Raw genomic sequence first — 136,507 nt, forward strand, 5'->3', positions numbered from 1 at the left:
CTCCTTTGCTGTCCCTTGGTTATCTCATATTGGTATAGTATCTCACTTTGTTATCTGATATATTGAATTTATTTGTATTTGGATATTTGAAATTTGATAGGGAAGGGGGGAAAACCAAGACGGGTGGGGGGTGTAGGGGGGAGGGAAACGGGTACCAAGACATGTGAAAGGGTATCAATGTATGTGAATTAATGCACCTTCTATCTGGCAAATATCATGTAACCCTTTTACTAATTACAATAAAAAAATAAAGCAAAAAAAAGAAGAAAAAAAAAGAAAATGGGGCTAAGAATAGTACCTACTTTAGAGAACTACTGTGGGGTTAGCTAAAATAATGTACAAAGACACTTACCATGGAGGACATCACTTTGAAAGGTCTCTGTAACAAATATTTATCCAATACCAGTACTGACTATAGGGAATCTGTTTATAATCCATCAAGATAAATGACCTTTATTTCTGTGTCCTGAAATACCTCATTTTCTGGGTTCCTAAATTATTATTTGTTTGCCAGTCCTGTGGCTTGAACTCAGGGCCTGGGCACTGTCCTTGAGCTCCTTTTGCTCAAGGCTAGTGCTCCTACCACTTGAGCCATATCACCACTTCTGGCTCTTTTTGTTGATGTTGTACTAAGGAATGGAACCTGGGGCTTCACACACATTGGCAAGCACTCAATCAAAAAGACACATCACTAGTCCTTCCTCCTTTTTTCTACTATATTATCCCTTTATGTAATTCCAGAGTTCTGTTTTTTTAAATTTTATTTTATTGTTGGGGTGATGTACAGAGGGGTTACAGTTTAGAGTTCTACTTGGAATTGTAGTTGTTATGCTTCTTTCTCATTCTGAAAAAAACATTTTTCTTATTGGTGTTTTTCTTCTAATGGAATTGACCATGTACATAGTAAAGAAACAGTATTTCCCCAAGAGATTGTAGAGGTTATTTATTTATTTATTTATTTATTGTGTGAGCTGGTATTGCTCCTGGAACTCAGGGCATAGGTACTGTCCCTGAGCTATTTTTCTCAAGATTAGTGCTTAACCACATGAGCTACAGATCCTCTTATGGCTTTTTGGTCATTAATTGGAGTCTCATAGATTTCCCTATTTTTACAAGTCTCAGTGGCTAGGATTATAGGTGTGAGCCACTAGTGCCAAGGCTTGACCGTATGTTAAAATAAGGAGACATTGAAGAGATAAAGCTTTTAAAATATCACGCTAATGTATTTTATCAGAACATATTTGCAGTAGTATTTATTTCTAACTTGCTGTGTGTATTTGCTGTGTTTTCTCTAGGAAAGAATGCCCAGTTCCCAGAAGAATAGCTGTGATTGGCTCAAACAGTTTCATTAGAATATACAAATGTTTTGTAAGTGAGGGAGGGAGTAGCAAATACTGTTGTTGAAGTATAAATGCCCCCTGGAAGCTGTGCAATTGCAAAACGGCATTGGGCAGGGTGGGGGAGAAGGGCAGGAACTATAGCTGTGTCAGATGCAAATAGGTGATGGCAAGGTTACTTGTGGAGCAGATGGTCATGTGTGAGGTTTTGAGTTCCAACAGCCTGTGAGATCAGGGATCCGGAAAAAAAGTAGAGGGCTGGAAAAGGAAGCTTAGGCTTGAAGGAAAGGGAGAATAACTCAAACAGGAAAATGAATAAGACCAGAGAGGATACAGAAAACAGGCAGGGCTACAGACATGAAGTCAGAGAAATTCCAGATGGTTTAGTCCAGGAGACAGGACATTCTCTGAAAGGACTTGGTGAAGCTCTAAATCTAGGCGGAGAAGATAGATAATGGGAAAGAACCTAGCTCCTCCAGGGATCCAAAGAGCATGCAGAGGCATGCTACAGCAGGTCTCCTCCTTTTATCTCTGTCCCAATATATTTCAAAAGATAAAACTTTAACTTGAAGCCAGATAGTAGGAGAAATGGATTTAGCGATCTAGCAGGAGAGGGAGTCTCACAGTCCTCAAGCCAGGAAATGCCAGGAAAAGCCAGCTTACTGATGGAATATACAATGACAGGCCATGTCAGAAAGGAATTGTCCCATATTTTAAATATATTCTTTTTATAGAACCCATGACTGTGTGCAGTGGGAAATGGTGAGTCTGAGCTGAGTTTGCCAGCAGGTGGCAATCCACTTCAACTCTGGAAATCTGAGGCCCTACAATTTCAAAAGTGCCTAGACCAGTGCTGGTGCCTAAAATGAGCAGCTGGTCATTTGCCAGCTGACCATGTGGTGGTGGTGGGGAGCCTGCAAAAGGAAAGAAACTGGATCAAATGAGAGCTGGTCTGGGGAGAAGGTGCAGGAGAACTATACTGTGTTGGGAAAGCAAGTAGAAATAAAGGCTGTTCCCTCTTCTTTTCCCAGCCCTCAGGGTGAAATGAATCTAGGGAATGCTAGCAAATCTATTACCTTAAATAGATTGCTTTCAAATTATTGGATTGTATGACATGTCCATTGTCTTTAGGCTATAATAGGGAGTCAGTGATAATCCAAATCTCACACATAAATGGTCTGAGATGAAATCAGTGCTAGACAAGGCTCCAGAATCCCCTTGCCAGGAATCCCTACCTATCCTTTTCATGGAATCCATATGATTTCCACCTGAATTTGATTGGATTGATTGTAAAGGTGGTATACAGAGGGGTTGCAGTTACACAACAGATTCAATCTTAAGGGACTTTGATTCTTCATTTTTGAATCACTGGCTCTCAAGTATTCCTTGACCTGGCACTTACTTCTCTTCTTCCTTCTGAAAGAGCTCATCAAATGTTTTCTGAGAGGATGGGTGCTCTTATCTCAAACTGTGGTTCTCCAATTCACTAGTTATATTCTCAGTTAACTGCCTATGTTTTCTGAGCTTTGTTTTATTCATCTATAACATGGGTGTGTTTTCCTTTATCTCTTAAAGGAATAAGTACCCAGACTGGATTAGCAATTGTTCTCCACTAAATATTTCTTTTCAGAAATCTAGAGGCCTACAACATCTTTTTTTATTTTTTATTTTTTTTATAATTTCAGTCATGGGGCTTGAACTCTGGGTCTGGGCATTGTTTCTGAGCTCTTCAGCTCAAGGCTACTGTCCTATCCCTGGAGCCACAGCACCTCTTCCAGTTTTCTAGTGTTTAAAAATCCAAATTGGTCTCACGGACTTTAGTGTCTGGGCTGGCTTTGAACCGTGATCCTCAGATGTCAGCCTCCTGAGTAGCTAGGATTACAGGTGTGAGCCACCGCCCCTGGCTCTTTTATACTTTTTCTCCCTACTGAGAAGCTTCTGTAAATCCAACACAAGGTTGGGTTTAAGAATTGGTAAAGGTGGTCTGAGTACTGTAGCTCAATGGTAGACTGCTCGCCCTGCATGCACATTTCCCTGCGTTTCATCCTTGGCACCATAAGAAAAGGAATTCTGGTGCAAATGGACCAATACAAATATGTTCTATGTGAATTACACTTTACTGAGGCCAATTAAAAGAAACAGGTCTTTTCAAGGCGAAAGATGATATCAGATAGGACCAATTCCTGAATGCAGAAGATTTAGGATTTGTATGTCATATTTAGGGAACATACTTAGGTAATTGTTTGGCCCTCAACCATATTGTCCCAAAAGCCAGGGTGCATGCTTGGCTGCACCAGCATTCACTTCTGTTTTAGCCATAGATTATAAAATTACCACTGGGTATCATACATATAATGATGGTTCATCTGGCAATGAGGCCCAAGAGGGGTTAAGCACTCTCAGTTGGTTATGGCCTCCTCCTCACTTGCAGTGCCATTACTGACTTCTCTATATCAGGGGTCAAGTTCAACAGTTGTTACAGTGCATACATGCTGCTGGTCCTGTCATGTGTTTTGTGGGGAACCATATTTTCCAGTTGGGCTTTTGGGGAGAGAGAGAGAGAGAGAGAGAGAGAGAGAGAGAGAGAGAGAGAGAGAGAGAGAGAGAGAGAGAGAGAGAGAGAGAGAGAGAGAGAGAGAGAGAGGGGGAGGGAGGGAGGGAGGGAGGGAGGGAGAGAGAGAAAGAGAGAGGAGAGAGAGAGGGTTATTTTTCAATGATTTACTTCACATAAACGTTAACTAATCTTCTTTTGATTATTATTTTTTTAAAAAGTTGTTTTGCTTACTGGTTAAATTTATTTTAGGGTAAGAAAGTGTTTTTAGCTCATCATTCACTTCTCATTGTTCTCTTCTTTTACTTACATTATAAATGCTATATTGTCCTGTTAAAACTTCACGTGATAGGAGCTTTTAAAAAGTACACACAATAAGTCAAGACCAAAGGAACAAAAGGCGCATGGTATCCTTAATATGTGGATATTAGATCCAAACAATACAAGAGTGATGACTCAATATTTGGGTACCCAATGTTATGGACAGGGTCTTAGAGATATAAACATAACTACATAGACATAAATATCTATGATGGGATATATACTCTATAGACATAATGTTTTATAACATAGATTAATGCTTAATTTTAATTATGTTCTAAAACCTAAGTGCCAGTGATTGTATACAGAAATTCCCTTCTTAAATACTTGTTTGTTAAACATGACATTTGAAATATGATGTAAAAATCAATGTTAATAAATTCTTTAATAAAAAATAAAAAGGACACACACACACACACACACACACACACACATATATATTCTTTAGTGTAAAGGGGTTTCAATTCAACATGCCACTTTATAAGTACAATGTATTTACTTGGTTTTGATGTATGGTTAGGCTCTTGCAAAAAATATGGATCCCTGGACCAAAGTAAATAAAGAAATGCTATTTCTCACAATTCCGTTTAATATTGTACCCCTTTCTCTGGGCAATGCTTGAGTAGGAGTTTTGGCATTTGAAGGACAAGTGCTCTCACTGGAGAAAAGAACAGAGACAAACACTGTAGTATTTTAGGCTTCCTTTCACATTTGGTAGGAAAAATTAGGCCGTATTGTTGGTTGATTAGTACTAGTTATCAAAGCTTACTGATACATGCTCTGATGCGGCGAGCTCCTCGGCCAGCGAGGAAGAACGACCACCACACGAGGATTCTTCTCATATCATACTTTATCGGAGAGCTTTTGATTGAAGGGGGGGCAGGAAGCGAAAAAAGGGCTTGGGCAGGGAAATGCAGCTGCTTACATACAATCAAGGAACCCGGGGTTTCTTGCCATTGGTCGCCCCATTGCCAGGGCCGTTTTAAGGCTCGGGATTGGTCAGGCCTCTGACGTCATACGCGCAGACTCAGAGGAAAGAGCAAACGCTCTGCATACACATGCCAGATAAGGAGAACTAAGAGGTTGTTTAGTGGCGGCCGCTCCGGCTCCCCACACTCTGATACATAGGAGGATTAGAGAGGAATGTAAGTGATATTCAGAAGAAGCTCCTGTGGTTTCCTCAAGATGATAGGAGTAATGAAAAGCAGAAATAACAACTAGTCACTACCTTCTTTGTACCAGGGAAGTTGTGGATCAGGAATGGACATGGAAAAGAGTTGAAGATAACTGCATTTATCCAACTCTTACTGAGCTCATACGTGTATAAAGGGAACCTTCCGAAGGCTTTCATTTGCAACTTGAATAAAATCCAAATTTCACTCTGTCTTGCAAAAAATCTATACAAATTGACACTACTTTCCTCTCTCACCTCATTTCTCTCCATTCACCTTGTGGCCTGCCATGTCTAAGTCTTCTCACGTGAAATTCATTCCAGCTTTAAGAATTTTCACTAGTTGTTTCCCGATCTGAAATACTTTCTTCCAAATAGCTACATGGTTTAATCCTCTACTTTATCCATAGTTACAGGGGAGAAAGAGAATTTTTCTCTTTTTCTTTGTTTACAATTTTATTAGCATATATTAACTGTATGAGTGGATTTCATTGTAACATTGCCATACATTTATATGCCCTTTCTTGCTCTGATTTAGCCTTCCATCGGTCTCCTGTAGTCCTCTCCCCCTTTCTTAGAAGTTTTATTGCTCTATTTTCATGCATGCATGTATATAAAGTACCTCAACCACATTTACCTTCCTTTTTTGTTTTGTCAGTCATGGGGTTTGAACTCTGGGCTTGGGCACTGTCCCTGAGTTCCTCAGCTCAAGGCTAGCCTCTACCACTTGAGCCACAGTGCCACTTATGATTTTCTGGTGGTTAACTGGAGATAAGAGTTCACCAACTTTAGTTCCCAGGCTGGCTTTGAACTGTGATCATCAGATCTCAGACTCCTGAGTAGCTAGGATTACAGGTGTGAGCCACCAGTACCAGGCCATACATTTACCTTCTTTAGCTCTTGGTTCTCCTGTCCCCCTCTTTAACATTCACCACCCCATAAGAATTTATTTTATATATCTCATAATTCACTTTCTTTCCTTCTCTCTCTCTCTCTCTCTCTCTCTCTCTCTCTCTCTCTCTCTCTCTCTCTCTCTCTCTCTCTCTCTCTCTCGCTCGCTTGCTTGCTTTCTGTCTATGATCATCCAACGGAGTCAAGTGCCTGGAATTCTGCTTCATATCTACTTCTCAGTTTCCATTTCCATCCTTTTATTGATGTATGTGTACTGGTCCTAGTGCTTGAACTCAGGGCCTCAAGCTCTCCCTTAGGTTTTATACTTACAGCTGGTGCTCTGCCATTTGAGCCACAGAGTTTTTTTCTGGTTAACTGGAGAAAAGAGTCTTTTGGATTTGTTTGCTTAGGCTGGCTTTGAACCTTAGCCTCCTTTGTAACTAAGTGCACAGGAGTGAGCCACCAACACAGAGATCATTTGCTGTCCTTGTCTGTGTTGGGGTATGGGGGTAAAAGTGATCTGTTTTGTGATTACCTTTGTACTGGCAATTACATTACAAAATGGTCCTGGCATTTCTTGTTTGCTTCCTATGACCAACTCTTTTCTATGGCACCATGGTTTTCCTGGACTCCATCCCAGCATTTGCAGTCTTGCCATACTTAGATTGGTATCTGATAGGGTGAGCAACTCCACAGACAGCTTCATTTAATCTAATAAACCTGAACGGGATTTGAGTTATGTCACAGGCAATGTGCTAGGTGCTGGTGAGATGAAAAAGGGAAAATATAGTTAAAGGGTGTGATGGTGGCATAAAGCAACAGCCTTAACACCATGTGATAAATGCCTTAGCAGAAGCATGTCCAAAGTGCTACAGAAAGTCAGGCTGCGGGTGATGAATTCCTCCCAGGGAAAGGTCAGGAAAAGTCACAGAGAAGAGTTTACATTGGGGAGGTGATCACAAGTTCTCATAGAGGTCAGGAGGTGGGGCAGGCATTCCAGGCACAGAGCAAAAGCAAAAGAAAGCCAGGACAAATGAGTGCTTGATTGTACTCAGGCAACTCAGTCTGAGTTTCCACCCCATCCCCATCAGTGAAATGTGGTCCTCACAACATCATCATTCCTCAGAGATACTGGTAATGCGAATTTCAGACTTCTACTGTATTCTATTGTGGACTAATCCCTGGGTTGGATTCCTTGGTGCCACATATACAGAAAAAGCCTGAAATGGTGCTATTGCTCATCTGTCTATTGTTATTCTTAGTAGTCCCCTCTGGGATTTGAAAGCCTTTGAAAGCAGTGATTCTCTTTTGAGGAGCACTATAATTTCAAGGAGGGCTTTCTAAAATATCCATGCCTGACTCTCTCTCATCCTGTAGGTTCTCAGTTAATGAACGTGGATCCTAGCCTGAGGATCGGAATTTTTAAACGTTTCCCTTGGTGGTGTTCACATGGAAAACTACTGCATCCAAACTCTAGAACCCCAGAACTAGAGACTCAGACTGAAGAAAGCACAAAAGATATCTGGAGACCTGCTACACATTATGATGTAGAGCGAACACATTTGTGAGGTGATTTCTATGATTCCTTGGGGAACTGTATAGTTGATGAAGAAAATGAAGCAGCATTTAGAAGTTCACATTTCTGTTTAGGTGGAAAGAAGTCACTATCCAGAAAACAAGGTCACGTGGTTAGTCTGTGGTAGAGAGAGAATGGAACTGTGTCTGATAGCTTCCTCCATGTGCCTGTATCTCCTCCACTACGCCTCTAAAATCAGGTGAATTATTATGCTTTGTGGCACATTGATCATGTTTGGTTCATATAGTTACTTTCTAAGATGTGCTACATGAATTAGCTGGTCACAGTAGCTAAATTCACTAAAAAAGAAAACAATGCTTTTGCCTTAAATGTAAGTTTTATTGGCAAGAAGTTAGAAATTTACCCAACAGAGAAGTTTATATGCCATCATATTATGCCATATGTGTATAACATAATATATAACACAACATATATGACAATGGCATATCTATATCATCCATAAAGATAGACCCTAACCAGTACCCTAGGACAAGACTTGGAAGATAATAGGATTAAGTACAGAAAAAGACACATTCTGCCTATTTTATTTCGGTGCTTTGACCTTGGATTTACTTCTTTTTTAAGTCTTCTAACCCTGTCTGAGGGTGCTGTCATGTCAGGACGGGAGAGATGAGCTCATTGCTGTTCTCACAAAGCCGTGCACTGGTGTCTTTATCTGTGGCATTCTGGAGTCTGAGAACTCGCACTGTCTGACTCAGTGTCTAGCACAAAGAAGGAACTTAAAGGTATTTGTTGAATTGATTTGAGACGATGTCTGCAGACCTGAACCTAATTATCCATGCAATCTTTTCTTAAAATATTTTTTGTTGTAATTAACAGAAGGGTTACATTATATCTGCCAGATGGAAGGTACATTACTTCACAATCATTGCCACCCTTCTCATGTTTATCCATGCAATCTTGAGGAAGTCATTTCCAGTTTCCAAACCCACTCCAATCTCCTTTAAAATATTAGAGAAAGATGATCTCTGATGTCCCTTTCCACTCATCTTTTTAAAACAAATCCTGAAAATTTGGATGTAGGAGAAACTTTGAAGGTCAGTGAGCCCAACCCACACTGCTTATTCAAGAAAAAGCCAGATTATGCAAAGAAGTAGAGATTTGGCAATTTCATTGTTTGTGTAATAGTGAAAAGTCAGCCAAAGAGAAAAATTCAGATTAAAAATCACTTGAGGGCCAGAATTATTCTCTTTTGCTAAATATTTGTCACATTCATAGGGCATTTTTTTAAATCTCTGTTTTGATGAAGTTTTATTTTAGTGTGGTGGGTGATGATGGTGGTGGTGGTAGGGTGTGTGTATGTGTGTGTGTGTGTTGAAATTAGATCTTGAAGTCAGGGGACCTTAGCTCTGTCCCTTAGATTTTTTTGCTCAAGATTGATGCTTTACCACTTGAACCACAGCTCTACTTCTAACATTTTACTTGCTGGTTGGAGATAAGAGTCACACTTTGTCTAGGCTGGCTTTGAACTACGATTCTTAGATTGTAGTATTCTGAATAGCTAAGATTACAGGCATGAGCCATCAGCATCTGGCTACTTGATGAGTTTCTATCCACCATATAACTATTAAGATAGGGAACATTTTGGCCTCGGGAACAAATTCTCTTTTACAGTTCTCTTGGTTTTTTGCTTCTCCCAAAGGATAGCGATCTGTCTTCACAGTCTGATTTTAACTAGCTTTGTGTAAATGAATTACACAGTATATAACTATGTAATTGTACCTAAATTCTAAGCCTTATAGTTGAGGTTCATCCATGTGGCTGCATAAATAATTTTACTTTCATTGCTGTATCAGAATCATATGACTACTACCGGTGAAGAATTCTTAAGTACAGAATATTAGCTATTGTCCAGAAGAAAAAGAAAAAAAGATTTGGTTTCTAATCTTAATTTAGCTATATGAACTTCTTTGTGTCTTTTTTTCCTGCAGAAGTTGGACTAAAGAATTTTAACCAATTTTGTAACTCTAAAGGTCAACAGATTATATACATATATATGTATATCAATGTATATCAGATCTCATAAACAACTGAAAAATATTCATTATGGATCTAACAGAGGTTACAGAGAAGTCACAGCAAGAATGATAAATGATTTACATAAATAAAACCCCAAAACATAAACCAAACATGAGATATTCTCTCTCTCTGTCTCTGTCTCTCTCTCTTTTTCTGTCTCTCTGTCTCTCTCTTTCTGTCTCTGTCTCTCTCTGTCTCTCTCTCTTTCTCTCTCTGTCTCTGTCTCTCTCTGTCTCTGTCTCTGTCTCTCTGTCTCTGTCTCTCTCTCTCTCTCGCTCTTTCTGTCTGTGTTGGGATCATTGTGACCATGCAACAAAATCTATAAATACTCTGAAAGTTTTGGCCATTTATACCAACTTCTGAGAAAATATTTAATTACATTGTTCACTATAAAGAAAGTGGTATATCATATTTCATTGTAACAAATGCATAAAATGCATGTAAAAGGACTTTATGTACTGCAAAACTCTCTGTAAATGAAAGACATTTTTATTATTCCAGGCATAATATGAATGTGGCTGACATCAACCACCATCCCACCCAGTTGCAGGTGAATCAACCAACATGAGTATTTTTCTTTGTTCATTTGCCATGTCTGTGGCAGAGCTTCTGAACCCACACAAATAACATCTGTGATTTTAATTGAGATTTTTGAGTGCATAAATTGGTGTACACTGAATGCATAGCAACAGATAGGTTTTCATTTGGGCAGCCACATTATTATTTTCTTCAGACAAACTTTGAAAAGGGAGAGTTTTAACAGGCCTCTTGGAAGTGACCATGGCTTTCCCCCCACCTGTTCGCAGTTACTGTCACAGAATGCGTCATCTCTCTCCCACGCATGCAGTGGGAAAACAACTTCTTCATCCAAAGCACAGGGAATATTTTGCTGTGTCAGGGATAAGGGTCTACATATGGTTCATTGTGTATTTTCCAATTAGGCTCCTTCCCTAGGCACTAGCTTTCCCTTCCCAGAGAGGAGCCTTATCATTTTAACAAAAATAAGTCAGCTGGAGAAGCCACTGCAAACCAGAATTTTGCCAGAATGCTTGTGGTCTTGGCCTTGCCCTTATTCAAGATTTTGCAACTCTTGTCTCATCTAAGCGAGGTTGAAAAATGGTCCCAACGACGCAATCAACCCAGATTGGTCAACCAAAGGGAATTTGCTTGTTCACTCACATTTGCTGCCTGTGTCTTCTTGGATGAGGATATCCCCATGGCTCAGCCCTTTGACTGGTGATTAAATATTAGGCATTTCCTTTTCAGTACAGTGCACAAACATGTATTAAACTTGATACTTGCCCATTATAACACATTTAGAAGCTCTATAGTAATACAAATGCACACACACACACACACACACACAGGCACATACACACTTCACAAAACAAATCTAATTGCTCTAGAGCTACACAGCCTAAAGAGTTGAGAGATCAACACATCTTTTTGTTTTTTTTTTTGTCAGTTGTAGGACTTGAACTCTGGACCTGGTGGTTGTCCCTAAGCTCTTTAGCTCAAGGCTACCACTCTACCCCTTCAGCCACAGTGCTACTTCTGGTTTTCTAGTGGTTAATTGGAGATAAGAGTCTCATGGACTTTAGTGCTTTAGTGCCCAGGCTGGCTTTGAACCGCAGTCCTCAGATCTCAGCCTTTTGAGTAGCTAGGATTATAGGTGTGAGCCACCAAGCCTGGCTCACATCTGTTTTTTACTTCTGCTTTTTATCTCTATGCCTATCTGCCTTATCTGTAAAGTGGGGATGGAAATATATCCCTTACTTGAGGGATTCTTTCATGGTCAACAGAAGCAATCAATGTGCCCCGTCTCAGAGAATGCCTCTTACTCAGTAATTGCCTTATAAACCATGGGTAAGCTGATTGTGAGGCACACCTCCTAGTGCAAGGAAGTAGCTAAGTTTTGCCGTAAGTTGATTACAACTTGGTAAGACCCAGCAATATTGTCTATTCCGGAGCAAACAGAGCCATTCCCAGTCATTGCTTCTCAAAGTCTGAGGTGGAAACAACGGCAACAACAACAAGCAAAACAAGCCAAATGCAACAGAATAAGATAAATTATTATGCATTGATGATTTATTGAGCTCACTGGCTGACTTAACTGGCATGGAAAGGAAAGAGTTTTTGTCTTTAAATGTTCATCTCTGCCAAGTGTCTCTGGCCTGTAATCAACTCAAGAGGTGAGATCTGAGGATCAAACAGTTCAAAGCCAAACAGGGCAAGGAAGTCCTTGAGGACTCTTATTTTCAATTAACCACCAAAAAGCTGGAGGTGGAGCTGTGGTCCAAGGGGTTAGAATACCAGCTTTGGGTCAAAAAAGCTCAGGCACAGTGCTCAGGCCCCGTGTTCTAGCCACAGGACTGGCACACAGCTGTGTGCATATGCACATACACATATGTACACACATGTTCATCCCCACCAAATTAACCTCTGTTTATGTTTGGGGCATTTCTTTCATGTTCAGTGAGAAATATCAATATTTCTCTGTGAAGAATGAAAATTGTTAGATATGACAGCAAAAATAATGAAACATGTAAAATAAGTTGTACTCCCCAATACAAACATAAATTTGAATGACAAAGCTATGATTTACCAGATCCAGGTTTTGTGGAGAGAAATAAGGGTCCACTACAATGAATGGGAATCTACTAGGACGCTGTCTGTGGTTTGTGTAATATAAAACTATGTTACCAAGAGAAGAGGAGAAGAATCAGGTTTTGCTCTTACCTCTCTGGGCCAGTGAAAGACCATCACCTAATGGGAAGAAAAAGGTTAAATAATGGGAAGAAGGATGGGAAGAAGAGGATAGATCTGAGAGGACACATGGAGAGTTGTTGGTGAGCATGGAAAGTTGGTGTGCCCTTCACAGCCTGCATTGTTCATTTATTGGGGAGGGGTTGTCACATAAGCCTTTTCTCCCAGTCTTCTCACTTAATAATCTTTTGTAAATCATCTGCTTACACAGCAGTCTCTACCAATAGAAACAATATCTTGTCACTTTTCTATGCTTCAACAGAGCTATTTGGATTGCTGTCTTTTCAATGGTCAGGGACAGTAATGAATGTCATGAGACATAGATACAGCTTCTAGAGGTCATTGGAGGGAAGGTTAGCTTCCCTGGGTACTGTGTGCTTTGGCCATCTGTATTTCTTGGGATTTATTTTTGAAGTCAGCGTGTTGTTTAAGAGAATGGTCTCAGGGGCCAGAATGATTTGGTTCTATCACTTACTTGCTGAGAAACTTTAAGAAAGTTTATGAGACTCTCCAAACCTTGCTTCCTTTGTTTGCTAGATGGCCGAAACATAATTTCTGCTACATGGGTTTGCAATGGTTAAATGAATTAATACACATGAAGGATTTTATGAGAATAATGCCTGGTTTCACAGTACAGTGGAGCAATTGATAATTGTCCTTATTCATACTGTCTGTGCTCAGTCATACAAAGGCATGTGTGTGTGTGTGAGTGCTCATGTGCACATGTGCCTGCATGAAAGCGAGATAGAGATCTGATAAACTGACAGCTTTTTATAACTAAGAAGTGTCGGGGTCTTTCATCCCCGGTCCCTCTCGATCAGCAGGAGGGATAGGGAGAACAGGGCCCACTGACAGCCTGCACCCAGCCCTCCCTTGCCAGAGGACAATCAGATGCGCCAAGGAGCTCCATCAAGGCAGGAACTCTAACGCCCCTCTTGAGGAAGTCCTTCCAGCTAATATCGGGTGCCTGAGCCTGTCTGCACAAAGGTGGGCAGGACAGGGAGGTCCACCTGTTTACCCTCACTCTAGGTCTCAGCAGAGAGTGATAAAGCAATAGCATATTCGTAACCAATGGTAATCAAGTCTCAGCAGAAAGTGATTCACAATACCGACCATATAGCTCAAAGTTAGACATGGCGAACCCGGCTCCCAGCAAAGAAGGAAGTTACATTTTCAGTATCTCAGTTTCTGTGGTATTCATATGATTTTCTATTCATGAATCTGTAGATTCCTTTAAGAAATAACTTGTTGAGCCCTTTCTATGTAATCGTGCAAAGTACCTGGGGCGAGAAACTCTTCCCTCTTTTAATCTAGTCTAGTAACTTCTTTTCCTTTGATTTGGGACCCAAGCCATTTTTTTCTGAGCATACTTCCCATCGTTGGCAATCTGCAGCCCTGCAGCAGGCCATAAAATGCATGGTATATGGGTTTAATAATGTCAGGGGAAATTTTCAGTTAATCCCATGGACTGTGGGTACACCCAGGATTCAAAGGCCAGACCAAAATGGCATGAATGGAAACAGAAAGCTGGTAATTATCTGGTGAATTTGGGTCATGTGGAGAGCCAAACCAAATGACTTTAGCCAAGGAAAAATAATTCTTTTTTTCTTCAAATGAATTAGTTTGGGTAAGGTTTTTCTGGGCTCTTCCCTTTCCTGCTTTGCTATCTTCTACCTGGCATTTCCTAGAAACCAGAACATGGTTAGGCTTAGAAGAGACTGCTCTTTAAAGGGGGCATTCAGTCCCTGACTTATTCCCCATATGTGATAGACATGGACACTTTGAAACTAACCCCTCAGTCTTTATAATTTGGTAGTTCTCTGATAGATCCTTCCACCTGCTATGCATCCTGTGAGCTAAATTTAATGCCTTATCTTTACTGTGAAACAAATATTTTCAGGGAAAAGTTTACCTGTGAATTCTCCACCCTTGAATAGGAATGGAAATTGTTTACTTCAACATATAACCTATTAAAATCTTGCTAACTAGTATAATGACAATTTTATATCACCTAGCTGACCTTCGGCAACTTCAGCGTTCAAACTGAAGTGGCATCTTCATCCATTCCAATGAAATGCCTGCATCTTTTACTGAGCCCTTACCAAGAAACCCCTTCAGCCAAAATGTCAACTAGTCCAAGTCAACTTTTAAGCAAAGTTCATGACCAGAAATTGGCACAAACACTTTGTATCATCCTTTCCATATTCAAAAGCTGTCTGAGAGTCATTTGATTAAGCATAAAAATAACTCTGTGAATGTCATTAGAAAGGCTAATGAACACTCCATGTCTGGCCCCATGAATTTGTATTCTGGGGGTGTATCATTAAGTCACCACTAAGTCATTTCTTTTGTGAGGACTTGATCATGCTGTCTAGAGTCTGAAAAATTATTTTTGTATTGATTTTAGAAGGTTTAATTTTTCCTATTTCCTTTCAACAGAAAGGAAACAGCTGGTAAGGGAGGGAAGGCCAGTATAGTTTATTTGGCTACTGTATTCTCCATTGGCTTCTGTAGTTAATAGACATCTTTATTATGACCCAGGCTTCTTCCTTGCCAAATCCCCTCATTAAACTGAGATGTGATTAGAAAAGTATAAATGACCTTTTACTTCATAGGTGACTCCTCGCAAGCTTCCATATTCTTCTTTAAGTTTTCCTTTTACACAACTTTTCCTTGGCTTTGGGCATTATTTCCCCCATTCCTGGCAGCCCTTCAATACAGGGTGTGCAAAATTCTTGATGAGTCTTATAGACCACATTTCCCCATCTACTCCTGAGAGCTCAATTGTTAGTGCAGCCATGAATGATTGCACATGCATTCTTACATGCAAATGGCCTTGCATACTTTAGACTCAAGTAGTTATCTCTGAGGAAACTTACTGGTATTGGCTCAGAAACAGAAATCTCTCACTTCCTTATATTTTGTTGTTGTTTTTGTTGGTTGTGGGGCTTGAACTCTGGTCCTGTCCCTGAGCTCTTTAGCTCTAAACTAGTGCCCTACCGTTTTTAGCCATGGCGCCACTTCTAGTTTTTGTAGTGGTTAATTGGAGATAAGAGTCTCCCGGACTTTCCTGCCTGGGCTAGCTTTGAGTCGCAATCCTCAGATTTCAACCTTCCAAATAGCTAGGATTATAGACGTGAGCCACCAGCACCTGGCTCCACATTTGTTTTCTATTAGTGGGAGTATTTCTAAAGTCAAGAAAGGACCGGATACATGCTGCACAGTTGTGCCCAAACTGAAGATGTATTATTAGGGGGAATGTTTCAGACTGGGTCCCTGTTTCTAGAAGATATGCACCCCTTTGGATGGAGTACAAGGAATTATATTGCATGGCTAAATTTGGTCCTGGTCATGTCCTAGCTGTAAATACAGAACAAGAAGACACACTGAGAAAAGACTTAGGAGATAGGGAACAAGCAATCAAAGATAACACACCTGCATGTATTATTTCTTAATTTATTTGTTTTTTTTTCCCAGTCCTGGGGCTTGAACTCAGAGCCTGAGCTCTGTCCTTGGGCTTTTCCTCAAGGCTAGTGCTCTACCACTTGAGCCACAGCACCACTTCCAGCTTTTTCTATGTAGGTGGTACTGAGGAATTGAACCCAGGTCTTCGTGCATGCTAGGCAAGCACTTTTCTCACTAGGCTAAACTCCCGGCCCCAATTTATTTGTTTTTAAATGATTTTTATTGTTATTATAAAGGTGATATACAGAAGGGTTACAGTTACATAAGTAGGTAAAGAAAACATTTTTTTTTTGGACAAAGTCACCCCTCTCTCCCTTCCTCCTAGTATTTTCCCTCATGGCCACACCCACTAGTTGTGTAGTTCATTTTCAACATAGTGTCCAGTGAGTACCACTGCTGCATTTGTTCATCCTTTGTCCCCTTATTTCTGTGCCTTTCCTATCTTCCCAAAGACAAGCTAACAAGACAAAAAGAAAAGGAAACCACAACTTCAACAAAGAAAAAAATCCCCTTGTTTCCACTTTCTACAGTTCATTTAGCTAAATATTAGTTTATATAATCAGATGCATATAGGCATTGTGCTTTTATGTTCCTCTCCAAAGAATATCTTACTTAGATATTCTTATTTGGTAAGAAAAAAGGCTGCTTATTTGGTAAAGATTTTTTTCTTTTTTGGCTCGAACTCTGGGACCTGAGTGCTGTCCTTGAGCTCGTTCAACTCAAAGCTAGTGCTCTACCATGTTGAGACACAGCACCACTAGTGGTTTCTTGGTGGTTAATTGGAGATAAGAGTCTCATAGACTTTTGTGCCTGGGCTGGCTTTGAACTGTGATCCTCAGATCTCAGCCTCCTGACTAGCTAGGATTACAGGCATCAGCCACTGGTGCCTGGCTTGATAATTGTTTTAATGGAACAACAATAAAAATACCAAATAATTCAGATAGAGAATATATATTTTAGTGAACTACAAATAGTTAAGTAAGATTGGATAAAGAGGGTCAAAATTACTGCTGCATTTAGTAAAGACCTTGACCTCTTTCTGTGGTATATTTAATTTGTAGGCTCACATAAAAATGATCCTGTTGGTCTCATTATGTATCTGTAACCTTCTTCTTCAAATGACCCTTCTCGGTTGAACCATTCTTTGTCTAAGTTTGCTCTACCAACCATAATGCACATCTTATAGCTTCTCCTCTTGTCTTTCCTTTTTTTGCCAGTCCTGGGCTTGAGCTCAGGGCCTGAGCACTGTCCTTGGACTTTCTCAAGGCTAGCACTCTACCACTTGAGCCTTAGCACCACTTCTGGCTTTTTTCTATGTATGTGGTACTGAGGAATTTAACCTGGGTCTTTGTGCATGCTAGGCAAGCACTCTACCACTAGGCTAAACTCCCGGGCCCTGTCTTTCCTTTTAATGGTAGACTTGCATCGTCCATCATTGAGAATGTATCCATTATATGAGAGGAATATGTGGATTTTTCCTACCACCAGTTCTGGCAACCTACCTGTAGCTGTGCTTCATTCTTCACCTTCCCTCCTGGTAGTCTCCCATCAAAAACCACTCCATTCCTTCAAGACTCTGGGTCTTCCTTCTCAGTTTTGCTCTCCAAAATAAACAGCTCCAAATTAGTCTTCAGGGATGTAATGGTAAGTGCTGGAGAGGGGAATCTGACTTGTGAACTTCACGAGTGTTTCCCCCCTGTTTTATTCTCTTCCCCTTAGGTACAGTAGAATGGCTAGAGTGGACCTTTCTCTTTTCCTAGATAGAAGGTGAGAGCTGGCTGCAGTTAGACTTTCCTCCCCCAAGTAGTTTAAACTCTGATAATGCTTCCACAGATTAGGCTGTAGTTAATTAGTTCATCCCAAGGGTGAATTTTAAGAGGGTCAGAATAGTCTACTTAAGATATATCTCCCCAACCCCATGCTTAGATCCATGAGGGGATTTTTGTCTGATGTTTGCTGTGGGGATCTGCTCAGACTACTGTAAGTAAATCTCAGGATACAGGATAGGATACTCTCAGAAGTGTGAGCACCCATTCCCGATTTGGACCAGCTATGTTTTGAGAGTTTTCTAGCTGCTATATTGGAAAATACAACTAGAGATGGGAACGGCTTTCAAACAGAGGGTTATAATGACTGATTCCAAAGAGGAACTATGTCTGGCATGCCCTGCATAGGAGAGAAAACTAGACAAAAGGATGTTGTTTTTTTTTTTTTTTTGCCAGTCCTGGGCTTTATCTCAGGGCCTGAGCATTGTCCTTGGGTTTTCCTCAAGGCTAGTCTTCTACCACTTGAGCCACAGCACCATTTCCAGATTTTCTATATATGTGATAGCAAGGAATTGAACCTGGGTCTTTGTGCATGCTAGGAAAGCATCCTACCACTAGGCCAAACTCCCAACCCTAGGATGGTTTTTGTAAGGGAGGGAGTGCTAGAGGGAAAGGGAACCCAATACAGAATTAGGGGCAATTTATTTTACAAATGTTTGGGTTCTCTATGAATCTTTCTGGCCCCAGCAAATAAATGAATTAGTAGCAGTGATTCAATTCATTTTGCTTTCTTGTTTCTTTATTTTTCTCTTTGAAAGTATCCTTTTCATATATTTCTTTTTATCCCTTTCTCCATGATTGTGAATTTGACTTTCTCATGACTATATTCCCAGAAGAATATCTCTCACACACATGGATTCATTATGGCAGAAAAAAACCAGCATTCTTGGCCCTCCAAGAATTTCTAAGATACTTGATAGAGAAGTGCAATATAGAATACATGAAATATAATATAATGTAATGTTAGATTACGAGAGAACTGGAATCCCAGTGAATGATTGTAAATGTTGGATGCATAGGTTTGAAGTAGCCTAGAAAGAGAGCATATGAACATGGACTATGTCTTATATGAGTACTGCTTTGAGTATTTGGAAAGGGATGGAGATAATTTCCAAGCAGAGTGAACAGCATGCAAAGGCAAAATGCATGTGGATAGTTTAGCTGTCATAGATTAAGCTATCCAGTTGGAATAAAAGTCACTAAAATGTTTGAAGAGGATAAACAGAATTTTAAGAATGAAACATATAATAAATAAAAGGGAAAAGAGCTGGAGGGTAGCTATTGTAGCTGTCCAGAGAATGATAAGGGGTAAACAAGAAGGCACTTGGAAATGGGCAGGAGGAGAGAGAGAGAAGACAAATATTTGAATACTTGCCTCAGTGGATTTTGTTTTGATCTGAATATGTTGCTAGGGACAACTTCAAGATTTGGAACTTGGTTTACTAAGTAATGGTTCCATAGAATAAATGTTCCAAATAGCAAAGTTCTTTTAAAAGTGAGAACCAATAAAGGAAAAATTACACTGAAATCAAACTGTCAGAAGATTTCTATGTGGAAATTTCTAATACACCTGGAGATGACTAAGGGATTCAGAGAATGTGAGCTCCTTCTTCTTTTTTGTCTATATAAAAAGTGTTTGCATTATGTATTTCCCTGTAGTTCACTTGATGACATTGGTTTGAAGATCCTTTGGCTTCAAACCTGTATTTGTTTTGGGCATTAATGAGCCCAAGGTCATGAGTTTGACCCCAGAAGGACCAGCTAGTTTCATGGAGAGGAAAATTGCTTCCATGGTTCACTTCATCCTTAATCCTATCTACTTGTCTTCAAACTATGTAGCATTGTCCCAGGAGGGCCTGGTGAGAAAGCGTAAGTGTCTGTGCACAGTACATTAAAACTACTGGAAGAGCAGCTTCTAGTTAGTTCGTCTGGGTTGCTTTTCCAGGAAGCCTTGTCTGCCTTCCTCCTGAGGCTCTTGGGACAGAGATTCCATTTTCAGACACAGCATCACAACCAAATACATGTGGACCTCTCCCATGTGTATCTACTGCACGCGTGTGTGGTTTCTTTGCTGTGAGTGTCTGCAAAGATTGGAATATTGTCAGTTTTATCTTAAGAATTATCTCCATAATGCACCAATAAACCCTGGAGAACATGGTTGTGTCCATAATTCAAGCAAAACTTTCTGGCAGATTCCCCTTGTTCTATCAGTTTAGTTTATTGCGTATTTTTACTGGGAGATCCCTGTCCACAGTCAGAATGCTTACACTGGATGTGCTCTACTTCTTAAAGGAAAGATGAAATCTATAGAATGGCTTTTAGACCTCAGGAGGTACCTTCTACACAAATATAGTTACCAGTACGTTCTGGAATAATATCTAATTTCTGTTTCAGTTTTGAAAATCAATTTAAGCCTGGTGCCAGTGGTTCATACCTGTAAATCTAAGCTATTTAGGTGGCTGAGATCTGAGGATTGCAGCTCAGATCCAGCCCAGGCAAGGAAGTCCATGACACTTTTATGTCCAATTAACCACCAGAAAAACAGAAGTGGTGCTATGACTCAAAATGGTAGAGTACTAGCCTGGAGTGAAAAAGTTCAGGAACAGTGCACAGGTCCTGAGTTCAAGCTCCATGATTGACAAAAAAGTCCCTAAAAGTTCTCAAATTTGCTTTTCTAGTTGATGAATACATTACAGGGTTGTAGAGAAGAGGCCCTGAAAAGTATTTGGAATAATGTCCATGTATTTTGAAAGACTCAAGATCAAGCTGGGTATTAGTGGCTCATACCTAGAATTGTAACTACTCAGGAAGCTGAGGTCTAAAGATTGTATATACACACACACACACACACACACACACACACACACACACACACACACAAGCAAGTAGACAATTTAGATTCCAAGAATAACAGTAATGTTAGAAAAATATTCTGTTATATAATTAGGCCTACAAGTGGAAAAGTATATTGATCTACTTATGAATCCAATAAAATGATCTAAAAGTTCTTGGTGTTTGGTGTGGGCATGGACAAACAACTGACTTAATAGCAGTTTAATTGATTGCATTGAGAAGAGTAAGAATTTTGGTAGGGAACAGAGGGAGTCTGGAAATATCCAATAGGTAGTGAGAGATTATGATGTGGGAAATTTGTACTATGTTGTCAAGATTGGGCTGAGCTAGGATGAAGAAAGAGGAAGAATTATGACACAAGAAAATGTTAGGATAGGATTTGTTTGAGACCAACCTTTTTCCTCTGATTTTGTTTTTGTAGTGAGACTATAATTCAAGAAAGGTAGTCATTAAATGTTAGAAAACTTGAATTAGTACATAGAAAGTAGTGTGACAGAATTGATGGAGAGAATCGTACCTTGGGAATCTTGGATCTTTTTGTCATTCTTTTGTTTTCATTTTTCTTTTTCTTTTTCCTTCCTTTCCCCATTTCCTCCTTCTCCTTTCCATATATATATATATTTTTTTTCTTTGTATACCAAAAGAGATTTTGTATACCAAAAGAGAATTTACTTGGCTATGAGAGAATGATGAGAAAATGTCTTTATTTCCACATGACCTTAAAAGCAGAGAAAGGAAGAAATAGAGACATTTGATTCTGGGGATAGCTCTAACTTTGCATATTTTAAGTTATATAAGGGGGCTGGAGTAGAAATTCTGGGCCACATAAGACAGAGTAGCACAATCCAGGGTCATTTCCACCTCTGTTGCTCTTGTCCCCTTCAATTTCTCAGGGAATGATCCCAATCCTTTTCACCTTGGGAATAACAATTCCATGTTAATAGAGTTGCAGAAGTTCAGCCACAATACTTGCACGGAGAAGTTGCCATGATGGGAGCATCCATTGCCCCAGATTCCAATTTGAATGAAAGACCCTCCCCACTGTCCCCTCTGAAGGATGCTGGGAGTCAGGCAGAAGCCACGGAGGATCATGGTTCAAAGCCAGCCCGGGCACTAGCCCATAAAACTCTTATCTCCAATTAACCACTAGAAAAGGGGAAGTAGGGCCGTGGCTTAAGGGATAGGGTGGTAGCCTTGAGCCGAAGAGCTCAGGGAGAGTGCCTAGGCCCAGAGTTCAAGCCCCATGACAACCGCCTAAAAAAAATTAAAAAGGGGTTGGGAAGTTACAGGATGCTTATTTAATCTTTAACTCTCCTTCTCTTTAACTCAACAGGGGAGCCTTCCTGCCAGGCCATATTTTCTACCTTACTTGAAATCCAAGGTCAAATTTTACTTCTGATACACTGCTATAATTATCTCCAATTCAATTTACATCTGTTTCTGCTTTTGGTGATTGCTTTATTCTTTTCAAAGTCGCTGTATGCCATCAAAGGGTGAAGGAAAAGAACATTTAGAATCCAGATGTTATAGTAACCATAACCATTATCCTTTATTGCAATCCCAAAGAGACTTAATCTGTATCCATAAACAGGTGAGAAAAAGACCAGTTTTCAGCTCAATCTGATACTCAGTATTCCTTCCTGTTAAGATAGGAGAAGTTCTGACATCCATCACTCCTTGTAATCCAGGGAGGGTCATAATTGACAATATGTCTGGAACCAATTCTACCATACCAAAAGCTCTCTCTTCTTTTACAATGAATATTTTATGATATATTCTTTAATGTGCCAAAGCGAAGTTCAAAAATAGTGTCAGCATGCAGTTTCAACAGAAAAATCATTGAACTGCTGCCTGAATTGTATATCAAGGAGAAATAAAAGAGTGAAATAACATGCATTACAAGACAGAAACACTCAGACAGCACTCTACTGGCAAAGATATTGAAGTCAGATGTTGGCACCCCTGTGGAGGATTGTGATGCAGGGAGCTCTTGCACAGCCTGCCACAGGTACAGTAGCGAAACAAGCATTGCCATTGTTGACACAAGTTTCCAAAATGGTGGGGAACACTTAGTAAATGTCTAAACAAGGGAAGCTAGAACTTCCCCTTAGTTTATATAGTACTTGCATTTCTGGAAAAAATAAGCTTAGGTTAAATCAAGGAAAAATATGTTGAACTTCTTATAAATAAAATGGAGTTATATTCCAGTTCTTGATGCTTATACCCAGGGTTATCACTTACATGAGAAGTCTGAAGCCCTGGCCTATGCCCAATAAGTGCCAGTCACACTTTCCACAATCACTGCATGAATGATGATCCCCACATGTTTTCAAAAGGACATACAGGGCCAACGCTATTCCTACTGGTAACCTCTAGTGTGGGCTGGCTGACTGAGGTGGCTTTGAAAGGCAGAGATATAGGAGTGTGGATCTCATGAAACTCTAGGCTGAGGATGTGTGTGTGTGTGTGTGTGTGTGTGTGTGTGTGTGTGTGTGTGTGTGTATTCATTCCCCTCAAGAACCTCTGATTCAACCATTTCCCTTAAGACCATTTCCCTGACTTTGCTAAACTGTCAAGGGAAACGCTGGTAGATAACTGCCAAGACGCTTGCTAAGGTTCTTTATGATTAACTTGCAGTTTCACTCAAGCGGAAATTGCTTATTCCTGAACTGTGTGAGGGCTCAAGACATACCCTTGCTCTCTGAGGTCTCCTGAGACTAGTTTATCCTTGAATGCTGTAAACGCTGTGTGAAGCCATCAAGGAATGCCACTGCAACCTAAAGGAGTGAGGGGTGGGGCACTAGAAGTATTGGAAGCCCAGCTTAGGTACACAGGCTGTTGGGTAGGAATGTATATTTCTATAGGACTCTACTTAAATACGGTTTAGACTATATTTTTTCACACATAAAACAAAATTGGAGTGATGATATCTCAATGCTTGTAAATCTGGGGTGGGACCTGAATAGTGAAGTAATACGAAACTTGGTTTTGATGCGGATTTAATTTTTCTTTACCTAAATGTCACCTGTAGTTTGCTGAATAATGCAATCAGGCCTCCATTTGTAGTCTTTAAAATTAGGGTTCAAAAGAGTGACACAGGATTAAATAGTGATGCACAGGATTAAATAGTGATGCACAGGATTAAAAAAATGTATATATATATATGTATATATATATATATATATATAGAGAGAGAGAGAGAGAGAGAGAGAGAGATGTGAAAGTATAGGTAGACTGCTTGGCATAGGGACTGACCCACTGTAAGTACTCAGCAAATATTAGCCATCATTATTATTATAGTAGTGGTCATTATCACTACTACAAAACCCCACAGGAATGGAGCATGCTATTTTTAAGAGTCAGTCATTTGATCTACATGACCTTGAAGGAAGACAGAGTTCTCCTAGGGATAGAATTGTTTTTTTGTTCTGGAAAAAAAATCACCTTTTGAAATAAGCCTGTTCTCACCCCTACCATGGGCAAAGCTTGCAAGAGGAATGTTGCTCTGCAGAACATAATACAATTTTCTAGCAAGTTCCCCCCGCCCACCCCGCCAAAGAAGAGAGTTGGATAGGAGGAACTGTGGAAGGGAAGGGTGTGTTAACTCCGCAGGAAGCTTGTGGGCATCCAGAAGTTCCTTGATGGATTTCTAGTGAGGCTTAACATTGAATTGCAAACTGTGGTCTACCGTTTTCTCAATTCCTTCCACTTCATTATCTACAAACCTTTAACAAAACTAAATTAGTTAAGCGTGAATGGAGAGACATTGGATTTTTCTGGAAGGTGAAGAAAAGCTATGTAGAAGACCAAGCACATAGGAGACAGAATGCTGAGAACATGGAACATTTGGAAAGAGGAAGTTGAGGGATGAAAGAAAGCAATCAAGGAGCAAAAAAATAAAAATAAAAAAAGAAAAGCTTGTGAGCTTCTCTCTTTGTTGTACAGTACTGGTGGGTTTATGGAAAGGGAAGTGGAATCTGATGTTTTAAGTGAGAGACTTCTTTGAAATTACATACTGAACTTTCTATTAATGCTGATGCTGGTTTGATATCTATAGTATCTATGAAGCAAAGAACTAAAGGGTTTTTTGAAATAAAAATTCAATGCTGAACTATATCATATCTTGGCATAGCAGATTAGTTACCATATGTGATATGTTTTCCCAAATACTTTGCATCATGGATTATAACTAACTCACTGTTGAGTCACAGTGAGAGCAGTCAGCTTCTTTAACCTGTTTTATTTTTCATGCATATATATACAATCTATACATCTGCTTACTTATATACTTGGTACAAATCCTTTGAGTTGTATTTATTTTAAAATATAATCCAAAAATTCTGGAAGATATTGTAATTCTATCTTGTGGTTAGCTTTATTTTCCTGGGGAAGGTTTTGTGTTTATTTGATGCAAGGACCACAATGAATAAAAATGCTAACAAATAGTAGACTTCTTAAGGAATGACACATTACCCCAACAATATCCAAAGAGATTAAATAAACATGATACATTTTAATGTAATTACTAAAGAAAGATATACCATTTTATTATGACACTCTAGCCATACATTTTCAAAATATGATTATTAAACAGTAAATGTATGATAATGATTCAGTTAGTCACATTTTTAGAAGTCATTAGGACTGATATTTCTCTTCCATAAATGAACTGAATAATAATTTCAAATACAATTAGAGTAAGTTTGATACAAAGTTTGCTTTTGAACTAAAATAGATACCATGATGACCAGTCATTATTTCCTGATTTCAAAGTAACAGGGCAAATTAATTCAGTGAGTATGCATTTATTTATCATACTTAGCCTATAAGTGTGATAAAAATACATGAAGCAAAATACATGATCGAATCCCAATTCTCATAGTTCATTAACTCTCTTAGCAAGGAGAACTCTGATTTGGTATGTAGGGCTTTTATGTAAACCAAAGTTCGGAAGGTTTTGATATTTTGGATAGACAATTTAATGATACATATACACAAATAAGAGACATGAATAAACAGCTTGAGGTTTCAGGGTTCCTCTTGAAGTGTGTTTAGCAGCAGGTACAAGATAAATAACCAAATAAAATCAGATTAAGGGGTCAGCAGAAGTGGCTGTGCTCTGAGTCTGTGAGTGGGGTCAGTGGGTATCTTGGGAGGGATTTTAGAATTCTGTTTTCCATTTTTCTTATGTTACATCAGTCTATTTGGGGCAAAGAAAATGAGTAATGTTCTCTTTTAGGCCTGGATAATTTAAACAAAGGTGAATTTGAAGGAATGCTAAAGTTCATTTTGAAGGTGATTCAGCTTAGCTTAATTGGGGAGTGACATCTGGACTCTGTGTCCTCTGTTTTTATAAATTGAAAAATAAATTTGCCTTTACAATCCATATCACAGTTGGAAAAATAAGGAAAGCGGGCTGTATTTATGACCAGTGTAGTTATACATACAGAGAGAATACTTGCAATGTATGTTTTTAAAAAGAGGTTTCTTAGGCTCTAAGGTTTCAGTCCTCTGTAAAATTCTGAGCAGATAGTGAAAAAAAATGACTGGGCAGAATAAAGATACAAATAAAGTCCCCCTGCCTATGACTTATTCTTAAAAAAAAAAACAGGACTGTTCCAGATAGAACTTGTTAATTAAATGTTATCTTTATCCTGTACCATATGCACTTAAATCTTCAGACAGTCTCCTTTAAAAAACAGAAAAATCACAAAAAAATGATATCTATGTATCAGTTTCTAATACCTAACAGGAAAATCATATAGAATATTAAAATAGCAATAAGCAAATATATACTATAGGATTAAGCACTAGCATTGAAAAACAAAAACAAAAACAAAAGAATCAATAAAATGCCCCCTTTTTTCCTCTTTTTCAGCTGGGGGGAGTGCATGATAATTTGCAACATTTCTACTGCATTTTAAACAAATTTAGCTTTAAAACAATGCTGATAGGAAAGCTTATGTGATTTGAATGGGAAAAATCTTTCTTCTTCTTTTTGCCCCCTGTGAGGAGTGCCCAACAATTAATTTTTGGCCAGTCTTGGGGCTTGAACTCAGGGCCTGAGCATTATCCTTGGGCTTTCTCAGGGCTAGGGCTCTACCACTTGAGCCACAGAACCACTACTGGCTTTTTCTATGTATGTGGTACCGAGGAATCAAACCCAGGTATTCATGCATGCTAAATAAGCACTCTACCTGTAGGCCAAACTTCTGGCCTCAACAAAATTTATTCTAATGAATCAGAACAATCTTTTAAGATGGAAAAATAGCAAAAAACAGTCTGATTCTATGCATAAGTCAAGCCTGTATTTTTATCTAGCATATGGTTTAAAGAAGTGGTTCAATTTATCATTCTTCATTCCAACGTGAAAAAGAAAATAAAAGACCAAGTTGTTTTTGAGCATTAAGATATTCATAAAGATTGTATGAAGAAAAAATCCCTAAACAAAACCCCAGAAATATCTTCACAGATTGTTAGTTAGCCATTTCTTTCACCAATTACTCATAATTTTTTCTCTCTTCTTTTTTAGAAGTATATAATACCCATCTCATAAGGAGATACTTTCCAACATTTTCCACTGAGATCAGTGATTGCTTTGTCCATGAGCTACCACTCTTTTGAGATATTTATGGGAAAGGAGAATATCTTCTATAAACCAGTTAACACCAAACAATATCAAAGCAATATGTGGAAGAGCTATATTTTAGTAGGAAGAAAAAGTACCCCTAAAAAAAACCTTTCTCTACTTGCTGAATATTTATTTTGAAGCAGAGTGCATACACACACACACACACACACACACACACACACACACACACACACTCACACGGTCCAGTAAGCAACTTAATTCTCTTTTTCTTCTGCTGTTTACCAGTAAGACCTATTCTTTGCCCCCCCCCCTACATTTTTCTTTTTACTTCAAGCTCTTGATAAAAGTGTTCAGATTCTATGATACATTGCTAGTTCTGTTGAGTTCAAGAGCCAACAAAACAATGGAGCCTTACAATTTTTTGACAATTTCCATTTTCTGCCCCTAAACCCTCAAACTCACAATTTAGTGAACAATACTTGCAAAGTGATAAAACATTGAAAGGTGGTGAAGGTGGCTATATCTAATGCTGTTTTTTAAAGCCATCTATCTATAGAATTGTTGTTTCATACTTTAAAAAAATATGTCTATGCTTTCTTTTTTTCTTTTTTCTTTTTTTTTTAAGTCAAGTACTTTCTTAAAGAAACAATAGCACCACTGGCATAGCTGGCCAAACAATAAATGGGAAAGCAAAAATACGCTACATTTTCTATGCTTAGTATTTTCCCCAGTACATAAGCTAGTAAGAAAAAACTTTTAAGCCATAGAGCATGAGATGGTTTTATCTGCACAAAATCTGACATCCAAGGAGAGGAAGGATTCTTAAAAAAAACTTAAGAATCTTTTTTTATCAATGTAATCCTGTTTTGCTTTAAATGAGATTTGCAAGGAAGGAAGTGATTTCTTCTTTATATTCCATTGGATACTTAAGACAATAAGTGTGTGTGTGTGTCTGTTTGTACGTCTGTGTGTGTGTCTGTGTTTAGGGTGGGTGTAAAGAATATTTCTTTTACCCTAGAGATATGTATTCTGATAGATCCACTTTTCAGTGGAACTGAAATGGGACCAAAAATTGACCTAAGTATTGAGTAATGTCAGCTAATTGTAGATAAGCCTACTAATTCCAATCTGATATTTATAGTTATTTTGCCCCGTTTCTAAGCACTAAAGCAAGGTAACTCCATAGCAAAGCTTATAAAGGATTGAGCTGTGAAGTTTGAGGCACTCCTTTCTATCAGTCATGAGTCATTCTTTGACAAAAACAGTTATTGACTTCCCAAGTTTACATAAATTTGTCTTCATAGTTATTTGAAGATAGAATGGTGGATTAGCATAATTAATTTTTATTAATTGATTTATGATCTGATTAGAGAGGATTATGCATTGGAAAAGTTATAGGGAAAACCACTATATATTGAGTGTTTAAGCTTTCCACAGTAGGAGATCTGTGTCCTAGAATTAAATGAATAAGTCATGAAGCCTCAGAACTACTATATCCAACTGACTCACGAAACCCAGAAGTCGGCAGAGTTTCCTGTAGAGTTTTTTAGGGGAGTCAGCAATTTTAAAAGGTATATATTGAAAACAAGAAGTAAAAATCAAAAATGGCTTCCTGGGGAGAGCATCTAGCCTCGAACGTCACCACCTGTCTGGAAAACAGGCAGAAGGTAAAATTGACCAATGGTTTATTTTCCATTTCTCCATACTAATCACAGTATTTCCCAGCATGTCAAGGGGCTCAAATGAAATCACTGCTGAGAACTGAGAATTAAGATGCTTACCAACTAAATAGCTGTATGCCCTCTCTCTTTTTTTGCACTCATTCAGAGATGCAGGTTCAAGGAGACCCTCATCCCTACTTTTGCACCTTTAGGAAACTCAGTGAAAGAAAATTAAGGATGTATTTGATTTTTTTTCTTTTCTTTTAAGCTTTACCAGAATGCAAAAAGACAATATTTGCATAAGATACTAAAACCTGCACATTTTTCACACACACAAAAATTTGTCCAAGGCAGAAAAAAAGATCTGAATGTCGGTTGATTCACTATTTTAAAAGAAAAATATTTGATTCAGAGATAGGGGACATTTTTAGGTTAACATACATGGACCTGTCCCTAGCACTGAATTTTCTTGGTATAAACTGAATGTATAAGAAAGCTAAGGACCATTTTTCTAAGCAGACAGGAAGGGTTGAGAAGGACATTTTTTTTTTTTTTGTCTCTCAGCTCAAGTCTAGACAGCACATTTAACAAGACAATGGAGTACATGTATAAATCAAATATAAAAGTTCCTTAAAGAAACTTTATGACCTTCTTATTAGGTATTCTTTCAGAATTTGAGATCTTGGGCTATTTTCATATATTATGTAAGAAAAGGAAAATATGTTTTTCAAAATGAATAGGTTATCATTATAATATTAAGAAAGATAGTAACTTTCTGGAATATTCAGAGGTAATAGAGTAATTACTCTTTCACTGAAGAAATGGTTTTATAGTTCTGCTTTTCTTCATCTTTTTTAGTTTTTATATTCCAAAATTCACATGAAGACTTTAAAATCCAACTATAACTCACAGGTTTGTCACTTACTTTGAAAAGCATTTTAAGAGATTGCATTCTAATTGCCTCACAATTAGCCAATTATTTGGTTGGATAATTTCACTGACAAGAACTGTGATTACCAGAAGCATTTGGCTCATACTTTTTGAACTCTGTTGTGTGTGACTGGGCAGTTTACAAAACCTATTGCGAATATTCAACAATGCAAGGGCTCTGATGTTCCACCTTTCTAGGGACCCAGAGTGAAGATCTAAAGCTTTATCTTTGAATCCTCATACCACCCCTTTGAGGTAGGTAGATGACATATTGCCCCCATTTTGCAGATGAGGAAACTGAGGCACAGAGAGGTGAAGTGACTTGCCCAAGGTCACACAGTGGTGAGTCCCTGGCAGAGCTGGCAAATGTTAATTGGTTCAGTGAGAAAAAAGAAACCAAAACTTCAAAAATGTCTGACCTTTTGTGGTTTCCATTCTAAGGCTTCCTCTCTGGATTTGCCTGTCAAATGTGCATCAGTGGTTTTGTGTCTTAAGTTCCTCTTGGAATGCATAATTGGGGCACTTTACCTTCTTTCCAAAGCTATAGATTTTTCACTTTTCCTTTCTCTTTTGGTCATCTTTGGCTTCATGCTATCCCTTTTGTTTTTGCTTTTACCATTTACCGTTTTGACCAGGCTCTTTCATATAACAAACTACAAAATAGCACCATTGTACTAAAAAAAAAACCAACAAAGTTTTACATACTGTTTGATATATCTTGTATTATTGATATTGCTAAATTTACATAGTGCTCTATATGGGAGAAATAAAAAGAGAGAAGTTACTAATCAGGTTGCATACTAACTCATTCAAAGAAACCAATGAGAATTTAAAAAGACTTTCTATGTTTTGAACATACATGTGAAAATGATTGGCCTCAAATTGCAACTATTTGTAATATATGTGTGTGTGTGTGTGTATTCTTTTTGTAGCATGATGTAGAAAAAAATGAAGCTTTGTGCCTAGAATAAATGCATCCAACTTATATTTGCTACAAATGCCACAGATGGAATTGTGTGAGTTAAAAATTGGTGGGCCATGTGAATACCTGCTACTTGAGGAGGCCAAATTCAACAAAAACAAATGTCATAAAGAGGGATTATTAGACTGAAAAAGAAACAGTTTACATTAGGTAGAAAGATTGCAACTAAGAAAACACTTCATAAACCACTTAGACAATGTTGCTGATTGAATGGCTTCAGCAGCCAGGATTCACAGAGAAATTTAGTGCAACTGGTTCTGTACAACACCCATGCATTTGTGGATCTTGATAGGCAGGGACTAAGATATATATATATATATATTTTCTATAGGATATTACTAATAAAGGATCAATATCAACCTACCAACTCTGGGATCATTTTTGCAAAGTGCAAAAAAAACCTTTTTTTTTTAAACAAATCATTCTTAAAGACAACATTGGAATGTTTACTTAGGTATTTCATTGGAGGAAAATGCCCATCTCTGAAATGTCATCAAACTTATTTTTTTTTTGGTAGGTGTTCCAATGGTAAATAGGTAACTCTTGGAGCAAAGGATCCAATGGTGTCATGTTCTTCTTCATGCTTCAAGAGATTCTTCTTACATCCTGTAGTTCTTATTTCCTGTACTCCCTCTACTTGCGTTCTTCAAATGTACTTCCTACAGATAAAGGAGAAAGGGCATCATTAGTTTGGTGAGGTCTTCCATAGACTATATAAATGTATGTATATATACATACACACACACACACACACACACTGTATTTTTTATTTTATTTTACACACACCGTATTTTTGTGTGTGATTTGGCAGTAGGACTTGAACTCATGGGCTTGAGCTTTTTGCTCAGCCTGTCTGCTCATGACTGGCTTTACCACTTGAACAATGCCTCCAGGTTCAGATTCAAATAGCTAAAATAAATGATCTATTTTTCAAATTACCCATATGGTGTGATACACTGTGATGGATAATTCAACATATATAATGATCAAAACAGAGTAATTAGCACTGCCACCTTAAAAATCTATCTCCCTGAAAATTATTCTACCTTCAATTTTTTCTTTATGTTGAGAACCATCAAGCTCTCTTCCCGTTTTATTATTTTTAAATAAAACATGTTATTATAAACTGTAATTACCCTATAGCGCTGTGGAAGATGTACTAATTATTCTTATCTAAATGTGTCCATCTATTTCTAATATTGGGTCTCAATCTTCTGTATCTTATGTCTTGCTAATCAAGCTAAAAGAGATTTTTGAGCCTTAGATTTTCTGAGAGATAGTTAAGGGGATAGGCCATCAGTCCACTAATCAGCTAAGTCTTCCTCAGGCTACCTGTATGGATACTTAGTGACTTTTATACCACAAGTTTCTTTGTAATAGCACAGCAATGTATTGTCACTCATCTTCTATTGCAGACTCATTAATAGAAAGAGAATCCTGACATTGTTATCCTTCTGTTCTGGAGAATCATTTCCTAATGAGGTGAAAAAAGGATCAATCAGACTTGTCTTTGAAGCAAAAATGGCATTTATAGTCCAGGTGGGGTCCTTTTATTTTTTTGCTTAGTTTTACTTAGATCTGATTCTTTTTATCCTCATAACATGTTTCTAACAAGAGCAAACAAGTATTTTTCTCTAGGATAGCTATACCCTCCAAAATTTTCTTGTGGTTAAGGTAAGGACCCACCCAGTCACTAGAATGTGCAGAGCTAGCAAGGATTGGATCCTGAAACTGGGAGAAACCCTCGACCATTCCTTCGAAGGATTGATTGGATTGATCATTGTTTCTTCCATGTGTGGTTCAGTTCTTATCACTGAAAGGAAGTTAGCATTTTATAGATAGGTGGTTAACTTCCTGTACTGTCAGCATAGTATAAAAATATTTATTCAAATAATTAGCTCAGTGACCAACACAAAAGAAATCATAGGGAAGAAGCTAGGTACATATAAATAGAATAGCTAGAAATGCCTTCTGTTTAAAATCCTGGCACTTTGCTCTAAAAACTCATATGACTTTTATCAGCTCTATTGAATACATATTTGTGGCTGTGCAAAGCATCTATCATTTAGCTACCAGTATATGTGTGTTCCTACATTGTCTGGTTTCCTGTGGGATTTTTCTTTCTTTTTTTTTTTTTTGGTGGGTCATGGGGCTTGAACTCAGCCTGCAAGCAGTCCTTGAGCTATTCAGCTCAAGGCTACTGCCCTACCCCTGGGCCTGGGCGGTGTCCCTGAGCTCTTCAGCTCAAGGCTACTGCCCTACTCTTGAGCCAAACTCTACTTCCTGCTTTCTAGAGGTTAATTGGAGATAAAAGTCTGGGCTGGCTTTGAACCTTGATCCTTAGATCTCAGTCTCCTGAGTAGCTAGGATTACAGGCATGAGCCACCATGCCTCCACCATGCCTGGCTCCTGTAGGATTTTTCTAGAAAGATAAAAGAAGGACACATGGAGTCACAGAGTAGAGTCACTGAGGTCATTTCTGTGTGGACCTGCTGATGGTCTGTGGTTCACCGGACACTCAGATGACCTCTTATTAGGGTACCACCTTTCTTCCAAACTGCTAATTAATATAACTAACAAGTATCAGAATACTTGAGGTATCCTTTTCCTATTGCACATGCATACCAGCTTAAACACAAAGAAGACCTTAAAGAATCTGAGAGTCCTAAATAAAAAAAAAAATCAAGAATGAAGCAGAAGCAAGGAAAAGAAAACCTCATAAGCTGTCCAATTTCATTTTTTTCCCTCTCAGGCTGAATTAATTACAGATTGGTAGAAGAAAATATTCAGATATCTTTTGTGCTTCACTCTTCAAATTCATGAAGTCTCTACTGAGGTGAATTTGACTCATCTCACCAAGCTTTATCTTCTCATCCTTTTTTTTTTCCCCTCAAAGCTGAAGGTCAAAAGTATAGAGTTGAGTACTGGTTCCTTCTCTTTCTCCCTCCCTTCTGGTCTTTTTCTTGTAGATATGTTTCAGCATCACAGCAAAGCTTTGGGCCAAAATGTATCCATCACTACTGCAAGTAGTAGAGTCCCTATGTGCGCACACACGTACATACAAGCCATTCAAAACCATCTGGAACATCGTCTGGTTTGCATTTGGCTCTCTTCCCAGGCTGTCACATGTGACTTCTTTGTTGCAGACAATGACAGTGACAAAACAAAAGCACTCAGGGATGGGGTCTCAGTTGCATCTGTTGCTTTGCTCATTGTCTTAATTTAATTATGGCCAGCCACCCTTGACAATGGTCAGCAAGTGGAAACACATTAGAAGCAACAGCCTCAAAGCTGGCACCTATGTCTGATGCATTTCTTCCAGCGTTATGAAACTGTCCCAAATTCAGCCAAGCAAAAATTTTCACTTCAACAGCTTGTCCAAGACAAACAAACCAGTATGCAACTAGACAGATTTTTGAAAAGGAAAACAGTAGTGAGTAAATACTGTTTCCTATTGACACTAGAGAAGGTATAAGGATAGAAGGAGAAGAGAAGAAGGAGAAGGAGAAGGAGAAGGAGAAGGAGAAGGAGAAGGAGAAGGAGAAGAAGAAGAAGAAGAAGAAGAAGAAGAAGAAGAAGAAGAAGAAGAAGAAGAAGAAGAAGAAGAAGAAGAAGAAGAAAGAATGGTTTTGCAGCCACTGGGACTGGTTGAAGAAAATCCTCCTTCTAAAGGATGGGTTAACAGACTCATGAGAGCAAAGGAGGGGATTCATTTGCAACATGCAATTGTTGTGCTTTGAGTAGGTACTCTAAAATGTATATGTATCAGTGCATTTTCTCTTGGTTTTTATTCTAGCTCCAAACTTTTCTCTGCAAATTTATCCACGGAATTTTAGATGAAGAAAATTACTGAAGGCTATAAACAATGACAAGAAGAAATCATTCTTGACGTGACACACCAGGCCCATGTAGTGAAGTGCCATTGTACCAATCTCATTTCCAAGTGGAGGCTTCTAGGGGCTCTCAAGCCCTGAGGCATCATAGGAGCATGTTGACAGAACTATGACCGAAATAATAGTAGTCCATATCTCATGAAAATTTATTGCCTGCTGGGGTCTAAATAATTCATGCTTATTGTTGCACACATTTCCTGATGCAATTCTTAGAGATGGAGATTTTTAGATACTGATGTATTTTACCATAAGAGCTTTATGGGCTCGGAAACTTGGAAACAGAGTAGAAAACGTGCCTGAGTTCTTTACAGGGAAGATGAGATAGAAGTTGATATTTGTTCTTGTTTCTTTGGAGGTTTTTTCTTTTTTCATTGAAGAAGTTTTTCCTGTTACATTTTTAATGAAAACTGTATAAAAGATTAAATCATTCCTGCATCTTCTCAAAAGTTTCTTCCTTATAGTTGCCCTTTTCCTTTCCTCCTTGATGGGATTTGGCTTTTTGTGCCAGGATCTTTTTGCAGTCATTGCCCAGTTTCAGCCTGGTGATAACCACCTTGCTGGAGTGAATGCCCATGTGGAATGCCCGTGGTGCCATTAGCCTTTTCCCATTGTCCCCATTCAATGTAGATGACATACTTCTTCCTGTAAACCTTGACCACCCTGCCAATCTGCTGACCTCTACAATGTCCTCCTACAAACTGCACCTCATCATCCTTTCGGCAGGCCATAGACTGCACGTTGTATGTCTGTTTCGCCTCTTTGGAAAGAGAGGAAGATGTAATCTTCTGTGAATGTGGGAGGGTGAAGTGCCTTTTCCGGTTCTTGCTTTGTGACAAAGGGATTGACCTTCATTTTGGCGACTCCTGCTTCAGCCATAAAGGGGAAGAGACTTTGGATTTTCGAACCCATCAATTAGGCACTTTGCTATTTCCCTACATTGGAAAAAGAAAATGCCTGGCGCCTCAATATCCAAACGTCTTTCCAATAGCAAGAGTTAAAAATACCACGAGTCCTCCCCACCCCCAACCACCCCTGGCGCTAGCTGGTAGTAGATGTTGGGTTAAAGAGGAAAGTGATGCCTTAGGAATAAGAAACTCTTAGAAGGGTGGGTGACCTTTCTATATCTGGTGTCAGCAGGGCCCCATCTATATGACCCTGCAAAGAAGTTCAGTAGCACTGTATTCAATTAATAAAAGCAAACCTTTTGGATAACATATGTGCTTCTTTTTCCTTTTCCTACTTTTATGAGATTTTTTGCCTGAGAGACAGTCTAAAAGGAAGATAATAGGCTCTTGAAATCCCAAGGAGGAAGCAGTGATATTTTCAATAGAATATATTTCCATCTCCACCCACTGCAAACAAGTTAAATATTGTGTGACAGCGTCTAGGAAAAACTTGGCATCCTATTAAAAAAATACTGTCTGGTGTGGAATGGTGTGGAATAGTGGCAGCCTATTTTAGAGCATAAAATATTAACTTGGCATTAACCTTTTCAAAAGGGCAAAATGAGAGAGAGAGAGAGAGACTGAGACAGAGACAGAGACAGAGAATGACTGAAAGATAATCCAGACATCAACTCTTCTCGTATTGACAAAGCTAGGTTGTAGCTCTTTTGTTGAGTTGGCCAGGGGGCATATGAAGTTATTGAGTATGATTGAGAAGTCTCAGAGTCCATGTTGGTATCTTTGTTAACTTCAGGCAATCCCAGGTTCAAATTCCAGGAGGGTCAGGTCAGCCTTTCATCTCTAGGAGGTAAGCTGAGTGTCATATGATCTCTTTAACACTTTAGGATGTGGCTTTAAAGCCAAAGGACAAGGTATATACCAGAGTCCTGTACTCTTGTATATGGCTGCCTCTCTCTAAGTGAGAGGTATGTGCTAAACACCATGTTAGTTCTGTCTAGTTCCGTGTTGTTTTCTGGAAACTACCTCACAGTACCTTTCTTGTGGTGGAAATGACTATTTTGTCCTCTGAATGACCTTTGGTCAGAGTGAATTGGCCAAAGTACGGTGGGAATAGCGAGGCAAATCCATTCCTGGGGAGTCTGCTCTTTACTAGCCAACCTTGGCTCTAAGACTCCATTGTGGTTCTTTCCTTGCATCCTAACACTGTGTACAGCGTTTTTCACACAGCCTCCACTTCTTTTTCTTTCACTTGGGATCAATATTGTGTTGCTATATAAGGCTTACAGAGGCTTCTAATCTCCCTCCTATTTCTTTTCACACAAGCTGTCCTCCCCAGAAAAGACTTGCTCATTAGGCTCCTATCTCAGCTCTTCTTTCACAGAAGTCCTGGGCTTACAGGCTTCATTTGGATTCCAGCTCCTTCTCAGGAGCTTTGGTAATTACTATCTTGTCACCAACACTAACTGTTCTGAAAAATTAAATGAATGCGAGAAGAGCACCAACAATATTCCTCATATATTTCCCTGACACGTGGAGATGATCGTATATGAGAATCCTCCTGTCAGGTCTCTAAAGATCATACTTGCTAACAAGTATGGCCCCTGAAGGAACGTGTATGCTTCCTTTACCTCTCTAACCTTCCAGACCCAAATATCTGATATAAATTTCCTACAGGCGTGATAGACTAGTTCACAGCAGGTGTTGTAAAGCCAACTTCTTCCTGCTGTGCTTCATAAAGGACAAATACCCCAGAGCCCTCTTGTGTCTGAAAGCAGACACATAGCAGGTTGTGTTGTAGTAAATATCAAGGAAGAAATGGGAGAGGAAGCATAGCATTTGTTGACCACGCTGGTCTGTGTCTTGGCTATGTAGTCAGACTTAGTATCCTGCTAGAGCAAGACCTTGGCAAGACATTTAGCATTTCTTAGCCTGAGATTTCTCATGGGTACCACTGGGATAATTGTAGTATTTACCTTTAGGCTTGTGGTGATTAAATGAGGTAATTTACTATAGTCCTTGCTATAGGGTATATAGCAAATATTGGCATTATTACTACTTTTTGAAAAGTACTTATTATTGTCAGAACACTTCCCATGCTAGCTTGCTAGTGTGGTTGAGCATGGGAGAATTAGCTCCATTCTGAATTTCTAGAGATCCTCTTATGTGCTTAGATAGCAGATTTATAGCCCCACTTCCTTTTTACCCTCCTGCTATCTTCAAAGGATCCCAGCCTCACTATATTTTCATGTATTTCTTCTGGAAATGTAGGAAGTCACTACCAAAAATGCTTTAAGAGAAAAAGAGAAGACTAAGACAAAAAAAAATATATTGACAGCTACTATCTCTCATGGGCAAGTGATATGCATGTTATCTTTAATCATCTCAAAAGATGGTGTACAACAGAGTTCTGTGCTGCTCAGATTGTTGATTTTATGGGCAGCTTGTTTCGTTAGCCGTTAGCTAGGTGCAAAGGATTCAGCAATTTTTATCTAAGAACTGAATTTGATGATTTGATAACTGTTTCTCTCATATACTTTCAAAATGCCCCCCCCCGCCATTCCCAGGCATATGACTTATGCTAGAGTTAAACTAGTGGATGTGGCCATTTCTCTTGCCATGTCCTTAAGAGACATGAGGCGCAGCGTTTTTCTTTGGGTGTCATTTCAATGCAACAGTGATGAGTTCACAGGGTTAGTAGGAAAGGGTGTTGCCCCCTTCTACTCAGCCTTCGTGTGTAACAAATCTGGGCAGAACATTCAACTGCTGTGCTCTGAATTCTCCTCCTCACTGAATTGGAAGAAAGTTTGGAAGTCTGGAGGACTCCCCTGAACTTTTAGGTTGAACAAAATAACACCATGACAAGTTGAAGTGATTTGCATCTGTTTGAGGTTGATGGGAGCGTTCCACATCTAAGTGTAAACACGGCAGATGCCAGCCAGTGCTTTTCCAAGACAGAAAATGGTGCAAGAACTAGTCATGCTTCTTGCATGCATACAGCCTCCGAAACTCAGAGTTGTTACAGTGTGCCAAAGGCTCCTTCACTTCTACCCTAGTGGAAACAAATATTATTTACAGAGAGAAAGCACAGCATTTAATAGTGCCTCTGCCACCTAACACTGACAAAATAACAAGAGGCCATGCATGTACTGGCTCATTTTGTTTTTCATTTTTTCTAGCAGTGCAATCCTTCAGGAAACAGCTCAGGTGTGCTGCTTCATGATACTAATATTGCATATTCCCAGGTCTATAACTAGAACAACAACTTCCAACTCTCAGCCTACCAGGGTCTTGCTCCTAATTACTTGGATTTTTTGTTTTTTGTCATATTTGGTGTCTACAATTCTGTTTTCTGGAGCTGAAATCAAAGTTTGCATCTTTAAATGACAGACTATAGGCATTAAGAAGTCCCACTAAAGAAAGCTGAACAAATGTGTGGGTATCAGGGGAAAAAATTCTTATTTTGGTTAGGCCAGTGAATATAGAGAACTTGAATTTTTATTTTATTATCAAAATTAATTTACTTATTTTTAGTGATCTTTTTAAGAGAAATCATTACGATTTTATTGTCTTTTTCCCCCACTTCCAGCTTTCTTTTCTTTTTTTAAATTGTATTTTATTGTCAGGGTAATGTATAGAGGGGTTATAGTTACATTCATCAGGTAGTGGGTACATTATTTCTTGAAACCTGATACCCTTTTTTCATGTTTTTGTCCCATTTTTCCTCCACAACCCCTCTCAATCATCTTGTTATTCCCCTTCCCTATTTCAAATAAACAAATAAATGTATATCTAATACACCAGAAAACAAAGTCAGATATGAAACATGAGATAAAACAAGGGGGGAAAACAAGAAAAGAAGTAACCCCATTCATAAGGAAATGGAAAGACTTGGAAAAAATCATACCAAGTGAAGTAAGCCTGACCCAAAGGAGCATAGGCTCTATTGTTTCCTTCATTTGTAATAACTAGTATACATCTAGGCTTTTTCTAGGCGACAATCACAATAGCTCAAAAGCTATGTGCATATGGCCATATAGGATGAGACTAAGCAAAATGAGCTCTAGGATATGGAAACAAGAGATTCATCTTTGTGATTGTAATTCTGAATTTTTAGTGATCTGGAGGTTTAAACTTAGGGATTATCTCTTGTGCCTCCTCCAGTTCTCTTTGCTCTGATTATTATTGAGTTTGGGTCTTACTTATTTTTCCCCTAGGCAAGCCTGGATATGATTTCCCCAGTCTCTGCCAATCAAGTAACTACTAGCTAGGATTTGAAACCCTGCCTTGAAGGGCTGACTTTGCATTGTCTGCAAGTTGAGTCAGTCCTAAAGAGGCTTTATTCATTCACATTGGCCATCTCTTTTTTAAAGATAGACTTGTTTTGCTTAGGTCAAAGGAGTTGACAATCACTACTACACTGTTGGTGTGAGTACACATTCATTCAGCCACTATGAAAAGCAGTATGGAAGTTCCTCAAAGACTAAAATAGAACTCCCCTATGACCCAGCAATTCCACTACTTGGCATTTACCCAACTGTCCAGAAGCAAGGACATACTAAATCCACTAGTACAACAATGTTCATTGCAGCACTATTTACCATAGCAAAGATATGGAACCAACCCAGATGCCCCTCAGTTGATGAGTGAATCAACAAGATGTGGTATTTATACACAATGGAATTCTATGCTGCTGTCAGAAAAAATGACATTGCCCTATTTGTAAGGAAATGGAGAGACTTAGAAAAAATCATATTAAGTGAAGTAAGCCAGACTCAAAGGAACATAGCTCAATAGTTTCCCTCATTTGTCATAATCGGTAGAAACCTTGGGTTCTCCTAGCAGAGATTTACAATAGAACAAAACCTAGATACATAAGGCCACATAGTATGGTGCTAAATGAAAGGACGTCCAGGATATAGAAACAAAAGCCATATAATGAGTGATTGCTGTCCTTAATGTACTATGCTATCTCTCATCTCTTTTTCTATCCCTTGGTTATCTCATATTTTTACAGTATTTCACCTTGTTATCTGATATATTGGATATATGCTTGATGGGTTATTTGAAATTGGATAGGGAAGGGGGGAAAACAACATGAGAGGTGTGGGGGGAAGGAAATGGGGACCAAGACATGAGAAAGGGTATCAATGTATGTGAAGTAATGCACCTTCTATCTGGTGAATATAATGTAACCCTTCTATTAATTATAATAAAAATATATGAAAAAAAGGAGTTGATAACTGTTTTTTTAGCCTGAAGGTGAGACTATACATTGAGGAACTCTTTCATGCATATTGTTAAATTCATTAAAAAAATGGATTTGTTTTATCCAGAACTCTTAATCTTTTTATTGCTACCAAGAAAACCCCAAATGGGCAGGTAATGACACTTAGTTTTTCTTCCATGGAAGCTAATAGACTTGAGACCCTGCAAAATAATGTTGCCTAAAAAACCTTCTCCCCTCTTGGTTGGAGAGAGATAGTCACAGATGTTGGAGAGAGAAGAGGCCTTGGGGCGGAAGCAATTTCCTTGCTTCCTTTTCCACTCTTTCACCCCATGAATACCCACATTTAAAACTGCATGAGATTTGTTTTGTTCTTATTTGATATTTGAAAGTAGATCAAATGTTTGTGGAAAAAAATCACCGGATTGGCGGTTCTAGAGACTAAAGTGTCCCGGAAGCAATGCAAGCCCGGAAATATCCTACTTTTTCTATTTATTTTGGCAGCTTTACTTAAAACTAGTAAGATCTGGTGTTCATGCTACAACTGAAACTTCCCCAAGCAACATGAAACAAAAACACCTACTACATTTGATTTTAACTGTTTGAGAAAAATAGTGTTTCATTTTCGAAAAAGATTATAAGACCCCCAAATAAAATATTACCAGTTCTTTATGTAAGAGAGACAAGCTATGATTTAAATTGAAATTACTCAAGAACTAGGGGTCTAAGTTAGAAGTGATCGTTGATCACCCAGTTCTCTTATGTCACATGCTTGAAAATCTTCTACCAAAACACCAAGCAGGCTTGGGGTTGGCAAGCTTGGCTTGACCTTTTAAGTGTTATGAGATTTACTTCTACTTCAGGAGACTTCTTTTTGTTACAGCTCTGCATTTCAAAAGTAAGTACAATAAGATAATAAGATTAGCTAGTACTTCAGTAGTGTATGTATGTATGCATATATTTTTTCCATTCACATATATATTATATACATACATTGTATATAAATCTTAGGGCCTCACAGCTATTATGGAAAATATTTTTTATCCCAGTTTGAGAGATGAGGAAACTGAGGCATAGGTAAGTTAGATTATTTGCTTTGCTAGTTAGTGACAGATTCATGATTTAACTCAGGCAGTTTGACTCTACATTCTGTGACAGTGTGACTCTGCATTCTCTAAATGACCATACTGAACTGTTTCTCAAATACTTATAGTGCTCCGTCATGCTTCACATTGCTTTTCACATTATTTTTATGCTCATGAATCTATATGTATCCTAATTAGTTTTATACACAATCATCCATTTTCTTTAGGAGAGACATTTGAAATTGAAAGATAGAAATTTTAATTCATTATTAATATTCTACTCACTTCAAGGGGACTAATCAATAAATAGCATTGACTATAAAGTATTTAGCCAGCTTCAACCTGTGACTTATTCTGTACTTTCTTTGCATCCTATGTAGGAACAGTAGAATTATTTTATCTCAGCAATGTGACTTCTTTTTTTTTTTTGCCAGTCTTGGGGCTTAAACTCAGAGCCTGGGCACTGTCCTTGGAGACATTTTGCTTAAGGCTAGTACTCTGCAACTTAAGCCACAGCACCACTTCCAGTTTTTCTTTGTATGTGGTACTGTGGAATTGAACCCAGGGCTTTATACATGCTAGACAAGTACTCTACCACTAGGCTTGCTTCCAGCCCCAAAGCATGTTTCTTTCTTTCCTTCCTTCCTTTCTTTCCTTCCTTCCTTCCTTCCTTCCTTTCTTTTCTTTCTTTCTTTCTTTCTTTCTTTCTTTCTTTCTTTCTTTCTTTCTTTCTTTCTTTCTTTCTTTCTTTCTTTCTTTCCTTAATAGAACTCAACCTCTTCTGAATAAAATGACTGGCCAGATGGTTCAGCCATCATTATGGCTTTTGTCTAATCTGAGAAAACAGGATCCACTTTTCAATCGTAGTTACAGAGGTCTGGCATGGATTTTGCCATGCTTCTAATGGGATCTCTACCTCCTGGATTTAGCTTTGGGCAATGCCTTTACACTGGAGGGATTCCATGTTCTCAGTGAGCCACTGAAGAAGAATAATCCTGAAGTAGAAAGCATGGCAGGAGCATGACAGATTTTTTTTTTATATTATGACTTCTTCAAAGTGGACCACTTGGATGACATATTTTGCTTGGTTTTGCCTCATTTTCTCATCCCAAGTGTCATCACTGTCTTCCTTGAGCACTTTTCTCTTGTACCCCTTCTTAGCACCTACAGTTCTCAATCAGAATGCTGTTGAGAGGTTTTGTTTTCTTTTCTAGGAAGATTCCCCTCCAGTTGATTAAGTTAAAGGAAGTGAAGGAGATGCTATCTACAAGCCTAATTTCTGTATTCTTTCTTGCTTTTCTTCACTGTCAGGGAAAACTGCAATTCTTTTAAAAAAAACTGGAATTTTTGTTTTATTCATTTCCTTTATTTCGCCACAGAAAACTGTCAAATCATTGGTCTTCATATGTCCATTTCTTTCCTGCTCCTTTCCTTTTGAAATTCTGTCCTAGTTGATTTTATTTTGATTTGCTGTTGTCTGCTGGTGAGAAGGAAATAAGCTTAGAGTCTAAGTCCATCAACCCATTTGCAGATCTCAGTGTCTGTCTTTAAAACGAAGGGATTGAGCTAACTGACTTCTGAAACCTCTTCTAGCTCTAACAATGTGGTTTTGGTGTTTTACAAAAGAGAAACTCTTAGATTGTGGATATAAAATATTCTAAGTCTGTATTCATATAAAGTGGGCTAGGAGAAGTGAGAAGGGAGTCAAAAAGAGAGAAAGAAAGTATATGTGTGTGAGAGAGAGAAGAGGAAGAAGAAGAAGAAGAAGAAGAGGAACAGGAGGAGAAATAAGAGAGATACATAACCAAAGAGCTGTAGTTTGACATCAGGAGTCTTCTTTATGGATTGATGATTGTGTCTGCTTTTTTACCCCCCAAATTTAAGGGTATTTAAAGGTTCCACTTTCAGTATCTGAAATATGACTATACTTGGAGATAGTGTCTTCAAGTGAGGGTCATTTTTAACCCAATCTGACTTTTGTCCTTACACAAAGAGGATACTTGGACAGAGGACTATAAACAAAGGAAAGATAACACAGATACTGGAAAGGAACCCGAGTCACATCCTTCCTGATATTTGGAATTTGGATTTCCAGTCTCCAGAGCTGTGAGCAAAAGCATGCCTGTGATTGAAACTGCTGAGTCTGTGGTTCTGTGGTTCTGATTATAAATGAATGCATCCTGTATGTCAGATATGAAAAAGTGCAATGAAAAGGCAAAAACAGTTCAGTGGCCTCTTAGAGGTTACCTCATAGGCCTTTATGTAAATACCTGTTGTCCTTTGGCCTAAACCCTGGACTTGAATAAGAAAACGCAGCCTCTGGTGACATTGCAGAAAAGGAAATCTGGGAACTTCTATGACACAACTCAGTTTTGCTGAGAATTTGAGGCTAATATTTAACTCTGAATATATATTGACACAGGCAATTTCTTCCATAACAGATTTGCATAAAAATTTTAAAAGACATCTGAAAGTCCTGATTTTTATTCTGAGTTCTTTCTATTTTGGTGGAGAGAAAGGAGAAGAAATGTCTGTCTGTCTCTTATAATTTTTTTTCTAATTTTGATTTTCTTTCACATTCTTTGAACTTTCTCAGGCATTAAATTTTCCTGTTCCATTTTTTTTCCTGTTTCATTTTTTTTCCTTCATGTTTATTAGCTGAAATCTACAACAGGTTAATTCAAAACATTCATGGTCTAGCTTCTCGGGGCCACCCGTCTTCATTTCCTTTACAACATGTCTTGCTTTTCTGTATTGCTCCTCTCTCATCTTGGTCTCTGTCTGCTTAGTCCTTCTGTTCTCCATTTTCCTTCTGTGCCTCTGTGTTCACAGTTCCTAGCTCCCGTCTGTCTCCCTTCTCTGCTCTTTCTTCTTTTCTCTGCCAGGCTGACTTGCTTCTGTCCCCTCTTGCAGCTCCCCTCGTGGGCGTGTCTTTGGCCTACCTTTCCTTCTCCTCTGGGGCTTCGATTTCTTGTTGGTAGATGGGGGTGGAGACTGTAAACATCACAAAAACAATTGCATTGAGAAGAGTTGGTTCCCACTGTGTCCCTGAAGACATGAGTCCGCCCAGGACGCCCGGGTTCCATAGGTAGCTGAAAGCAGCACGGGTGCAGAAGAGGGCCCCTGCACCTCAGCCATGAATCCTGGCATTCCAGAACTAAGGGACTCATCTCTGACACCCACTTCCTCCCCAGCCTAGACACTGACAGGCACAGGATCGTATTGGAAGAGAAAGAACGAGTGTGCCTTTGCCTCTTCTTGCACGCCTTCCTGCCTTGTCCCACCAAGTTCTTCTGTGGCTATTGCTTCCTGCCTTACTGTGGGCGACTGTGTGTTGTGTGTTCTGGGTCCTGAGTGGTCCCCTTGTAAGCCCTCTGGTGACACTGCCACTAAGCCACCGTGGTCCTTCTTCACCCTTCAACCTATGATTCAGGATCAGGCGGCAGCAAAGATGTCATGAACTATTGGTGTCTTGTTCTTTTTCTAAATTTTATTTTATTGTTGGGGCAATATTATAGAGGGGTTATCATTACATTCGTCAGGTAGCGGGCGCATTACTTCTCACCCATTGATACCCCTTTTCATGTTTTTGTCCCCCTTTCCTTTCCCCACCCCCTCCCAATCATCTTTGATTTTAAGTAGTTATGCCAAATGGGTTTCAATCAACAATGCATTGATTTTGATCACTGTTACCCCTTTCTTCCTTGTCCTCCATCCTCTCAGTCCCTTCCATACCCTTAAGTTATGTACTACCTTCAGAACAATGTTAGTTTTGACTACAGAGTTTAATAATGCATGTTGGTTTTTACAAAGTCCCCCAAGAGACCTAATGGTCCTTTCCTTACTCATCTTCTTTCACTTTTTTTTCTTCTTTCTTTCTCTCTTTCTTTAGCTCTTATTATTTCTGCTTGAGGATTACCATTTTATTTTGGTACTGATATTTATGTTTTTGCTCACTCATTCAACAAAAGTTGAATCACATGACCAACGTGTATCAAATGTTTTGTGTGTTTCTACCGGTATCATTGGTTCTTCCTTGTCATACTTGCAGAAAAAAAGACTTCAGCAAAATTTGATCATTAGAAAGTCCTAAGTGTTCTTTAAATCACAGAAATGTCTATCATCAATGTGTTTAATTTATATTTGCCATTGAATGGCAATTTCAATTAATTTCCACTAGAGACTCTATTTTTTTTGTGCACCACTGCAGAATCCCAAGGCTGACAGGTTTTATTATTGATGATGATTATGAAAGACATTAATACTGACCCAACAGTAATTTGTGCAAGCACATGAAAAGCATATTGAAGGATATGCATTAACATAGTTAATTTTGACAACACTCTATTGTGGTAGATCATGTTATGAATGGATAAAACTGAATCTTGGCTAGAATAAGTTATTTGGCTAAGGAACCTTTGCAGGTGACTTCAGTTTTTGTCTGATACAAAGCCTACGTTCCCTCACTGTGCTCTGCCATCTCCTAGTTACCAGATTGCCAGAGCAGTGCAAGAATGATAAGGATAGACAGATAATCCATCCCATTATTGAGAATGGAGTTGTCTTTTGTCCTGTCAGCCAGGAAAACTGTGGTATAGAAGTTCTGTTTGGCCCATCCAAGACAGAAGTAACTTGTAAAAGACAGAGATTACTTGAGGACAGTTGGATCTCACCTATGAAGGCTTACCTTTTGAGTCTTGGGCATATCAGTGTGGCGCTGGGCACGGACAGAGCGGGCAGACTTGGCAGGCTTCAGGGGGGCACAGTACATCTCCAGCCTCCTCAGATCACAGCTCCGGAAGCAGCACTCATCCACGATGCCTGTCTGAGGTGCTCTCCGACTGCTGGAGCCATAGCCAGTGGGCTTGTCTGCAATGATCAGACATAATGACCTGATGTTAAAGTGGAATCTGTCTGTCATCCAGGCCTGACACCTTACATTATCTATTGACCCCACATTATCTATTCAATCCTCCATCATCTCAACTTCTTCTTGAAGCTTTCCTAACCATGCCTGACACCACAGGTCCTTTAGCATTCAAGTAGCTCCTTGAATTGATCCCATGCTCATTAATTCACTGACTACACATTTGACTTTTTGTTAATTCTCCCCATGTTCCTGGTAAATTGTGATCAAGAATATTGCTTATATGCCATCCTAGCTTTTCCATATATAGTGGACTACTTGGAAATATAGTTTTGCTTTAAACTTTGTCTTAACCTACTTATTTAATTCATTTCTCAAAAATTTGTAAGGTATAATATTATATTTTGGCATGGGTGAGCATTTTTACAAAGATCAACTCAGGATATTTAGGTTATCTGTCTTCTCAAACATTTGGGAAAGGACATCCTCTTCAATAAATGATACTGAAAATAATGACTGTCCCTAATCCTTGTAGCAAATGTGTATAGTTTTTATATGTAGGGTACCTCAATTGTTTGTTTCTTTTCCCTAACTGCTTCCACTATAAAATCAGGTTGGATATGGAAGAGGTTTCAAGTCTCCAAAATTTTACTCATTTTATTTGTATGAAAACAGACTTTCAGACTGACTTACTTAAATTTCAGTATACTTGCTGCCAAGTGCAAGTGCATCGTCAAGAGACCTGATATATAACTCTGAACAAATCACCAAAACTTTCGGGGTTTCAGTTTTCCCATTTGTCAACTGGACTTAATTAAATCTTCCTGGTCAGAACTGAGGATGAAATGAAATTGTATTAGATGAAATAAATGTATGCAATAGTGCCTAGCATAATCCCTGAAACCTACTCTTCACCTGTAAATAGCCTTTGCTTAGTCTTCTGTGGTCCATGAAAACTCATTCAGAAGCTTGGAATGTAGAAAAGATAATAATACCAATGAGGAAGGGGGTCCTTCTCCCTTCACCACAGAAAGACCAGAACATTGTCCTTGTGTTCTTTTTTTTATTTTATAGAATTACTTCTACACCAAGACAGAGCAAACTAAATTGGTGGCCCTCTTTCATGTGATTCTAATTGCCCTGACGGAATACCATGAATCAAGTTTTTATTTTTTTTTTTAATATTTTCCAACCAATTAGACCTCTTTACTTGGCAAGTAAGTTTTAGTTTGGTTTTATTTTGCTTTGTTTTGGGCATACTTTTTAACTGGTTCTGGCATTAAAAGAAAGGGCCAAACAGGCTCATGTAGATCTTCTCATGTACCTTAATTGTCAACTAGGAAATCTTTGGTTAAGCCCAATCTCACCTCTACTCCAGTATAGAAAACAGATAAAATATGAAGCTGCATTAGTTCAGGCAAGGTTAGGGAATCCAGATCTTAGCTTCATCTCATCTTCCTTACTATCTTTTGGTGGTAGGTTTTCTCTACTGATAAGTAATGTCTTGACTTCAAGGAAGAAAATGTGTGAAGCCTCCGTCTATGTAACAGTCAGACATAGTTTCCACCTTAATTCCCAAGCCCCAACAGCATCATGTTAAATAAAACATCTTCCGTTCATTCACTAAAACCTATTATACTTAAGAATGGAGATTAGGAAGTCAACCCTGTCATGTGTATTTTGCACTTCCTCAGTGGGGGTGATGATGGCCAAACTAGCTTGGCTGCCTTGATGCTGGAAAGGCCAGTCATTCATGGCATTCTCTAAGAACCTAAATGTTTTCCTGATGCTTGGCACAGGAACCTGGTGGCTGCTTCCCTGTGTAAGGCAGGTTTATTGTCATTCTGAGGGCAGCTGGAGGTAGTAACTTATGTAGAGTTCATTTGTGGTCTCTCTGGCCAGGACTTGCTGCTCTCTCACAACAAACCCTGTGGGCTCCTCGTGATAGTGGAGGAGCGAGGCAGCTGGTCCCAACTGGAGCCCCAGAAATGTGTGCACTGGCCATTGGAGAGAAGTCTAACTCAGAAGTGGACTTGCTTTTGCTTGCCAGCCAGGCCTGGCAAGCAGAGGTTCGACTGGTCCCCTGAGCAATGTAAACAATGTTTTTTGTTGTTTTTTTTTTTAATAATCTTTTCCTGGGACTATAAATTAGAGGAAAGTTACAAATGGGCTTACATGGTTCTTTGTAATCCACAAAGGACTTTGACATTCTTTTTGGTAACAGGGTAGCTAGTCAAGAATGGTGTATATACTTGGTTTTCATTTTTTTTTTCCTCTTGGGGTACGAAGAAAGGAATAGGTGAGTCGGCCTGTTTTGTTGCAAGTAGGCTGGTAGTCTCTTTCAGGTGATGAGTGCTGTTTGTTGAGATGAGAAATTTCGAAAGGAAGACATCCGTTGATTATGGTAATTTGATGTTTGGGGTGGGGTTCTAGGAGTGGGTCCAGAAACTTTCAAACTTAGCCAACTCAGAAACAACTGATTTCGAAACTCGAGCTCATGAGTCGAAAACAGAGAGGTTTAAAGAGATTTGGGAATTCTAAGACCATTTCCATTTTGAGCACCTCTAACTTAATCTTGTTTCTGAGATTCTTGCTATGACAAGAGCAATCAATTTTCTCCTTGGTTTGAGAGAGAACATTCTGTTGTTGGTGTTGGTACTGCTGTTCAAACTCAGGACCTTGAACTTGGTAGGCAAGCACTCTACCACTTGAACCATGTCCCACCCAGCCCAGCAAGGAGCATATCTGAGCACTGTGTATTCCATTTTTGATGACTGCCAAGAGCAGTTCCTGCGGATCTGTTTCCTCTCATGAGATAGATAGTAATCATCTATCATCTCAACAAAAATAACATACCCTGCACACCTGTTTTCTTGTCTCTTTCAGATGAGCTCAGAGTTTGATATGGTTCAGTCTTTAAAGAAACTTTTAGTCTAGGCTTTTAACCCTATATTTTTTAGTCCAGAAGCTGGTAAATTGTAGAACATCATTTTAGGACTTAAAAAAATAACATTCTGCAAGGAAAGTTGAGCTTATATTCGCATTTGTTTTCTGAAAAGTTATTGAAGCAGTAGTATATGGAGTTGGATTTTCCCATAAATATAACTATCAGTGGTCACTAGCTACCAGAATTCTAGAAAAAGATTTTTTCTTTTCTATTTTACAATGCCTACAATGGGCACATTGTTTCCTATTCAGAATATATGAATATGACAAGTGTTTACCTACGCCTTTTAAAGTTTTAATTCACTCTTTGAAGAGTCCTGTAGGCTTGATTTCTAGTTTACTATTAGGGTAGTCAATAAACAAAAGAAGTTTCTCACTAACAGACAGAATATATCTGTAAGACAGTTTTGTCCTTCATTTCAAATGCTTCACTGTCCTCTTTTTCTCCAGTGCCACAATAAATACATTTCCTGTTATGCACTAAAAAAAGAAGCATGACACAATATAGTTTATTGGAAAGTCAATAAAATAATTTTATGTAGTGTCTATTTTGATAAAAATGATATTTTAATGACTTCCAAATTATAGCTAATTTTACTCACTAGTTTTTAAATGAAACTTAATTGTTACATCCTTGCCTTTTAATGGTCTTTAAAAATGGAGGAAGATAAACAAATACAGTCATGGTATATAATATATACTATGTGGAAAATGAACTATGTAACCTGTGGGCAAAGCCAGAAGGGGGAAAATGGGGGAAGCAAAGAAAGGGATAACCTTTTCCAAAAACAATTATATTAATTATCTGATTTATGAAATACTACACCATAATAATAACAATGAAATAATATTAAAAGAAAAAACCCTTCCCCATTATGTAATTCTGCTCTGGTAGGCAGAATCAAGATTGGAAGGTGCTTGAGAAACAAAAAATGCCTTAATATAGGGAAAATAGTTTTTTTTTTTTTTAAGAAAAAACAATTTGAACACAACCATGTTACAAACAGGATAGACTTATTCAAAAAGTAATGAATAGTGCCTTGCAGAAAGCAGTTAAATAAAAGCTATAAGGACACCTGTCATAGTTTCTAGGAACAGATTCCTGTATTAAACCTTGTGAATATCTGTGGTGGGTTTTCCTGTTCCAGAGGTTCTATGAAGAAAAGGAGAAGAAAATTCAGATAGGCTAAATATTGGGTATGATTAGAAGCCATTTGCTTTGGCTTTGAGAATGAGGTTCACATAGTTTCAAATTTAGGTGGCAAAAATTTGTGTTCGGTTTATCATTTGAATTTTCTAAGGTACTTCATTTTTCATGACCCTTCCTCAGTGCAAAAGTAAATGACAGATGGCTTGGATAGTTCCTTCTAAAAGGAGGTGCAGTCCTAGCATTCGATCATACGGATGTTATGAAATGTCTACATACTCACTCAGATGTTAGGGAAAACAAGCGTGTATGACAGTCCACAGATGTTTTTCTTGCTGATAAAGCCCTAACACTGAAAATTTACATATTTATCTTTTTTGTCAGAAGTTTTGCTTCAGATATTTCCTAGTATGTAGACCAAAGTATGACTTAGCAGGCAAGTTGACCACCAGTTAACCTAAACTCTGACTCTCCTATGAGTTGACATCCTATTTAGTCATGATGCACTGCTACAACTTGAAATTTGGCCAACAGAATTCTGATGGCTCAACAACTAGCTTCTGTAATAGCAGTACTTCCCTTTGAATAATACATGGTCAAAGAAGTAATTTAATAATCTTCAGGGTAAACTTGCTAATTACAAAGGTTTAGGATAGAATCGCGGCATCATCAAAACTATACCAGTGAGCTGAGTCTCACATTTTGTCATGGATCTGAGAGACTTACACTTCTCCATTGCTGCAAAAAATGCAAATGATGCTGAAATTCAGCTTCTTGAATGAGGAGTGCTAGCTCTTCATCTACTCTACCAGCTTCTTGAATGAGGAGTGCTAGCTCTTCATCTACTCTACCAGTGTTGCATTTGTTTCTAGAAATGAAGTAGAAACACTTTTTGACTTTGATTTCCTTGGAAATTTCCTCTTTGGCTTAGTGAGAAAGGTTTTTCACTATTTTTACCTTTCCCACTGGAAAGAGAAAACATGGATTTGAAAAATCAGTAATGTCAAATGCAAACATTTCCCAATACTTACATGCTTACTTTATATAAAGCTAAATGTAGCTTTTCTTAAATACTAAGTATATGTATATATTCAGTTTTTCAATACTTACATATTTAGGGATATACTTAGTTTTGAAGATATATATTTGTTACTCCTTGAGTTCCAAGGACTAAAACTATTCACTAGAAGTTTGCTCATGCAAGAAGATTCCAAAGTGGCTCATTTCTAAGAAAGCAGGATACAAGATCATTCAGGTTGGGTCTTTAGGGCTTTTTCTATAAAATTCTCAATTATATGACAGGTAGAAATGACAAATGGGATTTTTAGCTAATAAATGAATTTGCACTTAATTTGACTAACTGAGGATTGATTGTACAGCTGAGTATCACAATTAAAATATCTAAATCCAGAAAATCAGGTTTCTCCTACTAATTATTTACTTCACATATCTCAACACATTGACAATTTAGAATAATTGGCTTCTTGAGGCAGTATTTCTCTGTGGTAAATCTTATCTATTAAAATTAATTAAATTGACATAATATAGCATGGGATATTAGTAGAAAAGTTGTAAGGAAATGTGTTTAATACTTTTTATAACCTATACTGTGGTTTGTACTCAGGGCCTCATGAAACTGTCTACATATTAGCATTTCAGTTTTTTTGTTACTGTTCTAAGGTTTAAACCCTGGTCTTATACATGTAAGTATAGAGCATACCATTGGACTGTTCCCCCATACCTATCACTTTAGCATTCAATTTTTCTTTCTTTTTTTTTTAAATGTTTTAGCAATAGGGTTTTTCTATATAGCTCAGGCCTGCTTTAAACTTTTGATCCTTCTGCCTCAGCTTTACAAGTGCTGGGATTACAGAATCAGTTTAGTGTTCAGTTGTGGAAATAGAAATCACTTCCCAATCTTTCCCACATTAATGGCTTTCCATAATTTTTTAATATGATAATACAATTACCCAGACTTTAAATACAATTTATTTGTATTTAAATAAATGGCTAATATTGCCTGAACTTAAACTCTTTTGAGAGTTAATATTGTATTTTTAGTTTTTTCTGTGGAAATCATATTTTATTTGAAATAACTATTGCAGGACACATAGCAGTGAACTTAGTAAAGATATGTGAAATAGATTTTATTGGTATTCACATCACTATGTGCTTAAGATAACATGAGTACAGACATATATATTCTCTGATACATATCAGAAAATTAGTACCAAAATCAGTACCAAAGTTTGAATGAACGATTTTAAAGAAATTGTGTGTGTGTGTGTGTGTGTGTGTGTGTGTGTCTGCCTGTCTGTCTGTCTGCCTGTCTGTCTGTCTGTCTGTCCTGCCTTGCACTTTGCTAGTGGCCCTGTACATTTCTGCTTTTTCTGTGGAAGGATCTTTCCAAGTGAGATTGACCTTTGGCATCTGTAAAAGTGAATACTGAGAAAATGTTCTCTTTTCTATGAACTGGGTGTAATAAACTTTTCTTGAAAACCTATCAAACTTAGGCATTGATTTCACTTTTGGCCTGTGTTAATTTTTAATTGCCAGTGTTGGCTGGTCCCACTACCTCTCAATTGGAGGAGGTCATCTTTTCTAGGAATCATGGCCCTGTATAACCTGCCATTGCCCCTGCCCTCTTAGTATCTTTTTCTCAGCTACAAAATCCCCAGGATCCAAAAGACCAAAGTCTTCCTGTTACTCAACCAAGTCAATGTTTATATATCTCTGGGTCTAAAAGGAATGTAGAAGAGTGTTTGGAGCTGTCATTTCTGGACAGCCTTTCTTCTTTTGGAAGCCCAACTCAAGGGTAGGTGTGAAAGGTTACTGTTCAGCTCACCTTGGTCTTTAAGGCCAAGGAGCTAATATGTAAAGCCTAGGGACAAAGACAACAGGAGATTCAAAGCAGAAATATGACTGTTTTAAGACTCTGTGGAGAGATGGTCTGACTGAGTGGGAAGCAGTGTGATGTATTACTTTAGCCTAATACAATGCCCTTGAGGATGAGCATCTTGCCAGGACAGCACAATTTACTAGCTTAGGTCCTTTTCCAGGCTTGAAGGAGGTGGATATAGCCAAGAAAATTACACTCTGGAAAGAGAAATGCTGTGCTATACAGAAATGCTGTCCTCGGAGAGTGTTTGGTTTATCAACGTCTAGGGTGAAAGATAATCAAATGCCAAGAGGTCATTTTTATGTTTGAATTGTTTTAGTGATGACTGCTGTGTAAGTTAGCTACCATTTTCTAGTTAGGCAAGTTCTATAATTTTCAACATGATATAGAATCTGAATTAGCCAGTTTACTAATGACCTTACATTTGGAAAAGGCCCTCAAATTTTCTAGGACTTGTATTCTCACATGTAAGATGGACATACCATAAACACCTCCTAGACCTGTTGGGCAAATTAGATAGAATGTGTATAAAGTGCTTGTACAATATCTAACAATCAGTAAGTAAATGTTGATTGGTTGTGTTATGAAGTCAAGTTTCTCAGCATACTTTGCTAAGCAGGTATCTTTTGTTTCACTCTTAAAATGCATTCCCAATTGGTGACTTATGCTTGTAATTCCAGCTACTTATGAGGCTGGGATCTGAGGATCAAAATTCTGAGCAAGCCCGGACAGGAAATTTCTGTGAGACTCTCATCTCCTATTAACCATCAAAAAGTTGTATCTAGAATGAAAAGCTCAGGGACAGCACTTAGGCCAAGTACAAGCCCCACCACACACACAGAAAAAGCATTCCTCTGCAAAAGCTTGATCAGAAAAGACGGCTTCTTGGGGCTGGGAGTTTGGCCAAGTGGCAGAGTGCTTGCCTAGCATGCATGAAGACCCGGGTTCAATTCCTCAGTACCACATACATAGAAAAAAGCCAGACGGGTGCTGTGGCTCAAGTGGTAGAGCTCTAGCCTTGAGAAAACCCAAGGGCAGTGGTCAGGCACTGAGCCCAAGCCCAAGACTGGCAAAAAAAAAAAAAAGATGGCTACTCTAGACAGAGGTGGGCATTCTGCATTAAAATAAATGAATAACTATTTCCTTGAAAAAATATCCAAATTTGATGTGATATATATATATATATCATTCTAAATAATTTTACTGCACATATTCTGTGAGACTGGATCATTAGTTTCAATAAGCCAATGTTAGATGGGCTTTATTTGAACTCTTGCTACCTTTGATCTTTTTCCTAAATCACATAGAGGTTCAAAACAAAAAAACCCACTACCTTTTCAGTATCCATCTTTCTTATTTCAAAACAGCTCTATGAGGCATAAGACGGAAGTAGATGCAAGACATTGTCACAAGTGGTCCCTTTTACATTCACACAGCATATATATGTCTCATCTCTACTTTCTGCTTCCCCACCCAGCCCCCACCACTCCAACCCGCTTTTCTTTCCAATTCTACTGTAGATGTCCACTGGCATTCTCTTTCCTTACTGATGGATGATTGAATAAAAGTTCATTCCCTGTGAAGTTTAGGGTAGGCTGGGAACTAGAAATTTTGTTCTCCCTCTTGATTGACTAGAAGATATGAATTCCTTTCTTTTTTTTTTGCCAGTCCCGAGCTTGGGCTCAGGGCTTGAGCACTGTCCTTGGACTTTCTCAAGGCTAGCATTCTACCACTTGAGCCTCAGCACCACTTCTGGCTTTTTTGCTATGTATGTGGGGTACCGAGGAATCGAACCCGGGTCTTCGTGCATGCTAGTCAAGCACTCTACCACTAGGCCAAACTCCCGGCCTGAATTCCTTTCTTTTTTAAAAAATATATTTTTACCAGGCCTGTTTTGGGAATAAGCAGTCAACCACGTATAAAATATCAGTAGGCCTGCTTAATCACTACTCCATTTTGGACTGAGGTCTGAACAAAATAAAAATAAACAAGAGAAAGGATAAGAAGGGACATTGAAGAATCCCTTTCTGCCTTTCCTTTTCTTTTTCTGTTTTGTTTTTTTTTGGCAAATGGCTGTGATGAAAATTATAATCAGAGTCTGGCTCCAACCTGAAGATTGTAGTCTTGCCACCAGCATTATCTCCTATGCTTACACTATGATTGTTAGTTTACTATTTCAGGTGTGAAAAGAGAAGCCTTGTAGGCAAAACATAAGGCATTTATGAATAGAGGACAACACCCCTTTTTCTAGTGCTACAGAAAGATGAACCAGCCAAAGGAGTATGAAAGCACAGTCTCTTTATTTTTAGTTTCACTCTAAAGTCTATGGTTTCTCTTTTCTTTGCAACGTTGGCACCTTCCCTGTGTTTTTAGGGGCCCTTCTCCCTGTCAGTCTTCTTACTCAGGTCTTTGCTTGGGAACCTATCTGGATCTTTTCCCAGGGGTGTGTGTAACAGGGTCATGACGGCCCGTGAAGAAGGGGTGATGGCTGCCAGGGAAGGCTGGCATATCTGAAGGAAGGGAGAGTACTGGGAGGCAAAAATCTGTAAAGAAAGGTATCAGGTCTGCATCAGGGTGTCATCTATTGCGAGACAGCTTCCATGGCAGCAGAAACAGCCCTTGGCAATATGTGGCAGAGAAGGCAGCAGCCAGAGTCAGACTGAACGCATGGAGAGAAGGAAGGAAGAGGTTGGGTGGAGAGCTGGAGGAGTTGGTTTGGATGTTACATGATTATAAATAACTGCCTGGTTTGCACTTGATGGCCAGTTGGGTTGTGTGTAACATCCTTTTCATGCTGGTGTGTCAACAGTGTTGTTCTTAGATCAAAAGTTGCTGGGGAATGTTTCTATAGCTCACAACACGATGCCATTCGTGTAGAGGAAATAGAAAAAAAATGCAATTTGGTATTTTGAAAACAACACTGGATTTCAGCCCCAGTTTCTTTGTATTGACTCACAGGTCATCTAAAAAATCATATATGCAGCCAAAGCACTGAGTAACAGCAAACACAGCTCTCAATATTATCTGGATGGGTATGCTACTCACTTTTTTCCCCCTTAGAGCTGAGCACTAAATCCAGGGCTTTGAGCTTGCCAGGCCAGTGTTCATCCACTGAGCTAAATGACAAAATCTCCAATCCCCATTACCCACATTTTTTTTTCCCAGTGGTGGGGCTTGAACTCTGGGCCTGGGCACTGTCCCTGAGCGCTTCAGCTCAAGGCTACTGCTCTGAATCCCTTGAGCCACAGCACCACTTCTGGTTTTCTAGTGTTAAGTGGAGATAAGAGTCTCATGGGACTTTCATGCCCAGGCTGGCTTTGAACTGTGATTCTCAGATCTTAGCCTTCCCAGTAGCTAGGATCATAGGTATGAGATACTGGTGCCCAGCTCCCATTACCTGCTTTTTGAATTCAGCCAATTGTTGGAGCAGTTGAAAAGGTAGACAGAATCAAAGTACATTGTAAAAAATCAGCCTGTTAAGAATATCACAGTTCACTTAATATGATCTTTTCTAAGTCTTTCCATTTCCTAACAAATGGGGCGATGTCATTCTTTCTGACAGCAGCATAGAATTCCATTGTGTACAGATACCACATCTTGTTGATCCACTCATCAACTGAGGGACATCTAGGTTGGTTCCATATCTTTGCTATGGTAAATAGTGCTGCAACAAACATTGTTGTGCTGGTGGATTTAGTATGTCTTTGTTTCTGGATGATTGGGTAAATGCCAAGATCATATTAAGTGAAGTAAGCCAGACTCAAAGGAACTTAGGCTCAGTGGCTTCCCTCATTTGTCATAATCAGTAGAAACCTTGGGCTCTCCTAGCAGAGATTTTCAATAGAGCAAAACCTTGATACCAAAGGCCATATAGTAGGATGCTAAATGAAAGGATCTCTAGGATATAGAAACATAAGCCATATAATGAATGATTGTTGTTCTTAAGGTACTATGTTATCTCTCATCTCTCTTGCTATCCCTTGGTTATCTCATATTGTTACAGTATCTCACTTTGTTACCTGATATATTGGTTATATTTGTATTTGGTTATTTGAAATTGGATAGGGAACAGGGGAAAAGAAGATGAGGGGTGGGGTGGGGGGTGGGAAATGGGGACCAAGACATGTGAAAGGGTATCAATGTATGGGAATTAATGCACCGTCTATCTGGCAAATATCATGTAACCCTTCTATTAATTACAATAAAAATATATGAAAAAAAGAATATCACAGTTTCTCATTTTTTGTGGGTATTTAAAAATAAGATTTATTGACGAAGTCTCCCTAGAAATAACCTTTTACCATGACCCTTTACAGACCTGCTTTTTGAAAAGCAGATACATAGTAACTCTTTTGGCCTGCTGAGGTTTATCAATACTGACCAGAATACTTCATGTTTAGTGCTCCCTGTAGGCCAGTGTTTTACCTTTCTAATTTCCTTGGTATGGGCAATGGTATATGAATCCTGCATAAGATAATCTCACTTCTGTTCAGGTGAACGAATGCATATATTCAACTGCAGCTTAGGTTGTCTCATGTGAGTTCAGTTCTAGGTGGGTTATAATCTATGCCATTTGCAGTCAACATGTATAGCAGGGAGAAAAAAATCACATGGTAAAGTTTGTAAATGTAGATTTCTTAAGTGCTATCCTGATTTCAGGAATACATTAGTGACAATGTTACTAAAAAATTTAAAAATCTATACAAGATATTCTTAAGCACAGTGTAGTATGTTTAATCAAAATCCCAGACAAAGATGTAGTCTAAAACTCAATGTTTCATTTGAGTATATTATCTCAGAAAATTTTGTATAAAATCTGAATGATTTGCATTGGACTATTACATCTTTCTTTTATGGGGAATTTTGCTGTTATAAAATGATCAAGAGAACTTAAATGTTTTCCCTAAATTATTGTATTTTAGAGTTTCCTATGGCTTTGGTTGTTCTAGCAGTCTCAAAGTCAATTGCAGTGGATCATTAGTAATCTTATGGTAATGATTGAATCTCATAGTCACAATAATATGACTATTATTCAAGAAATGAGCTATAAGTGGTGTGTGTGTGTGTGTGTGTGTGTGTGTGTGTGTGTGTGTGAGTGAGAGAGAGAGAGAGAGAAAGAGAGAGAGAGCGAGAGTGAGAGAGAACGCACTTGAGAATGTGAGGTGGTTAAGTTACAGCTTGAATCCAAGATAAACGATGTTCTCATCTTTATTTCATTTGGGACCGACATCCTGCCTACATCCCAAACCTCATTAAGTGCTTTTTAGCAAATATAATTATCTACCAAGAAAAAAACTCCAATTCTCTTAATTATCCTTCTAAATTCAGCAAAAATATTTTTTGGCTTGTGATATTGGCTGGAGATATCATGCTCTTTTTATTTGTATTTTTCTTCACATTCAAACATACTGTGAGTGGCCATAGAGCTTTGCCCTGGGTCCACTCAGAGGAAATGGCATCTTGGCCTTCTGGCCATTCACATCTTTGAATTTCCTTTCTGAGAACTAGAGAGTGTTGCCCTAGAAGTCATTTTCCAGTTCACCATTAAACACATCAACAGTTGCAGAATTAGTTGGACTCCTTGAGACAAGTGATGTGAAACCTAATGTGACACACAGCTGGAGAGAATCCTTTGGAGCAGGGACACCAGGCCAGGTTGACTGGTTTGTGGGCCATTTTATTTCCCCTGATGCTTGCCTTCTGTCTGATATCTTTGGCTCAGACAAGGGTTTGGGACAGCTTAGTGAATACTGTTTATACTAATACTGAAATTCTGTCCTAACTATAGCAAGAAGTGAGGGTCTAAGTGCAGAGGCTAAATGTCATCTTCTGATGGACAGTGTTGTATCTGGGAAGACTCTATTCTCTGTCTCTTTTTCTCTCTGTCTCTATCTTTGTCTCTCTTTCTCTGCCTTCTATTCAGGACCTAATTCCTTATAACCCCATGTAATGTTTCTTTTTTTCTTTTTCTTTTGCCAGTCCTGGGCCTGAGCTCAGGGCCTGAGCACTGTCCTTGGACTTTCTCAAGGCGAGAGCTCTACCACTTGAGCCTCAGCACCACTTCCGGCTTTTTTCTATGTATGTGGTACCGAGGAATCGAACTCGGGTCTTCATGCATGCTAGGCAAGCACTTTAACCTCTAGGCCAAACTCCCGACACCATGTACTGTTTCTTATCCTTGAAAGTTCATGTGTCTCTTGATAGGTATGGTCGCTGTACTCTACACTATGTCAAATCACACATATTTAAATAAGCATTGCATATAGAAACCTTTAGATTGATGAAGAGAAACCATTCTTGAGATTCTGTAGTGCCTTCCATAGAGTAGAGATGGAAGGAGAGTAGTAAGTAAAACTTCTTACTCAGTCATAGTGTAACAAGAGCAAATCGAGAGTATTGAAGTAATCAGCGCTGTGTGAGTTTGTCAACACCTCATGTGCATAACTGAAGGGGAGAAGGATTTATTTGGCTTAAAAAGTTTTAGTCCATGATCAGTTGCCTCCATTGTTTTTATGTTTATAACAAAGCAGAAACATCATGGCAGAAAATATATGACAGAAGAAAGCTGCTCCCTCATGGTGGACAGGAAGCAAGGAAAGAGAAAGGAAGAGGGTGTAGAGAAAGACGCATCCCCAGAAACTTACTACTTCCTATCAGATTCCTCCTCCTAATAGTCCACTCACCTGTGAATTCTTCCCATAGATTCATCTCTTGAACTCAGTATCCTTGCAATCCAACCTTTCACTATTACCACTACTGGAGATCAGGCCTTATTTCAATAGATGAGTCTCCGAGGATCATTTCATACTCAGATCATAACATTGGCCCCTGAACTGTCAGTATGACACTGAAAGGTGACTTTAAAGAAAAGAATAGTTAAAAAAAATGAAAGCTAATGGATCAAGAAAAATGGAATCTACTTCTAAACGCTTATTACTTTTTGTTTTCTTTTTCTTCCTTTTTTTTCAGTCATGGGGCTTGAACTATTGGCCTGGGCATTGTCCCTGAACTCTTCAGCTCAAGGCTACTGCCCTATCCCTTGCGACACAGTGCTACTTCTAGTCTTCTCGTGATTAATTGAAGATAAGAGTCTCACAGACTTTAGTGCCCGGGCTGACTTTGAACCTCGATGCTCAGACCTCAACCTTCTGAGTAGCTAGGATTACAGTTGTGAGCCAATGTACCTGGCTTTTACTTTTCTTTTCAAGCAACTTCTCATCTTTATTTTTCTTCTTCTTGTTTCAGGAAGATACTCTGGTAAAGGTCACATGTAAAGTCCTAGTCTTTCTGTATCTCCTTGGTGAACTGATGCTCCCACAGTCTTCTGAGATATATCTTTGGCACGCATTCTTCCCAATGGGACTATGAACTGTCATAAATTCCTTGCATTCTTTAGAACATCTATGCCTTCTTTTGCCACATTGTTTTTCCCCTGGTACTCAACAGGCCACAAATCACCCTGAACTTCTCTTTCCAGGCTGTTGATGTCTTAACACTCTACTTTCAGACCAAATTCTTCTTCTGTCTTTGGCTGTAGCTCTTGGCTTCTCCAATCTCTTATATCCCCATCTGGGTTAGTCATCTGTGGCAACTCCCATGGTATCTCTCCCAGCCTTCTACCTGGCCTGAGATGTGTTTCTCTAAATCTGGTTTGTAGGTTAGTTAAACTCCTTGACACAGTAGTGAAGATAGCCTCTCCATGCAAGCAAGAACACTTGAGAGGCTTGCATACAGCAAGCTAGTCATGTAGTGATATAACTAAAATGAACTCAGACCATTCCGCTTTCTCTGTGACAGGAACATCAGAGCCCTTGCAATAACACAAGGCCAACAGCTCATTGTTACTGAGTGCTTTCTATTAAACTGTCATTATTCATGTTTTGTTACTTGTCAAGTAAATGTTACTTTTCATGTCTTCTCTCATTTATATCCTTGTGGCTCTTCTATGGATAGGGCATTGTGATTATATCTATTTTGAATACTAACAAGCTGAAACTTAGGAAAGTTTAGCAGTAAGTGGTAGTGTCAGTGATGAAAAACTCAGAAGCTAAATCTTTTATTGTGCCTCTCCAGGGCACAGGATACTAATGATAGGTATAAATGAGATCTTCTAAGTGGGCCCCTCTACCTTTGGGATCAAGCACATGTATTGGACACAGCCTATTGCCTTCTGAGGAATGCCAAAAGGAGTGCCAGGCCTGGCTTTCACCCTTGAAACGGAAGTCCGTGCACTTTTACTTCTGCAGTTGAGGACATGGCTGGAGGATGGAGGCTAACCTTCCACCTAGTACACTGTGACCCTTTCAGGTTCACATGGGGCAATCACTCTGACACCTAGCCAGGCAATTTCATTCCCAGTAGCTGTGAATTGCGTAAAGTTATAACAACTTAAACAGACTGAGACGGTTTCACTCAAAACTTTGACGTCCCAACAAATTACAATATTATTGTCTTATTGTTATTCAGATGTCTATCATATTTGTATCTAGCCACAGTCACAGCCTAAGTTTGACATGTTGTAATTCTGGCACTCAGTGTTTACATGGCAAGCATTCCCCACATCACTAACATGATCTTCATAATTGTCATCTTAAAACTGCAGAAAATTTTATTGAGTAGATTTATTATCATTTGTTGTTGTTTGTACCCATTTTCCTATTAGTAGTATTCCTGGTGGTAGGAATATAACTAATTGTTTTTTATGCAGATCACAGCCTACTCATGAATAGTTTATATGAAAAAATATCAGGCATGAAGTTATTTTCTCATTCTCAGAAAATTGTCTTTATTTTTTTATGTAGCCTAAGCTAGCCTTCAATTTGAATCCTTCTGCCTCAGCCTCCTACTTCCTGGGATTACGAGCATGCACCAACATGCCTGTCAAACATTTCTATTTCCCTGAAAGTCCACAGTCATGCATAAGTATAAGAAAGAAGTTAATCAGCAAGTCAGGGAATGATATCTCAACTTTGTCCCAGAATTAGGAAAGAGAAAGCTAGGGCAGAACACAAACAAGAATCTTACCTGTGTCCCATGAATTAGAGGGTAAGTGTACCAATTTTTGTTTTCAATTACTAGTGCAGTTTCCTCTGAAGGAAACATGGGATGGAACAGAGACTTGGGTTTGGCCTTCAAAGGTTTGCTAAGTAAAAGAAAAATAAAAATCTAGGAAAATGAAATCAATGACAAAAAAATCCTGGTTCTGTTTTCAAAATCACTAAGTACCCATAAAGTTCCTTTTCTGGGGCAAATTCAAAGGCAGCATAATATTCTCATAGATGGAGTGAGATTGTTTGAATTCCAAATAACATAGGCTCTCCTCTTTTGATCCCTCTAATCTGAGGTCCCTTCTATACAACGTAGCTCTTGCTCAGTTTAGTGTCTTTTGACTTTCTTTGGTAACCTGCCTTCCTATCCAGTCTCAACCTGGCCAACCATCCTCACTCTCTTTCACCTTTTGTACACAAAAATCACCTAGTCACAAATATTTATTGAGCACCTAGACTGTTTTGTAGATACCAATTCGATAACAGATTGGTTTCTCCTTATAACTTTGGTTGTTGTGGCACCTTAATGGAAAGTGTAGTGCCAGGTAATGAGCTCAACAGTTCATCAGCACTTGCTCAGAACAAGTGCTGGCGTCTGAGTCTAGCAAGAAAAGTTTCTTTGCGGTGTCAGAGAACATTCTGGTCCAACTACTTCTTTTCTATTAACCTCTTTGAACAAGTAAAATAATTACTGGGTGCATCAGCAACTCAAGCTTACCTATATATTACACCCTTTATCTTCTGTTCTGTGAGGATTAGCCCATTTCCCCCCCCCCCCAACTTTGTTTTAAGTATCTTTGAGGACAGAAATTTCATGCTTCCATGTCTAGAAGCACAGCTCTGGACATGTGGTGCACAATCCACCTACAGACAAACAGTCACAAATAGAAGCATTATGTAAAAGCAAGCTTGGCACAATGAAAAAAAGAAAGACAACATCAAGGACTGAGGATTTGGGCTCAGTGGCAGAATACTTGCTTAGTATGTGTGAGGGCCTGGGTTTGATCCCCAGCGCTGTACAAAGCAAAGCAAATCATATCAAGACAAGACAAAACAAAACAAAAACCATCTCCCAAGACAAGCAAGTTAAGCCAACCAATTAATCAGAAAACCAACTAACCAAAACATTGAGCCAGGGTCTATCTCATTAAAGGGGACAATAAGGAGACTCACCTCTCTGGATTATTAAGAGCAAGGCACAAAGAGTGTGGAGCAGCCTGCAGCATCTAGCAAGCACTCCCAGAACACCATCTCACACAATCCTCCCTCGTGTCACCACTGACACTAGAGTGTATGGGGTCATGGCTAAGACAGTTTTCTTGAATGAAGCCACTATCTTCCCTCATTTCTGTTATATGACCATGGGCAGACTATTGACCCTGTTAGGTGTCAGCGCTATACAAGGTACTGTCATGAGTACACGAGTAAACACTTAATAAATGTTAGTTAACATTATTCATCCAAGAGCCAGTAACTGGCTATGAGCTGCTTGGATTCCTGTGCTCAGAATACAGAAGAGAACAAAGAGGACAGACTGTCCGTTCCACCCCCTGAATCGTACAGTTCCTAAACTACGTCAGCACTATCGATCCATACAAGTCACGCCACAGATCACTGCAGAGAGCGTGGGGCAGAACAAACCATGCTCATATCTCCTGTCCTTTAGCCATTGCAACAAAACGCACTGACGTCGAAGAACTTGTTCCCAATTGTATAGATTCACGGACAGAATTTACATGGCTTATGGATATGGAAGTTCCTTTGCTTTCAAATGTTAAGATTTCCCTCTCTTTACTTTCTTGTGCTCCATGACCCAAGAAAGGATGAATTTCAGGTTCATGAAACTATGTGGCTAATGTCCAAGAAGACACCCTTCAGAAGGTGGATGGACAATGACACACAGCAGTGGTTTCTAAAATTGAGCCTTTGTTGGTTGATATTGCCTAGAGGGCTTGTTGAAACTCAGACCAGTAGACCCCATCGTTAGATTTTTCATTTTTATAGGTCTAGACAGGTGCCTGCAAATATTCCTTTCCATAAAGCTCTCTTGATTGATGTCAATGCCACTGTGTGAAATTTTCTTTCCAAATGTGTATATAATATGGGGTCAAGTACTCAAGCACTTGAGAGAAGGGATGAGCTAATGAGGACTACAGTCCTGGGAAAGAACAGATCATATCTCCTTTGATAATGGCCTAATAAAGGTTTTCTGTATGCTAATCTGGTAGATGAACCAACTTAACTATAAAACAGAGAAAAAAATCATAATCTTCAAAAGTAAAAATCTGAATGGAAACAAAACGATTCATGTTAACCATTTTCCCATCCTTGCATTCATTTCCCTTTTATGTTCACAATCAGTGTCAATTCTGAACTCGAACTAGCAACCTGAAGAGAAAAAGCCAGGGATCAGGTTAGAAAATCTAGATCTAACAGGCTCCATGGCAAAATGGAAAGCCATATGGATAGGGATGCACTGTGATACTGATATCTTCATTTTCTAAATACCAAGTTTTAATTTGTATGTGTAGAGGTATATAGATGTGTGAAAGAGAGGTGGGGAGGCAGAGCTTAGACTCAAGACCTAGGGATTCTCCCTTAGCTTCGTTTTTACTCAAGGCTAATGCTCTATCACTTGATCCAGAGCTCTACTTTCCAGCTTTTTGTTGGTTAATTGAAGATAAGAGTCTTGTGGGCTTTCATGCTTGGGCTGGTTTTACCATGATTTCCAGAGCTTACCCTCTTGAGTTGCTAGCATTAGAAGCATAAACCACTGTTGCTCAGCTAAGTTCAGTTCATTTTTCAGCTTTCATTTGAAACTTAACTCAGGAGACCGACATTCATGAGAAATCAAACCTATCTTTTCTGGGTCTATGGTAATACAGAGAAGCCAAAATGTAGGGGTAGGTTTGGGCCACACCTTTAAGACCACATCATCATAACAGCTTTTTGTAGGTCATTCACAACTCTTGGGGAGATTCAGTTTTGCACAAAGAAAAATTATGATCGGTTGTCAGTCAGGCATAATCACCAGCATTTCTTAGCTAAGCATTAGGATTGATTTGGCTGAAGAAACAGGATTAATTAACCAAACTGCTTTCATACTGAAGTGGCAAGAAGCAGGTAAATGAAGCTCTGTTTATTTTCCCAGCCCTCCTCATGAGATTATGTGTGAGGTGCCCATAGTTTTAGATCAAACAGTGCTCTGAAGAGGGGAGATTGATACTGAGTGCATGGAGATAGGAAGCAGAGGTCATGGCTGACTTGCTGACTGCAACTTTCCTTCAAGTCCCTGTTTCCATTTCCCTTTGAAGAAAAACTTGAGTTTTTAATGATTTTTCTTTCTAGTCACTTCCTTCCTTTGGCCTCCCTGGGTCATTTCAATACATGTCTTCTTCGGGGATCTATTTCTGGAAAATGGAAAGTGATCTCACTGTTTGATTGAAAGTCAATGGAGTATCCGTCGGCTGGGTGGTACCCCAGTGTTGACTCCCTGTTCCCCCTAGCAATTGCTCACACAGCAGCCTTGTTAGGGTCCTCTGGGGAAGGCCTTCCACAGGCACAGAAGTACATCTCAGTATCTGTGCCTTGCATGCTGAGCATTGTACCAAGCCTGAATGGAGTTGCAGAGGTAGTAAGACATTGGGTCTGCCTCCAGGGAGCCCACAGGATAATAAAAACATAACCAAGTGACTAACTTGGTCCAAGAGTCAAGATTTATTCAAATGGCAGCACAAGAAATCTTCTAGTTTATGGATAAGTTTTGGAAGGAGACCTGTGGACCCTTTTACACAGTGGATAATTGTGTAGTTAGTATTTTCCCAGAAATGACCTAAATCTACCATCCTATTGTTTCTTCTGAAGTACTGATCTAAATTTGGCATGGACTTGTCTTTTTTCTCCCTTCTACACAACCTGCTATAAAGAGAGCTATGTGGAGACAAGAGTTTTCTATTCCCCATTCACTGTTCTAACAACAGCACTCATGCCAGCCACAAACAGAGTAAATGCTTAATGGATATACTTTTTAAATAAACATATGGTGGTATTAGTGAATGGAGAAAAATATTGATTTATTTATTTCTGTATTCCCAGTACCTGGCATGGATGCTCGAACATCTGTTGGAACACAAATATGGATGAATGGAGAGGCCGAATGCATTGTTCAGGTTCAAACCATACTTGTGAGTAATGGGAGATGTGAATAATACTCAGGGTGTTTTGGGATCGACGTAAACTGTGATTCCTTCTTCAATGATAGTGAATAGAAAAGGGTGCTTTGCAGACTGCAGCAGCAAAGATCTTCAAAAGATTCAAAGGTAGGATTTGAATTTAGAGAGCTCTTAAATAAATTTTAAAAGGGACGTCATTAAAAACAGGCTGTTTAACATGAACAAGAAGGTGTTCCTTCTGGGAGAAACAAGGACTATAGCCAGAGAGCCGTGGGCCCTGAATGAGCAAATAGAAGGCCGGATTATGTTGTTATAAAACAAAAGCCCAGAGAATCATCTTTCCTCAAAACTTGGCATTGCTGAGGTTTTAATTAGAGTGAATACTCAGATTTCAACCTCCTATTTTAAGACTCATTTGCAAAGTCTGGAAAGGTTCCAGTAAGGAGTAAACGAAAATGATTAACTGGGTGGTAAATGAAGTTAAGATGTGGCTTAACAATGATAAGCCTAAGAGGTGACTTACTGACTATAACCAGGTCTACAGAGGCCTATGATTACACAGCATGTCCCCCCTTATCCCCACTGAGGACTAGACTCAAGTTAACAGACTCAAGCTGCATTCAAAGTATTTCCACTTGAACTTCAGGAAGAATGTCTTGATTACAAGAAAGAAACATGCAGACCCAGGGTGCTGTGGTGAAGTTGGACATCTTTACACATACGATGACAACCATCTGCCCTGGAAGGCTTGGATAGAGGCAGGGTCTGGGCCCAAGGACTTCTTGGCTTTCCTTCAGTCTTTGATTCTGTGTTGAGAATCATGGCAGCTAAGCACCCACATTCTTCAGTAATCCTCTATTCCCGTTAAAAGACAGACCCCACGCTGTCCAAATCCAAATGGATTTCCCCCAGGAGGAGCCTGATTGTTCTCCTCTGAATGGGAAGGAAACGGAGAGTGTTGCTTCAGCTGTTTCCCTTCTCCAGCCCCCACAGAGAGAGGCCAGCCTTTGTCCTGACAGAGATCCCCAAATCCTGGGATGGGCTTGCGCCTTCATTTTGTGTGGGGGTCAGAAGATGGGGTGGTTGGGGACTGTCAGAACTACCAAACATCACAGAGCAGGTTTAGACTCCTTCTCAAGCTACACACACAAATAAACCAAGAACTTGGAAACATGAAAATGGCTCTGGAGCTCTATGGCATTTTTTGTGTGGGACTAAAATTTCAAACTTCTGGTTCCTTATTTCACATGATTTCCTTTCTATCTGTATTTGGAATTCAGTTAGAGGGAAACTTCTTAGAAGCAGAGGGGAAAAAAACAGTGTCTAACACCATAATCTTTAGGAGCTTGACTTCAGGTGAAATAATGAACCAGGGAGGGGAGGAATTCTAATAGCGGAATTTCTAGTAGTAGTTTGTTCTGTGTGAGCAAGAAAGCATAATTTTCCCACCTCTCTAGTAGGTAATTTCTCCATTAGTAGGTGAGATATTTGGGCCATTTTAAGGCTTGCCCTAACTGCAGTACATTAGAACTCTACGATTTGAAATTTTAGTTGTGAACCTAATAATGGGAAGAGAAATTTCTAAAAACAGTTTGTTTTATTTTTTATTTTTATTTTTTGCCAGTCCTGGGCTTGAGCACTATCCTTAGACTTTCTCAAGGCCAGAGCTCTATCACTTGAGCCTCAGCACCATTTCCCAGCTTTTTTCTATGTATGTGGCACCAAGAAATCGAACGCAGGTCTTCATGCATGCTAGGCAAGCACTCTACCATTAGGCCAAACTCTCGGCCCTGAGTATTTTTTTTTTGCCAGTCCTGGCCTTTAGCTCAGGGCCTGAGCACTGTCGTTTGACTTTCTCAAGGCTAGAGCTCTACCACTTGAGCCTCAGCACCACTTCCGGCTTTTTTCTATGTAGGTGGAACTGAGGAATGGAACTCAGGTCTTCATGCATGCTAGGCAAGCAAGCACTCTACCACTAGGCCAAACTCCTGGCCCCAGAGTCTGTTTTGAGAATCATTTTGTGTATTGTTGAATGGTATTCAGTCCTTTTGAGATTCTAAAATAACTTTCTTCCCTCTCTGCTTTAAGCAAATAGACACATTTGGTATTTGCTGTAATCACCTGTATAATGAAACTTATTTTTCTTTTTCCTTTCTTTCTTCCTTTTTTTTTCTTTTTTTATTTGAACTTGGCCTGGGAGCTGTCCCTGAGCTCTTCAGCTCAAGACTACCACCCTACCCTTGAGCCAAGCCCCACTTTTTGTTTTCTAGAGGTTAATTGGGGATGAGTCTCAGGTCCTTTTGTGCCCAGGCTGGCACTGAACCTTGATCCTCAGATCTCAGTCTCATGAGTAGCTAGGATTACAGGCGTGAGCTATGGCCTGGCACAGTGAAACTTATTTTTCTGTTGCCCTTCCTCTGAGCTTTGGTTTGGTACACTAAGGAATCGTGGGAATTGTCATCTGAATGCTTTACTTATGATTCACAGACCAATGTCAAATTAACCAGAGTCAAATCCTCCTCTCATCTTGCTATATTTTAATGATTGTTTTTTGTTTGCCATGTCTCAAATCTTAAAATCATCATTAAAAATAACAACAACAACAAAACTCTCTGCTCTTTTGTCCTTTATTCAGGAAGGTGTTTTATTGCTCTCTATCTCCCACTGTTATGGTCTCAGATTCCCTTCTTATTGCCCATTTCTATTTCTTCTGAAAACTTCCAGCCACCCATGAGTTTCCTCCTTCCAGTCTTTCTGTATCCTTTGGGGGACCTAAGTAAAAGGAGAATGTGACATAGGAGAGTAGATCTAGGCATCAAAGAATGCTGATAGAGAATGGGAAATAATTAGGATCTACCTCCGAGGTAAACTGACTTGGAGAAGCATGATGCTCTGAGTCTCTTAATCAAAGCCTGATTTTCCTATGGGACTATATGAAGAAGTCATACACTAATTTGTGTAAATTAGGAGAAAATGTGACTAAAGAAGATTGGGAAACCTTAAGGCTCTTGGGTTATGCAAGCGTTATCTCATTTAGCCACAGTCCTATGAGATGAACATCGTTATCTCACTTATTGTTGGAAATACAACAGCTTAGAAAAGTTTAAGAAGTTATTTTATCCATGTATGAAGTGGCCGTGTCAGAACTCAAATCCGGGCTTTTATGAACACCAGATCATTCTACCACATGGCTTCTCACCTTGAGTGGAAACTTCCTGCCTACATAGAGCTTAATGCATCTTAAAGGATGTTGTTAAAAAAATTAGTATGCTCTTAAAGAACTGAAAATTGACCTTCCCTATAATCCTGCCATACCACTTCTGGGCATCTACCCTGAACATCATAACCCAAGATATGATAAGGACCCCTGTTCGGCTATGTTTATCTCTACACTATTCATAATAGAATAGCTTGGTGATGGAAACAATCCAGATGCCCTACTGCAGATGAATATACAGAAAATGTGGTATATATATATGTATATATATACATACACACAATGGAATTCTATATAGCCAACAGACAAGATAAAATGATGGCATTTGCAGGGAAAGTGGATGAATCTAGAGAAAATCATGTTGAGTGAGACAAGTCAAGACCAAAGGAACAAAAGGCACATGGTATCCTTAATATGTGGCTATTAGATCCAAACAGTACAAGAGTGGGGACTCATAAGTTGCATACCCAATGCTATGGATATGGTATTGGAAATATAAACACAACTACATAGTCATAAAAATTTATGACTCTATAGACATAATGTTTTATTACATAGATTATTATGTATCTATGACATACAAACCCTCAGCCTAATTTTGATTATGTTCTAAAATCTAAGTGCCAGTGATTGTATATAGAGATTCCCTTTTTGAATAACTGTTTGTTAAACATATCATTTGAAATATGCTGTAAAAATCAATGTTAATACATTTTTTAATAAAAGATAGAAAAAATTAGCATGCAACAATGCAAAATAAACCCCAGTACATTTCTTAACCCATTTACTTGATATTGTATTGTAATTTCCCACATTAGTTTGCTTGACCTGATGAATAGGGGAAATGGAAAACAAATGCTATTTGCATTGTAAAAACTCCACTATCCCAATCTCCATCATCAGCTCCCTTTTTTCCACTGCTGATCCTGTTTGTTATTTTTATGGTATTGAGAAGTGTATTAATTGCTTCTGTCTTATTTGACATCATCCAATAAAGACAGAAAGGGAGGGGCCGATGAGAGTATGTCTCATTTTGCTCTAACGAATCTGGCTAAAAGATAGGTGTGAAATTGCTCAAGAAACATGGCCATTGAGAGCTTTGTTAATGTTTTCATGCCCAAGTGGATCTAATGCTTGAAGTGGAGCCAGTCTTATATTCAGGCAGAATGATAATCGTAATAAATGGGGTCTAAGTGTCTACTGTATGCCTTTCACCGTGCTGAGTATTACTAGTTATGCCAGATCATCTTACAGGAACTAAGAAGAAGGCATTGTTTCCATTTTTGATAGCATGGGAAATGGCTCACAGCTCATTAAGTAGTGCCAGCAGGACTGATGTCTGGATATGAATGCCAAGAACTCAGCCTTAAGGCTGGGCATCCAAGCGATACATGTTAGAGAACTGAGAGATGCTGAATGGGGATCCTTAATCATTTCCTAGCATTCATTTTTCCTGTTCTGTAATAATAGGAACCCTAATTTCAGTTGACTATATTCCCCAGCTTCCTTTGTAGCTATCAATGTCCTTACGGTCAAGTGGATGTGTTGCATGATAAGCTCCTGAGATCTTTTTCTAGGAGATTACCAGAATTCACTTTTCCTTTTTCTTCTTTAAACAAATATTCTTGTTGACTGGAAGATGGATGAAATACTAAATCTCCAGCAGGGTACAAACCATGTGAATGAGGCCTCCCACATAAGGTTGGTAAGACAAATAGCTAGGGAAGCTGAGTTTTTGAGGATTTTGTAGCCCAGCACTGTTCCACACAGCAGATAGTTAAGCAGTTGTGAACTATGTGTCATGTCTTGAGATAACTGTTTGAGAAGCATAGATCTTCGTCTTGTTTAAACCAATATAATTCTCGAGCCCCTTTACTCACAGAGTATTTTTTTCTGCTATCCTTTTCTTGAGTGAACAAAATAATAGACCGTGGATGGCTACTGATACCTCAAATATTTCCATTGCAATTTTGTTCCCATTGAATTAGTATGTATTTATAGAGAGCTTCTTGGAAGGAAGCTCGAGGAGTATACAGAGCAAGAAACACAGACTAGAAAATTCTATGGCAATCCTTTGCGCTGCTCTTAACACTATGGAAAGACTTGGTCCAATTTTGTATTATTTTCCCAGGTATGATTTTGTCTATTTTGTCTTTTCTAGATAATTTCTCACAAATTTGTGATTACATAGAACCACAGTTCAGGTTACAGCAGCATAGATTAACAGTGATATCTTCATATCAGGAATACTAGGATGAAAGACAAAGAATTATAGCCAAATAGAGCATTCTTCCCACACTGACTCAGCTGCATATGGGAAAAAGGATAGCACCTGCCAGGAACAGTGATTCACTAATTTAATTTCATTCATGAATTTATTCAACAAAGTTATTTACTACATGTTTGCTACATATTGTCTGGTATACTTTCTAACAGATCAAATAGTAAAGGCATAGTAAGACAATTTAAATCTATGATCACAGCATAACTTCTAATCTAATGTCTTGCACAGGTAAGCTACTAGTCAGCTTAAAAAGTGGTCAGTTTGAAAAGTGAGAAAAAAAACATTGGTTACCTGCCATATTTAAAGCACTACTGTAAATGCTGTGAAAAGGGATGGGTATGCCGAAGCCTTTGGCTTCAGGAAGTTTATGACCCAGTTGGGAGATGAGATAACCCACAACTAACTAACATAAGAAGCAGAGAACTCTTAAATGCCTTAGAAGGTGCAAACAAGGATTCAGATTCAGAGGAGGAGCCCTCACATTCTCACTCGTTGGTATGATGCCCTTAGTATGGATTTGTTTGCAGAAGAGGGGGGACAGCAGAGTTGCTTCTTGTCCCCATACCTGGAGGAATTCTAGCAAAGGTCTTTGTCAAGCTATGACAGAGGGATTTTATGAGTTGGTAGGTCTTTTCCAAAACTAATTCTGTGATTCTCTTACTTCATTCTATTTTTATTTTTATTTTTGGTTGAACATGGAGCTTGAAGACAGGATACTATTTCTGAGGTCTTTAAGTTTAAGGATAGTATTCTACCAACTTTGAGCCACAGCACAACTTCCGGTTTTCTGGTAGTTAACTGGAGGGAAGAGTCTCGTGGACTTTCCTGCTCTGGCTGATTTTGAACCATGATCCTTAGATCTCAGCCTCATGAGCAGCTAGGATTTTAGGCATGAGCTTCCAGTACCTGGCTTTGTACCTCTACTTCTATTCTTGACATAGACTCTTAGCCTTTGGATAACCTGTGGTTTCTAAATCTTGTGATGTTATGTCCAAGTAAAGTACAAATGTAGAGAGACCCTGTCCCTGTTCGTAGGTTATCCTTTCATCTTGTCTGGTAATGTAGAGGGCAGGTCAGGTGAGTTTTCAAGAAGCAAGAACACAAACATGTCAAATGTGAGGTCAGGAGAGGAAGACTTAAGAAGCATTTTATTAACGTGACGGGTTCTTCTGGACCGAAAACATTCATCCAGAGCATGTTTTATAGATGTGGATTTTCACAGGGCAGATTCTCTAAAGGGAAAGCACTCTTTTCCAGGGCTTTTATATTATTCCCTTGTTACTCCTTTTCTCTCTCCTTACTAAATTTCCTGCTCTCTGTGCCCAGTTTACTCATTTGCTGCTCAAAGCTAAAAAGTCTCCTGACTTTTACACAACTCTTCTAGAAATTGCTCCATGAAAGAGTAAGAAAGTAGCACAAAGAGCTAAGTGAACTATTTTGGATATGACGGGGATTGTGTTTGCCCTTCGGCCCTGCTCTCTGACTTCCTTTATAAAGCTATGAAGCTCTCTTGTTCTGAGGGCCCCAGTAACGTTCTGCCGTTAATGGAAACATGACCACCACACAATGCTCTACTTGACGACAAATGGACTAGGGGTGTCTTTGGTACTAAATTAAACCTGGTTTAAAAAAATGCTGCTTTTCTGGACTTTTCAGTCTCTGTATTTGAAGGATAAGGCTGTGTTCTGTCAAGTCTCTTCATTGGTAAATATAGATAAAGAACGCATTTGCCTTTCTTTCCCAGTCTTTTGACACACTTTACCTGCTCCTGACATTTTAAACATTTTCATCTCAAATCTACATGCTATTTGCAGACACAATAGCTTTTTCACCTCTGCATTTAGTTTTGATTCATTCTTTCCGATTCCAATAAGGCTTCCTAAGACCTTTGGAATTTCCAAAGAATGACCATAAGTAGTTTTGTTCTCACCCATCTGTACCCTTTCTAACTCAACTCTAACCACCTCAGAGAGGAACCCTGGCAGCTCTGTTCAGTATAAATACCCCGGTACCAAAACCCCAGTATGTTCTATGGAGCCTGTGACATAGTAGATGCTCAGTAAATATATTCCTGCACTTACCAAACACTTTTTAGCACTCACCTTTGTATATCTATAGCTTAGATGGGCCAGCCTATTAGACTATTTTAGGCTACTCCACCTGCTCTTCTGACCTCCTTTCGTAAGGCGAAGTGCTAACGTTACTGTTATTATCAAACTTTCTGAGCTTGGAGATAGCTAATGGTGGAAATGAAAAGTATACTTAAACAAAATAACATTGTCTTCCTCCTGGCTCACCTCACCTCTGAAAGAAAGAAATCTTGGGCCAGAGAAAGAATAGAGCGACAAAAAAGGGAAAGCTTAGTTTGAAATTTGCCAGAGAGATTGAGTACATAGGGACATCTATGTAGCAAAGCAATTTAAGGACATGGTTCCCTAAAAAAGAAATCAGCACCTTCCTTGCTGAGCAGGCTAGTCTGGAAAATGCTGGGTTAGCAACACGTTGTACCCTGTGAAAACTTGTGACTTGAATGTGAAAAAAAAAAGAGGTTTTAATTAAATTGAGTGTTTCTGAATCACCCTCAGGGAGTTCAGGTTTGGGTATGGGGTGGGGGAGGTGTTGGGAAGCTGAGAATTTGTTTTTATTTTATCATGAAGGGAGACTTCTCAGAAAGCCTAGAACCCCCTATATATCCCTTGGTGAGACACTTGATCCACATTGGGTTGAAGTTTTGCCTTTGGATGCACAGCTGGGGTTATGCAGCCTTGCGCAGACATACCTAGAATGGTGAGCTTGGTCTGAGGCCTGAGGCTGACTGCATTAGGCTTTTCCAAATGCTTTTCTTTATTGTGGTTTGTAGGGGTTTTTTTTTTTGGTTGTTGGTTGTTGTTTGTTTTAGCAGTGGGAAAGTTTACCAGTAGGATTAGATTTTTTAAAAAAATTTTTAAGGTCTAGGTTTGTTTATTTAAGGTAATCTTAAAGTCTTATGGTAAGGGAAGGAAACCTTTTTTTCTCCAAGATTTAACTAAAGGCCTGTGAGATTTACTTAAGGCCATGTCACCTGAATAGTTTGTAGACGTGCAGCATTGTCCTAGGTTCTGGGGACATAGATAAAGAAGAATGTGATAACAATTCTGCCTAGAAGAGGCTCCCAAGGAAAATTTAAGTAAATTTGGGGAAATTATTCTATGGACAACTTACTTTATGTTTAGATAAATGGGGCACATTTTGTGTCAAGATAAATGGAGCACATAATGACAAACTCTTGCTAAAGGAGTAAGAGGAAGGGATATGTGAGAGCCTGAGAGGATGTCTAGCAATTTCTCAGCTAGGGAAGAGGAAAAAGAACAAAAACAAAGCTATAATCTCTGGAGTAGTTGTGAGGGGCTGTCAGGTATTATGGATATTAGAGTTCAGAAGTTGGTTGTCATACTTAGAAGCTATGTGCCCACATTCTTTACATCTCTGTGCCTTAGAAGTCTCACAGAATGTGGATAATGTCAGTTCCTGTTTCACAGAACTAAGGTTTATGTGAGATAATAATACATGTAAGTACTTTGAAAGGTATCATGCAAACAGGAACAGCTCAGAATGCTGTAGTTGGTATTCATCCATGTACACATCCTATTCTCCAATTTCATCTTATCTTGCAGTCTCTCTCAGTGTAATATCAAACGACTGGCTGGTTGTCTCTAGAACCTGCAGACACCCTTCATACTTGATATTCGTATGTTTTTTCTTAGATGATTTTTCTCATCTTTCTTTTTTTTTTTAATTGAGTTTCTTTCATTACTAAGAATCTCTTTACCTGTCAAACTCTTTCCTGGTCCAGGCCAAGCTGTGACTTCTAGACAAATGTGAAAACTCACATAGTATTTTACAGCAGCGTGTGTGTGTGTGTGTGTGTGTGTGTGTGTGTGTGTGTGTGGTGTGTGTGTGTGTGTGTGTGTGTGTGTGTATGTGTGTGTGTGTGTGTGTATAAATTTTTTGCAAGTTCCCCTCATGGAACTTTGCTATTAATAAAAGCTACTCCTGCTCCAATGGAGTGGGCTGACAGGACTTCTTTCTTCTCCTTGAATAGCAGTCCATGTAGCAAGAGAATGGGAAAATCCCATTTTTCAGCTTTTCCTAGATTTCCTTAAAAGATGACAGTATTAAGAAAGAACAAGATAAACACTGACATCCACTGGTTTTGCCTGCATGTGCCAGTGTTTGACTGAGTCTGGAAGGTACTGCCATGTCTGTGAACAAGCCAGAACCTGGTGCTCTTTAGAAAGCTCCAGACCAACGTCAGGCCAGGCTACTCTGTATTAACAGAAAAAAACTCATAAGCCTCAATTTTGAAAAATAGTTCATCCATGACGCTAGAGAAATGATCCCACATAAATAGACAGAAGATTCCCCATCTGAGTCAGAAGTCAGGATAGGATGCAGAGTTGGACAGTTCCACACAGAACAAAATGATATTTTGATGGGGAGAGAAGAATAGACACACAGATGAGGGAAGGGAAATGTTTGCTATTTACTGTTTACTGCTATTGTTCTTAGGCTCATTTCCACATCCCACTGCTTCAGAGTCCGCCATTAATGCAGCAAAGAAATTCAGGATGGATCTTACAATGGCTGGTGCTGCTTTGTCATGAGAGACCTCTGCAGCCTAGAGAGGTTTGGCTGGGGGTGTGGGGGAAGGGAAGGGAAGAGAAAAAGAAAAAAGACAAGGCCCCAGCTACCCACAGTGGCATTCCTAGGTTTTGATTAAAGAGGAAAATATTGGCTCTGACATCCTCCATTTGCCAGATCCAAATGCATTCTGACTTTTTAGAAGAATGATGGGCTCAAGTTTCAGGGGGAATGATCCTGTTTAGAACTTCTGACTCAAAACTTAAAGCCACTCAGCTTTTCAGCCCTTGAATGCACACAGCAAGTGCAGTTAGCAAAGTGACATTGCTCTGGCTGCAAGTTGCACAACAGAGTGATGTCAGTGATGTCAGGCTGTTGAGCAATGCCACTTGGAAGAGAGAGGTCAGGCAACAGAAAGCCTATCCAACAGTTCTAAGAATTTTATATCTTTAAAAATAGTCAATATATTTCTTTATGTGTTGAGGACTTAAGCTTTCCAGTGTTTTTTATCTCCCCACCCCCAAATCTCCCTTGAATCTCAGATCAAACCATAAATTCCCAATGGACAAGTTACATTTCTTTAAAAAATATCCCACAGGGAAACCCATATAAGGTGTTTCAGGTGAAGGAGCCATTTCCTACAGAGGTCCTTGGTCATGGATGCTGGCCTTTCTGTAAAGGAAGATTCTGTAAATCTTCATTTATATGCCAGATTAAATCTGGGCTAACTACAATGCACAGCCTCCATAACTCTTGCTGGATACTGGGCAAGATGTATAGTCTTGTCACGCTACAGACAGGAGATACATATTTCATTGCATTCCATTTTTGCCAGTCCAGAACTGAGGCACCTTGCTGTTCCACCCTCAACTCCTTGTCCCAGGATGAACCTAGTAGACAGCTTGGATGAGAAGCTGCCATTTCTCTTTCTGGCCCCGGGAAGGGATGAGTCATAAGCACCATCAGAGGACAAGGAGTTGGCTTCACTGACCTGAAGAGCTGAGGTCTCTTTGCAGAGTGCTCCCTCTAGAATGAAAGGAAAACTGTTTCATACCTAATAACTGTTCAGTCGAAACAGTCTATGGGATGTTTACTTTCCCCTCATTAATACTTTTTCCTGTATGTTTTTGGTCACTATGCAATTACATGGCTATTAAGAATCTGCACATAGAAATCTGGTAAAGATTCTCCTTCATGGGGAGAAGACATCACAGCCACTTGAGGAACTTCTGAAGAAGTAGTTCTGCTCCATTTTGATGAATTCATATTTTTCCCTTGAAAGAAGTCTCTTATCTCTTTTAGAAGGTAAGGAGACAAGATGAAATATGAGCAAATGTACTTCAAAAAGGACACTGAATTCTAAAACTCAATTGAGGAAAAAAATAGCTTCATTTAAGGGAAAATCCAGAGAAAACACCACAGGAAGGAGAAAGGTGTCAATTTTGTTAGCCTGGAACAATATTTTGTCAGTTCTTCCCTCATTTCTGCTCAACTACAGACTTTGCTAGCATTAATCTTCTAATCAAAAAGGGAACAAATCTATTTATAATTGACATAAATGATAGTCCTATTAATAGTTCACATCGGCTTTCCATGTTTCTCTGTGGGAGATTTTTTTCCCCTGAAACAAAAGCCTACTTTTTGAAGCAAATATCTTGCAGGGACAGCCTTTATCATTTCTGTTGCCCGAGAGATATATTTAATTAACCTCTTATCCCTGCTCATGAGATGGCGAAATCTGAAAAATGACTGACCAATAATGCCTTTGCCATTCTGGTCCACAGAACTCATACCTGACCCCCCAAAAAAATAGGAAGAAAAGGCAGTCCCCAAGGTCTAGAGGAAGATGCATGAATGCGTTTTCTAACCCACTTTCAGCTTCTGGACATTTTCTAGGCCCAGCATCTTTTTGATTCTAAGAAGTCTTCACTCAAGTTTTCTCTAGAAACTGGTAGAGTCTTGAATCTCTAGGGAGTTTTGTAAGGGTTCCACAGGCATTATCACACTTGCTACTCACATGAACCTCTTTTGTTAGGCAGGCAAGGGTGTTTGTATCTGTACTACAAAGGAGAGAATGAACAAAAGGTACTCTGGTTTTACAACCAGTTTATTCAATCCTCATCAGGGTACCCAGATACCTGGTACTCAGGTAGCAGGTACTCTTCACCACAGATAAAAAGTTCTTCTCAATATCTCACATTGTTTTTCTAATAGGAGAATAAATATTATGCTAGCATGTCCAGTCACTCACAGGTGGAATTCTGCCTAATTCAGAAAAAAAAATTCCTTGTGCTTTGAGAAGTACTCGTGCTGAAAGAAAAGTAGCTGAGAATGCTGCTGTTCTCAGCATCAGATCTGAGTATGGGATTTGGAGGTCAGATGGGAGGTGAACCTGATGATTCCTGGTAGAATGTGAAGGTATCCTTGAACAGGAGTTGAAAAGATGGTTGTGGCAGCTTCAGAAAGAGAAGGATTTCTGTCATAAGCTTTCTATCAACTCAAAATCCAAGCAACTTTGTCACACCATCTTTCAAGCCTCTCTCAAGCAGAGAATGAAGTGACAAATTCTTTATGATTTTTAAATAGTGGAAGACCTTACGAGACTATGTATAAAGAAAAGGGGACAAAAATGTCTAACATTCGTTTACAAATCCAATGACATAGTTTGATCTTTCATGTCCAAGAAAGAACTTTAAAAAACAGCATTTAAAAATATATTATTTTCTTTAATGCTTTATGTTTGTGGAAATTATTTCAACCTATGCCTGCGTGTCCCTCTGCTCGAAGGACCTTCAGATAAGACTTTTTAGTTTCCCTTTGGGAGCATGATAGGAACTCATTAATATTAATGTGTCCTCTGGTTTTCTTATTTCAGCTATCTCATGGCTTCTGACACTATGCTAGTTATACAGTGGTCAATAAAATATTGCTGAGTGACTTTCTCCTTTTTAGTCAATATTGTACAACTGGTTGTTCCAATCCAAATTCATTAAGTTGGATCCATTTTTAGAGCTGAAATTTGACTCTGTAACCCTGTGACTTGTTGACAGCTCTCCTGCTAAGGCAGAGAGGCATGAGAGTCCTTCTCTAAGTCCCTACTCAGAACTTTTGCAAATGGACACGTTTGAATGCAGCAGAGCAAATTCTTTGCATGTCTGTCTGTCTGTCTGTCTGTCTGTCTGTCTGTCTGTCTGTCTGTCTTTTCTGGGATTTTTGTCCTTTACTTGGCAGTGGCTCAGTGGAAGCCTAAACCTCTAATGCGAGTGGAACATCCTAGGGCATTGCTGATGCTCTTTGTGAGGTATGGAGAATGTTTTAATCTAGAGATCACAGCCAGCTTCCAACACAAAGGATCATATTCTGTTTACCTAAATTCCCTCAGTAGTTTCTTTCAGATACAGCATTTCTCACTCCCTACTTGAAAAATGTCTGAAAGTCCACAGGGGCTTTCCAACTCAGCCATGTCTGCATTTCAAATGAGTTACTGCTTTCTTATGGACACACACAGCTAGACTAGGTCTGTGAGTGCAAAGAAAAAATGGGAAACTTAATGAATTCCATGCAGATGTTGACTTAGTGGTATGATGGAGTGAGGGCAATCTCACAGACATTAAGAAAACATAGCCCTTATCTTTGAGGAGCTCATAGTTAACCAGATGGTGTGATGTATGAACACTCACCAAAAGCTAAATGCAAAAGAGAGTCAATTTCAAGTGCTTTAAGAGTAATATGATGGTTTTTCTCCTTCAGAAAAAAGGCAAGTTGACATATGGTGGAAGGCTTTACTGAGAAGGTGACATTTGAGAGAACAGAAGGCAAGTCCAGGAAAATGAAACATATGGTAGTAAGTCATCTAGGTTGGATGTTGGAATACATGGGGGGCATTTGTAAATGTTATGAGTCCACTGAGTCAGTGATTCAATGCCTGAAACAAGTGATAGGAGGAAGTGAAGTGGGCCAGAGAAAGGCAACAGAGAGCAGTAAGGATTTTGGTAAAGCAAGAGAGCATGTGCCAACACGAAGGGAAGAGTCATTTAGTAGACATTGGAAAATGATTCACATTTTTATGAAAACACTGTGTTTGCCAAACAAAATACAAAGATTGGATGTGGCTTACAGACTGCTCGTTTCTAAGCTCTGCTGTGGGGGAGACGTTAGGAAACAGAGTCACAAAGTCAGATAGAGGCTGTCCGTAAAATGCCCTGCTGTCAAATTTGGATGGTCACTGGCATTGTTTAGAAAAGGAATGAAATGATCAGAGCTGGGCTTGAGAAAGATTAATCTCATGGGTAGGATGGCTGGGGCCAGGCAAGATTGAACACAGAGCAATCATGGAGGAAGCTGTTGCAATTGTTTTGGTGAGTGATGGGGAAGCTTCCACAGAAAGGGGACTGGAAGGAGGACGCGTGTAATCGGTCCATGAATTGATAACAGCTGCTCTGGATCTTGGTGCAAAACAAACCATAATGCTACCTCTTGCTTTGTCCAAAGACTTGGTTTTGATGGTCTGCACTGTCCTAAACAGGCAGAATGATTGCGTAAACCATCCATTACGTTGGCCGGGAACCTGGCCCCTTCCTGCTTTACAAGGTCACTGGCCCAGACCTCCACTTGCTGTTGAAGAAATGTCCCCTTGATGATCGCTACATTATTGAAGTTTCAGGTGTGTTTGTTTGCTTGTTTTTCCCACCCAGATCTGGGTTCTTCCTTTACTAGGAGAAGGTGATTATCTTTTCAACTTGAATTGAATTGTACCCTTGATATGTCTGAGAAAGAGCTCTGGAAAGACAACATTTGTCATATTCTCTTGAGCCAGAGGTTATTATCCTACTGTATAGGTGACAGTAAAAAGGCAAGAAATGCATCTTGAATTAAATAAAAGAGAAGGCTGTATAGTTAGTATCCAAAAAGATCTTAGATGTCGGAAGCAGAAGCAGCATAAGTCAGAGTATGGTAAAGCCAGCTTAGAACAAAACTAGTTACTTTTCTTCATTTATACTCAGTCCACGTCCCTGTGTTTTGCCCTGTATTTATGTCAGCAGAATAGTCTCTAAGGCCTTTCCTAGAAGGAACATTTAAAGTTGTTTCATGGAAATTTCTAGAATCCATTTGAAGAAATTGAATTAGATATGGAGCTAATTGCATTCTTCCCTTGGTAGCTTTTGTTTGGTACTTTAGTTAAATGTATGGAAGTTATATCAATAAGCAATTCGATTTTAGAATTACCTCCTTGACCTCTTTTCTGTGCTAAGCAGTATTCCAGAGAAGATGAAGTCATTCCTTCAAAGTGCTTTCACTCTTAGTGCCCAAAGGCTCCTGAAATTCCAATTACATAAACTGAATTTTGAGTTAGATTGGAATGTTTCTCTCCAGGTTTTAAATTTGTCTTTTACCTCCTCACATGTGACAGAGAAATATATATTTTTTCCCATTTTAAACTACTGCTTTTAAATCCTGTTTGGAACTCTATTGGATTTAATTGACTCAGACTTATTAGAAAGAACCTGGTTGGTCAGGACAAAGAAAGCAAAGTGATGGCTGTAAAACACACATGTATTTTGAAGCCCTCTTGTATTCACTGGAAAAGAAACAGGGCAAAATCTTAAGGATTAGAGCTTAGCTCTGACCTTAGTGATGTGCTTGGAAATTATTGCCAAAACAATTGGAGTTCCAATTTCATGTCCACAGAGAGTCAGGCCAGGAGTTATCCTTAGAGCAGTTCTGTATTTCCTCTGAGAAGAGGTGCTGCTATCTTGAATGAACAGGAATTCTGTACATAAAAATCACCTTATTTATTGGCTCCAAAGACATTGTCCAAATCTTCAGTGAAAGTTGAGTACTCATGATTTTCTATTTTCTTTCTTCTGAAATGTGTCACCAATAATTTTCTGTGGACTATTTTCTGCAAACCCTAATGTACATACCAATAAATCCCCTGGAATCTGGTTTAAAGGCATATTTTAGTTAATTTTAGGGGAGTCTTCTAATTAGGCATTTGTCATGAATTCTTAGGTGTTTTAAATTTTCTTGTTCTAGGTTTTTTTGAGTAGTAAGGCTCTAGAACTATCTTAACACACTAAGCAATAATGATGTATATTTTCAGAACATTTGTTAATCAAATCTTATTTGCTATTTATAAAGAAGAGCTTGTTTCTTGATATAAAACACTTTTTGTAACTAATCAATGAAATCTGGTTTCTTCCAAGGGACAGACATCCCTGTTCTTCAGTATTGCTGTTGTTATATATGTGGTAGTCAGAATAATTTATGTTGAAACCACTAACCCACTGAATTTAAGTGGTCAACATCTCTTTCAAAACAAATCAGACATAGCCCTCTGTTTCTTTTGCTTTCACCTCTTGGTAATTTTGTATATTTAATGAATTATGGTTTATCTGGTAAGGGGATATCTATAATTTCATACAAATGAGTCATATTCATAATATAAGGAAATGCTGGCTAGGTTTGGGGCCCAGATGCCTTTCACAAGTTTTATGGCTCCTATGACCTAGGGCCTACAGACTCTTGATCTTCTAGGAAGCGTAAGGTATGACTGTGTCAATGGTCTTAAATTATTCCCTATTGTTTCATACTAGGAAACAAGAAACAGCAGGAATTGGGAGTGTGTGTGGGGGGGATAATCTCTATGCCAACAATAAGAGTAGAAATTTATGGTGGACATAATTAACTAGCAGTTGTATCTATGGTGAAAACATGGTTGTGTCTTTAGTAGAGAACATTTACAAACCCAAAATGAAATGGTTGGATCCATAGGAAGAAACACCCTGAGCATGCTTTCAATTTGCTCCTGTTTTTTCACTCAGTGGCCATTGATTAAAGGTATCCAGCCAAACACAATGAGTCAATGAGCCAGCAGTATTCTTACCCCTCGACCATATGAGATATAGTTGCAGCTGAAATTGGTTATGTGTTTCCAAAATAACAAAGCATCCATATGGAACAAATATGTGGCAGTGTAACAGCTGATGAAACCAGAAAAAATTAGACAAATTATCAATTTCTTGCTTCCAAATTACCCTAAAAAGAAATTAGATCCATTTTCAGTAGCTTTGCTTTCAAATTTCTTCATTCCATGAGTCACCCCTACCTTCTGCCAAACTAAATATGTCTATGAACGGCTGGAAACTTTAATGGAAAGAAACATAAAACTTGAAATACATAGGAAAATCTAAGCTTCTTCATGGAAGACCTTCATGAAAGACTAGCAAGTCAAGAATATGTGAAGGCAGAATATGCACTGATCATACCTGTTGTGGGTATCTTCTGAGTTAGTGATTCGAAATGCATTAGCTTGTAAATTTAACTAAAATGGAACTTCCTTCCTTCTTTCCTTCCTTCCTTTCTTCTCTTCTCTCTTCTTCCCTTCCCTTCCTTTATCTTTCTTTCCCTTCCTCTTTCCTTCCTCCCTCCGTCATCCCTTTCCTTCCCTTTCTTTCTCTTTCTTTCTTTTTTCTTCCCTTCCCTTCCTTTCCCTTATCTTTTCTCCCAACTAGTCAAGCTACCAAACTATGACATTCAGGATCCAATAATTAGGCTAATCAGATTTGACACTTAACTACACAATAGGTGCTAGAAGTTGGGAAAAATGTTTTTTTTTTTTTTTTTAGTGAATGGTTAAGAACTTGGATTTCCAAAGACTATTCTGATAAACTACACCAGCAGAATGTGGTATATTTCACTCACTCTGACTGTTTGGAATGTATTTACCAGGATTACTTGTACATGAATTTATCAAGGTTAAGTTCAATATGTCTAGTTCTTCAAAGATTTTTGGATTGCTGCTGTAGTTTATTGAATTGTAGTTCTGGATTTCTCCACCAGTATGCTTTATGATGACTATCACATTATGATTTTCATCCTAGCTGGGATTATAGGTTTGGACTACATTACATTAAAGATGTATCTCTAGGAACATTGGCTGTGACCAGGCTCATGAGAGAGGACCACTTGGCCAATGATCATAAAACTCTCAAATTGGATTGTTCAAAGAAGAAAAGAAAAAGAATCCCCTGAGTCAGACACTGATAAGGAAGCAGTATAGATGGGTGATCTGAAAAGGCAAAGGTATTTTTCCTGATTAGGAATATATTCCCTCAGCTGAATGCCATTTTTTGAAGTGAAATAGAAGTGACCAAGAAGTGACTTGGGAGAAAGAGATTCTTCTATTTATGTGTGCCTCTTCAGTAACTACCTATCACCTCTTTGGGGACAAACCCTTTCAGCATCTCAGCATGGTGAGGTGATAGGCCTCTTCTATTTCCTGCTCTTCCAGTGAGAGGAAAGAGTCATGTGAATGAGGATTCAAATGGCCCATTCATTAATTAACTCTCAGGCAGCCAAAATGCAAAAGTGCCTTATGACTATAAGATGCCAATCTGCTTTTCTTCTTAATTAGAAAGGTTGAAGGCCAGGAAGAAAAGCCCACAGGACTCCTCTCTAATTAACCACCAAAAAGTGGGAAGTGGAGTGTAGCTCAAGTAGTAGAGCACCAGATTTGAGTGAAAAAGCCAGTGAGAGTATGGTTGCCTGAGTTCTAAGCCTCAGTACTGGTACACACACACACACACACACACACACACACACACACACACACACACACACACAGTTTATAAAACTATACTATCAAGCTAACTTTCCTAGATTATAATCATTGCATAAGATTTTATTGAGTCAATTTGTAGCTGGCAAATAAAGACACAAAGCACAGTATCCAATTCAGTCAGTTACCAGTGACATATTAGGATAGCGTTTTTACTTTCCAGAGTCCTGTATTTGTGTCTTAAAGCAATGCTGAGACAAAGTACTTTTATTTCCCATTTTATGAGGAAGAATGAGAGAGAGGCCTAAGGACGTGAAAAGATTTCTCCAAGACCACAATGTTGTTCAGTAAGTGAACTGAGCCAGGCCCAGACATTGAAGTGCTCATTGTTTCTGGGTAATAAAATGAGTGTGATGTTACTCAGATAGGAAAGTCATGAGAAATATGGAGAAAAGTTGTAGCTACTAAGACAAGACTAAGAAAGGATTACCATCAAGCTTCTACTCCCTTTCATTCATGTGATCACAACCAAACACTGTACAGGTAGTTTTGCACCTGGCCATTTCTGCCTGCCTTTTCTTCTCTTACTAACACAAATGAGTTCCATAGCAGGAAGGCAAAAAGGAGTCTACACATTTATTTAAAGGACCCTACAGGAAGAGCTTGGAATTTCAGAGACCTTTTCAAAAGCACAAGGACAGTTCTCATTGCTAATTCCAGGCAATGGGCCACAAATTCTGGATTAATCAGTGACCAATAACTGAGTTGATCTTCCACTTAGGAAATTTTCTTAAGCTTTTGATTTTCATCACCTTTCTAGTCGTTTCTCTTTTTGAGATGTGGCTAGATCAGAAATTCTCAACTGGGGGTGATGTTTTCCCCCCAGGAAACATTAAGCAATGTCTTGAGACATTTTGGGTCATCACAAGTAGGAGTAAGACAAACCAAGTACTGGTGTTGATAGAGATCACTGTACTAACAAATACCCTATAATGAACAGGATATCTATCTGTCTGTCTGTCTGTCTGTCTATCTATCTATCTATCTCTCCAAACTTTAGTAGTGGTGAGGTTGAAAGTCCTATTGCTAATGACATTGCTTGGAAAGATAAGTGAGCAAGAAGTAGGTTTTAAAAGAACTCACCTGGTTTCATAAAGGGGTTTGAAGATAGGTAGGGTAGGAGGAGAGAGAAGAGAAATCGACAGCCTTCAAATGAGCTCAGTCCAGAATTCTAACTCCTGTGCTCCTTTCCCCAGTTTCGTGGGTAATAAGGAGTTGGCTGCCTGTGGGTTGGCTCAGTGCAGTCTTTCTAAATCACTCGTTTCTGATGAAAGACCCATTTCATCAGGGTAAATGGCACAAAGATAGTACCATCTTCCCAGAAATACTCGCAGAATAGCCTGGCAGATTTTCAAAGTTTTAAAAAGCCCCTTCAACAGTCTTTCGAGTACTGCCTAGAAGCCACAGACGAAAGAAGAAAATCAGGAGAGATTTTGAGTATTTGCTTGTGAGTCTGCGAAGAAATCAGGTGTATATTTTTTTTGGCTTGAGATCACCAGAGAAATCTCCAGAAAAAAAGGAGTGAGTGGGGGAGGCGGATCCAACAACTGGTCACCCTGTTTCAGATTTTCCAGGAACACAGCTTTGCTAAGTCATTCTAAAGCAGTTCTACTGAAGTTGACACTGGAGAGAGTGACAGAGACTCAGAATAATATAAGATATAAATAATAGTCTAAATTATGACCTAAACTGGACTTGAAATGCCTTAGCATATTTAGGATAGACAGAGAATCACTTTAATGTGAAAATTCCTGCAGCCAAATTCTAAAATTGTTGCATCTCAGGTGTTTATTTTATTGTTTGAGATCTTATTCATTTGGCTAAATCTGATTAGAGGCTTCTTTGGAGCATTTTGGGTAACTTTGACATTGGCATGGTTTGATATTATTCAATGGAAGAATACTTCAATGGGATCAGAAAACAGAATCCACAGTATCTCCTTCTACTTCTGCTCCTAATTATCTGTGTGACCTTGGGCACATCCCTTCTCTTTGAGTCTCAGTGTTTGACAAGATTATTTTCCAAGACCTTCCAAAGTTGTAGTCATCTTCAGTGATATTTCCTTTCAGCCATCAGGCAGTTTTAAGAATGAGGTAGAAATAGGTTCTTTGGTGTCTTCTCACAGGGTTCAGAAAGATAAGTTTTTTTTTTTAAAGAATGGAAACCATTATCCCTGCAGAATGCCTGCGCATTTAAGGCAAAAGGTTTTAATTTAAAAACTGTGTGGTCTCTACTGGTTGCACAATTTCCCTTTGTGTCCGTGCTTCTGCTGATCAAATATTGCAAAGCCATTAATTAGAGAAGGACAAATACAGAGTGCCACGTGCAATGGTTCTGGCAAATTACATGAAACAATATGCCAGATATAAAGTGAGGGTTTAAAGAAAGGGTTTTTTTTCTTGGTATTTAAGGTTTAGTGAAAAATGAAAAAGGGTAGCTATGCCAAGAATGAAAACCAAGAGCTTGCCAAGTGTTTCTTTAAGTGGCTCTAGCCAATGTGAGACTAAACAATGCATTAAATAGGCATACAGCTTACTGCAGTTAGGGAATTGCATGTCAAATAACAGCTTTTTGCTATGTTTCAAACATGATCTCACATATAGATAAAGACAAACAAAATGCTCTGTTGTCATCTCCCATAGTCTAACAGCTAATAAGGGATTTGAACTTCCTGGGCAACCAAAAAGTAATTCTTTGGGATATAAGAGCTTGTTGATCTTTCATGGAGAGGTGGAGAGTGGAACTTTGCCAGGTCAGCAAAAGATTTTTTTTTTTTTGCCACCATGGTTGTCAAAGAAGTCTGGCTACATAAAAGGGCAAAGATTTTACAGCCTGTTAGTGAAATCAACGAGACATCTCCTTGGGAGGTACCTTGTGCCTGTTTTTAGATTGTCTGGTTCTTTCGTATAGGCTGTGCCAGCAGACAGAAGGATGCCAGAGATAGGTTGGCTCTAATGGAGCCCCCAACAATTGCTGTCATGGCATATCATGTCTGGACCAGACATTTGGAATCCCACTGAGGGTGCAGAATACTAAACTCTCTCTGGGATCCCAAATATCTACTCTACTAGCCACTGATGATATGAGCCATTCCAATACCAACGATGTGTAAGCAGCTGAGTGAGTGATAATGTGCATGTAAAATCCTTGCATCTCACTTCTTTCTGGCTCCTCCCCCCTCTTCTTTCATGATCAGGTTGGGGAAGTCTCTTCTGAGCTGGCTCAATGTACCATGGTAATTTATATTCCTCTTTACTACCATTTTTTTAATAGAACCCCAAAAGGGATGCTTGGTCCCTTAAATAGCACTTCTATAGTAGATAGTCTAGGAGAGATAGCAAAAATAAGAACAGAGCCCTTTAGCTCACTTTGCATATTCCAGTTCTCACATGAGAGTGAGTTGCTCCGTTCTATCCTAAGGGATTCTGGGAAGGCTTTTGTACAAAAACAAAAACTACTCCAAGAAGACTTCTTTTGCACCCCAAGAAAGTTCTATTTGGATTGTCTCAATTTTCCCAAAAGGGAAATGGATTCTGCAAATGGATCCAGATGAGAAACAAACAAACAAACAAACAAACAAACAAACAAACAAATATAATGGCGAGCATGCATGTGGCATATCCTATGAGTTGGGAAGCATTGTAAATTAATCGATTGCAATCCATTTATCCACTTAATTCTAATACTAAAACTATACAAGAGACACCACAGATGAGGCAATTGAGAACAGTGAGGTGAAGTACCATTGTCAAGGTCATCCACCCAAGTCAGTTGCGAGGTTAGAGTTCAAGTCCTAGATATTTAGCAATAGAGGACAAGCCATTGACCTTGAACCCTTCACACTCTTGTTTATAATTTTTCAACAGAGAGAAGATGGCTTTAGAGAATATGAACATGTCATAAAAATGAAAATTGTGCTTTAGTTTTGCACAGAAATCATAATTTTCCTACTTGCAGAGATCAGACTTATTGGGTATGCTTAAAGAATAGAATTGAGCATTTGTTGTCAAGATTTTTAAAAAGCGCTCTTCTTTTAATAGTGTCCTGTGGTTCTAATGAGGCCAGGGTCATCAAATTCCACATGTGCCAATTAGTTTCAAAGAGAATAGATTTTCTATAGCTAGTTACTGTTCTCATCCCTAACTCTGACCAGCAGAGGCACACATGCACTGCCTGGCCATCTACTAGATCCAAAGCACAGGGATGCAGTGGTACAGCTGAATTCCAGCCCGGTTTGAAACACTGCTAGTCATAGGGAAGTGTATCTTTGAATGTTCCAAATTGTACACTCCCTCCTTTTAGTGGAAAAAGACTTTGGGTGAAAGTTGAGTAACCTACAGATTCTTATTTCTTTCTAGTAACTTGATAAAGTACAGCTAAAACCAAACCTATCCAGGAATCCTCACAGCCAAGAAAGTATCAAGGTCAAAACTGTCAGATAGTCTTCTCTCTGGAAAATGTCACTGTGTTTTCATGAAGTGTCTACTCCTTTGCTTTTCTAATCTGAGTAAATTTGATCATGTCTGAGTTCTGATACCATCCTTGAGAGATTCAGTCTGAAATTAAAATCAGCTGGCTTGCTATTTTTGTTTTTGGGGGGTTTTGTTGTTGTTTTTGGTGGGACTTGAACTCAGGGTCTTGGCACTGTCTATGAGCTCCTTTGCTCAAGGCTGGTGCTCTACCATATTGATCCATAGATCCACTTCCCATTTTTGAGTGGTTAATTGGAGATAAGCCTCTCACAGAGACTTTTCTGTTCTGGCTGGCTTCTAACTGTGAACCTCAGCTCTCAGCTTCCTGAGTAGCTAGGATTCCAAGTGTGAGCCATTAGTGCCTGGCTCCATTTGTTTTTATTTAAGAGGGCCAACTTCCAATCTTTGGGGACCTTCTTTCCAACCTTCAAAGAAGATAAAGGAAGCTAACAGTTCATGGGTCACTATTTAAATCCAGTGTTTTCTTTTTTTGAAGAGCCTCAGATCCTTGTTAATTACAACCTAGACTATGACTCTGTTGGCCGAGGTCATTTACTTTAACAAAATCTCCTTGTTTTATAGGCAAGGACATTTCTGTTCAAGAGGTTTAAAGATGCCAGCCAAAGTCATTCAACTAATGAGTAGACAGGTCTTAGAACAGTTTTCTGAGCACTGTGTATCAGAGTATAGAAGTTTGAGTTAATAATAATAACCTAAAATTAGGATGGTTTAAGCAATCAATAACAATGAAAGTTAATTGCAGAGTTTCACTTAGACTCTTTAAAAACACCATGTTTTAATACAAATGTCATTCGCTTATTCGAACCTGCTCTTAATAACTGTGCATTGGAAGTATATTGTACAAAAGTCATAAATATGGAATGACTGAAAGGATGTCCAGATATCCTTTCGAATTGATTTACTTCTCCCTTTCCTTAGACAGCCTAAAGTAAAGCAAATATAGTTTATTTAAGGGACTGTTTATGGACTCAAAACTAAAAAAGGACCCAAGAAACACTTTTTCATTTGCTTATTCTTAATTGAAACCATCCAAGACAGTTGGTTGCCCATTCATTTCTACAATATCTCCAAGGAGAAAAATCCCATAAGTTTCTAAACAGCAGGTTAAAAGGCAAAAAACTGCCATGGCTGTCAGAAATTATACCTATGGCAAGGTTAGCTTCTCCATTTTCTTTAATTTATTGCTGTGCTTCATGCAAAACGAGGTTACAGTAACACACCCTCAGCAAGGGCTCCATCCATATGGTAAGATAATAGCTAGCACTCTCCCAGTGCACTTTCATCTCCGTTATACCACTGCTTTCCTCAAGGACTATGGAAACACAAGGCTGGTGGATAGACTCTCTTACAATGATGCATAGGGCAGAACTGTAATTAGCTCTTCTCTGGATCTTTCATTTTATAAATCATCTGGGGAAGTTGCATTAATTATAGATGAACTATACCACATACACTGGGAAGATGTTCACAAAACAGATCATCTACAGGTTGTTTCTACTGTTCGTCAGTGGAATTTGGGCTTGAAGGGGAATATGAGCTCATTTGCAAGATCAGGTTACTCTATACAATATAAGCACTACAATTTAAAAAAAATCTGAATGGTTTTTAAAAGCATTAAAATTTCTTCTTGTTTGGTGGGGATACATTGACCAAGAGTAGAGGGGGAGGCAGTTTTATTTTATATGTTTAAATTGACGACTAATGGAGCTGGGAGTTTGGCCTAGTGGTAGAGTGCTTGCCTAGCATGCACGAAGACCCAGGTTCGATTCCTTGATATTACATACATAGAAAAAAGCTGGAAGTGGTGCTGTGGCTCAAGTGGTAGAGCTCTGGCCTTGAGAAAGTCCACGGACAGTGCTCAGGCCCTGAGTATAAGGCCAAGGACTGGCAAAAAAATTGAGAACTAATATTGGAAATTGTCTTACATTACTATGAAAAAAAATTCTGAACTTCAAAAATAGTGTCTCTTAAAAGGCACAGACACAGCACACTTTTGAAAATAAGGGTAAAAGATAATTAAGTGTCAACTGACAGGGTTTCTGAGTGAGAAAAAATGCTTGCTTCTAAGAAGTATTTTGAAGACTATATGCATAGTTCTGATTCCACCTCTTTTCCCAGCCCCCCAGTAAATCTCAGGGGGCAAAGAGGAAACAATCACATGTGTTGACAGCAGTTCATGCCTGTAAGAATTATTGGCTCAGACACAAAAAAAACTGTCACTGTAGCTGCGGCTGGCAAAAATATAGTCTCTAAGTTGTTAATATACATCCATTATATTTAATTGAAAGAAAGAGAAACCATTTTTATTAAGGAACTAGTCAGCATGCAGTGAGAAGTGTGGTTGGTTCAAAATTTTTGACAAACCTAATTCTCAATGGGTCTAACAACCCCAAAGAAGCCATTCCCTTAGATTCAACTGGATTTGGTGCTGTCACTTCAGTCATATAAAGGGACAATGACCAGGCACTTGATTTGCCTCTGGGATTCAAAGGGAAATAGTCACGCCTTTGGCACCATAGAGGCCTTTGAGAAGGCACTGTTCATTCATGGTAAGGGAGACCCTGGTAAAGTGATAGCAAAAACAGTACAAAGTATTGTAAGAAAGCATTAAGGATCTTGCCTCCAAGGTTAGTTTACTCACCTGACACTTAGTAATGCTAGGTGTCCACCTTTTTTACCCTCCTAACTGATTGTGGATCACTTAAAAAGTCAACCTCTCAGTCATTTCATGTTTAGGATACACAGCAGATGCCTCATGCATGTTTTGAAGTAAATGACAACAAGTTAGAGGGGCTAACTTCTCTTAGGGAAAGAGAGTTGGTTAGCCATTTGACTGGAAAATGAACAGGAATACCTTTGTGCATGAAGAACTAGGTCAGAAGGGAGTAACTTGAGTGACAGAATTCTGTCAGACAGGACACATGAATCATAGTCTCTCAGCAAAAATATTGACAACACAGGGTTTACAAAACCACTTCCTATCCAAGATCCTGCTCTTCAGAATCAAGAGCTGCTATGTGCAGTGTTCTTTTTTCAAGTTATTATAAAAACACAATCTATGTACATTTGCTACACTTTACTCCTGGTAGTGAGCCAATAAAAGAATCTTTTCAGTGCTTTCACATTGGTTTCCATCATAATAAATTGTCCAATCCTCTGGGCCTAAGTATGGAGCAAAGTCATTCTTTCCATTCTAATTTCTCATCAGCTAGTGCTAACATCATGGGTATAGAAAGCTCCAGTTTCCATATACCGTGCATGGAAATCCTGGAGCGTGCTAGGATGATCATCATAGTTCAGCCTGGCACATAGCAGAAGGCACTTGCAGGCTTGGCAGTTACCTAGTGAACTGGATGAAAGAAAATAACATCAATGGATTACCAAAGCAGAAAAAGAAAACCTCTCAGGCATAAGTGAGAACATTTCCTTTCTTTCTTTTTCTAAAACAAAATGTGGATCGGCAGCAGCAAAGGATAAAACAATTATTTGTTGTTGAATCATATCCACATACCACATTTACCTTCCCTGGAATACTTTAAAGGCAAAACATAGTAGTTATTAGAAAACAGAACCCAATGATTTCATTCACCTTCCCTGTAACAGAACTGGATTGGAAAGGTTTATTGCCAGGAAAACTAATGGATTCACTCAATGAAAGCACTGGCTAGAGGCATAGAAGGGAATTTGTTCCTTCAAACCTTAGTGCTTGGGAAGCTGTGTAACATGATAGTTCTTTTATTTTTGGCCAATACATGGTATAGATCACTAGTCTCTCCAGCTGCTTTCTCCTCATTGTCGCCTCTCCTCATCTCCTGAAAGGCATATATACACACACCCTTTACCTTCGTCTTAGACACACACATTTAGGAAGAAGATGAAGACTTCAAGTGTGAGTTATCATACAATATATTTGGAACTTCGTAGGTAACTAAGTACGCTGTCTACACACTTGAATGACATAAGCCTTCGTGCATGATTCATGCTCTGTTTCCTGGAACTCTCTAATAGTCCAAAGAATTAAAGTGAACATCTGGCTTTAAGTTTGTCACAGTCTTGTAGTACATAGTGAGACAGATGCCAGTGAGGTAGATTATTATTATTATTACTTTTGCCAGACCTGGGGCTTGAACTCAGGGCCTGAGCACTGTCCTTAGGCTTTCTCAAGGTTCTACCACTCGAGCCACAGCACCACTTCCAGCTTTTTCTATGTGTATTCCTGTATCCAGGAATAGAACTCAGGTCTTCATCTATGCTAGGCAAGCACTCTACCAGTAGGCCAAACTCCAGGCCCTGAGGTAGATTAATTAAGTGGTCAGTTTGTTTAGATATCATTGCCCTTTGTTTGTGAATGTTGTATGCAAGCAATTGACTTTGCTATATTCTTTAAATTTATGGTTGACTTTTCTATTGTCTGAGACCAACTTATGGGATAAATACTTTTGATCTTATCTTTTGACCCTTTTCTTGCTGGAAAGAAGAGAAGAGCTATATCAAAGAACTATGCTCAGAGAAGAGCTGTGCCAAAGGTAAACAATGGCCAAAACAAAAAAACCAATCAGGATCAACTTGTATAAAGGGCATGACATTTCAGGATGAATTTACAGAAAGCTTTTATATTTGCAAACACACCTTTGAGCAAAGTTCATCTTCTGTGATTCTGTATTGCATGGCAATCTTGTGTATGTGTCCCTTAATTCTTTTCCCAGGGGCATATTTCTAGACTCTACTACTTTACTGCAAGCACCATAGCAGGCAGAACAGTCCTACATATCTTTTATACCCATACATTTCAGACTCCAAATTCTCAATACCTCAGAGTCCCCATTCACCTGTTAGAAAAAGAAAAAACAATATGACAATAACAGTAGACTATGATCACTGAAGGAAGGCTTGACTGAAAAGCAAGTTAAGAAGAACCATTAAGAAAGCAAATTCTATCCTCGATTTCCTATTGAAGTCCCACTGAAAAGCTAAGCTTACATGAAGGCTTTCAGAGGCTGAGAATGACTGCTAGCTCCTGGAAACCACTCAGATATTCACACACTCTCTACAGAGCCAGGTACCTTGGAATTTTAGCAGTGTAAGGAGAGGGAGAGCTACTCACTGAAATAGAAGCCCCGATCTCCACACACAAACTGAAGTGCATCCACCAGTTCAGCACCACAGAGAGTCTCTGGTCCAGCTGTGGCACAGCTGGTGAAGGTGAGCAAGCAGAGGACCAAGTAGAAGAGATGCGAAGAGGACATGAAATGCATCTTGACCTGTGGAAGAAGCAGAAGGAGGGTCAGATTTCCACAAAGCACAGGAAGGATTGAGCATGCCTTAGCATCAAACAGCCTGTGCTTAAACACCTTGCTGCTGGATCCTTGGACAAAAGTCCTCCCGAATCTCTTCTTTATAATTTCCCTCTCACACTGAAACAGTCTAAAAGCCTTGAAAACATGTACATGAAAAGATGCTATTATGACAATGAGATCACACACCACTCTGAGATCCTGGTAAAATGTTTGAATTTTCAAGCATTTATCAAAGGTAAAATTGTGCTAAATACAGGCTAGTAGCCAAATATGTTTTCATAATTTAAATTCTCTAAAAAATTGCCCCTCCACAGATGGCATGTTCATGCATTCATTATTGACCAGAATATTAAATTCAGAGTAGCAGTCCCTGTTCTGATTACTTAGAGTTTACTGTGATAAAAAACAAAACTTGTAAAAATGTCATGGAGAGAGAGAGAGACAGACAGACAGGCAGAGACAGACAGGGACAGAGACAGAGAGAGAATCAGTGAGGGAGAGACAGAGAGAGAGAACACACAGGTTACCTGGAACTACCAGCAGTTAACCCACAAGGGGAAGGAAACAATAAAACCAAACAGAATCGGGAAGAAAACAGGATTTAGGAATTGGCTTATGCTGTCAGAGCAGAAAGATGGGATGCCTTTCCTCATCCAGTATAAGGATCACAGCCTATACTCTTGTAACAAGAGAAGGTCATAATACATTTATTTAACTGAAGTTGCATATGATGAGGGAGCCTTCAGGATGAAGATGGATGGACAGGCAGGTAAGAAATGTCACTGCACAAAAACGATATCATTTAATGCTGGCTGATTGAGTTGGGAAAGACAGGAAAGTCTTTTCTGTTCTGACTCTTCTTTGCTATTCTGTGTTCTGAGTATGGGGCAGGATTCCCACCCCCTCCTGTCTTCCCACCCTGAACAAGGATTGATTGTATGCTCTACTATCAGCCAAGATAGGCCAAGAATTTTTTTTATGTTTAGCTGCTTCACAGAAAGGCAGGGGGAAGATTAAAGTCAGATCTATAGGATTTATGGCTGCCTTTGAGGAAGAGAGTTTCTAGTTTCTATGGTCTGCCTTAGGGGAGAATGGCAAGTAGGAAACAAGAAGGCAGGAAAAGAGAGAGAAACTTTCCTTTTGAGTGCAAAATACTCAGAATACTAAAGAGGCACACTTTTGTGTGTGTGTATATATATATATATACACATATACACACACACATATATATGTCAGCCCTGGGCTTGAGCTCAGGGCCTGAGCACTGTCCTTGGACTTTCTCAAGGCTAGAGATCTACCACTTGAGCCTCAGCACCACTTCCAGCTTTTTTCTATGTACGTGGTACAGAGGAATCGAACCTGGGTCTTTGTGCATGCTAGGCAAGCACTCTACCACTAGGCCAACTCCCGGCCCCTGAGGATATCATTTTTTGAGACCCCCAACACTAACTAAATTGTACCCTTGTATTCTAATGTCCCTAATCTCAAACACTTTCTTAGAAGCCCTTCTACATACAAGATTCTAAGATAAAAAACTTGCAAAAGTATCATCATACGAATTCTGAATTCATCTCTTAAAGGCAATTTATGTGCCATCGAATCCCTTTTATAGCAAAATCTACCAAGGGATCCACTGGTTGGCACGACATAGCCAATGATTAAAGCCAAAAGACAGCTCTGTTTTGAGCCACAAGAATCCTCTCTGGCTGAAGTCTGTGTCCTCACTCTAAGAAGTAGGGAAAATAACCCTTGGGATTTGCTGCTTGTGGCACCAACGTGTGATTTCTTTCAGGAAGGCTCTCATGGTGAGCTACGCCTTCCGAGACACAGGCACACTCAACAGCTCTGGGAAGAGCCCCGGACAGCCTGTTAGGTGAAGGATTCTTGAAAGAATTATGAGGTCATACCGGAGTCATAATTTTAGCAAGAGACTCTCTTGAACTTCACTTGTCCATTCAACTCCATCATTTTTTTTTGAGAAACAGACTCAGTTATTCACTTTCTGGTGACTCTATCCATCCCATGGGAACTCTCAACTTAATAGCCCTACACCATCCTCACTTTAAACAAGATTTCAAATTTAGTGTCTAGGTCTTCAGACCAGCAATTGGGTGACAAGTTAGAAAGCAAGGAAACCTAACTCCTTGACTGTTGCTAACACAAAGCCAATGTTTAGTCCATGCATGTAAAACAGCTAAAGACGAAGAAAACTCAAAACAAAAACAAAAAACAAAAAACAACCACCTTTCATTGTCAAATCATCATGAATAATAGACATAAAATAGAAGGGGAGGTGAAAATGCAGGTGCATGTTTATCTCATTTTCTCAGTGGATCTTTGCCTACTTAGTCTTTACCTCCATCTAAATCAAGTGACAATGACTGCTAGGGCAAAGGCTCACCCAGTCTTTGTTTTGCCTTATTAACAAAAGGAGTAGGGTATGCCTCCTTCAATATTTCCGGTGGAAATCAGAGCAAATTCAAGCTAACTGGCAATATTACGTGACTTTACTTTCCCTCTTTTTCTCCACCTTTTCCATCTTTGGTGACAATACTGAAGGCCAAGCACCTGCCATGGTAGATGCTTCTAAGTTCTTCGGCTTTCGTGAAAGCTGTGGAAAATAGTACTCAACGTTATATTCTGTGTGAACTTATAACTCCATGAAATGTCAAAGCTGTGCTTTTCACAATTATTTCCGGCATAACACATTTAAACTCAGCAGTGCATATCTCTAGCATTTAAAATTCATTCAATGTTTTTTTTTTTAATTTCTTCTCTCCCCCCACCCCGAATTACATTGTCAGATAAATATCAGCACGTATAGACCTAGAACAAGACAGAACCTCTGGTCCATTTTCCTTTAACTCAGAAAAACAGTCCAGCACACCCCCAGATAATCACATTATGCTCCCAAACCAGAAAACAATAACCAACAAACTTTAAAGCATAGGGTCTCATAGACTCACTAATCCCTTGGCTTTTTATTTAGCCAACCACAAAAGAAACAAATCAACAGGGAAAAACGAAAGGTTTTGTAGAGAAGAAAGAAGAAAGCCTGAGAGAAGAAGTGGGGAGAACTTCAAACCACCTCAGAACTCTCCTCCTCAAAAAAAAATCACAAATCCACATTTCCAAGACCTTTCTTTTTATCTTAAATAAATGGCATATCAATTGATTCCAGGAATCTGGGTCATAATGAAAATGCCCAGTTCAAATGGAAGGATAATAGCCATAGGAAAATACTCACTGGAGGTGTGATCATTTGTGTTTGTTCCAGGTCTTTTACAGCAGGTCAGGGTAGGTATTATGAGGCTGATGTGAAGAGAAAACCGAAGACTTAAAAACATGTGCTGCTTTGTGGGTGGGGTTTGGGAGAGCATCTAGTTACATTCGGACACCCAGGCAGGTAGGCTTGGAGCCTTTTGTCCATTCAAACAATGAGCAAATCACACAGCTTCCAATGCAGACAAATCTTTTCCCTTCTGTCAAGACACCAATTGCCACTGTGTGCTGATTGTAGCTGCCCTGAATAGTGAACAGTCATCTAAGTCCTGAGCTGCTCTCTCTTTCCCTCCTTCCCTCTTTTCTCCCTGCTCAAGCTCCAAGAAACACAACTGAGATTCCCAGTACCATCAAAGCCCCTAAGGCAGGACCCCCCCCTCCACTGCCCACTGAATTACATTGGAGAGACCACACATCTCTCTGCAGCCACTTCCTGCTGCAAGTCCAGGAAAAAGTGATGGACAGTTTGCTAGCTGAGCTTCTGAAACTGTTCAGCAGACACAGCCTGAAAAGTTCATTTGGAGACAATTTTTGCCATCTTTTAATGAACCGGAGACATAACCTGCCATTTCTCTGATGATCATCTAAGAAGAGAGATAAAACATGCTAGCTCCCAGACACCAAAGGGTACAATAAATACTGACATCATTTTTGTGAAAGCCAGGTGGCCCCAGCGTGCCAGTATTCAAGGACAGTTGAGTCAGGTGCCCCACAATGCTGTAACCTAAACTCTCAAGCTACTTACTTGACTAAGAAAAGTCTTAGCCATGAAACATTTTGAAAAGCGTAAGTGAATTCTGCTGTTAGTGTTCGGGAGCTTCTGTGAATTGAACCCTCTGGCTAGTGCCAGAGGAGCCAAGTGACAACGGCTTAAAAAGTGCTTGCAAATTGAAAAAACACAAGTCTTGCAGGATATAATTTTGCTGAGAGTGGAAATTTGAACTTGGGCCAGTGATCAGAAACGAGAAGTCGGGTGCATTGACAACAGCAGGCAATTTTACCTAAAAAGACTTCATAACGCTCAGTATTAAAAAAAAATCAACATCTCCCTGACAATAAAATACAATTTTTTTTAAAAAAAATCAACATTTTACAACACAAAACTTTTAAGTCCAAGCTTTACCCTGGAAAGTCCTCTTCAAATGAGAAAGACAAGAATCTGCTAGAAACTTTCTAGTGTTCCATAGACAGCATGCATTTGTTTAAATGACACAGCTAGGCAAGGTCGGTGAAAGTTGTTAAGGAGTTCTGTTTCTGAAGAGCAAATTAAACTTCACTCCAAGTTTGATCCTCTAAACACAAAAGTGTAGTGAGTTCTGGATCCTTAGTTCCAAAGGCTGTATTTGTAAAAGTCTTTCCTATCATCTAACTTATAACACTTCATCTGTGATGTGCCTAGTAGAGTCCCCACAAATTGCACACATACACACACACACACACACACACACACACACACGATCTTAAACATTAAACATCTGCACCTGCAAAATCCCAAAGTTTATATCCATGTTCTATATCCCTTATCCATAGTCAGGACTTAAAGGAATTTTCTGTCACATACCACCAAGGCTCAGCAGAAGTAAAGGATTTAGCTTAAGTATCTAGCAATAATTTCTGCTCATAGAGGTATCTGTACATAGGCAGGTATTTTGTCAGAGCCCCCCCTCCAGAAATGCACATTCAGCAATTTAGAAATAACTTCCAGTTCTGAAATAGTGAAAATTCTGAAGTGCATAATGGTGGTAAACAGAAGAGAAAGGAGTATATACCATCCAAAGAAAATTCCCTCCCATCACTTCAAAGAAGAAGAAATATTTACCTTCAAGCAATCACAAAAGCAGCACTTAAATAACTGAGTTGGAGGACTGCTGATTTTTCCCATGGCTTCTGAAGTACAAAATCTGGAAATGAATTGCTTAGCAGAAACAATGAGGCAAAAAAATAAGAAAAGAAATGAAAAGAAAAAAGGAGGAAAAAAAAAGAAATCCAGAGAGATGGTTGATGTTGAGAGCAATGTCACATTTCAATTTGAAGACTTCATTCCATTGCGCAGGCTCTATCAGCTCTGAATTTAGCAGTGACAGTGGGATTTAGCAAAGAGAAGGAGGATTTAGAGAAAATCCTCACATTTATCTACAAAACACAGACACTGTAGACAGGAAACAGCTGGGGGAATATTTGCCTTCTCTCTCTCTCCCTCTTCTGGCAAAGTTATCGAGTAAGGACTTTTTTGGGCATGGTGACAAATAACATCATACCTTTGCATTTTAAAACTGGAGCACAGAAACATTTTTTATTTTTCCCCTTTAAAGAAAAATGTGCGTTAGTGACACGAGAGCGGACATTAAAATATTTAGGCTGCCATAGAAAATTACGGTCTGTTCTCTGATTAACTTTATCCAGCGAGACACATACATCTGCTAACGCACCTTTTCACAATCAAAGTCATATGAATGGGATAAGGGAACAATTATATTTTTAGAGCCAATGCAATGCTTTATTAAGGAAAAGAAAAACAAAGAAAGAAAAGAAACAAAGACTATCTCTAGCGAACCCTACAAGTTTAACCCTGAAGTGACTGGAATGAATGAGGTTGGAAGCCAGCCCTCAGCTGACCCCTTGTCCTACTTGCCAAGTTGAAAGGAATGATCTAATTTCCTAAAACTTACAGCAGTGGATGGGCTCCTTTTCACATACTGGCTCTTGCTTTATGCCAGAGACAAGGCAAAGACTTGCTGAGCTGTAAAACCAACTGCAAAAGAAAATTCTTGAACAAAATTCTTTACTAGGCTGGCTGTCTGTCCCCCTCAGAGCCCCCAAGGAACGCATCAGAGGAGCAGGCTAGTTCCTTGCTATATTTTTCCATATAATCAGGACCTGTGTGTGCGTGCGTGCGTGCGTGCGTGCGTGCGTGTGTGTGTGTGTGTGTGTGTGTGTGTGTGTGCACGCGCGCGCGCACTCCAATTCCGTGTATCCTAAATAACACCAGCTGGCTAGCAATGCCCTCTCCAGGGTTATGATGTCATTCAAATCCCTCAATTGGGCAAGTGACCCGCAACAGTCCAAGGCAGCTGTTTTGCTATTTATAATGTATACTTGCCTTTGCTATAGAGAATCAAGTTCTGATTTGTATTTATTTTGTGAATACAATTTGTACCTATTCTGCTTTGGTTTTTTTGAGGCGATAGATAAGGACAGTAGATTGAGAAATAAAATTGCAAAAGCCTAGGTTAGACACAGCACTTTTCCTGGCTGTCTTTCTAGGCATGCTTTCCCAGGGAGTTGGGGTGGGAGGGAAGGGGTGGGTTGGACCTTGCTTCTCTCATGATTATCAGAGGATGTGAGGATACTGATGTGTCAGCTGGAAACAGAATTCTGCTGGAAACCCTACTCTACCTCTTCATGTTTTCCCAGGGTCAGAAATGTGTTGACAGAAGTGGATGCCCTCAAAGAAAAACCTTTTTGGTTTTGCAAGGGGGCTTTTGTCCAGTTTTTTTTTTAATGTAGATAATGCCTTATACCCATATTTACCTTTCAGGAATCTGGAGTTATGCCACTTACAAGGATGCATGGCATGATTTGGGGAGTTCCTACTGTGTGCCTAGCTGTATGCATCTCTAGAGAATACATCATTGTCATATGATGGGGATGTACTCTTTTTAAATAGTAAGAGTGGACAGCATAGCCTCTGGGAAGTCAGGAAGTGAAACCCTTTTTCAAACATCCAGGATGGTTGGGAGCTGGTGGCTCACTTCTGTATTCTTAGCTATTCAGAAGACTGAAATCTAAGGATTCTCATTTGAGGCCAATCCAGGAAAGAAATGCTGAAAGATTCTTATTTCCCTTCACCACCACAAAGCCAGAAGTAGAGCTGCTGTGGCTCAAGTGGTACAATGTTAGTCTTGAGCAAAACAGTTGTGGACAGCACTCAAGCCCTGAGCTCAAGCCCCAGGATAGGTGTGCATGCACACATACACACACACACACACACACACACACACACACAGTGAAACCTCCTCTTATAGACTTCAACAATGTAGATGATATGGAACCCAAAACTCGTTTTCATCTCTGTCTCCCAAGTAAGAAAATCTAGGTTTCTAAGCTTGGAGAGTTAGGTGCCAGCTAGGGTCTCGTTGCTGAGTTCACCAGCAGGTGAGCCAGAATGTTGCTATATACCTTTCTCTTGCAGTTGAGGCTTAGTTGAATGGTTCCAACACATTCTGAGAGGCTCATTTCATTTCTCCATGTTTGTGATCCCCTGTGATACTGTTCTGGCACGAGCTCTGCGCGGATTACCTTACACTCGATCTTTTCATCTGAATGGCAGCATGAGGGACAGATTACACCGCATTCCACCATTCACTGCATCTCCTGCAATAGCAACACAGCGACACTCTTGGCTTTATAACCCCAAGTACCCTTATGGGTAATTGAGTTTTAATTTGGGTGTCGGTTTTTATGTCACAATCAAAGAAAAGTGCAATTCTGTGAATTGTAATCGTCATTGCCGGTGCTGTGGAAACATTTGGAAGTGAGCTCTCAGTTTGCACTAGGGAACGTATATTTCAATTTAGAGATTGGAGAAGGGTCTGCATTTCATGAGAGACAAGGCAGTAATAGGGCAGGGCAGTAACTTCTAGAGAAATGTTCATTTTCTTTTCTGATTCTAGAAGTGTGTTTGAAAATGAGCAGATAGTAAGTGTGCCACACTATTTTTTCCGTGTGTGTGTGTGTGTGTGTGTGTGTGTGCACGTGCATGTGGCTTGACCCAGAGCTAGCCAAACATTAACTTTTTCAGGAAAAACTGCTCGATCCCTTGAGACACCTCTCTACTTCTGGTTTTTGATGGCTAATTGGACATAAGAGCTTATAAGTTTTTCCTATCCCTAGCTGGCTTCACACCATGATCCTCCTCTGATCTCAGCCTCCCAAACAATGAGGATTGAGTTACCGGGGCTCAGTACATTACTACTTCTTAATAACTGAGTGGACCTATTTTTAGAGTCTTCTAAGGTGGTAGTAAATCTACTGTCCAGGAAAAGTCCAGGTCTGGAAATCTCATTGGAGAGAAATATCCAGGGTCATTCTAAAATTACTGAATGCTTATGCAGTCTCCTGTCTGGAAGTTAAATATACATATATATATGTATATATATACACACACACACACATATATATATATGTATATACATACACTGTGTGCCACTAAAATAGCTACGTGCAAGGATGTGCTCATCATGAGAGCATTCACTCCTGGAAATTCAGAGATTCACAGTTTCACCTTTTGCATGTGTAATGCCTATGGGATATAAATAACTCTTCCCTCAAGCCTTCCACTCCTGTTGTAGAGCCTATTTGCATAAAGCTACCACTTCAGAAGAACTTCTGACACCTTTTTAAAAGAAAGAAGAATAAAATGTAATGGTTCATTTCTAGAAAATGTCAGGCTGGCCATGGTTCATAGAAAGGGGTGAGGAGCAAGGCCCAGTACCCCCTCTTTTTGCTCAGGCCAGGCCTCAATGTTCCTTGTGTGCCTTGGAGAGGAGCTCCCCCAAAAGTAATTTCACCCCCCGCCACTTCCCCAGGTGCAATAGGGCACAGCCACAATTTATGTCCTTAATGCCTTTGTGGACCCCAGAGGAAAGCTGCAGGGTGGAGAGGAAATTTGAAGGTGAAAGACCTTAGGAAACTAACACAGAGTAAAGGCTCAAGACATAGAAGTTGAGAGAGAAACTCTCCACTTGATTTGTGGGGAGGGTCATTCCAGGAGTGTGATCTCCAGTGTTTGAGGTGTAGAGCTTGTTGATGCCGAATGTAAAGCTGTGAGGAAAAGACTATCTCCCCCCAGAGCCCCCCAAATGTGCAAGGGATGGGGGTCTACTGTTAGCTTCAAAGAATCTTCTCAGAAGACTCCTGTTATTCTCAAAGGAGCTGCTCTAACTGCTTAAGGGAATAATTTCCCCCACAGCCAGAGAAAATGAGAGTAAGGAGGAGAAATCCTGCCTCTAAAGAAATCAGGGCTTTCTTTTCAACATCAAATTTGGATCTTATTTCTTCTAAAATGTCAAAAGGACAAATGCTGGAAACAGAAACGAAATTGTTGTGGTTTTGTGAGCAAAGGAATTCTTCGTAATGGCAAGAGGAGGAGGCACTGCATGGGGTAAGGATGAGAACTTGAGCGCTCACCACAGTTATCCCATGTTGAATAGAAAGTGGGCAAGGAGACACCAGTCTCAAACCTCAGGACTGGAGCTCACTTAACCCAGCTTTCCATGGCAATTGAAAAAATATGTGCGCCCTCTAGTGGGCTTCTGGGAAACTGACACTGCCATCTTCACCCCAGATGTGTGGTCTGGGGGTGGAGAAGGGAGGTAGAGATGGAAAAGCTCTAAATTTAAATAAAAACTGCAGTTAAGCTTTAAATTTCACTTGTCTTCAGTTTTATTAAGTCTTTAAATAAAGAAGAGAGATATCTGACCAGCTGTTGTCTAAAAGAGGGAAGAGGGCTAAGGGCAAAAGAAACACCATAAACTTCCTGAAGGCATGGCATGGCTGTGTTTCTCATGCCAGTAGTAGCCAAGTTTAACTCCTATGTGGGTGGACAAGAAGTCTGTAAAACAAATAATATCAAAGGCAAAATATGAAAACTCATAAGCTCTCTTCAGAGTAAAAGGATCAACTTTCTTATAAGAGAAATGAAACAGGAAAGAAAGGTGGTTAGATAGAAAAATGATGAATCTCATGAAATCAATTTAGATTCCTAAAGTGGAGCTTCAACTCAGCCTTGGTCTCTTCTGCAGGCTTTTTATCACAGCTGTGCAGAAAATGTGAAAGGACACTAAGCATGAAAGACCATAGTATTTAAGGACCACGTAAGTAATTACATTAGTAATGCCATTGCAATTCTTTCTATGTGAGGATACAAAAGAAAAAGCATAAGTCTACACTTAGTGTTTTCAATGACTCTTCAACATTTGGTTCTCTTTTTTTTAAAACAAAAAGAAAATTGATCAAAGCTGGGTGCTGTTGGGCCATGCTTGTAACCCTAGCTACTCAGGAGGCTGAAATTTGAGAATTTAGGTTTGATACCAGCCTAAGCAGTCAAAGCCCACAAGACTCCTATCTCCAGCTAACCACCTAAAAGCCAGAAGTGGCAGAGTATCAGCATTGAATGAACAAGCCAAGCAAGAGTTCCATACCCCAGGTTCAAACCCCAGTACCAAACACACACACACACACACACACACACACACACACACACACACAGAGTGGATCTGAAGGCTTAAGACTTTACAAATGAAGTTCTGATTCTGTTTTTATATATGCATGAATGTCTTCAAATATATATATATATATGTATATATCTTTATTTTATTTTTTGCAGTGCTGGAGATCAAACTGAGGGCCTTGTGTATGTTAGGCGAGTGCTTTACCACTGAGACACAGCCCTAGCTAAAATAAATATTTTAAAGCAAGTTTTAAAGCATATGTAGCTAAATCTTTAAAATACTGTTTTCAGAAAGAAAGATATATTTAGAGCAACCAACAGTTATGATAATATGTAAGTGATATTTAGGAATCCTGCTGGGTAATAAGCCACTGTGTTGGAAAAACAAATATAGAGCCACAATGCAAAGGCTGGGAACAAAGATCCTGTACATTCTTTAAATTCCACCCTATACATGTGCTAATTACAGTTATAGATAATTTAGAATCCTTTCTGGCTCACTCTTTTTTTTTTTGTCTTTCAGTCAAAGACTCTGGAAATGGTGAAAAGGTTTGACAGAGAAAAGATCATTTGAGTTAAGCCTTGAAATAGGAGTTCCCCTGCAAGATGGTGAAGAATACTATTCCATGCAGAAGGAATAGGGTGAGCCAGGAGCTTCCCACAGGATCCTGAAGAGTCCTGGTGTTGAGGTAATGGGAGAGATGAGGCTGTAGGCCAGTGCTGAGTTCTCACCCACCCCTCGCCACCCTCCCAACAACCTCTTCAATAGCTGAAACACTGAGAAATGGCTTTTCCTTCCCTTCTGCTTCTCTTGAAATTAAATATTGGTATATAGTATCAGAGATTAGTATAGGAAAATTGGCTGTTTTGGCAAATGGAGAGGAATTTCTGGCCTAAGATAGTGTTTGGAGTAGGATCCTTTGGCAACACAGAGAGGGAGACTCCCCACATGCTTTTGCCTCCAGAGGCTGACTCTGCACCTGGGCTTACTGGGGCTATGATGCTTTGAGTAGAAGAATAGCAAGTGAAGTTTTTAAAAAATCTTAATACTTCCCTGCATTTTCTAATTGTTTTATTCACTGAGCAGGTATGACTTCTACAGTCAGGGAAAAATATCTTAAACAGTTAACCCATTTATCCAGTTTTTTAGTCCTTCATTGTCAATAGGTCAGCATTTTAAAATTAATATAAATGCACAAAGCTACCATTATTACATACTTAGTTTATCTAATTTTTCATTTCATATTAGTTTCAATGATCTCATTTATTTTTCAGGTACTTTAAGGAAATAATTCTTCCACTTGCTTTATTTTGAAGTGTATATTACAATTCTTGTAACAGATCCTCAAATATAGTTTCTGGGGAAATGAAGAGAAAAATCAAAATAGAATAACTTGAATCCTGTGTCATATGGATAGTAAATTAGAGATCCTAGATTGAAATGTAGATTGGTATAATATGGAATGGTATCTGCTTTATATAAGTTCCTACAGATTTCCTATAATACTATGTTGTCTCTAATAAAACAAGGCAAGCAATCAGGGCAACAGAAGAATAAGATTGCTTTCCCAAAGACAAGAGTCTACAAGGTAGACTCAATAGAGTCAGGCTTGATGCTACTATTTATATTTATGCTCTTCCAGTAAAACGAAGTCCAACTTTTCTGGAATGTATTCTTCCTGGAACTTTACATATAGGAAGCTGCAGTAAAGAAACGCAAACTAACAAACCTGTAAGTACTGAATCCTATTCTGATTTAAGTAAGCTTTATTTAGTGAATCATAGCCCTCTATTTCTGAATTAATGATTTTGAATATTCCCATATCTTGTACTTGTAGAGTTTTGAATTCCTATGGCTAAAATGTAGCTACAAGCTGGGCACCAATCACTTATGTCTATAATCCTACATACTCCGGAGCCTGAGGTCTGAAGATTGAGGTTCAAAGCCAGCCTGGGCAAGAAAGTCTGTGAGATTCTTACCTCCAATTAACCACCCAAAAACTAGAAGTAGTGCTTTTACCTTGAGCACAAAAGCTTAGGGATAGTGCTGGGGCCCTGAGTTCAAGCCCTAGGATGGACCAAGAAAATAAAAAAAAGCAACTATAGGTCATCCTAGGACAAGTGACAGAGCAAATCTCTCTCAACCTACCCCAGACTCAGCACAGCTTAAGAATTCTCAGAAAGCCATTATGTTTCTTGTTTGGCAGTTCCTAGAGGGAATGGCAGTCAGCCATTGCTTAAGTCCTGCTGACTTTCCTGAAATTCAAGGAAGGATGGTCTGAGCAGACTTTGCGCTTATTGACTTGTCTTTGTTTTTGTTTGTGTTCTGCAATTGCTCTTCGTCAGTTTTCTCTCTCTTCCCCCCCCCCCAACCTTTTTCCTTGGCTAGTGACTCTTCCTAGCTAAACTGGTTTCCTTTGATCACCTACTCTCTGGTCTCATATCCCCGCTTCTTTGTAAGGGAAATGGTGACTTCAGTTTTGGAACTTGATAGAGTTTTGCTTACCAAATTGGCAGCCTCCTTCCTAGTTTGGGTTCCTATCAAGGTAGAAACCCTACATCTGGATCTTGAGAGCTTCTTTCAAGGTGCCAATGTGATTAACTCTCACTGTTTTGCAAAGCAAGAGAGACCCAGAGAAAATTGTATTGGCAGAACTGGAAGAAACCTAGGGGTTTTAAAATTGTTTCCAAAGGGCTACCAAGGTCATTAGGGTCAAGTCTCTCAATATCTATATTTTTCCAAAACTTTCATTTTGGTGGATTTTGCAAACAAAGCAGACCATTTATTAGGTGCTATTCCCAAGGACAGGCTTTGTGGAGCAACAAGTGCTTAGACCAAACCTGACACATCTCTTTAGGACCCAAACAAAACACAACAAAAAGTCCCCACAGATCCTGGAGCTTGAGACTTTAGTGGAGGGATAAACAGAGACACTAACTATAGTCACTATCGATTAGACAGCAGTGGCATCAGCATTCAGCACATTGGCAGGAGAGTGGGGGAATACATTGGAATGTTCTCTGTTTATAACCAACAGTTCTTCAGGATGACCACTGCATCCATTTGAAGCCTTTTCAGTGGCACCCAGGAATTAGCAGGAAGCCAGAGCCAGTGCTGGTTTATTGTACACAGCGAGATTTTCTTTGGGAGAAAGAATGCTTTTCCTTGAATATGTGACTGAAGAATGCAACTCACCAGTGGGGCCTATCCAATCCCTTGCTGAAAGTGGGGGCCGCCCCAAACTGCAGGAAACTTAATGGTCTTGAAACTAATAATCTAGACTGCAAGGAGGACTCTGCCTACATGGCTCAACATCAAGCAAGTTTGGTCAAGAAATACCAGGCTGTGTTCACATGGGTTCCTGGAAAAACAGCATTACCTTGAATATGGCTTTGATTGACTTTTTATGTGACTGTCATGTGGCAAAATCTTGCCATATACAAACTAGCTAAGTTGTAAGAGGTGACTGTGTGAATGGGTTTTATAATCCTGGAAAAACACAGTGAGATTGGTTCTACCAGTAATCATAAAAAGAAGCCACATAGACCTTCCAGGCATTCATCAAGTCCCAGCCATTCTCTAGCAGCAAAGCAGAGGATCCCTTCTTGCCCAGGAAGATTGATTTTGGTGACTGAAACAGACTCACGCTTGAAATTTGATATATTTTGAACAAGAATGCTGAATCTCATAGTTCTAGTTGAATGTATGTGTACAAAACAAACATATACAATTATGAGGAAGGGGATAAAGGAAAGAGAGGAAGAAAAAGAAGAAAGGAAGTAAGACAGCAAGCAATTAAGCAAGACTAAACTGTATTAGAAGGTCTTTCACATAAGGTCTTTATTTTTCAGTTCAACTTTACAAAACTGTGTCTCTTTCCATGTTTTTGGTGGAAAGATTTAGTGGAGGGAGGGCATGCAAAGCAAATTCAGATGTGAATCAAATCAAGTGTATCACTATATAACTGGCCTGGGTAAAATCAAACCCTTCAATGACCTGCACTATTAGAAAGAGATATTTTTGGTTGTTGTACTGCGTAGATTTTCAGAATTTTCTTTAGGAGGAATTAGTTCTGAGCAATTTCCCATGAGTTTCTTTAGAAAAGATGTCCTGGAGTGTGATATATTGAATCACCTCATTTTGTGTTTGTTATCATTAAATGGGGTAGAAAAAGTACAACACTCCAAATCCTCTACAATTCAGCTTGATCTGAGCTTTTAGAATCACAGAATTTCATCTGTCTTCATAGATAAATTGGATTGCTCATTGTACCCAAACATGATTTAGCCTTCTTGTTCCTTTAGCTTCTGCAAAAGGACTGCTTTCCATCCTCACCTTGTCTCCCATACTTTTAATTGAGAAGTCAAGCACATTTGTCATCTGATCTTCTTCATTCAGGGTGGCATCTCTTCTGTGCCTTTGACCCCTGCACTACCTAGAAGTAAGGGCTCATTTGTGTGCACTCCTTTATCACCTTGTCATGTCTTTTCTTTTGGTGCTCATGTATGTAAATAAGTATTACTTATTCATATATTTATCTGTTCTTCCATTAATAAAATAGTTACTGTACATTATAGGAACTAGAAGTAGAATGACAAAAACACACACCATCTTTCCTTTCACAGAACTTTATGTCTAGTATACAGAGATTGTTATTAATCTCTATTTTTTGTCCTTTTTTCCCTTCCTTCCTTCTTCCTTCCCTCTTTTCCTTCCTCCCTCCTTCCTCCTCCTCTTCTCTCCATCCCTCCTTTTCCTTTTCTTCTGTTTCCTGCTTTCCTTTTCTTCTGTTTCCTGCTTTCCTTTTCTTCTTCCTTCCTTCCTTCAAATACCTAATTAAGAAGTGAATATGATAAAAAGATAATTTTCAAAAATGTTAAGTAGAATAGAGAAAGAAAAACGGAGGCACAGCATTTGGAATAGCCAAATTTGATAGTGTCGTAGTGATGTGTAACTCAGAGCTATGGTGAAATTGAGTTCAGATGACCCTGTGTGGGGCAGAGGGGCCTCTTTCTGTTTCATTTCCATGATTGCTTTTAGAGTCTCTATTGCATATGTTGGTGCATTGTATAATAGGAAAACAAATCTATTTTCCCCTTTCCCCCATCACAGGTTTATGAATGAAGTCCGTATAAAAAAAGCCAGACAAAGAACACCATTTGGGTTTTCTAATACGTGCTTTACTTGGCCAAGAAACTGAGTATGGAAATGAAGCTCTAGATGGGTAAATGTTGATAAAGTAGGTATGGACGGTCATGGAAAAAATGGTAGATATGGCCTGTGCAAATACAGTGTGGAGGAACTAAGTCCATTTTGAATCTGCTCACCTCCAGATACAGGGTTGGGAAGGAACAGAGGCTCTGATGACCTTATTCAGAAATGAAAGTTGGGGGCAATCTGAGAGGTCTTCTGCTTTTTTCCTCAAATGCCTCTCAGATGCATTATTTTGGAGTACTGAGCCCCAATACTTTCATCAGCATGTTTGTTAGAAATGTGGCTTTCTGTCACTTGGATTCTTCTTCCTAGTACTTGGGTTAGTTAATCATGGCACTGATTTCCCTTGAAAACATGACTTCTAGAAACACAAAGAGAAAGGGCTTTCTATGCCTGTTGACTGGACAATCTGGACCGAAGCCAGTTTTTGTTATTGTTGTTGTTAACATGTAAGTGAAGAATGGTCTAGAACTGAGTTGTGATAGGTAATTTTAGTTAAGTTTAGAAATACAAGAATGTAGCAGTTGTTCCTTTTTAAATAATAAAATAATATAGCATGAAGGCATTGTCTTTTATAATACTTTTATAAGATTAATATTTTCAGAAAACAAATGATTTCTTTTAACAAAGCTTACATCTCAAATTACCTCAGACTTCTTACCTGGCAGAATAAATTTGAACCTATAAGCTGACTCAAATTGTTTCTCTTCTATCTGTTGCATATAAAACTTTTAGTACTTTCTGCCATGGGCTAGATAAAGTTTCATCTTGAGTGTCAGGCAACATTATAATGAACACACATAACGTCTTCCAAAGTGCCCTGTGTAATCTGAAGTCCACCTGCGGCAGACAGACCGTACTCCGCTGTGGCTATTTATATCTCAGATGTAAATCTCCCAGTCATGACCCTCCAGCCACAGATACCGAAGAGCTCACATCCTGGGCCTTATTTTTTAGTGCTGGCAGGCAGGCTTATGAACTCCATCTGCCAAGCCAGTTTCTGTGTTAAGGGGAGTATCAGTGAGAGTTCTAACTGAATGTACTCAGTCATTATGGAACCTTGCTATGTGACCGTACCATTTGGCAGGCACTGTAGGTACCCAGAAATACAAGATACAATTGATTGAGGACCTTGAGGAGCTAACTATCTTATTTTAAAAGGTGTTGGACATAAGGATAGTAGAGGTGATAAGACCATCAAGTGTTAAACTGATACTGAATCAATGAGCTCTTGCCCCTTCCTAGCAATTCTGCCCCATTTCCCCTCTCTGCTCATTTGCTTGTAGATATTATTTTAGCTGTTTGATTCTCTCTCCAGTTCACCCATCCCTCCCCCAACATTCTGTACCACACCTCCCCACAGGTCAGTCAAGGCCTTCTGTGAGCTCCTCCATTCCAAATTATCCATCCACTTTTTTTTTCTCCATACCTCTAGTATTTTGCTTTGGAGGAATAGAGGCAGAAGTCTGGCCTCCTGGCTGAGGCCCACCCTCCACTAGCCCCCTTTCTGCTTCTTCAAAGACCTCTCTCCAGACATGTCTCCCATCTCTCCCAAATCCTTACCTAACTCTCTTACTTAATTTTCATCATCATATACATGTGATAGCTCTTCTCCCAACTTGATTCTAACTTCATTCCTCCCCTTGCACTTCCTACACATTAGATTGAACTTTTTCCACTTAATTAAAAACAATTTACTGTTACAGAAGCAAAGGAATTAGCTTATTATAAGCTAAGCAGGATAGAAACAAAACATTTACCTTAAGGGAAAAAAATATCCCAAATGCCTTTTACCAGTAGGTATAGAAGAAAGAAAATTTGGTATAAAATCAAGAGTTATATATTCTTATGTGGCTTTATAGTCAATTGTCTAGCAAGTGGATTAATAGCTAAATAGCTATAGGCCTCAGGGGTTTCTGTGTTGTTGTTTTGTTTTTAATGGAGCTTTGATTCCTTCGTGTCAGTGAGCTTTCTTTTTTTTCATTTGAGCCAGTGAACATATAGAACACAAACCATTAGTGGATTAGATATTACTGTTTTAGAACCATTTTAGTCTACCAGCAGGAGCAATTACATTAGAAACAGGTAAATAATTATTTGAGGAAAATTAGAAGCTGTTATAATCAAAGCCCAACTTTTGTCCATTGAAATTTCTAAAGTAGTCATTCACAGACATCAGAGGAAGAACACAGCCACTTGATTCATGCATCCCCATTTGCATCCTCAGCAGGAGAGTCAAGGTTAGCTCTTCTAGTTTACTTGACCGTGATTAGACTCTTGGATTGCACACACATGAAACCATAACCATCGTATCCTTTCTCTGGTCAAACTTGATTACCTGATCTCATAGAAGAAACAACAGAAATGGAAATCTAGCACACACAGAAGTGTAGCTAAAAATATACTACCACTTGTGGTGGAAAAGAAGGAAGAAACAGCAAAAGCTCTTGTCTGCTATGAGGGCTAATCAACCATGTTTCAAGGCAACAACTGAAAAGTAGAGTGTTGATAGATTTGTCAAAATTAAGCAAACTTGGAAAGGACTTGAGTTAGAAACAGTCTAAAGTCCAATCTTAACAGCTAACCCAAAGAATTTAAATTCTGAAATGTAATTCAGACCACAGAAATCCATGTGAACCTTCCTTTCGTATTTGGGAGCTGTATTTCAGAGGGAAAGGACATCCCATATTGAAACACCACAATTGAAATAATTATTTCAATGATTCGGTGAGGAGAGATTTGCAGCTTTAATCTTTCTTCTGACATATTAACTCTCTAGATGGTCAGCTGGTGGAAGCGGTTGCCTCTATGAGGGCTAAAGAAAGATTCAGGAGGCTCAAAAAACCCATTCCCTCTGTCTACCTCTGGAAAATGATTTCCCTCAAAAATTATAAGCTGTACCAAAAAGTTATAATTCACTAAAGAGCTTTTCATACAGATGTTGAGAGGATGGTTGCCTTCTCTCTCCACAGAAAATTGCTTCTAGGACTAAACTCAAACAGGAGGCTGTAGTCAGAGCTGGTGTTCAGTTCCGTCTAAAAGACCACTCAAGACTAGTCCTATGTGCTTTGGATCCCTTGTTACATCCTTCCATGCAAACTGTACTTCTGTGCAGGTCTCTTAATCCTGCTGAATCCTCTATACCCCTTCCCCAGATGCTTCTGCTGAGCCATCTGGAACTCAGAGCACTTCATCAGCAAAATCTCCCATTTCTTCATTTTGTTTTACTTCTTCTTTTTGCTCATAAACCCTTCATCTACTCTATTAAGTTGGTCAAGCACTCTTGGTAGAAATGGATTACTTTTTTTCTTCTTGTGTATCTTGTATCACAGTGTTATTATTATGAAGGTTGATAGAGGAATGAAGGGGCTCTCGACCCTGGCAATTATGACAGGAATGATGGAGAGGTGTCCTTGATTGTGTGTGTGTGTGTGTGTGTGTGTGTGTGTGTGTGTGTGTGTGTGTTGGTCCTGGAGTTTGGTGCTTATAGTGTGTGTGTGTGTGGGGGGGTGTTGGTCCTGGAGTTTGGTGCTTATAGTGTGTGTGTGGGGGGGGGTGTTGGTCCTGGAGTTTGGTGCTGTCCTTTAACTTTCTTGCTTAAGGCTAGCACTCCTACCACTTGAGCCACAGCTGCACTTCCAAGATTTTTTTTTTGGTGATTAATTGGAGACAATAGCTTCATAGACTTCAATGTTCTGATTGGCATTCAACTGTCATCCTCCCATCTTAGCCTCCTGAGTAATTCCATTTGGAATTAATCCTGGTGCAGTGTTACCTAGAAGGATCTAATTTTAGTTTTCTGCAGGTGTTTAACCAGCACCACTTGTTGAAGAGGCTGTTTTTCTTCCATTCTATTTTTTTGGCTTTCTTATCAAAGATTAGGTGGCCATAGGTCTGTGGGTTGATTTCTGGGTCTTCAGTTCTATTCCATTGGTCCTCAGGCCTGTTCTTGTGCCAGTACCAAGCTGTTTTGGTTACTATAGTTCTGTAATAGAGTCTAAAGTTTGGTATTGAAATTCTTCCTGTGCTGTTCTTTCTGCTAAGAATTGTTTTATCATTGCATATGAAATTTTGGATTGCTTCTTCTATTTCCTTAAAGAATGACATTGGGATATTGATAGGTATTACATTGAATTTGCCAAGAGCTCTTGGCAAGATTGCCATTTTCACGATGTTAATTCTTCCAATCCAGGAGCATGGGAGGTTTTACCATTTCTTCAGTTCTGCTTTAATTTCCTTTTTCAGGGTTTTAAAGTTGTCATCATAAAGATCCTTTACATTCTTAGTTAATTCCTAAGTGCTTTATTTTCTTTGAGGCTATTGCAAAAGGAGTTGCTTTCTTGATTGCTGCCTCTGTCCTCTCATTGTTGGCCAAAGTTTTGCTGAAATATTTATTAAGAGGATATATATATATATATATATATATATATATATATATTGTCAGTCGTGGGTCTTCAACGCAGGGCCTGGGCACTGTTCTGAGCTTTTTCACTCAAGACTAGCACTTTGCCACTTTGAGCCATAGCACCACTTCTGGTTTTCTGGTGGTTATTTGGAGACTTTCTGGCCTAGGTGACATTTTTTTATTTTTAATTTAATTTTATTTTCAAGGCAATGTACAGAGATATTTAAAAATTTTTTTTTCGCTCTTGGACTGTTTGGATCTAAAGAGCGAGGACTCAATATTTGCATACCCAATGCTATGGACATGGTATTGGAAATACAAACACAACTACATAGATATAAAAACCTATGACTCTATAGACATAATGTTTTATTACATAGATTAATATGTATCTATGATATACAAACCCTTAGCCTAATTTTGATTATGTTCTAAAAACTAAGTGCCAGAGATTGTATATAGAGATTCCCTTCTTGAACACTTGTTTGTTAAACATGTCATTTGAAATATGATGTAAAAATCAATGTTAATAAATTCTTTAATAAAACTTTTTTTGCCAGTCCTGGAGCTTGAACTCAAGGCCTGGACACTATCTTTGGGCCTTCTCAAGGCTAGTATTCTACCACTTGAGCCACAGAACCACTTCTGCGTATGTGGTACTGAGGAATCGAACCTAGGACTTCATGCATGCTAGGTAAACACTCTAGCCACTAGGCAATACTCCTGCCCACCAGAGGTATTTTTATTTATTTATTTTTTGTGAGTTGTGGGGCTTGAATTCATGGCCCAGGCACTGTCCTTGAGTGTTTGTGCTCAAGGCTAGCACTCTATCACTTTATACCCAGCTCCATTTTAGATTTTCTGGTGGTTAACAGTAGGTAAAAGTCTCAAGGACTTTCCTGCTCTCGCTAGCTTTTTAGCCTCCTGACCAGCTAGGACTATAGACATGAGCCACTGGCATTCAGAGGAGGACGTTTTATCTACCTTGACCATCCTTTTCTAGTAAGTTTTTTTCCTTAGCATTCTCAAATATTGTCTTTGAATCTTAACTCCATTCCTACTTTGGTAGCTTCTACCCACTATCTTTTATTACTTACTCTTTCCAACATGAGGAGGTAGAGAGAAGATAATTAACATCTTATTTTTTCTTACTTAACACACTGAGTAGGGAGTAAAAGGGAAGGGATATGGTGATATCAAATTGAGACATTTCAATTTCCATATTAAGTGTCAGGATCCAATAGACAAATTATGATAAGAGTTAGAAGGTAGTACAGAAAATGTTGAGGTTATCTGTTGATATTGCCTACCCAGAATTCATCAACCCATCTGTTAACACATTCAAATGCTTTTGGGTGACTTTGGGAAACATTACTCTTCATTACCTTATACTTCTATACTTAACATTTGTCAGCTTTTTGTTCATGTGTTTTTTCAGTTTATTTTTTATATCTCCCTTTTTCTCTGGAATATCAGCTCCATTAAACTGGGGGCTTTGGAGTTCATGGTTGTGTTTTATGATCACACACAGAGCTGGCACAGAGTGGATACTAGATGCTGACAGAGAACTGCAGTGAAGTTGAGAAAAGCAGGAGACGGAGGAGGGGTGGGAAGTGAGAGTCTGTGTAATGAGCTGAAGGACCAGAGAAAATAGTGAAGTACCAATTGTGATGAGCAAGGCTGGAGGCAGAGGTTTAGGGATGGAGAAGCAATGTTTGGATTGTCCAGTTTTTTCCCCCTTTAAATAGAAAAGAGACTCAAGGGTTTAGAGCAAGGGAGAAAGTAGAAGAGCAAGGGATTTCAAGAGAGAGCAGTAAGTGTGCAATAGCTGTTGAAGAAGAAGGAAAGCATGACTAGAAATCGGTTTTATTCAGACCACCCATGGCTCAGCTGCAGATGGCAACCCCAACAGAACTTCACCCAAAATGCTTGACAGCCCTGGTTTGGAAACACAGAGGGCAGAGTGTGGGTTTCTCCAAAGTAGGAGTGAGTTTCTTCTTCTTTTTTTCTTAAATAAGAATGCCTCTATTAATGAGTACTTTGGGAATAGATCTTTACTGTGTAAACAAGCAGTGTGGAAAAAATGTCCATAAATCATGACAGCAGAATAGTGTAGCCTTATGACAATATTGGTGCACAGATTCCTTTTGCTGTCAGACCAGAGTGAAGTCTAGATCAGTATGTGAGATCCCTGGCTTTACTTTCTGTTCCAGGTCCCCTGGACCTATTTAAAGATCCCCCCATGGCTTTTTCTCTCCGAGTCTTAGAAAACCTAGAAAGAAATCTATGGGCAGTATTGTTGACACCTCACTGGTAAGCCTCATTCATGCTCTGCTCTTGCTCTGGCTGTGGAATGGTGTTAGAATTTACTTCCTTCAAAGCAGATTCCCTGTTGCCATGGCTGGATATGATTTGGTCTTCCAAAGACACAAGTACTGGGAGTTTGGTTCCCAAGGTGGCTGTATGTTGAGAAAGTGGAAGCTACCAGAAATGGGGCTTATTGAGAGATAATTATTAGATCATTGGAGGCAGCACACTTGGAAGAATTAATGCTTGTCTTGCAGGAAGTGGTTTAGGTTCTGATGGACAGGATTGTTTACTGGGAAAGCCATTATTCTTGAGCAAATTTGGATGTCTTCGCTTACCCTCTCACTTCCTTTCTTGCCATGTGATCTATTTCACATGTGTTCTTGTGGGGTGATACCAGCTGTCTTTTTTTTGTTGTTTTGTTTTTGACCCAGACAGAAGGCCTTTGTTAGTGGTAGATAAAAGAAGCCACTCAGTCTTGAACTTTCCACTTCCAAAGTTGTGAGTTAAATGAACTTCCTACCTTTATAAAATGTCAAGCCTTAGGTATTTTGTAGTAGTAGAATGAAGTGGATTAAGACAGGTGCCAACTTAAACATGAAAGGAGTGCAAGCAATAAAGAGAGTATATCTCATCTCCAGTGTCTGCATCTATTTGAGGAGCCATAATCGGGTCTGGTACAGAAACTTTTCAGTAGACATTTAAGGAATGAATGCATTTATGAATGAATGGCAATGCATTGGAGTAGTAATAGAATTAGGACGGGGAATGGATATTACCATAAGAAGTACAAATGATTATTACTTCTTTTGAAGGGTGCCTCTTTAGCTAAATTTCCTCAGAGCTGACCTTGAGACAGTATTTAAATATAAGTAGTTATGTTAACTCATTCTGTATTGTTATAATGGAATTCTGAAACTGAGCAACTTTTGTTGTTGTAGTTGTTGTTGGTTGTGGGACTTGAACTCTGGGCCAGGGTGTTGTCCTAGAGCTCTTTAGCTCAAGGCTACTGCCCTACCCCTTGAGCCATAGCACCACTTCTCTGAGCAATTTCGTGTGTGTGTGGGTGTGTGTGTCCCCACTGATCCTGGGGCTTGAACTCAAGCTCTGAGTGCTGTCCCTAAGCTTCTTTGGTTGAAGGCTAGCACTCTACCACTTGAGCCTTAGCACCACTTCCAGATTTTTTGGGTAATTTATTGGAAATAAGAGTCTTGTGAACTTTATTGCCCTGGCTGGGTTGGAACTGTGATTCTCAGATCTCAGTCTCCAAAGTAGCTAGAATTACAGGTCTGAGTAACTTCTTAAGAATTGAAATTCTAAAAAAAAAAAAAAAAGAATTGAAATTCTAGGGGTTGAGGAATGCCAGGTTAAGGAAGCAATATTGAGTGAGGCCTTTTTATGTTGTCTTCCCATGGCACAAGGTGAGAGAGCAGGCCTGTGAAAGAGCCTGTCCATTTGATAGGCTTATGTGCCTTCATAGTGGGGATGAGAGCTCCTAATCTCAACACCTCTACTTCCCAACACTGTTGCTGCACTGGGGCCTAAATAACCAACACATGAGTTTTGGGGTGACATATTCAGACTACAACAGTAATTTATTTGGAAGATGATCTCAGGCATGAAGCAATCCTTAAAAAGAAATGGGGTTGGGGAAGAAGAGGAAGAGGGAGAAGACAGTGACAAAAGAGTATATTAATAACTTTAATAAGGGCATTACCGGGGTGATCAGACTTTCAATCCCACTGGGTACCTTTGAGAGACAGCACCAATATATCCCCTGCCAAAGGGCAAAGGACTTGGGTGATTTATCTATCAAGCCATTTTGTCAGTAGATGCCTGCTCTTGCATCTTCTGCACTTCTGGAGAACCTAATCCTCCCCTCCCCACACTAGTCCTGGGGCCTAGGCTTTATTCCTGAGATTTTTTTTTCTTTTTTTGCTCAAGACTAATGTCCTGCCACTAGAACTGTGTCTCCATTTCTTGGTTTTGGGTAGTTAATTGTTGAAAAAAAATCTCCATGGACTTTCTTGCCCAAGCCGGCTTTCAACCATGATGCTCAGATCTCAGTTTCCTAAGCAGCTAGGATTACAGACATGACATATCTTAAGGTACATGCCAATTATGAGGGAAATCCCAGAAGATCAGTGATATAGAGATGCTTCCAGTGATTAAGAAAGGGGTATGGTGGGGCATCAAGAACAAAACCAGGGCCAGGAGTTTCACCTAGTGGTAGAGTGCTTGCCTAGCATGCACGAAGACCTGGGTTCCATTCCTAGGTACCACTTACATAGAAAAAGTTAGAAGTGGTACTGTGGCTCAAGTGGTAGAGCTCTAGCTTTGAAAAACCCCAAGGAAATGGGGACAAAAACATGAGAAGGGGTATCAATGTGTGTGAAGTAATGCACCTTCTATCTGACAAACATAATTATAACCCTTCTATTAATTACAATAAAAATCATAAAAAGAAAGAAAAAGGCCAAGGACAGTGCTCAGACCCTGAGCTCAAACCCCAGGACTTGGAAGTAAAAAAGAACAAAACCACAAGCCAATTTGGCAGTATCGTCCCCCAGTTTTAAAGACATGTATCCTTACATGCTCTAATTCCACACTCTGTAACAATTTGCATATTGGATAAATATATGCAGGACATTCACTGCAGAATTATGTTAGCCATAAAATACTGGGCACAATCTTAATACTTATCAGTAAGGGGCTGGTTAAATGATAAATATTATCAACAGAAAGGTCTTCAACATAATAAATTAGAAAAATTAAGATGCATATCTTATGAGTGAGTAGAATTTTCTGGAAGGGCATGAAGGATCCAGCAACAATGATTTCGAGGTTCTAGAAGAAAAGGCAGTGAAGGAGGAAGGTAAACATATTTTTTGAACAACAACAACAACAAAAGCAACTAAGAGCTGTTGTATGATCTCATTCTAACAGGTTTATATGTAGCTGAAGAAACTGAAATTTTAAGTGAACTGGAGTTGTGCTGTGTGTTTGCGTGTACATCATAATTACCATAACAAGATAGGCCCTCCCTTCTTCCCTACCTTTGAATCTGATGGAATCCAATCACACAGGCCTCCTTTCCGCTGGAATTGTGATTATTCCACGCCAAGCCAATTATGAAAGTGACCCCCTCTAGGTTTTTTCTTTGTCTATTGGTTTGTATTTTCAAAGACATGGTAGCTGATCAATGTCCAGACAAACACAAATAATAAATAAAGTTTGGCTCAAGAAATACTAGATGTTCTTGATAACATGCTGCCAATAAAAATGTTCTCCTCCTTGCCAAACCACTGAAGTGGTCCTGGCACTGTTAGACTGCAGGATGGCCTGTCTTGTAGGGGTGCCCAGAATGTCTTAACATTTAGCTGGGCATCAGTTTGTCATAGAAGTGTCTAATTAGCATATATCTTCATTTTGAGGAACTGTTTTCTCTGGAGAGCTGGGGGTAGAGGAACAAATTTGCCCTTATGAAACTGGTGATTGTTAATTTTCTGCTGTCTCAGCCTCTCAGTGGAAGATGAGATTAATCCGTTAATTGCTCAATTTATTCAGTAGAGACAGACCCATTTAACATGGAATGCCCAGACTAGATGGCTTCATTTTTGGCAAGAAGGAGGGGAAGAGGCACCGAATCCCCATTTCTCCTTGTCAGTGCCACTGAAGAATAATGATAAATAATAATTTTCATTTGGTTTACTGCAGTGGCAGCACTGAATGGTCTCCCTGTGTCCTGCCATGCAACTTTTAAAATCACATTTGAAAATGTGGGTGTAGTGATCTTTCCAAAATGGGAAGTTGAACTCTGATTGTCCAATTCTTGAATCCCTTCAATGGCACCTTATTTTCCTATAATAAGGTATTTTGTAGCCACATCATTTAACATTTTCCTTATTTTGGTATTTTCTTCAATGTTTACTGACCCTCACTGTGTAGCTCACATTATATTATAATTCAAAGCACAGAGATACTAGTACTCTGAATTCCTATAGTCCTGGTCAAAATCTTTTGCTATTATAGCTTTTTATTACATTGCATTTCATCCTAATGTTTCCTTTCCTGTGTCCATTTCTTCTTCTTTGTGCTGGTAGTGAGGTTTGAACTCAGGATCTTACACTCTCCCTTAGCTTTTTGCTCTACCAGTTTGAACTACTCCTCCACTTCTATCTTTTTAGTGGTGTTTTGGAGATAAGAGTCTTACAAATTATTCTTCCTGGGTTGGCTTCAAACCATGGTCCTCAGATCTTAACTTCTGAGTAGCTAGGAGTATAAGCCTAAGTCAACATCCAGTACCCATGTCCTTTATTAGATGACAGTTTATTTTTATATAGATATAGATAGCCTCTTATTTTTATACTCACAGCAAGCGGTACCCATTCATAGATTCCATAGATTAAATTCCTTCTACTCTTTTTCTAGTGAAGTGTTTAGGATTGAATGCTGCCCATTCACTATCTTTGTAAGTGTCTCATTCCAATGTCAGTCTTTTCATCCTGGTCAGGAAATGTTTCATAGGTTGGATTTGTCACAAAGAATCAGAAGACTCAGTAATGGAAATTTGCATGCAGAAGTTTTTGGAGAGTTCCTTGGGATCACAGAGGAAGTGAAAGAAGCAAAAGAGGGAACTTGGTCTCTGGTTCTGTTGCAACAAAGCTTTAACTCACACCACAGAGAGCTCTGAAGCTGAGGCAGTCCTTCAGGGTTGGCCCAAGTTAGAATAAAGAGGCTAAGATTTTCTAAAAAAAAACTATTGTATAGAAGGGTTACAGTTATATTCACCAGACAGTAGGTGCAATACTTCTCACACATTGATACCACTTCTCATGTTTTTGTCCCCATTTCCCTTCCCCCACTCCTCCCAATCATCTTGTACTGTAACAATATGAGATTAACCAAAGGGCAAAAGAAAAGAGAAATAACATAGGACATTAAGACCAACAATTACACAAGATAACATCTGCAGAAAACTAAAGTTGAATCCTTCTATGTCACCCTGCACCAGGATTAATTCCAAATGGATCAAAGACCTCGAGGTAAAAGCAGATATCCTGAAAACTTTACAAGAAGGAATAGGAGATACACTAGGTCTCCTTGGCACAGGTTTAAATTGCTTAGTAAAGACCCAGAAGCACAACAAATTAAAGAAAGTTTGGACAAACTGGACTGCATTAAACTGCAGAGTTTCTGTATGGCAAAGGACATAGCTAGCAAATTAAACAGAAAGCCTACAGAGTGGGAGAAGATCTTCACTAACCATACAACAGACAAAGGCCTCATATCTAAAATGTATCAACAGCTAAAAAAGTTGAATCTCTCCCAAACAAATCTTCAAAGAAACAACCATCCCATTAAAAGATGGGCCAAGGCCTTAAAGAGAGTCTTCTCTGAAGAAGAAATAAGAATGGCCTATAGACACATGAAGAAATGCTTGACATCTCTGGCTATAAAAGAAATGCAAATCAAAACAACTCTAAGATTCCACCTCACTCCAGTTAGAATGGCCAGGATCAAGAAATCTAATAACAACAGATGCTGGAGGGGATGTGGCCAGGAGGGATCACTACCACATTGTTGGTGGGAGTGCAAACTCATTCAACCACTATGGAAAGCAGTATGGCAGTTCCTCAAAAGACTAAACATAGAGCTCCCCTATGACCCAGCAATTCTACACCTTGGCATTTGCCCAAATGTTCAGAAACAAGGACCTACTAAAGCCACTAGCACAGAAATGTTCACTGCAGTATATTTACCATAGCAAAGATATGGAACCAACCCAGCTGCCCCTCAGTAGATGATTAGATCAGGAAGATATGGTACTTTTTATATACAATGGATTCCTATGCTGCCATTAGAAAAAATGACATTGCCCCATTTGTAATGAAATGGAAAGACTTGGAAAAAATCATATTAAGTGAAATAAGCCAGACTCAAAGGAACATAGGCTCAATGGTTTCCCTCATTTGAAATAATTAGTACACACCTAGCAGAGGTGTAATCCTAGCAGAGGATTTCAACAATGCAAAACCTCGATACATAAGGCCATATGGGATGAGGCTAAACAAGAGGCTAAGCTTTTCTGTCCCTACACAAACTCATGAGACAAACTATCACAGGGAAAGAAACTGACTTTGAATCCAGGTCACTCTTTCAGTCAAGGGCAATGACTCTGGAGAACTAGGAACTGAGGCCCATCGGTAGGCAACGGTTGCAGTATTTGAGGTTATATATCTTTTAGTCTTGAATTGGAATTTGGGTAGCGTATCTTTTTTTCCTTAGCATCTTTATACATTTCATTTTTTATCTTTTTAGATAGTTGTACAAAGGAGTTGTAATTTATGAATACAGTAAATCTTGATCCGTTTCACCCTTTCATCATTCTTACCCAGCCCTCCTTCCTATCCTTCCCTCAATTTTCTTAATTTTTTAGAATATTCATTTAGAATATGAATTTTATGACTGTGTCCCCTTCCTGCCATCTTGTCCATCAGTCTTTATCAACCGAAAATATGAATTCCGAATCAGAATGCCAGGTATCGGTCCCACTATTTAACTATGGCTTTAAAAGCACCATTCATTTGTTTAGATGGGAAACCCTCTCCCTAAGATCCATAAACTCACCTTACTATGCCCTCAGGCACAGACACTCCAGTGCCATTTTGAAGACCTATGATTAAGAGAGCAAGTTGCCAGTTCCCTCCCATCCAAAATTTAATAGGAACAGATCTAGAATAACCCGTATCCACATTTCTGCTCAAAGAGAGGGAAAGGAGAGACATTCTACTAATATGGAGTCATAGAAGGTTTGAAATCAGCCTGGTGTCATTAGATTCTTCCTCCCTGAGAATGGGTCACCACATCCTCAGATTATTTTCCTTGGATTTGTGGTTCCATTCTCTGTTACCCTTTATCTCCTACAAACTATAGTCTCTATTTGCCACTGAGTAGTTTTCTCAATTTGCATCCCAGTTCAGAACACTTATTATTTTTTATAGTCTCAGTGCATTTTAGTCTTCCTCCAGAAAAGTTTTTCTCAAAACCCTGAGAAAATCAGGGTGCCGCTCAGGTGGTTGGAATCTGGAGGATCACAAATGGAAGCTAATGAAGGCAAAAATGTCCATTAGCACTCTATCTCCAGAACAACAAATCATGGACCTCACACAAGAATGATTATTTTCTAACATTTCATAATCAACATTTCACATCTCTTCCCTCTCTCCCTATCTTTCCTCTCTCAGGAAGGAACAGAATTCTCTCCTGTTATTAAGAGGGGTCCCAGCCATATCCCAGAACCATTGGCACCAGGTATTTCATGGCTCTAAGGCCTCAGCTTCTATTCCCAAGATTTAGCAAGCATCCATTGAAATAGATACTATTCTTCCAAAGAGCATTGTTGGCGATAGTCCTAATCTTGCTAGTTTTCCTATACTGTCTTGTTGCAGATGGGAATGGTTTGTGTGTAGTTTTTGTGTCTATGATAATATCTTCCCATTCATCACAAGAAGCTCAATATATTGTTCCATGGTTGTGTGTATAAAAGTCATGGCTATCTTTGCCACCCAGGACAAACTCTTGGTTTCCTGAACTTGGATACTTCTAAGATTCCTTTCCTTCTTGCCACTCTGTTGTACTATGCACTCAGTTGAATGCAGTCTGTCACAGGGATTCATTACCAGTAGGCATAGACACATGTGCCAAGTAGAGAACAGTGACGCCTCAAATTTGATCTTTAGACCTTTCCTAACCATGATGCAATACTGGCCATCAGTGTCTCCATCATTCTCAGAAATCCTCCCTGCCACGAGGTTGTGTGTCAAGGGTTATTTATAATTCAACTACCTAGAGACAAAAAAGAGGCATCTTTCTACTTTCCTTAATAGTAAAGTTTTGTCGGTACTTTATAAAGACGGCAGAAAATTTGGAAAAAACTATATCAATGCACAGAGGATGACAAAGGTCACTGATAATTTCTTCATCTGGTTATTACTATGGTTAAACCCTTGGTATATTTGGTTTTAAAATGCATTATGCTGTTTTATTATTAGTTAGATTCACTTATCAATGGATTAAATTTTCATTATATTATGACATGTTCAGTGTTCACTTGGATTGCATTTTTTGGATAGCAAAATTTTCTTCATCAAGACTCTCTGATTGGATATTGAGGGATTCTCTTCAATTTTTAATAAACAAGCACATAAGTTATGTCCCTACCAGATATTCTGAATCCAGAATGCTTTCTTGCTAAGAAACTCTTAAAGGTCAGTTTCTAAGGGGATATGTTTTATGTATTTGGGGATGGTTTACATTGTCTTTCAAAAAATTGTCCTTAATTTTTCCTTCCTCTGTCAAGACAGGAGAATAATTTCTCTTGGCAGATTTGTCAGCAATTAATGATAACCAGTGACCTGCTCAGCCAGTGCTTCGGACAGTGGCAAAGTCCAGTGTGACAGTCAGACTTTGATATTACACTGTGATGTTGGTATGTTTATAATACTTCTGGGAGTAGAACAGGAAATCTAACAGCAACATAGATCCCTCAGGGTCAGAGCCATCCAAAAGTACTGAAATGCTTAAGCACGTATTAAGAATCTTTACCTGGTGCCTGCGACTCATCCTACTTAATGTAAGCATCTGTTTGTTGTACTTGAGCACTTGATGAGCTCCGAGGCTATGGCTGCCAATACAGAATATAAAAAGGTTTATGAAAAAATAAAGGAATTGGCAGAAGTATAGTGAGGCACTTGCCATATGAATCAACTCACACCATTCTAAAACCATAGCTTGGGTTTTTTGTTGTTGTTGTTGTTTTTTTTTGCCAGTCTGATGCTTGAGTTCAGGGCCTGAGCACTGTCCTTGGACTTTCTCAAGGCTAGAGCTCTACCACTTGAGCCTCAGCACCACTTCCGGCTTTTTCTATATATGTGATACTGAGGAATAGAACCCCAATCTTCATGCATGCTAGGCAAGCACTCTAACACTAGACCAAACTCTTGGCCCCCACTTTTTTTTTGTTTTGAATACCTATTTTATCAATTTGGAAACTGAGAACTCTGAGACGGTCTGAAATGTCCTGTAGGGCTACGCAGATAATTAATAATAAATCTTGGCAATCCATAATTGCCTTTTCGACAAAGGCCTTCCGGAAACAGGAAAATGGTGCAGGGATTCTGTGTTAGGTGCCAAAATAATGTTCAGCTGACATCACGATGCCTAGCACACTGCAGGACTTGAATGTACTTTTGCTGAAGGAGTGAACTAGTTGTCCTTATCCTTTGCTTCAAGTATCCTAAGGTGGCCAAGGTTCAATACCCCATTGTCATGAACTCATTAATTACATCCTTTGAGATCCACTTACTTCCTCAAAAGGCTCACCTCTGAATACTGCTGCTCTGAAGGTCAGACTTTCAAGACATGGAACTCTGGGGAGACATTTTAGAACCAAACAAGAACATGGATGATCAACCTGACAGAGAACAGTTCTTCACAAAACACTGATTAGAAACCATTCTGTAGCCTGGTGCTGGTGGCTCATACCTGTAATTCTAGATACTCAGGTGGCTGTGATCTGGAAATCAGGATTTTCAGTCAGCCCAGGCAGGAAAAGCGGTGAGGCTCTTATCTCCAAGTAACTACCAAAAACCCAGAAGTGGAACTGTGGCTTTCATGGCTCCAGACAGTGAACTGAAGTTCAAGCCCCAGGCCTGGCATAAAAACAAATGAAACCATAAAAAACAACCACAAATGAAAAAATCCTAATGAATCTAGAATGAATTACTTGCTATACTATGCTCAAGCCATGTATTTATCTATTGATTTCTCTTAAGAAGATTTTAGTATCTTTAAGAGTTGCACAAAGGAGTTGACATTTCACAAAGCCATTTATGAATACAATGCATTTGCAGCGTTACCCCTTCAATATGTTTGCCCATCTCAATCCTTCCCTCATACTTCTGAATTTTGTAGGAGTCCTGTCTACATTTCTTCCTCCCGTTCTCTTCATTCATCAAGCAGCCACTTATTTAATGAAGTTTTTCGTGGAAAAGAACTCATGTGCTACCTTTCTTCCTTCAGATCCAACTACCAGAGGCCATAAAACTTATTTCTTCAATCTTTGCTATAGCAGGCACACTTATGCCCAGGAGAATATTGCTTCTTGCAGCTGTTAGAGCCTGGAAAGATAGGAACAATTTAATAAATGTTTTTTTTTCTGAATCACAAAAACCCCATTGTAACTCAATGCTATTTGGAATAACATTAAAGAGAAGTGAATTATGCCCATTTATCAAAGGGAAAATGAGAGACCCCTTGGACATGAGTTTTATTTTGAAGCTGAAGCCTTTAATCAAATTGAAAATAAAAGATATGGCCCTTCTCTGAACTAAGGAATGGTAAGAAGCCATTTGTAATCTCAGTACATAGCCACTAGCAGTGACTCTGTTCTATCTCTGGAGTGTTGAATAAAAACAGATTTTTTATTGCAATTAATAGAAGGGTTACATTACATTCACCAGATAGAAGGTGCATTACTTCACAAACATTGATACCCTTTCACATGTCTTGGTCCCCATTTCCCTCCCCCACCCCTGCCCCTCATCTTGTTTTCCCCCCTTCTCTATATAAAAACAGATTTTTAAAAAATTATCCTTGACAAGAAATGGTGTCATTACGTTCATTCAGTTAACTGGATGTGGAATATACATATCACTATGTCTCCTCCATACTACATCTTACCGCTTTGGAACTTGGAGAGAAACATTGATAGGGCAAGCACTTCAGACAGACAAAAACCAAACCAAAACACAGCAAGTGGGCTAAACTTTCACTGCCAGTAATATTCATGAAGTGGTAGAATAAATGATGCTAAGCATAAAGTGGAAGAGGTGGAGTATGTGTTTCTCCAAAGATAACCAGAGTTACCAACAGAGGGACAGAACTGTCATGCGGAACAAACAACAAAAATGCCTAGTCAAATTTGAATTTTGGACAAATATTTGGAAATATTTTCTGCTACACAGTAATACTAAAAATGGTCAGTGTTTACATGAAATAGCACTTAACTGGACATCTCTATTTTACCCGGAAGTCTTACCAAAAAAAAGGTTTCTCTTGGATATATAGACTCTAAATATCTTATCCCCCAATATCCTGGAAGTGCATTAATTTGATGTTGAAAAATATGGACCAGGAATGTGATACTGGCTTCCAGTACCAAGAAGTTGGTGTGTCAGTTAGCAATTTCTGCATAACAAGTCACCCAAATATTGTATAGCTTAAAGTATGCTCATGTACGATTGCGAACACTGTTTTGCAGACTCAGTGGTTTTTTTTTTTTTTTTTAATCTAGGCTGAACTTGGGCAAGCAGCTCTAGTGGTAGGTCTGTGACTGGGTAGTCATGGTTCTGTGTAAGCTACGGTTGGATTTTTTCTTCTTAATTGTTACAATGAAGGTGATATACAGAGGGGTTGCAGTAACATAAGTCAGGTAAAGAGTGAACTTCTTTTTGGACAATGTTACTCCTTCCCTTGCTCTCTCCTACTTTTTTCCCTCCTGTCTCCACACACGTGTGTATAGCATATAGTGTTTTTTTTTAATTTTTAAAGATCTTTTCATACCTTGAAGTTTGTTTCAGCATGTATAATATTTTACATAAATATAAAGAGGCACTTAGGCATTGCACCTTTGTTTCTTTCCTAAGAGTATCCTCTTTTGATCTTACAATGTGTGAGTATCTGGAATCCTGTATAATTTTAAACCACTCCATTTTATCCTCAGGAGTTCTTGTAGAGAAGTAGATTACAGTGAGTACCACTGCTGCACTTGTTCACCCTCTTTTTCTTCTTAAGTCTAGTGCAGTAACTCATCCATGACCTTCTCAAGGTGCTCACAAATGCTCAAGAGTTAAATAAAGACAAAATTACAGAGATACAAGGCTGCTTAAGCCTACTATTTGGAGTAAAAGCAGGGGTGGTGGTGGTAGTTGGGTAGTAGAATGTGACCATGAGGAAGATAGTATTAAAATGGAAGTGAGGAAAGAGACAGAAGGATCTAAAACAAGATTATATTTTTGCATTTTATAATTTACCTTGGAAAGGCAACCTTAATCACTTACTCCAAAGTCAAAATGAATTATGATCTAATTCACCGAATCCTAAAAATGGATACTAGAATCCATATTCCATTTACCTAGAACCTAATCTGTCTTCCTTCTAAAGTGGTAGAGCACAAGCTTTGAGCAAAGAATTTAAGGGACAGTTTCCAGGCCCAGAGTTCAAGCCCAGTATACACATACACACACACACACACACACACACACACACACACACACACACACGTCACTCTAGCACTCTACTTTAGCTGATGCTGCTGTGAAATGCAGTGGAAAGATGGCATTGGGATTGGGCTTAGCATGGAATAGGATTTGATGCCACTTGCAGACAGAGCAGTCATTTATAAGTGCCTTTGTGTTTGCAAGGCTATACTGGAAAGGTTAGTTTGTTGTTGTTTGTTTGTTTATGAGAACTACATTTAAACAACAACAAAACTTTTGTAGCTCCCAGGCAAAGGATGGAACCTCACGTTAACCCCCTGGCTTGTCTTCACTTGTAGAGGTCCAGAACTCAGAGCTCTGGGAACATCTCTCCTTGCTAGTGACCTGGAGCATTTATTTTACTGTCCGGCAGAAGGTTCGCCCTGACATTTCAGCAACAAGGCAAAGCTTGTAAATTTATGATGACATCTCAGACAGGAGAAAGGACCGCAGCCCCAACAGGGTCACAATAAAGACTGTTTCAGAAACATCTGCTTTTTGGGTTTTTTTTTTGTGTGTGTGGGAGGGGTGGTCTTCCATCACAAGATACTAGTGGCTGAGCTCTCGTCCTTGAATGTGCCCGTGAAGTCTGTGTGGAAAATTATCAACAGGCAGAGAGAGGTAGCAAAGAGCCAGCATCCAGGCAGAGAGATGATTTGTGTGTGAGAGATAAATCAGGCCTTGAGAAAGAAGGCAGGAAAAGATGTCTTAAAAGGAGAAAGAACATCTTTTCACTTCAAAGAGAAGTGTTTCACAAAATTGTTCCCCAAACTTCCCCAATCCTTGCAGGCCTGGAGGGAAGAGGCCCACTGCCTTTCTACTACTTGGTTGTGTTATCTTTCATATCAATTTTTAATTGAAATTTTTAGAAAAGACCCATTTAATGAAAGCAAAATAGATCACAGGGCCCTCATTCACTCTAACTTGATTCTCTATGATCTGGAAAATAGGGCTTCATTTACCAGCTGTGTGGACTTTGGCAAATTAGTTACCCTCTCTTGGCTTATTACTTCATTTGGAAAATAAGATTTCTAAGAAGGCCTGCAGCAGGAAGGGAGTGGTAGTGGTTACTGTGAAGATTCAACGAGATGCCTATGTAAGTGGCTGAGAGCTAGTTATCATAAGCACGGGAGAATCCCAGACATCACTGGTATGATTCAAATGCTTTTCTAACACAGAACCCAGCCATATCATCTAGTTAGTCCTCCAACGCATCATTAAATGGCCCAAAACATGTGACAGCAGCATCTGTCTTTTGGCTGTTATCTGTTCCTGTGGCTGGAACCAAGATGGACAATGATTCACGATGGAGAGATGGTTCTTGAATATTCAGCAACCACAAAGGATGAAGAAACATCTGTCTGGGATTGGAACCATAGGAAAAGGCAGAAGGTAAGGTCACTGAGGTCACAAACACACCTGTCAGCCTCTTTGTAAAATAAATGATCTGCCTCCCATTGGGTCCTGAATGAATCTGGGGTAAATCTGAAAAGAATAGAACATGTGGACTTCACCAAGGAGGAAAGATGAAAAGAAGCGCTATTTTTTAATTGGCTTGAAATGTATGAGCTTTGGCCTTCTTCTACCAACACTCACTCAATTAGACTTATTTCCCTTTCCTCTTAAGAGATCTGGGTCTGTAAAGATCTTAACCATGTATAGAATCATAAGCCCACTGAATACAAGGACTGAAAAGAATCATAAAGATCAATTTGATACAATTTCATGTAACAAAAAATATGATTGGAGCTAGTGTGGACAGCCATGAAATTTACTAATCTTGTGTAATAAGTTTATCTAGGAAGGTGGGCTTTAGGTTTAGTTGATATAACTTAACAGTGCTGTGAGTTCAGGTTTTCTTTGTGCTCTCCATCAACCTTGGTAAGAACTGTGTTTGTAGGTTTTTTTGTTTAAATAACAATGTTTGTCAGTACATAGTAGTTAGAAATTTTTCTGTTAAAGCAGTCACTTGACATAAATACTGTCATTTTAAGGGTAGCCATCATATTACAAGAAGCCACATCTTATTATATGAAATGTTTTTTCTAGAGATTGAAGGCATGGCTTAAATATTAAAGTGCCAGCTGGAGTAACAATTGTTTTCCTGCTGGCACCAGTGGCTCATAACTTAAGTTCTAGCTACACAGGAGGATGAGATCTGAGAACAGCAGTTTAAACTAAACCCTGGCTGCAAAGTCCATGAGATGCTTATCTTCAATTACTCATCAAAATGCTAGAAGTAGAGCCATGACTCAAGTCATTAAAGGGAAGCCTAGAGCACAATAACTCAGGGACAGCACTCAGTTCAAGCTTCAAGCTCCAGGACCAACACACACACACACACACACACACACACACACACACACACACACACACACACACACACACACACACAGAGAGAGCTTTGATCAGTTGTCCTGGATTTGATTGATTGCTCAGATAAACTTCTGACTCTAGCCAATTATACAAGATGGTGAGTCTCAGAATAAGGGACAATAACACATTAAGATTTACATCTAGGTGGACTGTCCATCTAGCATGCTTGCTTACTTGCTTATTTGGCTCAATAGCATGTCTTTCTAAAGAAGTAAAATCTTACTTATTGAATCCTCTCTGTGTTGATGCACTTTTCCTATACCCCAATATCTTGAGAGAGATTTCCAATGATTAGTATGTGGGGAGGAGTATTTTCTTGAGGGAGGTTGTATATGTGAAAGAGAAACAGAGAGAGAATCTTTGAAGTCTAATTTGGTCATGTTCTCACCCAGAAGCCAATAGTAGCCAGGTGGAGGCCTTGTGCTGATTGGCTTAAGCTTGAAATTTTAAACCAACAGTTAGCATGTGTTGGGAGTTGGGGAGAATTATCAGCTTAGCTCAAGAGTTTTCATCCTTGGCATGATTGATAACTGGGGCTTTGTGGTGACATTGCAGACTATTTGTCATCATTCATCATTTATCATCACAGTCAAGAGCCAAGCTGGGAAGAGGATCAGAGACTCCTTGGCTGTTTAAATCTGTTTCCTTTTAATACCATGAAACACCAGACACAGGTTAATTTTACAAAGAAAAAAGATGTACTTAGCTCACACTTCTAGAAGTCCAAGAGCATGGCCCCAGTATAGGCTTAATTCTTGTTAGAGCCCTTACTGGCTGTGTCACGCCCAGATGGAAACGTGCATATGGAGAAGAGATTACAATGCCAGACTGAAAACAAGTCTCCCAGTCTCCTCTGAATCAATGTCCTCAACTTACCTGAGTACCTCCTACTATGTCTGTTTCCTAAGGTCTCACCATTTCTCACTGTTCTAATGGAGACCAGGTTTATATCATGTGAACCCTTGAAGGACATAATCAAACCATATTCAAACCATAATAATCTAGTATCATAATCTTCTAGGCCATGTAAAAGAATTCAATTCTACAAGGAGTTTACCAAAGGGTTTTAAGGAAAAGATAATTCAAACTTGGGTCTGAGGAAAGAATTACCATTAATTAGGAGGAGAAGCAATGGAAACAGATGTCATAGTCCAGAAGGTGAAAAGTGACAGTGGTTTTAGCTAAGGTACAAGAAGTCATAACAGAGAGACCTGAATATATTTGAGTCATATTTAGGAAGTAAATAGGCATTTTGCCTGAGTTATAATATGGGAGTAAAATGAAAGAAAAAATGGGGAAAAGAAGATAGCAAGGATGACATGTGGGCTTCTGGTTTGCTTACTATAATTTCTGTGGGTGTAGTAGGAAGTCCTTTTGAGAGGTTCAGACACTCTGTGATGGGAGATAGAGCCACCTATCTTGTGCAGAGCTGTCAGAAGAGTTGGAAGGAATTCCCAAGAGGGTTGTGTTCCTTAAACCATAGGATGAGTGAATAATGAGAAAGAAAGCTCCATCAGCCGTGTGACATGCTGCAAGGAGATGGGATGGTGAGACCCACAAAACCTTTGGATTTTAGGGAACTAGAGGCTTTGAATGACCCCAGTAAGAAATACTTTGGAAATAGTAGTATATTGGAGTCCACAGCCAGAGTGAAGAAGCATGGTAGATGAACCTTTAGAAATGTATGTGGGACACAAAATAAACTCTCATCTTGAAGTTTGGCTCTCAAGGAAGCAGAAGGAGGATGTACCTGGAAGGAGGAGTGAAAGCTAGAGAGAGTTTTTCTTTAGGTTGAGGCAGCTGACAATGTCTAAATGGTTTAGATGGTGGTAGAAAGATGGATGCGGATTTGAAAACATGAGTGCTAGTGGAAATGAATAGTGAAAGGTAACTGGACAGGCAGAAAGGGATGGGACCTAGAATCCCCATGTTTTAGAATATCCAAGGGTACCTGTGTTGTTATAGACAGGGAGAAAAAGAGGGGAGACACAGGTGTCACTGAATCTGAAGCATGACGTCAAGAAGTTGATAACATCAGTACTCAGACCTTCTTTAGTTCCTGAAGTAGTAGACTCAGAGAGACTTTGACCTTCAGCCGCTGTAGCCATCTCTGACCAAAGCTGTTGAACGGATGCCACAAAGGTTCAAGGTGTTAAGCAAGAAAGTTTAGAGACAGAGTCCAGGCTCTTGAGTTCAAGCCTCTGTTTGTAAAAACAAACAAACAATAAACAAATTTTCTAATGTCTGCCTTGGTTCTCTGATCTGCTAAGTAATGAGAAAACACCTTACTTAATGGTGCTGTACAGCTCATTACAGTTAAAAAACATAAAGGGAATTTATACGCTCTAAATCTTGGGGCAGTGATTATTTCATATTAAAACCAAGACTCGATGTTGGGAAAAAAAACCTCAGTGGCTATGGAAACTGTACTTGAGTTTTCAGCTCATAAGCCTAGAGCAAGATCCACAACTTACTTTCCATTTTTTGTCTTGACTGAGCTCAGTGCCCTGTGTATAGCAGCAGACTTAAATTTTTATTGATCAGGACCCAATATATTTAAGTTTTGAATACAAATGAGTCATCACTCTAGATGTTGCTTGGCAGATACCAGTTCTGTTTTGCCTAGTAATGAAGAGAGAGGAGAGAGAGAGAGAGAGAGAGAGAGAGAGAGAGAGAGAGAGAGAGAGAGAGAGAGAGACAGAGAGAGACAGAGAGAGACAGAGAGACAGAGAGAGAGAGAGAGAAACTTGTCGTCAGTGTAGAGAGGCTAGGAAAAAGGCAATGAATAGCAGGACAAAAATAGCTTGAATAATTATAACTTTTATGAAGCCTGCTATGATGTGCCTTATGAGTCAAAAAAAATCAAGTGTGTGTATATGTGTGTGTGTGTGTGTATGTGTGATTTGAAATGAATCATTCTGTGAATACGAGAAGGGATTTATTTCATTAGTGTTTTGTCAGCAGTAAGGTTCTATCCTGAATAACACATGCCTTTAATCCAAAGAAGAATAGCATCATTAGACAATTCTTCTTGTGAAAACACCATGGCAGGTTTACTATATGCTATTCTCATGAGCTGCTCTATTCTATACCAAAGAAGTCATATTTTCCTACTCATATTCTTTATAATTATTTCCAGTGTTTTTCCTGGAGGTAGGGCATTAGGATGTTTGTTTAGTGATTGAAAACTTGTTACCAAAACAAAATGGGGATAGATGTATTAAATTTATAATCTCTACTAATTTGTTGTGATAGGTTGATGGTTTTGAACCTCAATCAGTAGATTCATTTTTCAAATGTGGAGCTTTAAACAATTGAGAGACCCACAGAGGAAGCAGGCCAAAGAGAAGATCTAAATTTTTCCTTCTTGCCTGGCCAGCTCTTGAAGATGTGGGTTCTAGACGATAGCTAAGTAGACTTCCCATTTCTCTCATGAATTAGGTAGCCAAAAAGCCAATGAGTTGCTCATTAATATGCTCTTCTTCCTTAGCAATAGAATTCCCAGATTTTACCTTTACTTTTAATTTAAGTACTATTTTTTGAGACTGAGTTGCTGTAGATTCCAAGATAGGCTTGAATTTGCTAGATAGCCCAGGGTGGTTCCAAATTTCCTGTTTAACCTGACTGGCTTTGAATTCACCATCCTACTGCTTCTACCTCTTGAGTGCTGGGAGAATGCACAGAAAATTCTCA

The 136,507-nt window shown here is 39.2% G+C and overlaps 1 protein-coding gene across 3 annotated transcripts; it reads right to left on the bottom strand.

The window, feature by feature from the left end:
* Window positions 1–30,886: 30,886 nt before the first annotated feature.
* Igf1 (insulin like growth factor 1) lies at window positions 30,887–101,129 on the bottom strand. 3 transcript variants are annotated; one of them, XM_090328513.1, is made up of 5 exons: window positions 100,780–101,129; window positions 95,486–95,642; window positions 46,757–46,938; window positions 45,012–45,063; window positions 30,887–31,621 (listed from the first exon to the last, which is right to left on the bottom strand). In XM_090328513.1, the coding sequence occupies exons 1-5, from the start codon at window positions 100,840–100,842 to the stop codon at window positions 31,596–31,598; spliced, it is 480 nt and encodes a 159-aa protein (XP_090184639.1). In that variant the 5' UTR covers window positions 100,843–101,129; the 3' UTR covers window positions 30,887–31,595. The 3 variants fall into 3 exon arrangements, with proteins under 3 accessions (XP_090184639.1, XP_090184640.1, XP_090184638.1); XM_090328514.1 differs by lacking the exon at window positions 45,012–45,063 and having other exon boundaries at window positions 100,780–101,119; XM_090328512.1 differs by lacking the exons at window positions 30,887–31,621; window positions 100,780–101,129 and having other exon boundaries at window positions 42,824–45,063.
* Window positions 101,130–136,507: the final 35,378 nt, after the last annotated feature.

This window comes from Megascapheus bottae, chromosome 2, assembly GCF_031878675.1.
Source record: "Megascapheus bottae isolate mThoBot1 chromosome 2, mThoBot2.hap1, whole genome shotgun sequence".
Classification (NCBI taxonomy): domain Eukaryota; kingdom Metazoa; phylum Chordata; class Mammalia; order Rodentia; family Geomyidae; genus Megascapheus; species Megascapheus bottae.

Coding starts and splice junctions, on each gene's coding strand:
- Igf1 (XM_090328512.1), bottom strand. CDS start 95,636: ATGCATTTCATGTCCTCTTCGCATCTCTTCTACTTGGTCCTCTGCTTG. Junction 46,939..95,485: donor AGATCGGGGCTTCTATTTCA/GTGAGTAGCTCT, acceptor TGATCATTGCAG/ACAAGCCCACTGGCTATGGC. Junction 45,064..46,756: donor ATATGCCCAAGACTCAAAAG/GTAAGCCTTCAT, acceptor TGATGTTTACAG/TCTCCACCCCCATCTACCAA.